The following is a 144,179-nucleotide window of genomic DNA, read 5'->3' on the forward strand; positions in this document are numbered from 1 at the left end:
GAGAACAATTCCTGCAGAGACAGACATAAGGAATTTAATGTGTCTAAATAAAACAAAGGGACAATTCAATTGATACTCACAGGTACTTGCACATGGAAGAGCTAGCCAAGAGTAAGCCTCATCAAAATAGGACCCAATGGGCAGAAACTGAAGTCAAACAAATTCAGCTTTGAAGTAAAAGCTTGTTTCTCAGCACTGAGAGTAATTAAACCATTGGAATAGCTTCCACGGGGACATGGCAGACTTTCCCACTGGGAAGTATATCACTGCTGGGTGATATACTTTAACTTGCTTCGTCTATCCCTACACATCCAAGTGTGCCAAATAGACATATTGCAGTGGTCCTGTCCCACATGGCCTGCCTCAAGGCTAAGGGCGTTTGGCTTACATGTGTCCTGCTGTGAAACAAGAACCTGAAGCCAAGGAGCTCCTTCCCTAGCCAGGGCTTGGCTCTTGCTTCCCTGGCAGGGCCTACGAGAACCTGGGGACCTCCAGACCATGCCAGGCTCAGAGCTCCTGAGCTTTTATATTCAGAAACAGACCCTGTTTATTTTTTTTTATAACTATGGAATTTGCTGAAGAAAAAGGTATATTCAACCACTCATGAGTGAAGCACACGACACTTAGTCATACAGATTGCAGATCCCTTCAGACACTGCCACCACTCTCTCCTTTTCTTAGGAACTTCTCTCTCGTTAGGTGCACTCTCTGGAAACGCCTGCAGTACCAGAGATACTTGGCCTAACTATCTTTTGCTCATAAAAGAGTCATCTCCCAAAGGCCATATTCTAGTCAAAAGACCTCTAACATGGCAGCCCACCACAGAGAGGTGATCTCCCCTCCCAGTAGCATGCAGCCTGTGAGCAGACCTCACCTCCAGGTCCACCTAACAGGGTCCCCCAAGTTCAGCAATCACAACAAAAGCCCAGTACTCTGAACTGGCATGAGGAGAGGGCAGATTGATACAACCATCTATGCCATCTATTTCCAAGCCAGTTAGATCATCCCCAAACAGTATACTGTGCCTGCATCGTGGAACTGGCTCATTTTCCTAAACACTGTGGCAGAGTCTATGACTGCAACCATGCTTCCCAAATGAACTGGTTGGGCACAAGACCAGAAGTCTGTGCTGTGAACAGCAAGACCATAGTTGCCTTCAATGCAAGGGTCACGCAACACAGTTCACCTTAAGTTCTTCCCTCCCAAGCCTTCCAGACACCTGCAAAAGGCCAGTTAAAAGGCCAGACAATATTGCTTGTTCATTTGCTTTTCCATTCATTACACATACTTCCAACCAAGAGACTTTGCTCCAACTTGATAAGCAACTGAGTCACATTTACACTTGCTCCCAAATCACTGACTCCCCAGTAACCACTTTAAGATGGCAAGAACACGTAGTGGCAGTAATTTTCCAGCATGAAGAGATGAGGTCATATCTGCCTATTCTACTTTAGATTTTCCAGTGCAAGTGTGAGCCCTTTCTTTTTATGCATTGCAGGCGCCTTTCAAGCATACAGTAAGTTGTTTTCTAACGAGCTGGAACATCTTGCTTGATGAGATCTCTGTTCAAATTGTTATTTTCCTCCAGCTGGGTCAGGGCTTTCTGGCTTTGACACAATGAGAAAAGCACACATTTTCCATGATTTATGTATTGCAAAGGCTCACGTGTCCATGCTGGCAGATGCAGAGCTCAGGCATCCACCCCTCTCCAGTAGGTTGCTTCCCCTTCCTACCAAACCCTGTCCACAAGGGGACATTTCCCTTTCTCCCCCCAACTTCAGGAGAGCAGAACCAGTTTCAGTCCTTGCATGTGACTACATGTGTAATTTTCCTATCTGACCCACAAGACAACGTGATGGAAACAGCCTGTGTCTTACACCAAGGAGGTGCAACACATGCACCAGGTACACTGTACAAATGAGTATCTCAAGAGCAACCACCAGTGTGTGACACAGCAATGCAGCCAGTGCTGCTGCCAGATGAGTTCACCTGTCACAACTCAGGGATCATTATTAAGCACTTGGCCAACTTGCAGTTATTTGCTTTTATAATGTCTCCTGCTTGACAACAAACCTACACATGCTGCTGGTTCAAAGGAAACATTGCACAAATAGCCATGCAGGGCTTTTTAATCTTCAAAGGAAATTCCCAGTGAGGCCACTGTTTCCACTCCACTATTCTCCCTCCACTGACACCAGGTGTCCACCCTCCCCAGCATTCATGGAGCAGCAGATGTGTGGCAGACCACATTACACAATTTGTTAGATCAAGATTAGAAAAAACAATAATAAACCTGCCTGAACTCATGAATAAACAGACCAGTTTAATTATGGGTATGCTTTGACAGGAAGAATTTCCCATTCAAGCCTTTCACAGCGCTTTCCCAAAAATAGATCAGGACCCCCAAGAATATCAACAAACATATCCTCACATCACCCCTGCTGGGTGAAGCAAAATCCATTTTACAGAGAAGAACCTGAAATGGGAGTTTTTAACATTTTGCCTACAGAAATCTATGGCACATGGTATCTACCAGCCCCAATGATGTGACAACAATGGAGTCCCGTGTTGGAAAGTGAGGCTTTCAATCACGGGTAGGCAGCACATTTCACCCATGTACAATGTTCTACCTAAAATGTCACAGTGCTTTATTAAGTTTTGTGCTGTCGTGTTTGATTTATCAGCAGAAACAGAATAGAGGTTATTCCTGCCTTCTTTCCATCCTCCTGGCCTACCCTCAGATTATTAAGTAGCTTGACTGCAGAATGCAAAAGTCATCCTGTCTTTCCTAGCCATTTTCCTTAGAGCCACCATGAACGTTTGTTCCCATTTATCAGACATTTCACGTGTCTACCACACATTCATGGTTCTTGCTTTATGCTGTTCACACCAAAGACAGCAAAAAGCCATCAGCTGATGATAAAGATATGTCTATCTTCCTCTGGTTTGGTTCTTCAACTGGCCAAGCCTACAGAACCCACCATGGTGTAAATGGCCTTTGGTTTACAGCAGGTAGGTTGGGCGTGGGCCAGCTCCTCCAGGCCAGGAAGGCAGATTTCCCAGGATTAGCAAGGCAATTCAGGCACACCACAAAGGCCTACCAGGACTTCTGGACTTTTTGTGGTATTGCAAATTCCTGTAGACACGCAGCACCAAGATTAACAGATATATCCTTTGGTTTACTACAAAGCCTCAATCAAGGTCAGCCATCTCTAAAAGACTGTCCCACCAAACTGCAGGAAAACTTGTCTGCCCCTTCAGACACAGAAACCTGTGAGAAGGCAGTGGAGCCATCATCACTCAAGTGATTTAGCTTTTATTGACGCTGCAGTTCCCACTGTCCATCCCAGGTAGCACAGGCACAGAAGAGCAAAATGTCAGCCAAAAACTGAATATCTAGGAAAAGCGACAGAATCACCATTACACATAAGACCCAAGATAATCCTGCAGGGAAGGTGCAGCCTGAATAGGAGCAAGCCCTCCAGAGGCAGTAAACCTCTGGAAGTGTGCAAACAGCAAAGCAATGCACAGTTCATCAAGAATTTGGTCATCTCTCACCCTGACTTTACTGATGTGCTCAAACAACATGGGAATGGAGAAATGGGAATTTGAGCCTACTAGAAAGTCAAAGGACAAGTGTAAGCTAGAGCAGTGCTTTGGCTGGCATTTAGGGACTGGATTGCGCTCCCACGCTTACATCAGGGAGCAAAGAGCTGGACAAATGCACCACCTGGACCTTGTGCTTCTGGCCAGACATTATTTGGTGGCCACTGCCACCTCGTGGCACTGTCACCCCAGGGAGGGGCCCAGAGATAAAGTAAGGACTCCTTCACCCCCATTACTCAGCCATGAACACCACAGCTTAAAACAAAGGAGCTCTCCGGACTGCACAGCAGCATAGAAGCAAGAAGAGACCAGACCGTGTGGTTTTCCCCAGCTGGAACACCCTTGCAAAACATCCTCTGCCTAATTCCAGGCCAGTTAATTCAGCCCGGGGCTTTGACGCCCGTCCCTGTCAACACGTTTTTGCTAGCACAACAGAACAAAGCAGGTTTTGCTGCATTCAGAGCACACTTGGAACTAAAATCTTTTACATATGGTACAGTTGCCCTTTAAAAAAGGGAAATCTAAATTTAAGAGAAGAATAAGGCCTGGAGAGACTTGGAAGTTTTCTGTTCCGATGGGTGTTTGAGAAAAAGCAACACTCCTACCACCAGAGAAGTTGTTCGGGGTTTACTGGATAGTAGTACCTCCCTGCAGGTAAGGTGTTGTCTACATTATCCCAGCCACCCCTTGCTGTCTCAGAAGCTGGTCCAACAGAAATTTCCATCCTTTACTGCTACTCACTAACAGATCAAACAGTAACAGGCCAGGCTTAGTGATTCAGACCCTCCAGGTTCGATCTGCATCCAGGGCCCCAGCTGAAGCCTGGTGTTTAAGATGTCCAAACTGTTGTTGTGCGCTGACTGTTTTCGCACAACGTCAAGGACAGGGTGTGCCCATGCTGCCATACAAGGACACTACTGGGACCCTACATCACTTTCATTGAGGCAAGCCCTGGTTCTCCCTACAGGTTGACACCACTTGTCTATCCTCAAGGCAGTATAACCTCTTGTCTGTTGAGGGTGACCTACCACCACTGCTGAATCTTCCAGGGCAACTTGATCACCAACCACCATTACAATATGAACTTCTCCTGAGGACTGCCTTTAATGGCAGGTCTTAAATTTCAAGGCTTAGCACCGTTTATGCTTGCTTGTTTTTCTTTTTCCTCCCCTTTAAGATCTCTGTGCATATAAGCAGAGTGAAGCCTAAATCAATGCACACAATCGAACTACAGATGAAATTATAAGAAATGTCTCTTTGAAAGACAGGTTCCTCCTTCTAGGGGAGACAGAACAGCTGGGGTTACATTCTCAACTGTCCTGAGCTTCCCTTTGCCATTGCTGGAAGATCACTTGACACTTACTTGGCAGGAACTGATGCAGAGCCACTGTTTTCGTTGTCTGCACACAGTCCTTTGGGCAAGGGTCACCACGGGTTAATCCAGGCAGCACAACAGCAGAAAACATTTCCTCTTGGGGCAAGTAAAGTCTTCTCCAAAATTCCCCTCTGCAGCTCCAAAACATAGGAAAGTTGTTGTAAAAACGTGGGTGAAACATGCAAGTTACATGCCTGAAGATATAACCCTTGCTTTCAGATGCCTGGCAGAAGGCAGACCTTTTGGTTTTTTCCCTCACCAGCTTATGTTACAAGCAGGTCTGAGAGCACACACAGAGAGCAGGCACCCCTGCATGAGTATCCCTGTAATTACAACTTCAAACTGCCTTACCCTGACTCCCCTGTGGAAGTGTTAGCAGGAACCCTCCCTCTCACTGCTGTGTGACCTCTGCCTATTGTCTGTAGTGATATTTACAGTTGTCGTGGTCTCCCTCGCTCTGTAGGCTGGCTCCCGAAGTCTTTTCGTATTTGGAATGTGTCAAGTAAATGGAAACACTGACAGGGAGAGTAATTTAAGCATTCAGGAACCAAACTACCATTAAAACACTAGCACACACAGGAACACATACTAATATCCTAAGGAACAATAGCCAATCTGAAAAACAATAGGTAATTTTCTTCTGTCTCCAGCTCTTTTTATGGCTCATACTACCTGTCATAAGTAGCTGTTAAAGAGCCCATGCTGCAGCATGGAAGAGGGGAGGGGGGAACCCAAAATACACTACAAAACACTCTCCCTCAAATTCTGCCCATCAAAGGGAATTTAATCTCCAGCTGTCTACCATTTAAGAAATATCAAGTAAAATGATGAGAATAGACTGAAAAATGCCTTTTTTTGCTATTATACTTGCTACTGAGGGAAAACATTTTTGATGGGGTGACCTTTGCATTGAGCTTTGTTCATACTGAAATGCGTTTTGCAGACCATGAAAAAAGCAGCTCCCTTTGACAACTGAACTCAATACGTAAGAACTATTTAAGAGAAGCTGCTTTACAAACAGTGGGTGGCAGATGACAATTAGTTTTATTCTTCTGTTATGGTACTGATGGGGGGAAAAAAATTATTGCTGTTAGTCACAGTATGCTTGATATGACAACAAAGAGGGACTGGGGTCTCTCTGTCTTCTTTCCCATGTTTTATTTTCCCTGTGTATCTGCAAGGATCATCTTTATTCCTTTGTACATGCACACACACACTTATTCTTCAGTCTGTTCCCAGTTTTGTTTCCCTTTGCTTTAATTGAGCCCTAAATATGTTCAATATTTAAATATGTTAAATGCAAATCTGGGTAGCTTCCTGAGCTGTGGAAGTGTTTTGTGTTGGTCCTTGAAGATCAGCATAAAAAGTCGAGTCCAAGAAAGATGGGGATTAAAGAGGAGAAGGGGAAGAAAAGCGGCACAAGGAAGAGAGGGGGCACAGAACAAATCCTCCACCAGCACAAGTCGCTCCCTCTGGTGCTTGAATTACACAAGATTAGTTTCTCTCAGAATATCATCTGTGCCTCACCTCGATACAGGAACCTTGCCAGAGCCCGGATCAGAGCCGTTCACTGCCCTCCAGGGATGCTGGCGCTGCTGTTCCCACTCGGAGCCAGTGGTTTGGGGCCAGACCTGGCTGGGCAGAAGGGACACACACGGGACTGCGAAGCCACTGCTCTGGAGAGGGTGGCTGAAAAAAGCAAGAGGAGGCTCAGCGCCCGCAGAGCAACAGGAGCTGGGGACAGCTGAAAACCCCAGCAGCCACCCTCCGTGTTGGCTTCCCCAGGCCCCTCAGAGGGGGGGCCCACACTAGGCAGGGCTGCGGGCCTCACCAGCTGGGGCACGGCCGGCAGCCATGTGGGGTGGTCCCGGTCTGTGAGGAAGCAGGGCCGTGGCTGCTGGCAGCCCTGCCTGACCAGGCCCTGGCAAAAGGGGGGACCCCCAGCAGCAGCCCCCCGCAGTGCTGCCCTCCCCGGAGCAGCCCCGTCTCTGGGAGCGGCCCAACCTGCCAGGAGCTGGCACAGCCGGCACCATCTGACTTTTAAAGGGCTTGGTGGGCCAGGAGGCGAGCCACGCCGGCAGCCCGACCTCTTTCAGGAGACACAAGACCCCGAAACTCGAGTCTGACAGCGACCTCCAAGCTGAAAGAGGGAGAAACAGGACAGCGGGGCACTTTCGGAAATGGGGCGACAATGGCACAGGGCACAAACGTGATGCTTGCTGGCACTTGTGCCACGTGTACCACAGCAGGCCGTTCCCTTCCTGCGTCGTTTCGCAGAAAGCCACGACTGACTGCTTTTGAAAGGGGGCTGAGGGACGGGCAGAGCCTCCATCCACGTCCAAGCGCTGCTCAGGGAAGCACACGCGCGTCTGGCCCATCTCTGAGACCATGGACTGGGACAGGGCACCGGGAGAGGAGCTTGTCAAGGGGAGAGATCCCAAAATGCCCGGGAGGGTGGTCCAGCACCCCCCAGCCTGTTTCCTCCACACCAGGCCAAGATGGCTGGGGAGGGCAGCTGCCCTCGCCTTTGGCAACAGCAAACCCAGGCGTTGCTTTGCCACTAAAAGGCCTGGCTTTGGAAGGACATGGGGATCCCCAAAACCGCACGTCCCTCTGCAGAGAGATGACCCCAGCCTGCCCCAGCTGACAGCCCTCATCAGCTGCGCAAGCAGCACTTTGGGTCTAGAAACACCAGCGAAATCCAGATGGGTTTTCCCCTCTCCTCCCCTTCATTCCTAAGGAACCCCACCAGCAAGGACCCTACTCCAAGCTGGGGTCCTCACCAGCACCCGGTGAACCAGGAAAAGCTATGGCAATCACCGGTTGTGTTCCTTGTTCATGTAAGTACATGGTGAGTTTATTCTGTGATGGGCTAATTTGAGAACGCTTCAGACAATGGGCTGGGTATGTGGCCTCTTTTTCTGTTTCACCACACCATCTGCAGAAAAGTGACTGTTTTCCTCAGCTTAGCAGACACCGCATAAGACTGTCGGGGCAGGGGCCACTAGGGCTGCAGACCTGCATTCAGCGTAAGCCCAAGGGTGCTGTGTGAGACACCAGACAGTGACCCATGAAGAGAGAGAAAGACATTTACATAGCACATTCGCATCCAGGCAAGCAAGTAAACAAAAGGGCAAGAAAAACTAATACAAAAAAATCCTATAATGAAGTTATTTGTCCATGAAGGAACATGCGGGAGGCAGCATCAGATATGATGGTTCCCAGATATATTTTTTTTCCCTGAAGGTCAGGCAGCCCTTTGACTAATAAAATTTGAGAATCACAGCTGTAAAGTCTATTCCTGCCTCTGTTCTTTGCCTGCAGAGAGAATATACGTGCATGAGTCTGTATTTCAGATAGCTGGGGCCAAGGATAACTCGAAAGATATTCAAAAAGGATAAAAACATCCTTTGTTGTACGGCAGCTCCCAAACCATGATTTTGGTAGAAAATAGGCAGAGTCATATGAAAAGCTACACACAGCATACAAAAGGCAACAAACAAAAGTATGTGAATTCAGGCAATGTTTGAATATTTTAATATCAGCTGAAGCTTTTCAAATGTGATCAGCATATAGTTAGGAGACACTTCTCCTTTGCAACTAAAAATATCATGCCAAGCTCTGGAAGAGAGCAGCCACCAGCAGAGCAGGAGGGTTGCATAAGCCTCTGGGCACCATTGTGTATGGGGACCAAAAGGGCCCCAGGTGCTTTCTTGGCGTTGTGGGAAACAACAGATAGTTCACTGAGCAGTTTGATTTATATGACACTTAGAGCAACAAATCCATCAAGGTCAGCCTGAAATAGTCACAAGACATAGGTATTCACACCATACATTGGTATCCTTTGATAAAAGGCTGTGCATCTCCTGTAGCACTTAAAAAGCAGTACTTATTTTTAAATGAAGGTCTCCAAATGACTGTTTAAAACCTGAAGTAGGAAACATTTAGAGCCCAGCTTTGTGGCTTTGATTTGCATGAGGCTATGCTCCCACGTAGCAGGGACAATAATGAACTCCATGGGCTGCTCCCAGCTCAGTTGAGCTGGCAGTGTTGCCTCTCTGAGCTGTCACAGCCTGGTGGAATTTGGATCTGTGCCAGTGGAAATCTTCCCTGTAGTTGTTTGAGCTTTGGATGAGGACTAACTTACACAGACCTTTAAATGTGAGCTTCAGCAAGATTGGCTGAGGAAGGCCAGTTCAGCACATACTGTCCATTAAAGGTCAGCAGTTTGGGGATAAGCTTCACCAGGCAGGAGCAAGCACTGTCCAGGATCAGCCATTATCCTTCAGATAGACCATAAATTACTTTATCCTTCAGATTGGGTGCTGAAAGCAAGGACCTGAATGTTTCCTAGACTGCAAAGGACACCTGAAATCTGGATCTTTCTCAAGTCTAGGCAGGGGCTCTTTCCCCCCCTTACTTCACAGCTGAACGCTGGCATGGCACCAGCCCCACTGCAGCCCCACGCTCAACCTGGTTCCCCACACCCCCATGTGCTTCCCATATAATCTCAGTTGTTGTTCTAGGCAGACAGCTCTGTTTTCACTTAAGGCAATTCTATTCCTTTCATTGTGTTTTTAATTTTCATTTCAACAAGATTTACTCCCACGACCGTGCTTTCTGGCTTCTTCCAGCTTTTGTCCTTTATTTTTACTGCTGGAGTCAGAGATGTTTATCTCTAAGAAAGAGATTTCAGCTGCATTATGTTGATGGTAAGTGCTGTTTTGCCTGCCCTGTCTGATTTTCCATGCAAGATGCTTTTCGTATAGCTTTAAGTGTTTTATTATTTGCAAATCGGTTGCCACGTCTCCAAGTTTCCCTCTCCCTGCTGTGGAAAGCGCCAGCATTGCTGTAAGGAGGGGACTGCAGCCTCTGTGAGGCCCAAAGAAGCAATCAGTTGAACCTTGGAGAGGACCACAGAAACCTCCCACAAATGCAGGCTGCTCTGGGGCACCGTGACCTCCCCTGGTGGTACCGCAGTGTCTTCGAGCACCTCTGTCTGCATGTCCAGGGCAGCAGGGAACTTCCTGTGCCAGTGCACGGCTCGCTGAGAGACAACACCACGGTCACCGGCTTCCCAGCAGCCAGCACATTCGGGTGCTGGTACACAAGCTGTGATACCTCCATCCTTGACAGCACATTCTCCAGCATGACATGGAGATCCTCAAACCACCACTTCTGCTGCCAGCATTGGGAGATGCCCAGGCAGCAGGGAAGCACTGCTGAAGTCCAGGACTAAAGACAGATCCTGATGCCACCTGAAGTCGGTTGGAGCTAGACCTGCCCAAGACTGTCCTTCTAGAGCATCATCGTCTCCATGACAGGGGGCTTCTGAAGATGCCACATGAATCTCCAACCATGACTAAGGTCTCCACAGAAGCACCTTCCTCTTCCCTTCAGGCAGAGGAGATATGCCCTCCTCAGCCTCTCCAGCAGCACTCTGCATTAGCCTTCCCCACATTTCCTTCCCAGTGCCATTGCTGCCTGCTCGTGCTTTGGACCACCAGTTCTCAGCTGCTTCTTCAACCACCTTTCACAGGTCCACAGCAGCCTCACTGGTCCCATGCACGTATTACACAGGGCCTGGCAATGCCATAAGCTCTCTCACATCACTTACTGCGCTAGCACCCAAAGCTAGAGGAGCAGACAACCCTGTAAGAGAAGGCAAGAGCATTAGAACAGTGTCCCCACATTGTCACAAGTAACCAGCAGCCACAAAAGGTCCAACAAGGTCCTTGTCCTCTCAACTGGCCCTGACTTCAGCCAAGTCAGTGCTGTAACCTCAGCATCTGAGTTTTTTCCTTCCTGCCTACTTGTCAGGTTCCTCTATTGACATAAACTACCTGCTCATCTCAGCTCTGCAATACCTCCCAGCATGCTGAAAACCAGCAGGTCTGTGACCGTACAAGACCCTCACACCATACAACATCCCATTGGCTTGTGAAATAATACCTAGTCAGGGCAATACGATAGAGCAAGCACTACTGAAAGCCACTGCTGGCTCAGCAATTTTATTTTCAATCGAAGCAGCATTTTTTATTTTTTGTAATAGTTTTTCCCCCTTTGGCATTTTCATTAGAAGACCAACAGGGAAAAAAAAAAGCCCTCAACAATCCCTGAGTGAAAGTTATAAGCAGACTGACACCTGGTAATGAGATATTTCAAGCTATGGCCTGGCACTTTTATGGTATTTCTAAACCAAGTACTCAATCAAGCGAACTTAGAAAGAATGGAAAGTTTGTTACTCCCAAGCATATGTCTTAAGGTTTTTTATCTTACATTTCAGCAATGGAAGAATACAGTGCAAATAAGGCAGGCAAATACCTGGCAAGTAAATACTTTTGCCACAGTATAATTATTCCCCTCAACAAAAAGGCTTCCAAGACGGCTCCTGAGACAGTACTCGGCATTCACAACCAACCTGAGAAGCTCTTGGCTCCTCATTTGCAATGCCTCATGATTTTTCTTAAGGAAACAGAGCTCAGACAGTCCCTTTGCCTGTCCACCCCATTGTCTTCTCTTCCTTTCCCCAAGCAGCTCTGCAATCCACCAGCCAGTTTCAAAGTTTAAACAGGACAGTAAGGTCCAAGATTGTCCATTTCCACATGTTCTTACATTAAAATACATGTGGAGGAGATGAGAAAGCTTACTGCTGTTGCAAAGCAACAACTCAAAGGTGATGCCCACTGAACCCCTCGAGCGCTAAGAGATTTGTCCAGAAGCTGTTGCAAGGGGGCCCTTTGCCTCGTGCCGGCTGGCAGCCAGTGTCTGCCTGACACAGGGACCCTCAGCAAAGCTTTCCCTCCTTCCCTCGCTCCAGAAACTTGGGGAAGAAATGGGAACCATAGTGGGAAGCCCTCATTGAACTGGTCAATGCTTTTAAAATTACTGCAGGCTTCTGCTCTGTAAGGGCGAGAAACCCCAAACTCCATGAAATGAGAAGGGGCAGGGCAGCAGCAGGGCTGCCAGACCCTGACACAGCCAGCATGAGCAAGCAGGCTCTGGGCAAGCGAGCAACAAGCACCTCCCTGCAGTCTCCACCACCACTCCCAGCTAAGAGCGCCAGGTATGGGGGCACCTGAAAGCACCCCCCAGAGAAAAGCAAGACAGGATGAGTAGGTTCCCAGCAGCAGAAAGGCAGGTAAACTGCACATTCAAGCAGCCAACCTTATCTCCATCGCCAATCTCCACTTGGAGCACCCAACTCCTCAGAGGAAAATAAACCTTTCACCCGGCCTCCCACACATCAGGGATTAAATTCCTGTGAGATAATCGGAATGTTTCCACTCCCCTCCCTCTCCAGCCGCAGCTCAAAAGGCTGTTGGCTGCGACCAGGCTGCCAGGAGTCCCAGAGGGGCTGGCGAGGGGTGTCTCGCCCTTGTAGGAGCTCTGTAGCCCCCAAAAGCAGGGCAGAGCCACCATGGGCAGGCAACTGTTGAGCATGGAGACAAGGGAGAAGAGCCGACCTCTTGTGCTCTTGTCTCACTTGTCTCCTGTTTGACACAAGGAAGAGAAGGTTTTCTCAAAGCACAGCCATGCTTAGGCCACTTGCTCATCTCCCACAACAAATGATGGCAACCAAATATTGGTGCTAATTGTGGAGACAGGAAAATCATCTGCATTCTGCCCATAATGATCCATTGTTATTTTTACGCACGCACGCACAGACACGAGTAAAGAACCCTTCTCATTTCAAGCTGTGCTATTATGCTAACTACAGAGAAATAAATATGCCACACTGTAGCTAATAAGTGTCATTCACATCAGTATTTATTCCAAACATGTTTCCCCCATCACGTCTGTTCTGCCTGGAACTGCTCATCACTAAAGAGAAGACCTTTATTTCTAGTAATTTAAGCAGACAGAAGAGAGTTAGCAATTAAAGCACACTTTTGTACAGTTTAATTCTTTTTATTTCAGCTATCAGGGAGTGTTATCTGCTATCGCTGTATCTTTCTATTTCTGGAACTGCCAAACTGCCACCTACAAGCACTGGGTTCATATTTTGCTGATTTGCAAGATGGGTTCTCTCACTTGGGCATGGGAACAGGGCTGATTCCTGACGTGCAATGGGCTTGTGGTTCTCAGCCCTGTGCCTTGCATCGTATGACTGGGTCTCTGTCAGGAAAATGGGCTCAGAGTAATTTTTACTCAAGCCCTAACACATTCCTGTACTGCTGACTCCAGCTCTGCCATGCCGCATGCATTTCGCTCTTGCCTGGTGCCTGCCATTACGTGATGCCTGCTGCTCCTGGAGCTGCCCCAGCGCTCCCACAGCCATGCCGGGAGCTGCCGGCAGCTAAGCACAGATCCAGGCACCTTCAGTTCTTCCCTTGAGGGATTATTTCTCTGCTCATCAAAGGCTGGCAAGGACTGAATGTCATTCAAGAAAAGTATTTCAGAGCTAAAAATAGTCTCCTGATTTTTTGCTTCCCTCCCAGAGCAAATGTCTGCCTGGCAGGTAGCAGATGAATTTAGTGGTCCTACCACGCACATCTCATCTTTCGCCTGATGATGCTTCACAAACAGTAAGCAAGGCATCACACCAAACTCAGAAACTCCTGCTACCTGGGCTGAACTATAATTATTTTTCACATTAAACTGAAAATAGAATTGAGCAGAAATCCTCCACGGGTCATGGAAAACAAACAAGGCTTTGACTTCTGCCCAAGAGGGACAGATTCACCTGCCCATCCACACCAGAGCAATCACAAGTCTCCACACAAACACAAGCGATGTCTGCAGTTGGCTCCGGGACCCACATTCTGCACAAATGAGGCAAAAATGGTTCCAAATCTGAGGAGCACAGGTGCTTAACTAAGGGGCTAATGTTGCTGCCCTAAGGAATGAATCCCAAGGACTGAACCAGGGCCAGCGCTAATTACCGGCCCACGCAGACTTGTGGATTATATGTCGAGGATCCTGTTATGCAAGAATACAGCTAGGCATGTTATTGCAAGTGAGGACACAAGCATCCATGTGAATTGCAGAGGTGTAGGGGGAAAAGAAAAAAAAAATTCATTCTTATGGTTAAAGGCCTGATTTTTAAAGATACTAAAGACCTAAAGTTCTCATTGATGCTCCTGGACTTTGCTTTTTAAAACAAACTTACACTGCACAAAACAACGGACCAAACACCAATTAGGCTCCATCCATAGAGCTAATGAGACTGGGAAAGTACCCCAGAGGTGGGTTTCAGCAGCAGCTTTTCTTTTAACCTTGCTCGTCACCTGCTTTTGTCCTCCTGCTCTCAGATATCTTCATTCCTTCCCGATTACAGCCTAGTCCAGCTGAAAGCCCAATTTACTTGCATCAGTGGAATACAAGAGTGGTTACGCCACGTTTCTCCCCCACAATAGAAGGGGCAAATCCCACTCTAATCTAGCTGGGGAAGTGAAGACGGAGGGGTGTTGCACATACACGTTTCTATCCAAGATCATATACCAAGTGTTTTGCTACTCCTGCCTTTTTCATATTGTCTTATATTAGGGCAGGAGAGACATCTAGAGATCACAGGCAGGGGATTGCAAGCTTCTGGAAAAAGTTTTCTGTAGAATGGGTAGCATGATGTGTTTACAGAGCAGGAACAATAAACAAAATGAATGAAATATGAAACAAATAAACTGCTGGTTATAAATGAGAAAGACCCAAGAGGGAATAGCAATGGATTATAGAGCAGCAGGAATGCTCTCCACTTCCATGGCCTGCCCTCACACAACAGTACTCCCAAATTGTGAAGAAAAGCACCTTCTTGGCAGACAGAAAGGTTGGGGTGGGTCACATACTCTCCTAAGGCACCCGGTCCAAAAGCAGACAATACTACATGAGTTCATACGCAATGACAAAGTGCAGCACTAGCAGATAAACCTTCGATAAAATGTAACTAAGCTGGACTTGGAACTTGAATCCTGCCCTTTTAATCCCAAAGCAAATGCCCACATCCAACCCACCAGCACAATTGCACCAACAGCATCGCTGTTCTCAACTCAGTCACAAGACTGACGAGATGGGGTGTCCTGAGGATCAGAATTACAGCCCAAAACAGGGAGAACAAGCTACCCATTTCATTAAAATATGCACCTGACCCATTTGCTTTTATAGACCATTTGGCATCCACTTTAACAATGTTTTATGTCACTATGAAAAGTGCAAGTGGTGGTTGCTGGGTGTTTCCAGCTGGCTGACCTCAAGCATCCTGCTGCATTATGCTGTTGCATGGCACTAAAATTTGATCAACTACAACTGCGCAATGACTATTGCCCTGATGCCAACCCAGGAACAAAATACACGTCCCCAGAGGTTTTGCTTAGACAGTTGAGTGTCACAACTGGCATGTGAAGGAGGGCGACCAGGGTGGTAGGACACATAATGCAGTTGTAGCAGTCAGCTACATTTAGTCTATTGAAGAAAGCAGATGTGAATTTGATTACCTTGTTAGACTGAGGCTTGTCACCAGCACATCAGAAGTTTTGCAAAAGGGCTTTTAACTTGCTTGATGCTTGCTGGGAGTAATCATAGCTTTGCTCTGCTTGTAAAGGCAGCTTCACCACTAGCATACCCTCCTGTTCTTGTTTGCTCCCTCACACCCAGAAAGAACTAAATGGGGAGAAATTCAACAGGAATGAGGTCTGGGGCCTTTGTTACACCAAGGTCAGGGAAGACAACCAAGTGTCTCTTCTGGACTTACCTCCCAACTCAGATTTTAGAAGGTGGAACAATTGTCTTACGACAGAAGTATTATATTCCCCACTTTTACTTTGCATATATTTTTTGGCCTGTAGTTTTCCCTCCCCCACCTTCAGCCAGTGAAACTCCAGCTAGAACACGCATCAGGTGATTAAGGACATCCATTTCTCTGCTTAAGGAAAACTAGCACACCAGGGAGAGTCAGCACACTGAAGCATCAGCACCCAGCTGAAACCTTCATTACACAGACCAAGCATGACTGAAATACTGTCATATCACAAGTATCACATTTTACCAGGTTGTAATTTAGTTGTTAATCAAATGTCTGCCTATCCTTTCATTCTGTGTACTGCATGAGAAAAGATCCAGCCAGTACAGCCTGTCCTGGTGGAGTTGTAACCCTTTTGGAGATGGTGAAATTCCCAGTTGCTGCCACCTCTGCTTGGCTGTGCCCATGCTTCCCCTGCAATGCAATGCACTTGCCCTGTGCATCACAGTGCCCCAATAGTACAGATTTTAATTTATGCTCCCTATATAAATATGTATGTTCAAGCTAGCAGCCATACACTGAGTAGGAATCACTCGGTGGCTGCTAAACCCAGTGCAGTCAAATCAAAAATGCCAGAACAGCTTTCAAAACCATGGGTAACCACTAGATAATGCCAGATACCAGGACTACGTGATTACATTAAGAGTGGTCCCAGCAAAGGTCAAAACTCTTTATTACCTTCACCAGAACCACAATACGTCTTTGTACATCTTCTCCTCTGTTTCTAGTGGTTTTATGAGATTATTCTTACATATCTCACCTAATAAACCAGACTAGATCAACTTAAAACTAAGTTTTATGCCTTCAGACATCCTCGTTCGCTTCATCTGAGAAGAGCAGGAGAAGGTCAATGGAATTCATTTTTTCCCTAGCAGAATACGGACCTTTGTGTATCAAACAATAAAGTTTACCCCGTTATTCTTGTCACTTGCTATGTCAGCACTTATCTCTTTGTAAAAATATTTGTAAACAAAACCAAATTAATCCAGGTCATGAGCTGGTAGTCAAAATACAATTTACCAGAGCAAGGAGATGGTGAACAGCAGGAGAATTAAGAGAAAAATAGATAATTCTCTTAAAATGGAACTGCAGAAGTAAAATGGCAGCGCTTGAGCAGAGAAAGCATCAGAGGCATGAGCAAGAACAGAGGCCAGCAGCTTCTGAAACCCCTTGGCTCTACTAGAATAGTCCTCCGGACTAAACTGGGGTTAAATCCACCCAGATATTTACCAAGACCCTGATATTTGCATTAACTGGCAGTAAGACACTGAACAATAGATAGTCTTGTCTTAAATCTAAATTAGCTAAATAGCATTAGACAAAGCACAAAACATCTTGTCATTTGAGAGCATGTAATTTCAATTAAAACCCCTAAAATAATAGCTTTGGCAGTCCCAGATCCTTTAAAAATAAATGATGTCTCCTATCCTCTACCATCAGCCTCATCCGCACATCCTGATGGGCTCATCACCATGCTCCCCATTCCTGCACCCTGCAGTCAGGGCCCCTACGCCAGCCACAAGCGACTTCTCATTCTTTCACTGCTGTGAAATAACTACTCAGTGCCAAACCTGCTGGGGCGAGTTCCAAAGCCTTGCTCACCATTTCAGCCCATTTTCTTTCCCTGCTTTCTGCTGCACTGCCACACACATCCTTGTCTGTCACTGCTGGCTTTCATCTAGACTCCAGTAGGCGTGAAAGAGTCACTAAGATAACTGTTGAGACATTGGAGATCAAGGTTTAATTACTGCTTGCATTTCTGGTGCAAGCAGCCAGCACATGAGTTTGAGAAACAAAACTCCATTCAGGAGAACGGAGCTGACTTGCCTGTCGCAGAAAACAAACAAAAGGATGAAGAGGAGAAAGTGCATTTCCAGTGAAGCTGCTGTCGCTTTTTACCCTGTTGCCATATTTTGAAAATCCATAGTTACCCTCACCCCACCATATTATCTTAAATCAGGCTCTGTTGCATCAAAGACAGAAAAAATTATCTTTGTGGACCAGAGTACAGAAGTCAGGATATTTAGCTCTGCAGAAGGAGGAGGGAGACCAGCAGCAACGCCAAAGCTCTCTTGGGACTCATCTCCCACAGACCACGCTCAGTCTCCAGCGATTCAGAGTCGGATGCTGCCATCTGTTGACAACTTCCCGCTGCAACAATAGGTACTTAACGCATGGCAGGCGGTCTGAACGTGTTTTAGCCTCTTCTTAAACAATGGCATAAGGAGCAATGGCAATCGGCATCCAGAAATACTGATCATCTGTCTGAGAGCAGAGCTGAGACCAGGCTGCACCCCGCTGATGGGTCACCAACCCTCTCCCACCTACCTCTGACTTAGTAAGGGTTTTCACAACTTAAATTCTAATCCCATTTTACCACCTGTGACTAGGACTACTGATGCTTACCTTCTTGTGATCAGCTGAGCACGTAAAGAACTATAGGCAGTGCAGCATCACCATACACTATCCATACCATAATACGACTAATTCCTCTCCACACAACAGCGAGGCAAGCGGCTGCACTCACACAGACCTAGCTGTACAGATCTGGTTTGGAAAGTAGCAGCAGACCTCCAGCCGGAGGGCCGAGACTTCTCTCTACCTCTAGAAGGGTATGGAGGCAACACAATCACTTCCAGACTTGTTCAACATCAGACTGCAGGGTATCCAGGATAGCACCAGGGCTAAAGCTTGGTAATTCAGGGGTTTGCAGCGCAGATGCTTTCCTCAGGTGTCACCCACCCTCCCAGGTTTCCCCACAGGAAGGTCAACTGCCTCTGTCCCACAGAGGATTCCTCCCTCACCAACATCCCCCTCTGCTCCACAGGTACCAAACACCTTCTCTAAATTAACACTTTGCCTTGATTGCCAGTTGCGACCTGTACTGTACTTTCAGCTTTGTGCCATTTTCCCATCTCTCCCTATTAATCCTTTTATTACCCAAAATGATAGTTAACTTTTACCTACAAACTGCTTTCCCAAGGCATATGCCCTCAGCTCCAAAAACACCACCGAGGCTTAAAAAAATACCACTTTCAGGTTTTAAACATGTCTGAGAATAAGAATTTCTGCAACCCACTTAAAGCAGTTGTGTTGCAGGGCATGTCATAATCCCACGTCAGCTCCCGAGTCCCACTTGACATGTTCCTTGGATCTCAGCCAGCAGCTATTGCCCAGGAGTAAAGCTCTCACCAGTGAGGTGCAAGCTCAGAGATCATCTTATGAACTTGGATCAGCTGCAGCAGCTTCTAAGTGTGGTAAGTCAGTACATAGTTACATTTTTTAAGATACACTGTGGAAAAGGTGCATCTGCTGCTGCATGCTTCCCCCCAAGTCATTCTTTTTACACTGGAGCTCTTAAATCCCAGTCAATAATTCTACAAAAGTCATTGGGCTGGCTTGTGAAATAAATTAACACTATATATTCCCAACTGGTCTGTCAGCTGAGAATATCAGAAATTCTTTTCCTTTGGAAGTCTCTGTGGTAGTAAAGGACATACACAGGTAAAACTGTGCATGTCCTGCATAAAATTGGTTTAAAACATGAACGTCAAACTAGCAGGGAACTTGAAGCCATAGTGAATTCATCTACAGGAAGCCTTAAAGCATCACTGCCCTTCCATCAGCTATCAGAAACATGTGTTCTATTCTGGACTGATAAAAATCAAGATTTTTCAAAAAGAACCAGTGGAATCTTGATACCATCTTCAGGGTTACTCTGAGCAAGAAATACAAAAGCTCATGTGTGTATCCATGCTTACTACAGCAGAATTATCTTCATTAAGGATAGGAAAAAAAACCCAACCCTGTAACAAACAGCTTGATTTGACAATAAAAAGGGGTCAAGACAGACTTCTTTTAGTTTTGTTACTACTCTTTGTAATCCAGCGTACAGTTCTTTATCTTCAGCTAAGCAAATTTGTTTCAAATCAAAGAACCATACTCATCACATTTGAATATTTTGATGCCATCTACAATCCATACTTTGTGACCTTAAACAGCATGTGACTGAGACAAAACAGGTAAACTAGCCTTTTTATTATTCCCCTGTTCTTCTCAGTCAAGCTGCAAGTCTCCATTATGGGATGCTAGTGTGTACCACCAGAACACTAACTGCATGCATTCCTTCACAGCCCTGTTGCTAGCTTCTTGTTCCTCAGAAGAGCCACCGCATTAGACAAGGCTGTGCAGCTTGTCTACATAGAGGTAAGACCTGTTTGCTTAGCAGTACCACCTTCTCCTCTTCTCCATAAAAAGTAACAGACTGAACTGAAACAGGTTACATAGTTATAAGCTAGAGAGATTAAAGTCTTCATGCCTGAAGATACTCACTTCCATCCTAAGGCTCTCTGAAAAGCTGTGTGATGAATTATCACTTTCAAGGCACGCTACTTTTAACTCAAGCAACTGTACATATCAAGCATCAGGACCTATGGCCAAGAAGGAAAATTGTTTCCAAATGTTTGTATCAGGTGGACCACAAATTCAACAGCTGTTTTAAAGTGTGCTGAAACAGGCTTGCTACATTTGAATAGGCCCCTTCCTAATAAAGACTCCAAAGTGAAATAAGGCAAGGGATTTCCAACTGCTGTTAAAGGACAACACAATCAGCCCAGAAGCTTGCTTCCCATTCTCTACCATCTGCAAGTAGCTCTTCAGCTGTAGTCACTTGCTCTGTGTACTGCTTTGAAAGAAATTTGTTGCTTTTTCTGAATGGTCAAGTACATTATGCTGTCATGCATCAGATGCCTGAAACAAAGACCAAAAACTCATTCAATACTAAACATTCACTACCTGTAGGTTCAGATACCCTTACTTCCTCACTCCAAAAAGTAAGCTAAAGAAATCTCAGTCACATCTTCATGGTAAGATGCAAAACAGCTGCAACTGCCTTACCCCAAACTGATATTTCAAAGGACTTTCAAACTAGAAATTTGAAGAAAAAATTATTCACCTCAGTACCTCAGCTACTCCTTACACTGTAAGATGTGGAACAAGTTTGTGATCTGAAATCAGACTTCAACCATCTTAATCGTTCCACAGTCCTACATCTCATAACTTTCTAAACCACAAACAGGAAACACCTTCTGGCAAGGCATCTTCTATTGTTAAGCCAAAAGGTGAAACTATAGAGCCACATTTATGTAACTATGGAGACGCATGTATCTAACAGCCAAGAGGCAATCCCACCACATGATAGCCGAGTATGTAGTTTAACATTAGAGTTCCTCTGCCGAGGCTATTCTGTATAGCGACCTGGAACTGTCATTCAAGTGGTAATTATTGAAAGTGTGTTATATTAACAGAAATAAAAGTTGTGAACAGGGATGGCACAGAACCTGAATGTCCTTTGCAGTAAAGGTGGAACTTGAGCACTATTGAAGAGCTGTCTGTTGCAAGCACTATCTCAAGTAGTGTTAGAAGTCATTAAAATACCGACTGGAAACACCAGAGTCCATTTGAACAATTTATTAGTATCCTCTTTTTTTACAAGTTTTAGAAAAAGAATCCCAGGATTTTGCCTCCTGTGTGTTTTCGCCTAGCCTCCTCATGGTCCATGATGCCAGCTGAGGTTGTCAGTACAATGTACCTATTAAGAAAGAACAAATGTTCAGTTTATCATTTTGTTCTATGCTTGTGCAGAGTTGACAGCACTAACTTCATTTTTGTATTACAATAGTAAGATTAGTTTCTGTAAGAATAGGCCTAGTGGAACTAAGGTTATCAGACAATGAAAAAGAAACTCCTCTCACAAGCACAACTCTGCAGCATACAAAGGACATTTATAGGCTTCTGTTCCCAAATATTTGCATAAGTCTCAGCAAGAAGTTTTCTTGCGCATTCCCACTGTAAAGTCAGTTCAGCTGTTGTAGCAGCAGCAACTCTATAGTTTCCAGACAAAGTCTGCTTCTACTTTAAGCAGACATTTTTCTTCAGAGCAGGTAGAGTTGCCATGGTGCCAGACAGCTAGCTCCTCAACTCCAAGCGCTTTGTGTCTCTGTGTTTTGAACACTGTGCACTGATGCAGATGAATATCTGGATCTGGACTGACAACTGAAGCAGCCTTAGTCATTGCTAATGCCAACATTTGGATTATCAGCATACTTCATCCACACAGCTTCGTGTCTGAGAACCTCTTGTCCTACCACTCTATAAATACTCTTAAAAATATGACAACACACACTAGTAAGCTATATAGGTACAGCTAAAGCAAGCAGCTTATCACTGGAGCTTTAAGAACAGAAATGACAAGGAACTGTTAATCCTGCCTTTGACAGGACAGACTGGCTGAGCCCCTGAAGACTGTTCTAGCTCTGCCATCCTGATGCACTGAGATTTATTACCCTTGACTCAGTGAATTTTGGAAAGGAAAAACATATTGCATAATATTAAGATTTTCTACATTGTGGAGGTTTGTTTAACAGAGGCTCTGAGTCTCTCATCACTTAGTATCTAATCAATTCATACACAATCAGGAAGTTCCTACTTCCATTGACCTGGTAACTTACATGACTCCTCCCCCATCCATAAACAGCTACTAATAAAATCAAAACGAGTAAGAGAAAAATCCTATTTTCCCGATAAACTGTAGAAATGGTGAAAGCAGGATTTACCAAAGCCAAGCAAAAATAGGTCCTTGCTTAGCAGTGCCCCTTTAAAACTGGTTAAAAAGAGCATTTATATGGAAGATGGATTTTTAGACTGCTATCTACCTCCAGACTGATCAAAGAGGAAAGGTGTCAAAAGAGTCTAACTTGGGCAGTATGAAAGTATAATAAAACCCATATTTTTACACACAACATTTAAATAAATCTTCTCCATACTTACCCAAACTGACGTGAAGGCAGCAGGTTGTTCTGCCACTTTTCCAAATCCTTCAGCTGAACATCAAATCTGGGACTGATTACACCACACTATAAAACAGAATTCCATTACAAACGGAAGAATTTTATAAACTGGATTTGTACTTTTGTCATTCCAGCTCACTGAATGGAGGAATTTAACAATTGCAATTGAAATATTTTTGGCAACAGAAGATTAGAATACCAAGAAGCACACCCCATTACCCACAGTATGGAACAGCGCTTCCTCTCAGGTAAGTTGAGACTCGCACAGCTATTCAGCTTTTATTTCCTTAGCCTCACCTCCTCCTCCGTGTCCAAATAGTGTGACTTACACTGCTGCTGAAGCTAAACTAACAAATTAATGGCTAGACCTGCAAGAGCATAAAAGCATACTGTAAAACACTAAAGATTATTAAGCATCCTCTATCATCAAAAACCATGTGATTACTCAGGGATATTCTACTTCTAATCATCAAAAATAGTTAGCAAAACATACCTGTAGATTTTAAACATGGAGAAATTAACATGCATAAAAGTTATCAAAGTCTTCAAGTTAATCGTATTATTTACTGACCATGACCACTACTACCACCTCCAGCTACCTTCCTGGCTTCAATTATCTTAATATCCAAGAGCAGACCAGAAGTACACTTCCTGCACTGATGGACACTTTTCTGAAATAAACAACTGTTCCCTTATTGCAATTATGGAGAGAAATGTTATATCCAGCTGTACCTTGCAAGATCTGTTACAAAATTATCCCAAAGAGTTCAAGGAACACTATACTCAGACCTGACATTTTTATTACAGACATGTAACAGTAGTAATTTGGAGGTGGCATCAGAATTCACTGCCTATTACACTCAAACAATTTTCAGCTGCAGTATTTTTTCATCGTGGAGACAGCACCCAACATATTTTGACTAAGCGATTTTTTTTATTTCTTTAGTAAAGAAGCTTAATTGAATAGCTTAATTGGAAACAATGATGCACAGTAAGTCATCACAGAACTAGCCAGCTCAGTATTCTGAGACAAAAGCATTAAAAAAATTTCCAAAACGCACATGAATACTTCATATGCCCCAGGAACTTAAAAAACACTAATCAACATTAACATTCAACTTCCCTTAACTGCAAGCAAAGCCAATCTAGCAGCAGCAGAAAGGCTTATTTTCTCAACATTTACAGGTATTAAACATCAATTGGAAAGCAACTCCGTTCCTATCTCTTAAGACAAGTCTTCTAGATAGCTTAAACATCAAAGAAACTGAGAAATCACTAGGTAGCCAGAAAGCCTTTAAAGGGAGAAACACGCAGCACTTGCAAGCAGACTTCCCTGAAAACATCTTACACATTCAGTTTACCCAAAATGTAATTAGTCAACCATATCACTATGAATCTAGAAAAATTAACAAGCATCTGATAACCACTGATAATATCCATATTACTTTCATTTATACGGATTCAATAAATACTACCTTCTTTGTAAGTAATTCTTTCAGAACCGGAGCAGACATAAACATTTAAAAAAGTCTCATTTAAACACCTTCCTAAAGAACTGAATTCAGGAAGACAAATCCTACCTTGTTGAGTCTGCCTGTGAGATTGACAACAATCTTCCCAGCTCTGTGATCATCAATTATCTCAAATTCACCAATGTAACCTACAAAAGATCAGCAAACAGACAAATCAAATACATCATACTTAGCTATGTTACTACAACTCAATTAACCATGTTGTACAAACCTAGTTCAAGCACCTTGACTTGCTTTTAGTCAAAAAACATCTTAACAGCATCCACAGAAACAACGGATGAGAAACAAGTCAGCGCTGTGCACTCTAGACTTACCGTGCTTCATCATCACAGTTAAAAACCGGACGATTACTTTGGAGCACGGCCTAATGAGAACTTGGCGTTTCCCACGTTTCTCTGCGTTGTTGATGCTTTTGAGAGCATCGGCTAGAACGTTCATGCGCACCATGGTGCCTGCAGGGAACAGAAGAGGCAGTTACGTACACTATATGTACACCAGCTTTTCAGCAGAAAAATACTGTGCAGTGCCCTTGAGGCTAATTTTAGACCTAGTAAGACTGACAGAAAGTTACATTAAACCTTAAAAAGCACTCTTAAGCTAGAAAGCAGATCAAATCACACACTCAGGTATGTTCAAGAGAATTCCTAACTATCATAACAAACCAGGAAACACGACACTTATTTAAACTTAGTGTTATCAACACGCACAAAGATTTAAAAACAACCATCTGGACACCATTTCAGCAGTATGACACCTTTCCCTGGTCAATTGTTTCAGACTTTAAAACCTAGTGATGCAGAATTAGCCCTCCTCAAAAACTAGGTCATACATGGTATTAAACAGAACAGAAGCTGCTCGGCTTGCTTATCTGCAAAAAACCTGCAGAACACAAGTGCAATGCAGCACTCCGGAAAGGAAACGGGGAATCAACTCTTGCGTTCTCGTGATAAAGACAGGAGCCCCCCGAGTACCACGAGGGATGACAAGACTCGATGCTGTTGCCCCAGTTGTTAACAGAGCCGGTGCACCGCCAGGACAGTGCTCCTGACTGGCCCACAAGGCCATTCCCCAGGTGGCCAAGTCCTGCGGCACACGAAGGCTTCTACTACTCAGCCAGGGACGCCCAAACGAGCAGGCTTGGCTAACTGCTGCCCACGGGGCGAGGGCAGGCAGACCCCCCCCCGTCCCGAGGGCCGCCTCCTCTCCCAGGGACCAGCCCACCGCCCGCTCCCCAAGCCCTCCCCTACCTCCTCCCAGGCCTCGCCGCACGATCCTCGCTCCCCGAAGCCCGCAGACTCCGCGGCGCGGCTCCCCCGAGCCCTGCCCAGCCCGGCCTCCCACAGCACCGGCCCGGGCCTGGCTGCCGTGCCGACCCCCGCCCTCGGCGCCCGCCCCGCATCTCCGCGGAGAGCGGAGCCACGGGCAGGGGGGTGCTTCCCCCCACCCTGCATTCCGGAGGCTCCGGAGAGCGCTAGGGGAGACGCCGGCGGACCAAAACGGGCCGGACCGGCCGGGCGCAGCCTCATGGCCCCGGCGAGGCGGGCAGAGGCGGCCGCCGGGCCCGGATGGGGCCCGGAGGCGGCGGATGGTAGCCGGGACCCGGCGGCACCCCCCGACTCACCGGTGCAGCAAGATGGCGGAAAAGGAAGAGGCCGGGCGCCCGCGCGGGATTATGGGAGGGCCATGGGCGCGAGGTGGTGCGCGGCGCCCCGCGCGAGATCGCGAGACTTGACGTCCCAGTCCGGACCCGCCGCGCGCCAGGCCTGGCGGTCCCCATTGGCCGAGGCCGGCACGTCGCACTTCCGGAGCGACGCCTCTGCCCGGGTTCCTATGGCAACCAGAACGCTTCGCGACAAGGCGGGGCTACGGCAGGGCCGGAGGGCCAAACCGCCTGCGGCCACGGCGCCGGCCGCGCTCCCAGGAGCCCGGGGAGGGGGCAAGGCCGCCCCGGCCAGCGGAACACCCACCACAGCCTCGCGAAGGAACCGGGCAGCGCAGAGCGGGCTCTCCAGGAGGGGGGAGACCCAGCAAACCGCCCACCCACAGACAGAACGCCAGGGAGGAACGCCCAGCGTTTTGGCAGGGGCAGCCGCCCCGCCCGCTGAGGAGTCAGGCCCGGAAGGCGAAGGTCTGAGGTGAAGGAGGCTGCGCCAAGCGATGGGTTCTGCTTCCACCGAGTTTTACCTTAGAAGGGGAACGCGGCTCTCGGGACCGCAAGAGCAAAGGTAGAGCAGCCCACGCCGGCGCTGAGGCTCCCGCAGACGCTGAGCGCGTCACCCCGTCTCTTCCGACACCCGGGGTCCTCCCCGCTCGGGCCAGTTCAGCAGCGCGCTTTCTAAACAACCGCTCCAAGCTGCAGCATCTCCCCGCGGCTCAGATCCATCACAAGTTTCACTGATCGGTCTGATTTGTCCACAGGCCATCACTTTTATCAGCGTCAGTCGACTACGGATGACGTTACAGCCTTTCCCTTCCGCAGCGGGAGCTGTCAGTGCACCATCACGGCTGATAAATTTTTACTATTTACAGTGAGCTATTGCCAACAAAAGGTGTTTTTCTGGTAGGACACTGCGCACCGACTACCACGTGGCACTAAAACACAATTCGCAGCCCCGGTTCTTGATTGAAAGGCACGATTGCACAACGTTCTCTACATTCACAAAGAGCAAGTCTTCAAGAAGTTTCTCTTTAGTCTGTATTTACCTATTCAACAGTCACAATAGACACTGAAGAGAGTTCATTTTAAAACAGTAAACTTTTAAAATGCATTAACACAGGTTTTAGCTTTTTAAAGAAAAAAAGTTCAGTTTTAAAAAAAGGAGGGAGAGGTCATAGAAAAGCACAAACAATTCAAACAGGCTTATTTACAGAGACAAACCTAGCATATTCAGGGTGATTTTGTATATAGACAACAACATTCATAACACCAAACGTGCTACATGGCTCCATGACAACAGCAGTTTTTAGAACAATCAGCTGTTAAGGTAACACACACCTTAACTCATTTTCTACAGTCTCAGTGCAATGAGTTGAAGTTTACGCTACAGCTAAATAACTGAACTACAAATTTATATATTCCAGACCCCTATCCAACAGATAATCTGGTATATGCAGCCATAAAAAGCAAACAGATTCAGTGGGCCAATGGTATCACCTTCTGCCCCGATTTTGGGTACGCACCCTCAGGTATGATCATTCTTATTCAGCTAATTGTCCTCCTTCCACAGGGATCAGTAGTAACAAGCCTCTAAGAAGTGTAAGCTTTCAGAACTGCCTTTCATACTTGCTGTAGCCACAAATTAACGATCAGTGAAACTAACAGTTACAGAAATGCTATCACACATTGCAATTCTGCTGTTTCTTCAGTTGGGGTACTTATTCACAGGGTCTCTTAGTTTGGTGAAGACACTTAATAAGCTCTGTACACCAAAGGTCAGGTACTTTCATATAAGATCAGCTGCAGGCTGCAGAACCCTAGTCAGCACAGCAAGAGACACAAACCCACAGCAGTTGCTAGTGACATTTTCACTTCATCAGGGAGCCAATAAAAAAAAAAAAGCCAGTAAGCAATACAACTTCTATTGTCTTAATTATACATAAATTCTCGAAACTGTTCCCAAGGAAACCTTTTACAAGACTGAACAGCAGTTAAGTCTTCATTCATTTTTCTTTTCCTTGTGCTTGAGAAGTTTGTTTATCTCCCTTTTCGCCATTCCAACATACTTTGTAATGATCCCATGCTGGTTTAGTCCAGGAAACAGCAACAAGAAACTTACTAGAGAGAGAGGGGAAAAAAAAAAACAACAAAGGGAATTACTTAATACTCCTTTAACAAGCTTCTGTCACCTTCCAATTCCTTGCTTCCCTTAAGGTCCAGTAACTGCTTGAAAACAGAAAAATATAACCCTGCAGCAAAAAAAAAATAAATCACCACACATACAAACAAAATTTACTACTACCAGCCTCATACCATTTCACACAGCTAACAGAAAAGTTACTTCTGGTTTGCACACTGCACACTTACCAATAAGATAGGTCAGAAAGAGATTGTGAACTTGCTGTCCAATCCAGGCAACCACAGCAAGAGAAAAGAGCATCGTCATGAAGTACTAAAAAATGAAAAGGGAACAGTTACCACAGATCTGTTGGGAATTCTCCCCCTTCCCTTCAGTATCCAGCAACACTTCAAGATTTAAAACTAACTTGAAGTTTGCTGGCTCTTCCACATGTGATGCCTATGCATAGGCTTGTTAAAATTGAGATTACAGTGTCTACAATTGTATGTTCTCATTTATTTTCAGACCATCAGTTTTACAGGATGCCAGTTCTTTTCTGTCCAGGTATCCCTTAGAGTCAGACTACGCCATCCCCCTGACACAACTTCAGCCTCACATAGTACCTGAAGCTGTTTTCAGGACAGTAAATCAGTAGTTCATGCACCTAAGCTAACACATTACTAAAATCTAGTTTTCTGGACAGTTCACATACACTGGAAACAAGCTGTGTTTCCAAAAATTGACCTATCCTAAGAAACTCAGTTTAGCTTTATCTTAATATCAAGGGTATGCTCTTAACTGCACAGTATTGCAAGTTTAACGTCATGTATCTTGCCATGCCAGGTTTGAATAAGATGTGTGACTGGCATTAAGTCACAGCCACAACTGCCGGTTCTTGGTTTGAAATACCATTTTATTCAGACATGTGCCTTGATAAAATACTTAAGACTAAACAAAGCAAATAAAATCTTAAGACAATAGAGATGAACTCCTAGAATTCAATACCATTTTAGGCTTCTCTTCCTTCAGTGTGAAGAGACGTTTCCACCAGCCAACAATTCGGCGACGAGATTTTACCAAATTGCTGCAAATCTCGTGAAATCTTTGCTGCTGTTCCGTAGTCCTTTTATTAAAGAAAAAAAGCCAAAAATAAGAATTCAAGATTTAATCTGAAATTTAAAAGATCTCCCATAGTATGCTTCCAGCAGTAAAAATTTATCCAGTACTTATTCTGGCATTTTCTTCACTTAGTTCTGTACCTTATCTTTATCAAGCATTGTAATGCAATTGCCCATGTAATTTTTCTGTATACTCTCTTAAACTGTCTTGCAAAGAGCAACAATATTCAAACCAGAAGACCATTGATTTTAATCTGATACCAGTGTGATACACACAAGTAATGCACACCTGAAACCAGTGTGTATTACTTTGGTTTTTATGTTGGTTCATTATTAGACAAGAACATTTATCCACTAGTCATCTTAAAGCAGATACACTAAAATTTACTTTTAACTCAAAATTTAGTTCAAATAAGGTTCTTCTCCAGCTTACTGTTTTTACATAAGCCTTGCCTTTCTTCAAATCTGTTTCAATCACTTAGTCACATTCATACTCTCTGCATTACTCTTTTCCTTCATTGTATTTACTACTGCCACTCTTTCCAAACATATAATCCAATACCCTTCTTCGTAATTTTAGTTCTCAGTATCTATTATCCATTAATTACTAAAAACTAGTTTAGCACAACTAACTAGCATCCTTAATGGAGAGCAAAGACTGTGCCTACTCCTTCAAGAGAGTCCTGTTTTTCTAGAAAAGAAGGAACAATAAAGGTATGTTGTAGTAGTTATCTTTTAGAAAAAGAAGGATGAAGGACATCTTGCTAGTATCCTCACTTCATATACTATAGAGATTGCCAACTTCTTACTACAATGACCCTGTAAAGTAATCATTTAATATCTGCAAGTCCAATATGCATTTTGATGAAGTTCATAATTTATTTACACTTCAAGAAGCTGTTTTAAATCAAGCTTTTCTCACCATTTATTAGAGCCAAAGATTCTAGGTGCAAGAGCAGGAACAAGATAATCAGCCAAACAGAGGAACATAACAAAACAGGAGACGCCTGAAAGAACTGATGGGTCCAAGTAGTAGATCATCCTGCAGAAAGAAGGTAACAAATGATTTCTGGACACTCAAAGACACTCAGACTCAGTATTTATACTAGACATATTTAGTCTCCTCTTCAGATTGGCTCAGGATGTCAAACAGTAGGCCTACCCTCTTGCTCAACCTCCAGAAAATTTCCAAATTTGCTCCTATTACTAATAAAAAGAGGTTTAAGTACTTCAACACTATTACAAAGAAATACAAATAAAAAAATGCAATTTTCTTAATGCACTAGATAAGAAAATGCTACAATACAACAAGCATAGTCTGAAGTTCAGTAGAAGTAAAAATTCATCATTATTGCTCTTTGAAGTTGGCATCTAGTGAACTTAAAACACTGACAGGGGGAGAAGGATGAGTGAGTGAACATATGAAATAACCAGGTAGAGAAAGCTCTAATCTTGTTCGTTCTTAAGTCAGTCACAAAATTCAGATCCACTACGGGCTGTCACTTCTCTGTCTCACCTGTAAGAGCTAAACAAACCTGTTCTGGACAAGGAGACTTAAATCTCCACAGTGTTGTGCTTTTACATAATAAGTGTGCCATCACTCAAATACAGCAGTATGGGTACTGGACAAGAACTAGCTCATCTAATAAGTGTCTTTTAACACTCAGCCATGCCCCGTACTACCTATTTGCACTTAACAGAACTTCCTAAACATTGAAGTAATAAAAGTAAAGAAATAACAAAGTAAAGGCCATTGCAGGACCAGTCTTTCTATACATCTGGCACACTGCTACTGCGCTGAATGTTCAAGTTCATTTTTGATGACATACCAACTGAGAATCTGAAGTAGTTCTATTTCCTCAAAGTATTATTCAACACAAGATCTTTCCTGCTATAATCACAGAATTTATAACAGAATACCCTGAAGTTCATGCAATTACCTCTTTTAAAAGTTACTTTTCAGTTTCATTTGATTTCCATACCCCTCACCTCCCCTGAAGACCATAAAATTTATAATATCCAGAAAACAAATTATCCCTGCCTCACCTGGTTCAACATTTATTTTTGTAAATTTCCTCTTCTCCTTACTCCAAAACCACATGCAGCTGGCAAACTCCACAGCTGGCATGGACACTCATCTGTACAAGGCAGGTTGGGGTCATCCTGACTACTACCGTGTTACGTAAAAGCATGTACAAGTGCCTCCAGCAAGCCAGTTCTGTATCTCCAATCCAAAGATAGGCAACATCTTCCCATTCTGTTGACTGAAAGTTACCTGCAGTCTTTCCTTTTCCTCCTTTCTCAAAGGACAGGACAGAGAATGTAAAAAAACCAAGTTGTGCAAAATTGATTGAACTCATCCTAAACACCACACCGAATAGGAAAGTCTGCCCTACGGAAACAAGTTTTCCGTAATGATATTGCTGCTGGTTTGGGGAAAAAAAGCCAAAGAAAGTAACAGATTTGACTAAGAAGCTGGATACAAAGGATGAGGGCAGAATATGAACACACCAATGAAGAACATACAGCTGAGCATGATAAAAAACTACAGCAATCATTGCTGGCAAACAGCTTTTGCAGAAAGCACTGTCCCCCCTCTGAGCAGGATGTGAATTGTGCTACTTCCTATTTTCAATACTCAAGATTTTTCTTTTCAACAAAGTTCACACGCATTCAGACACAGAACCTGGAATAAGAGCCTTCCTATTAGATTTTTTTAAAGGTGTCTTACTAATTTACTGAATAGGTTTGCTACCAGCCATGAAAGTGCAATGGTGTTCTAGGCTCCGTCCACAAGCAACTTACAGAAAAGAAAAGGAAACAACACTCATCAGTGCCAGAGGAAACCAGGCTCTTTCCCAGCGAAGAACTTTATCAGTCATCAAAATCACTTCTCCCCATCCTTGCAACTGCTCTTCCAAGCTAGCAGTTTCTGCAGCCTAGGCAAAAAGAGAAGAAAACTCTTTTATTACTAACCAGAGTATCAAATTAATTCCCACACTTCAAGTAGCTAAAAAAAAAAGGTCATTATTAAAGACCCCAGTCACAAATCTTTCCAAGTAATTAAATTACTAGTAATGTTGTAAGCTTTGTACACAGTTATGACATTGTAGCAGTAATACTTTAAAATAGTCAAGATCTTAACAAAGCAGCAGCACATGTTATTAGACCAAATGATACCTCCTCCCACATTTTGTCAAGGTGTTTTCCCCCAGTCTCTCATTTATGGTACTCGCTCTCCTCAGGTTAGTAGAAAGTCAAGTTTTAAAGTCTAGCTAAAACATCTCGAGTTTTCAGTGTCAACATCTGGAAGATTGCAACATGAGAACTATTTAAAATACATGTATTTTCAAAGACAACTCTACCACATGAAACTGAAGCTTTCTAGCTGCTGTCCAACACCAATTTTTTATCATATGGAAGATCGATAAAAACTCAGAATCCACAGTAGAGGAAAGTTACCCAACGGATGACATTTGGACTACAAAGAACATTTTTCCACAGGTTTTCCAGGACAGTGATCAGGCAGCCTTTAAACTCCTCCTCTTATATTATTCCTATGTTCCTCCCTACACATCTTCTGCAAGGAGGCCCCATCTGCTCTGGCATCAGCTTGCTATGCAGTTCACCTTAGGTGTTCCACATTTAACGTACCTTGTCCCACTGAGGAGAAACTATTAAGCTATCAGAGAGAATAGAAAACTCAAGTAACCATGAACAGAACTGATCACTGCCCAAGTAGTAAGAGATGAAAAGTCATCAAGACCTGCACATGTGCTGTGCAGAGACAGCAGGGCAGGTTTCATTGTCAACTGCATGCTACACTTAATTCAAATGAGAAGCCTGACACCACTAGAATAATAAGGATAGCTGAGTGCAGCTAACATGGTAAAGCATAGTGTTCTTGTGTGATACCATTGGAAACTATTTGAAAACTACAGTTCAGGACCAAAAAAAAGGGGGTGGGGGGTAGAAAACCATCTGACAAGCTGCTGAACACCTTCCAGTTGTTGTACCTGTTTCATGTTATAAACACAAACTGCCACGGGCTGGGGCAGAGATACGTTTCTCCAGAAGACATTTTACGACAAACTCTTTCGCTTTATTACCTCTGGCTGTCTGCATTTAACATCACAATCAAGAGAAAATTTAATGGGAAACAGACTGGAATATAACAGTGTTATTAATAGCAACCTGCCTCTGTCAGCCTAGCAGACAGCTATTGTAAGTTGTTTTCCCACTGGGCCAGGTAGAAAAAACTTAAGTCAGCTTTTGTCCACACCAGCTTCATTCCAGAGCCCATCAATTAATAGTGTTTTTTCATTAATCAAACAACATGAAGTTTCCATAAATATGAACTTCTGCTCCACAAGGGGCATCCCTCCCGAACATTGCATGTATTTTTGGCAATATAGCCCCGCACACTTGTTCTGCGGAAATTTGAGCCTCCCTTCCACCTCTGCACTACTGACAGTTTCTCTCTGCATCTCCCAGGCTGTACAGCTTCCTGCTGCAAGAAACAGCACTGATCAATAACGCACTCAACGCTTCCTTTCTTCAACCTCTTCACATGCTTTTGCAGCGATGTTCCCGTTTCCCACGGCAGCCGTTTACCGCCACGGAGATAAATACACCTATCCTTGTATTTATTTAAGTTTTTAAATATTCAAGCCCCCCACCCTCGGCACGCTGAAGTGAAGCTAATCATCCAGCTCCTGCCACTCTCCTGCATCGCTGAAGCATTCGATAACACGGCCGAAGGATGTTGAAACACAAAGACGTGAACATCAAACGCAAGCCCTGCACATCAGGTAAAGCCAGATGTTATTATGAGCTCTGGCCTGCGGGCAGCAGAACAACAGCCGTGCCCGCTCCCAGGGAGGGCGCAAAGCGCAGCCTCGTCAAACCCAGTCCCCGCCAGGCCCCGAGGCATAACCCGGTCCCTGCACGGGAACCTTTCAGAGGCAAAAGCGAGCGCAGGGAGGTAACTCCTCCGCCTTTCACGAGCTGGAGGGCCGAGGCGGCCCTCGCCAGCAGGCCCGGCTCCCCCGCCTCCCCCAGGGCCGAGCTACCGCCGGCCCTTCCCCAGCCATTGGGAGGCAGAGCACCTCCCCGCCGCCAGCGCCGGCCCTGGCCCTGGCCCTGGCCCTGGCCTCGACCCTGACCCTAGCCCTAGCCCCGGCCCCGGCCCTCACCAGCTGGTAGACGCTGTTATTGTCACCCTCCGCCATCTTGCGCGGCCCTCGCACCGCCGCCCCCCGCCGGCCGCGCCCTCCCGCCCCGCCCCGCGCCGCCGCCTTTTATAGCCTCCGCGGCCCTTCTCGGCACTCTGATTGGCCTTCTCGAAACTCAGCGCGGGCCAATCCCAGAGCTCCCCTCGCGCCCCATCGACCGCCGGTTGGCCGGTGGGCTGAGAGTAGCGGCAGCCGCCCAATCAGCGCGGGGCCTCCGCGCCTCCTCCCCCTCCCTCCGTCGCAATGCGACTGGGAGCGGGGCGGGGGCGCCGGCCGCCGCCGCGAGGACGGGCCGTGAGGGAGCCACCTCCCCGCCAGGACTCCCACGGGTGACGCCTTTGCTTTACAAAGGCTGCCCCCTAGAACCTGAACGCGCGAGTGGTGGGAGGCAGGTAAGTAAAAGAGCATGTGCTGTCTAAACCCGCCACCTCTTCTTCACGTCCACCCCGGCTGTCCGTGTCCTACGAACGAGACAGGACCTTCTGACCGAGAATGGTTCCAGGCGGACAGGTAGCCCGTTAACTGCCGAAATAACGTGGCAGCGGAGGCGCTCGCCAACACACTTTACGCGACTTAAAAGTTGTGCTGTTTTTCCAGCACAGGAATGCATTTATCGCACGTGACCAACGTGAAGCAGCCGGGGCGTCAGCGGTGGACGCCGGAGTCCGCAGGTACAAGGCTGCCGGATTAGCGCACAGGAAACCGATGGAGCGAGTCGGCTTCACAGGAACGTTCTCCGGCTCCGAGCACCACCGCTGCCTGACCTACCTACGATAACTGCCATCCGTCCAACAACTTGCTTTATTTTTTTCAGAAGCTGTAGCAGCATGGGAATAGACACAGGAGAAAAGCACTAGGATGCAAGTATTTCTTCTGACTCAACTTTCTAAATGTTTTAGTCACACGTGTTAATGAGCTTAGTCACCATCCCTAGGATGTAACGCAGTTCCAAAACGAGGGCAAAGAAAGCGTCTTACCATTTCTGGCACCAAAACTGCAATACTCCCAACCCAGCTCACTACCTTGATGGAGAGGAAAAAGAGAAGGACGAAGGATGACACTGTAAAAGCAAAACCATGTCTGTACTCAATTGTTTGATCATTTACAGGGTGCTTTTCACACTCATTCAAGATTGTATGTAAAGAACAGATACTTTACCGAACAACTTTCAAATTCATTTACACGTTGCTAAAAGCTGAGTGTTTTTGTGTACTGTTTTGCACTTAAAAATGGAGTCCACCCTCAAAACCTGTCATTTTGCCACAGCAAAGCTCAAACAAAAACTATTTCATAGGGAAGTGATGCCAGCAATAATTCTGATTAGTCTTTTGAGAAAGTAGGGACCCACACAGAAGCACAATACATTGCTGTTCCTTAGGAGTATTTGCAGTGTCCTGCAGAAGCCACCTCTTTGGCTATTCAGTACGATCAACCAGCCATAAATGGTTTCATCCATTTGTATGCTTTGCACCACAGAAACACAAGCACTTACCAATGAAGAAAGCAGGTATTTCCATCATTTCCAACCACTGTCAGATTCATTATCTTCCAGCCAGTCTTCCAAATGCCAGCTCCCAAGTCAGTCTACCGTTAACAGCTTTTCTCCCACCCTAAAGGGCCCACAGAGCTGTAGTTCCCTCATGTTACATGTTTCTCCATTGCTCAGAGGGGCAGAGGGAAAAGCGAGCATTGTAGGATGCCCTCACCAGCCAAAACCACCAGAGGAGATGGGCCATCGCACTGCAGAGAACAAGACAGCCTGGGGCCCTGCCACTCTAATCAACACCTTCCTCCCTGAGCAGCCAGGCCTTCTGAAGCACAATGTAAAATGAAAAAAAGATGTGTGTGTATGCATATACATGTATATGTTTACAAATTTGGTTGTTAAAATCAGAGTCCTAATGTAGAAGGCAGAGAATGGTAATAGCAGTACCTCGGTGTGGAAAACCTGTTCATCACCTCCCAACCATTACCTGAGCTATAGAAAGCCAATTGTTTTCTGTATGCTTCAATGTATGACGCAGATCATGCTGCAATGTGATGCGTTCTGCCTACACTGAGATTCTCTCTCAAAAGATGCACAGAAAATTAAATGCCCAAGCTAACTTCAAAGCACCTTTAAAAGGAACAGTTTAATTGCTCTGTGCATTTAGAACAGAGACACAAATTTTACATGTTAAGCCTCCACCCATTCATCATGCCTAACATAATAAATACATCTCAAACTTCTTTCTTATACTATTAATAAAAAATTAGTCTGATGGATGGCAAAATTGCTCTCATCAGCTATGCATTTAAGTACATACAACAGTAGTTTTATGTAATATCTGTATTTTCAATGAAATTTTTTAAAACATTAACACTATACTCATGAATAACTATTTTCCACTAAAGAATAAAAAAATGTCCACGATAATTGGGTACTGGGTTAAGAAAGCAAAAGATGGATGGCAGGTATAATCATAAACTTTTTTCCTAGTCCAATTCCTTAATGCATAAAGGGATGTATCTGCTAATTTTAGGAAAAGCTAACAAAAAAGGGGGGAGAAAAAAGGGAAAGAAACCTTTGAAGTATTTGAGTGTGCTAAACCAGGATGGCCATACTAGGTACAGAACACATTGATGAATAATTGAAGCAAATTAAGGTTAAGGACTACAGCATTTAAAAGAACGGAGCTTTAACCTCACCAATCCCCTCCAGTATTTCTGAAGAAATATTTGTATATGGTGCTTTTCATTCAGATATCACAAAGCAGTTAACAGGATAAATATTATTTGATCAGTTTATCAGAAAGTGGACAGCACTATGTGGTGTCACAGGGCTGGGGTTCATGGCTGCTGCAATTCCCACAATGGAGTTGGTGCAGTGAAACACCCTCTTTTTCCATGCAACGTAACCTCACACTAGCATTAAGTGTCACCAGTGCTTTTATAGGCGTCTCATTCATTTTTCCTTGGAATACTAGCTCCCTCCCTCTGACTTATGTGTGACGTACATGGGGGACTTTACAGATACTTGAAAAATTGGACAAAATATATTACTACTTAAATTGACTAATCATGGAGGCAAAACTAATTGTTGCAAAGGAAAAATGGACCATGAGTTCCCTGCAAAGTACCAAACTAATTTGTTAACTGTACATATCTGTTACAATTTCAATTTCAGTTATATTAACTTGACACTGCCATTATTCCACTAAAATAATCTAAGACACCACTGACGACTCCAGTTTGTTTAACACATCCCAGTAACCCATGTGGTAGAGCAGTGCTCACATCCTGGCTTGACAGAAGGGGAGCAGGTATAGAGGCAAACTAGTAACTGCATTTTCAAAGGGTTAAGAGCACCTCAACTAATAGGCTATATAACTGGGACGGTGCAAGAACTTAAAACAGATGAGCATATTTTGAATTTGACTTCAAGAAATTGGTTTGTAGCATGGTCCCTTGGTTAGCATTTACTGCAAGTGAGCATCATGCAAAAAATTGCCATCAGCTGATCAGTTTGACTTCTATAGCTTCAACTGATTTGTATGTATTTAGAAAGATCTGATTCTAGATTTGCATTACTCTAGGTCTGTCCTACTGCAGGAAAAATAAATGTCTCAGTTTTACTGAAAAAAATATGAAGTAACCTTATGTCTTTATAACAAACACATTATCTTCTTTTAAAAGATAATGTAACTAACGCAGTCTTATTTAATATGCAAGATGCACACATAGAATCTGCATTTTAGGTTTAAATAAGACTGTACCAATTTGCCATATTGTCAAAATTTACCAAGGAAAATGCATCAGCACACAAAAGCTGACAGTCCCACTGACTCCTAAGCACGTGAGCTATCTCCTCAACATTAGTTACACAAATTGAAGTCTTTGTAGAATCCTGCTCTAATTTGGGATTTGTTTTGTATTAGATACTTTATTTATTCTCCCCCATAATTTTCACAACCACAAGCAGTTTTGCATACAAGCAAGTTATGAATACATATTCTTTTTTTTAAAACTTTATTAAATTACGCCATAAGAACCCATCTCCACACAAGTGTTTCATTTCCAGACAGCAGAGGTATAATACATGAGCTACAGGTGAGTGCATTACCCCTCCCTTCCCCCCAGCTTCCAAGAAATAAAACAGCATGTATAATACACTCTTGTTACTATGGTACTCCAAAAAGATTGTTCCTAAGGTTATTTTTAACTGGAGAAAAATAAAAAGGACCAACAGTGTCAAGTGTCTTGTTCTGCATATGAATGTTCTTCACTGCAACATTCAAACACCTTCTTTCTTGCAATGCATGGCATGGCAGAGGGTTCAGGAAGCAACGGCAGTGGAATGCATTTGCATGGCTATCATTAGACATAAAGCCTGTGACTTCCTTAGAGTTAATCAGGCAATCAGAATGCAAAAAAGGCCATGTGTCAGTTGAAAATTCTTACACTTCGAAGTGCATGTCCACAGAAAATTGGCAACAGAAGAGAAAGTGAATTCTAAGACCTACTGAGGAAGCAGAGCAGTTAGCATAGTGCAAATACTGATAATAATACAAGTTTGTCTAATCCTTATGCCTGGTGTTAATTTATGTTATCTGAAAATTACTAGCCAAGCTTTCTACTCAGATGAACTGCTGCAAATCCATTCAATTAAATTAATTTTATGCCAGTAGTGGGCTTGGCTCAAATCCTTTAATACTTAGATTTTGATTAAAAAAATGCTGTATTTCAAGTGCGTTTTTACTCTGAAAAGTGACAAAAATGGCATAAAGAATCTTCCCACGTCTATCTTTTTCAGCAACTGTGCGTAATGAATTCACCGAGTTTACAAACCAAACTTTTTATACATAGCTACACAAATTTATCTGGGTTGAGAACACCATTGTGCATTTCTGCTTTAGCTATCAGCACCTGTAAGATTCTGTAGTTGTAACTGAATTGTGTTTGGTTTATTTGCTGTAAGAAAAGGAAGTTGCCTTTTCCTAAAGGTGTCTCACTTTTAAAAGGAAGTCTTTCAGACAACCGGCAGACAAGCAAGACATCAATCTAAGTAAGAAGATGCCATTTTTAGAGAGACTTTTCTGAACATAATCACACTTTGAGTGCAGAATTGATAAAAAAAAAAAAAACAAAAAACCTTGGTGGAAGATTCACTATGGATGCATTATTGAACAACCATCTATAGAAGTAATACGGCAAAGGAAAATTACTTTTCAGAAATCTTTATAGATCTAGTTGAACAAAAATTGGAGAGTCCTTCATTTCTTGGATTATATGTATACCCCCGTGAACTGAAGCATTATAATTTACAAGTGTAAACTAAAAGTATTAGGAAAGTGAAGTAAAAAGCATATCACTCTACCTCCACCAGAACATCACTTTATTGTTTATCTGTCATCAACAATGTAAAACTCTACTAGATACTCTATCCTGGTTTTTAAAAAGGTAAAGATTACATCGGATTAGCTACGTTGTATGAAAGAAACTACAGCAATCACAGTAGAATGAGATTGGAGGGACAATTTGAATTACAAAAAAGTGTACACTGCAAGCAGAGGGAAGTGCACATTAAATCAAATGCCTGTAGAATTCATTACTTTTAAATGCACAGTGACAATTTTGAGAAACTGTACATAATAGAATCACATAAATGACTTTAAAATAACCAAACTTACATTTTGCATTTGACCATCCAACTCATAAGTAATCATTGATGTTCTGTATTTTCAGTGCTTCTGGAAAATTTGTTTAACAAACAAAATTTAAGTTGTTAATTTGACTAAACTGTGAAGCAGAAGGATTGAAATAATAAGTATATTGGAAGTACGCCTAACCTACAAGAATAAGCCAAGAGGGGTGTATGCAAGGAGGGGCTGGGAGGGAGGAGAGAAAGGAAAGAGGAAAGGGAGAAGAGAACAAAGGCTTTTTCTTCTATCTCAGAAGTTCTTCCAATGCAGCGTATATCTGATGTACAGCTCTTTGCTTTCAGTCCATTTCTGAAGTTTACATTTGGTAGCCTTTTTCCGTACTAACTGGTCAACTCAACCAGCACTGTTGCCACGCAACAAGAGTAACAAGAATCTGAATGCATCAAATCTTCCCTTGCTGTGATTTCTTCATGGCCCCATTTTTTTCCATTTTTCTTTGAACAGGGTTTGGTGTTTCCTGAATTGTTCACAGGGTCAGGTGGAATTGAGTTCCAAATCACTCTGCGGTTTGTAGCATCCCGATTTCTTTCTGCAGCTAACCCCCAGACACGTTTGCAGTTCTTCCATAGCAGAAAGACAAACCATGTTGTTCAAGCGGTGAGCTTTCACCCTTGACCGTGGGGGTTGCAGACCATTGTGTTTAGCGTATCCCTGAGTGCAGCTATCCTGCAGGATTCACTTCCCAGTGCACCGAGATTTCCTAGGTTTCCTCAGATTAAGCCCCAGTATGCATCACCACCGACTGTGGTGCGGCTATGGATGCCTGAGGCCGAGTTGATTCTGGTGGATGTCTGACCTCACTGAACCAGACTGATCTGCTTTCTCCCTACTCATACCCAGGCAGTCCAACCTTCATACAGCTGAGCCAAGTTATCTAGATTAGTTGCTTCCTTAATCACAAAGTCAACCTATTAAAAAGGTCAAACAGGTAATTAAAAATAAGCTAGATTTTTAAAAGCTTTTAAGTGATCTTAAAATTTACTGTTGAATGTCACCTGCAAATACAATGTTTCAGTGAAAATCTATAGTAACTGTAAACTTAATCTTACATAATTTTGTGTAGTCCACATAAGAAATAGGAATTTGTACTGCAGGGGCAAAAAAAGATCACACAACATCTCATTCATAGCCCCTATCTTGAAAATAGTCACAACATTCTCAAATTTACATGGACATCTGGGTGCCTGACTCAGTTTCCCAGAGACAGGAGTGTGGCTGTGTTGAGCTAGTGAACACAGACAAGATCTGTCCTTTAGACAGCTGTACAGATCTCTCATTCTCCCTAGATATCAACAGCTGTGTAAAAAATGTTAGCTTACTGACATACAAAAGGAATTTTATCCAATTCATGAGTTTATATACATATATATGATATAGAATACAAAAGCATTTGATAAAAATAAAAATGAATGCAGCAATACAAGGCAGCAGCATACCTTGATTTGTGTTGGAATATAAACCGCACATCTCAAAAGGGACCCCCCATTCACAATAGGATTCTAGTCTTTTAGGCATGCTTCAGCATACATACACATGTGCTTACTACACCAAATATTTGCAGCAAGGATCAGTATTGGAATTTTACTGTTTTCAACTTACCTGTTCAGCAACAGACATTCTCCTGTTGGGATCCACATCTCGGCCCTCTAACTTGGCTTTGACTCTCTTCCACACGCTAACTGCATACGAATTCCTTTCCTGCACGGCTAAAGGTAAAAAATAAAATTAATTCAGTTTTACATTCCTGCACAGAAGACCACTGAGGTGTTTCAGGGGTTTTTGTTGTACTGTCAGTGGTCTGGTTTTTGGTTGTTTTTAAGCCCTATATTTACCTTTTCCTGTTTTAGGGTCCCTGGCTGTCTTTTTGGGACTACAGGCAACACTTTTGCCAGTTCCTGGGACTGTGCTTGGAGGAGTATCTGCTGACGTGGCAAGATTTTTCTGAATTAGCTTTCTTGCATTCTGCGACATCACCTCTGGCTGAGTTTTCTGCCCTGTATTGCTACGTACAGCTGTAAAGCAAGTTTACATGTGCTTAAAGTATTCAAAATAATATAGATGCAAGAAAAGGCACAAATGTTTATCAAATGCAGCTATCAGTACTTCAGTACAAATGCATTTTAAACTTGTTATTTTAAACTTTGCACCAGTTCTTCTCTCTTCAGTCTTTCCATTTTCTAATTTCTTTCACTTCATAAACAAGCGGTTTTGTTCCATTGCAAAACATTTATTTACATTAAGCAAATTTCTATGGGCTCTCTTAAATTCTAATTCTATCATTTTGTATGACAGGAACCTGTGCTGAGTCCAAATACTGACAGTAGAATAATCCTTTAAATAGGAAGAAATCCATGCTTGTGAGAAACTTTATTCAAGTTTTTAACTGTAAAGTAATGAAAATTTTGCAAATGTGAATGCCTTTGTAGGGTTTCAGGATTAATTCCAAATTCACCATAAATTTTAATACTAATTTAAACAGCAATTACAGTTCAGTTGATATACATGACGATGCTTTCCATATATTCTGGGCTTTGTGGAGTGAATCCAGATCTTGAAGGCTACTGAAAGGCTATGATCAAGCAGTCATTCAGTATCGTATGCTGAATGACTTGAATTTTACATAGTCTGCATTTAAAAATTTAATAAAAGTTATGATCCCCTCTCTAATATCAATTCCTGATGTTTTAATGTTTGTACTTTTTCGGGTATTACCTGCAGCAAAGGTTGGCTGATATGTAGCAGCTGACGTTGGGCTTGAGCATTCATTTGATGTATCCGTGACTAAGGGTGATGCAAAACCCACTAGATTATTGTAGACACTAGGAAACATAATGGAGTTGATAAATATTCATGCAACTACTTGACTTATTGAAAACTCAAAAAGAAAGTGAAGTCAAACTTTGCAAAAAGATTTCTGCAGTCTAAGACAACCACCAAGTAGGTGCCCCATGCTGTGCTCCTGCTATATACAAGTATGTAAGCAAAATGCCTTCACCTCAGAGAAGGTGACTTTCTTACCTTTGGCTCTGTGTTTTTAGTTCTTTCAAGGTGGGAGTTATTTCCTGCAGCATTTCAACGTGTTCCTGACTGCGGACTTGACCCATAACTTGAACTAATGTAAACAAAACTGTCTGAATATTATCTTGCCATGATTTATATTCACCCAAGAACTGCCTAACACTATTCTCATAGGGAACATCTTCACCATCTGCCAAAGCTGCTTCTTCATCCTATAACAAAGATATGCAAAAACATTAACAATTTGCTGTATTTTGGCTAAGAGAATAAAGTTGAGCATTTCTTAGCCTTTTCAGCCCCTCAGTTTGTCATTTGACTAATAACAGCCATAATTTTCAGTAGTTACATTTCAAGAACACAAATCTGGAAAAGATCTAATGTTTTACTAATTAAAAACCAAGAGGATCTGTAAACACAAAGAAAATGTTTCAAGTGCCAAATGAGAGAAAAGGTTTAATTCAACAAAGCCTGATTAGCCTAACTCTAGAAATAAAGCTTTATGAATTCTTAGAGATTAAATTAATTTTGTCTTGAAATCCATATACCTGAACACATTTCACTGCTTCTAGATACTTTAAAAAGCACAGTTACAAGTGTTATGTTTCTTAAACTATACTGACATGGGTTCGAGGAATAAATTTAATGACATTTTAGACATACCTTTGCCATAGCCTTCAGAAGATGCTTGACATCTCCAAGTTGTCTGTTATGACCTGTGAGCACAGTTTTAATACTATCCACCAGATTCTGCATTGTTTCACAAACTGTTTCTATTTGCTGTTCTCTTTCTGTTTGCACTGTTCTCTGTGTAGATATTTCCTGGGTCAACTGCTTGTGAGCGGAGTGAAGCCATTCAGAGCTGCCAATAGGGTGTTCAAGACCAGTTCCCTAAAAATAACGAACATTTTTGTATCTGTATCCAGAGATAAGACTCAATTACTGTGTAGATGCTATTGCCAAGTGTTTAGCAGCTGATGGACTAAACTCTGTAATTCACAACCCATTAGAAGGAATACATAACATTAATTTAGAATGAAAGACAAAACTGAGAACTCATGATTACAGTAATTCTGTAAAATTACATATTTTGCTTTGACCTTTACTTACCACTCTCTGAAGTAGGCGAAGCTCCAGCTCAGAGACTGAACTGTTGAACTGTGATGCAAATGAGCACATTTGTTGACAGCGTTTGAGAAGTTCAAATAATGCAGCATCAAGATTTAAGGCTTCTGCTGTCCTAGTACGTAAACTTTCAAAATGAATGATATTACTGCAGAGAAAAGTGACCTGAAAATCAAAGCAAGAGAGAAAAATTATTCTAATTAAGCTGTCTTTTATACAAACTGCATTTGTTCCATGTTCTTAGAAGAGAGAATTTTAAATACAGCAGTAAAGCCACTCTGTTACTGTAGCAGTATCATTTCAGGGTCATCCAACCCTGCAGCAATTCTCCAAGGGAGTACTCATATTGCTTTTAAAGTGGGATTCCCAGAAGTATTTCATTATCTATGTTTGCTCTTTAGATGCTGAGAAGGAAAAAAAAAAAAATCTTCTACATAAATCTCAAGTAGTAAATAAAGAGTGAACACACTTATCAAGTCACTAGTACTATACTTATGTATAGTACCTGACTTGCTCTTTGACTTTCTTTCAGTACAAGGTTTCTTCTTTCAGCAATAGTGGCATCAAAATCTTGCAATACTGGTGCCAGTGCAGGATTAGCACCTCCTGCCCATTTTAAACGCTGCTCAATACTTGCTTCAAGTGCTGCTAGTTTCTCCTGCATTGGGGAAGAAAAAAACCCAAAAATATAGATAATCCATACTGATATATATCACCTTAAGCCTAACTGCCTAACTTTAAAAAAATTACACATAACGCATGCAGACACATTCTTATACACATATATATAAAAGAATGTGGTATTCATGACTGACAAATATTAGCTTATGCTGTTTAAAGGCTTATTTTCAGCACACATCACAACTGGATTTGATTGTTATGGAAATAAAGTCACCTGTCTAAGATTTTAACCCACCAGAAAAAAGAAATACAAAAGCAAGTTAGAAGTAATCACATTTCTAGACTAAAAATTGTACAAAATCATAGCAGTCCTGAATTATTTTACAAATAATCTTCAAAAAATTACAAACAGTACCTTCATAACTAAAAAGGAAATTAAAAATTCAAGAAGCTAAGCAGTATTTATTTTAAGCAATTAAATATTCTATATTACTGATACACAAAAGTCTAAAAAGCTGAGCCAAGGCACAGCGCACAGAAACCTTAACATGCAGAATAACTGATTTGCCCAGATCTACAAAGGAAGCTTCTGACACCGAGCTAGTAAAATGATAGTAAGGATGATTTAAGTCAGACAAACTTAAAGAATAGGAGAGTGATCAGCCTTCAGAAGGAAAGGTAATTTCACATGTTCATTTGCTCATGAAACAGATTTACCAGTATTCCAGAGAGAATATCTCATATGAGACAGCAAAAATCAAACAATGTAACAGTATACTTCAGAAAGACTGAAAGAGATCAATGAAAATACCACTAAATTTGTGCTTCGATAGCAAGACAGATAACAATCTGAAGGTGGCAGATAATTTTGCAGTTTGTGTTAGTCACGTTCCAATATGCCGCTGAACAAACCTCCCAAAAATAGTAGTACCTGGACTGTTGCAATTGAAGCTTCAATCTGACTGAGCGTGTGAAGTTTCTTTTTCACATTGGCTAAAATCGCAGAACGAGGTGGAGGGGTAACAGAAATAGTTTGTGGGCGACTGATGAGGAGATCTTCATGCTGCCACTTTAAGAAAATAATGGGAATACTTGATTATCAATATTGCTCAGCACAAAATAGTTTGCTTCACAAACAGCAATTCTAGTACTCTGGTATACTTTATAAGTAAGCGCATCTTAAAAGGGTAGGTGTCAGATGTTACCGGCATACTTAGAAGTTGTAAATCATTAGAGAGTGTTAAATTATATAAGTAGTTGTAAACTATGTTTTGCTGGCTTGGATATTTATATCATTAATCAGTCTTTAACTTACTAGCAGTGATTTACACATATTTCCTTGATCTAAAGGAAAACCCATCAATAATCAGAAACAATTCACTTGTGATGCATTAAAACCAAGACAATTTTGCTTATGAGTCTATTAAATGTTTTATTAACTGACATAAAGAAAGCCTTTACCCTTAACCTACAAATCACTACAAAATGAAGATCAATAATACTACAATACAACTGGATACCAGCATACAGCTCAAGGTACACAATGGCATTTATCTAAAGCCTCAGAAGAACATTTTCAGGATTGATACTGCTGCTATTTTTATTTTTTCATGAGGCAAACAGTGGAGCAAGGAGACAGTCAATGCATTCAAACTTTGAAGGAAAGGTGTAAGATGACATTCAGCAATGCATACTCTTCATTTTAAGCAATCTCCTCCCTTAAAGTCATAGTCTATTTGAAAAAAGGGGGAGAACAGGACAACATTCCTAGTAAGAAAGCCAGTGAATGACTTCTTTTCCAACAAATGACTTAATGGTTATTGAAAAGAAATTGCATGTATTGACTTGAAAAAGAATTTACACATTGCCACAATTGCATCTTATAAAGCAGCCTGTCTTCAAAAGAAGCTAGCTGTAACACATTTTTCCTTATGCATTTACAGAATAATTTAAAACCAAAATACTTCATCAGGTCTGTTAAAATACTCTAAAGCTCATTCAACAAAATACAAAAGTTCATGTTGTGCTCAAACACAGTAAATAAAGCTCACTTTCCACAGACACAATTTGGAGAGAAATAACATGCATTGTGGTCTTACCTGGAACATGGCAATATGCAACTGTACTCTCTGAAGACTGGTCTTGCAAGATGAAATACTGGTTTCAAGTCTGCGCACTAGATCATGCTTCTTCCATGCTGTATCATAGGAACTAGCTAATACTGTTGCCCTGTTCATGACCAACTGTGAGAACTTGCCAATTTGGATATTGTGCTCCACAGCTTTCTTGCACAGGTCATCCACAGAAACTTTGCTTTCTGCTCCAAAGTCTTTAGCCTCTACCTGAGCAATGATATCGACACCCAAAGCACTGATGAAACTGCACAAAGTAAGTCCCAAAGCTTGATTTGGAAGGCCAATTAGAAGCTGCCTCACGAAGTCAGCTGTAAAGGCCTTGATTGGTTTGGCCATTTGGTCTTCACTAAAACAAGAGTTTCTGTAAAGGGCTTTCATATTAACAATTTGAACAGGTCCATTTACTGCATTCTGGTCTTCAAGGGAACTGATCCCTTTTAAAGGAAAGAAACAGTATTTTTGTTATAAACAAAACATTTGATGCACCTAGAAAAATATCATCTGACTTATAAACACAGCAAGATTACAGGAATTAAAAATTAATTTCTGCATACTTGCCATATATGAAAGGTAAGTTAGAGTAAAAGTGACCGTTTTACATTCTTCTCAAAAGGACATGGGATGAGAAGTGGACAAAGCGATACTGAGTATTTGATAAAATATATTTACCTGACAACGTTTTAGAAAAGGTACCACAGAGCCTGAAAAATTCTTTAATTGTTTGCAGTCTCTTCAGAAAGAAGATTTCCTCTAGAACTTGCCGGTTATTGTCATCATCAAAGAAGTTAACTTGGGTGCTGCGGGCTTCCCTAATTACATCAATCTTACGCCAAGCAACAGGTATTTCCATCTTGTTTAGCTGAGCAATGTAAAGGAAATAAATTAGTTTTGTTTTTATAAAACTTCCATATTCCTGACTCGGAGCACTCTGAAAAGAACAAATCCATACCTTTTCAATCAATAAACCAAATGCAGTTTCCACTTGAGCAAACATTCCATCAAAGGCTACCAAAAGCATCTGACCAGCTGACATTTTGGGAGTTTCATCAACTGAACCATTTCTTGGCTGAATCAGTTCACCATACTGAGCATGAAGTACTCTTAAAAAAAAAAAAAAAAGAATTACATGGTTTTGCTTAGTCTACAAGAAATAAATAGGATTTTCTTAAACTGATTGATCCCACAGCTAGAGCAGATTGGAATTAAGTTGCATCTGAACAAGATGAAATTTTTGCAGGCTATTCCGATCCCCTCCACCCCACTCACCACGTGAATCCTAATGCTGGTCTCATAAGAACAGCTAAGAATACCACGTAAGATAGGATTGTACTAAAGGACCAGCTACAAAGCTAACTTAAAATACAGGTAGAGGATACGGACTGTACTTGCTATGAGCATGGTAAAAAAGTTATGAACAGTAAGTGATGTAAATATCACCACCTCTCCTTCCTTGAAAACCAAGTACTGGTTTTGTAACATACACATATATAACTGACTGAATGGAGTATGGGCTAAAAAGGTGGAGGATGAGGTCTTGGGTTATGACTGAGATGGTTTAACAGCTTGCCACACCTGAAAGGGTGGTCTTATTCTCTCCCTCCTTTATATCACTTTTGACCCTCAACTAACAGGCTGAGTAGGCTTGCCAATGGGTAAACCAAGAAGAAAAAACTAACCTAAGAGAGAAAAAGTAAATTGTTTTCAACTGATATATAAGCCTTCATTGTATCACTGATGGAACCACCGTAACTGGCTCAAAGGGAGCAGCAAGATCACTTCTACTCGGCAACAAGCTTTCAAATTGGCTCAGCTGTCTACCAAGCACTTCCCCAGAAAATGAATGTCCCACATTACAAGATGCACAAGTCTTCTTGTTTGGTTGGGATTTTGTTTGTTTGTGTTTTGTTTTTTTAAATGAAGTAACTGATACATTATGCAAAAGCTGCTCATCAAGCCACCTGATGAGAGGAGTGCCATGGTTAGAAACTCTCCCTTTCACAGGTTCCTCCCACAAACTAATGGACCAGTTCCTATTTTTAGCATCACTTAACTTCAAACATACAATCACAACTACATACTTTGGAAAAAGCTGACTAGCAAAAGTCAACTTTAAGCAGTTGTAAATGTAAATTGCCATAGCTCTGTATTTCTGTGTATACATGCAGATAAACACACATACAGAGAGGAAACGTGCACACTTTAGACACTGCACTCTGTTTAAGGGCATTCTTGGACAAGGAAAGCCTGTATGTCAAATAAATAATAAAATTTAGACAAACTAATGTTCTGCAGTCTTCATTCTCTCATACCTGAACTAAAAAAAAAGTGATTTACCTTGCAACATCAATGTAATGAGTATGTGTTTCTTCCTCTAGTCCCATAGCGGCATTTCGTAAGTAGGCTTGAAGAGATTCAACCAATGTTTGCAAAGGGACTCCATCAGTTGTTTGTTCAATAAGATTATCTAATTCATGAAGCATACTTTCTAAAGTATACTCTCCTTTCATTAAGCACCTAAGTGCTTCAGGGAAAATGATCTGTCGGAAGTTTGAGTTCAATTCCTGTTGGGAAGTAAGTATGAAAACCTAAGAAATTTTCCCCTCTCAAAAAGTATCATATGCAACATCTTTCTCATTTTAGTATTACACCACCCTGTGGTAGACATTATCTAAAAGGTAAAATGATGGTGGTCAGCCAAGGGTCAAAATCTGCTTTTTTTTTTTTTTTTTTTAATTTAAAGAAATCAGGAATACATTAAACCCTGTACAAACCCAAAGGTTTGACATTTGCACAATGTAGCAACAACTGCCTCAATAGCATCAGCAACAATACCTTACAGCAATCCTCAGCAGAGGATTAGTGGTGCAGAGATCACACTTTGCAAATCAATTTCAATACATCAAATTATGTAGCTTTTCTTTTCCATTCCCTAACTATAAATGAGTGAGTTAAATTATTTACTGAATTTATGATTTGCTAAACTGATTGGACTAGTCAAGGGAAAAAAAAAAAAAATCAAAAACTTGCCAGATAGTTATTATTTTGCTAGTCCTACACATGCCATAGAAATCAATCCAGGTAAGAAAAACAGTACCTTCAGTGGCATAAAGCAATTTTCACCAAGCAGAATGCATCACAGGGCTAAAGGCAGCTGCTACAGAAAGAACCAACCAATGCACTCTGTCTCCAAAATGAGACAAGACGCACCAAAAAGATTAGTTATCTTGACTGCTCAGTGAGCTGCACATCTTACCTAAGAGCTCACAGGGAAGACAACAATGTGTGGGTGAAAGATCTCAGCTGCAATGCAATGAAATTGCATGCATGTTTCTGAAAAATTTCTGAAATATTAATACTTTGAAGAGTAAAGAAACAAGGTGACGAAAATCTCCACACTTACACAGGTTGGTAGGAAAATATTTTTCAAATACAATACAGTGGAAGCAAAAGCTTCAACATAGCTATTTATGCCAGCCGTAGTTTATAAACCACCTTAAGTCTTCAGCAGATATTTTACTCAAGCTGCCACTGATGTTTTTCATTCATTTTATTAAAGTGGAAACATTTCTAAAACACAAAGTTATAAATGCATTTTTCTCCTTCCCAATCTTGGAGATAGGGGCCTGTGAAACAGGCTTTCAGAATTTGTTTCAAACGACTTGTTTCAGGTGAAAATAAGTAAGGCTTAGCAGGAGCAGAAAACAGGAAGAGCACAGACTAAACAGTTTGGAAGTTGATCTGGACTGCCAGCAACAGAATAAAAGAATGAAAGCAAGACATGAAGCTGGTGCATCTATAAATCTGATACCAATTTCTTTCTCGTGGTTACTTACTTGACAGCAATTTTTACAATTTGTCATGTATTTCTTTCAACCACTAAAAATGTAAATGGCAGTAGCAAATGCCTGTTCACCTCAGCCAAATACAGCAATCAAGACTAAGGTCCAACCAAAAAAAAAATCTCAGCAGCATCATAAACAAACATTCAGCTGTTTAAGGAAGAAGCTGTTAAGAACGGCTTAGCTGAAGCCTTAGAAGGTTGGGGATGAGGAAAGAAAAAGCAACATAAAAGTATCACCTGAAGTGAGATATATACTCCATTCGCCAAGTGAACAGCTTCTGATGCTTCAATTGGGTTAGGAATATCTAAATCCTGGGGTACAAGATGACACTGCTTCAGCAACTGCACAAGGCATGTAACATTCCCACTCATGCTGCAAAGCTCCTCCAAGAACCAGGCTCCATCTCTGGAAGTCAAATCAACCAGTTGCTCTCCAGCACTAGATGCTGCACCTTCCATCATCAGATTTCGCCTAGATGAATTATGAAAGTTAGACAACCTGCCTGCTATTGCATTCTCCACATAATTATGCCACTTGAATATTCCTTTTATGTGGTCTCATGGGTGAACGCACACAAAAAAATTTCACAAGAGACAACTCACCTTGTCAGCGTACAAAGAGCAGAGATGATAACGCTTGCTAAGCTCAGTGAGCCTTCCTCTCCATTTTCATGAAGGAAAACTTTTATGCAACGTTCAATTTCTTTCAGCTGCTCTTCACAAACAGGTACAGTAACTGCCTCCTGTTTTAAACGTTCCACTTGCCTGATAAGTCTGTTATTTATATCTGCTGCATAGCGCTGTAGAGTCATTTCTGTAGCAGTTATGAACTGACACATACTTGGAGGTGGTTGAGGAGCATATTGCATTTCATACCTGTAAAGCAAAAGTAAAATGACAAAATTCTCTGTTCTCAAGTGCTAGCAAATTGCATTCTGCTCTATGGGTAGGTGTTAAACAGTTCCCACATCACCTATTCCATATCAACTCTAAATACCACAGCAGTTGATGGCTACCCTAATGACACTTTCATAAAGTCCTAGAACAGACCACACTTCATACCTATTTGCAAGGAAAGAAAACAAACAGTAGTCCTTGAGGCAAAGAATGACTAGAAGATAAGAAATAGGAAGGAAACAGGTTTCAGTGTAAATGCTTGAATACAATCTAGATCTTGTAAGCCAAGCAGTAATAATGCTGAAATGGCCTGACTTTAGAAGAAAAAAAAAATAATTGCTTGAAAATCTGCTTTATTAAAGAAGTCTTTAGTTGACTTAAGGGATTTTTAAATAGCAGAAGTTTCTAAAACCCCTAAATACCACTACCCTAAAGCCACAAACATGGTTCCTCATTTGTTCATTACTGGGCAACATTAGTTGGTTTTCTTTTTACAGTACACAGATTAAACTCTGGAACAGTATTTTTAAAGTAGTATTTAATTTTTTTCTCCAAACTCTTGGAATTACAACTTAATCTTGTCTTGCTTTACAATTAGATCAGTCCTTACAAAAGTATTCATTTTAATTAGAAATTAGAATCCTGAAGTAGCTTGAAAATTAAATTCTTCAAACCATCTATTATTCTGTCAACTTACTTCCTAAAGATATCCTGACAACGCTCTATTGTCATGTTACAGATGAGTTCTTCCATCCAGGTTTTCCACTGCTCTATTCGGTGCTTCTGAAACACAGCTTTTGGATACTGAAGAGCTACTGTTGCATAGTTGTGCAATTGTTCAAGACAACCACGTAACACGGATCTTCTCTGCTGGAGAAGAGCACCAACTTCTCCTTCCAGTTGTTCACACTGACTGATTAGATGTGCCTGGCCTGCATTTTGCAGAAATGCTGTTGCTGGTACATAACTTGGAGGACCTTTTAAGAAAGATGGTTAAAAATTAAGATGCATCTCTGAAGCATACATATTTTATACCATACAAATACTGAGCATTAACATCTTTTCAAAAATACTCTTTTAGTTGTGATAAAGGAGGCATGGAGAATTCATACTGAGAATGTTGAGCACAAGGTAAGAGAATAATCTCATGCCCAGCTAGGGTAAGACAGACAAGTTTCTTCACACAGCTTGCCACAGAAACCTTGAGGTGCTCTAAACCACCCTTTAAAGAACCCCCTTTCTTTTCATTTATTATAGACAGGTCCTTGCCTTTAAGTTAAAGGATACTCATAATACGTCCTGATATTAAATTCTAGTTATTTTCAAATCATTAAAAACCCCCACAAATACTGTACTATACCTAGGTCCATTTGTGTGCTAATTTCCTGAAGAAGACTTGCAAGTTGCGTTGCCTCTAAATTACTGAAAGCAGTCTGGTAATGTGTTATCCACTGCTCAAACTCATTCAGCTTCACCTGGATTGCTTCTTGGACAGCTCTTTGTTGAGACTGCAATTGTGTGTGCTCAGAATACCTGAATTATTGAAGCCACATAATCAAGTAAGTACTACAAGAAAAAAAATACTTAACTATATTGAATACAAAATCATACTGAACAATACAATTACCTTGTTGCCCAGAAAATAAACATATTCTTACCAATTACTTAAAACTTCAACAATGTTGTGTTAATAATTGTTTTCCTACAAAATAATGAATGCATGTGCATACTCATGTAATTCTGAAATCCTTGATCAATTTCAAATAAACTTGAAAAATAAATTAAAGAATTAGAAACTTAGATGAAAAGATTTTTGTGCTATTTATCAACAGCTGCATTATGTGGATTAATTTGATGGGACACCACATTCAGCACATTCTGTCTCTTGTCTTGAGGGTCAAGTGGGGAATACATACTAGCACAAAATATATTGATGGTGTACAAGGCGTAGGACATAAATAAGATTATTCAGTAGGAAAATGGTTTCAACAGTTCTTCTGTACAAGAAGTGACTTTCTTACTGTAAGAATAGCTTTTAATCTTGCTCATATATACATTTCTAACATTTAATTCGTAAGTACATTACTAAACCACCATCTGTATTGAGCTGCGAGATTCCTGACAGAATTCCTGGCTCCTCTGTACCTGTGTTGAAGCGTGTGGGAGGGATGATCCACTCCTTCTGCACCTTCCAGGAATTCTATCTCCTCCAGTAGTTTTCCTTGCAACTTTTCTACATCTGTCAACTGCTCTTGCAGATTCAGATACTCTTCTAAACTACTGTCCAATTTTGGCAGCACAGCAAGCATTTCGTCTCTGTTTTTAAACCAGTTCACCTATAACCAAGACACAGACATTACGGAACTGGACTTAATTCAAGCAGGTAAGAGAAAGTAATATATGGCAGCAGTTAACCCTTCCATGATGTTGTTCATCTAGAACTACCCTAGGGCTACCCTAAGTGTTAAAGCTTAACAGACATTCTTCATTTAGACTCCTCTCTAAACCTCTATTATTATTCCTCTAGCCCAGATTCAAGCAAAACATTAAAACATGTTTTAGAATTAAGCACGCAGAAAATGAAAACTAAATATTTGCAAGTTCTGTATAAGCACTTTCCTCAATACAAACTCATTTAGCTCAATAAAATTTTTGAACTATTTCTAATAAAAGACCACTTCTTCCACCACCCTCAAAATGCAAATAAATGAAGTGAAAGCATAGGGCCTACTATAGTTATAAAACAGAAAATTATTGTAGTAAACTCACCTTTATCTCAGCCACTCTTGAAGAAAAGAGACTACGTGTAATATCTCTTTCCATTTCTCTTTTGCTCTGTTTGTTTTCAGCCTGCTGGCCACCACCACCATAGACAGCTCCAGCAAATCCTGCTTCGCCTCCTGCTGTCCAGTCCACCAGAGGATCATAAACAAAAGCTTCAAGCAACGTAAGCAAAGTCTCTCTTCCACGACGCATAATATGAAGCACCTGCATCATATTTTAAACACACTCATTCTGCATCATCCTTCTAGAACAGTGAAATTTTAAATACAAAATACTGTACTTGAGTAGGTACAGAAGTCCTTAACTTAGCCCTAACCATTACAAATATAGGAAGAACACCACAATATGTACAAATGCAGCTAGCCTATAGTAACATGACTAAAACTAAAGACTGCGTTCTAGCCTTCCACACAAACTCTATACTCTAGCAACAGACACTTGAAGAAAACTCTCCTTTGTTCAGAGAATTTTTCTTTTTAAAAACATATCTGTCATGTTTATAAAGGACAAGTCCTGAAGAAAGAGGGTAAGCAAAACTTCAGAAAAAAGCTTGAGGAGAAACATAACATTTTACGTCTAGAGCTACAAGTCCCCCCTTCCCCCGAACTGTAGTTGTAGCACTACTTGCATATGTATTTATCCAACATTCTCCTATTTCTTAAATACCTATTATAGGATGTACCTAAACTGAGTCCAATTAAAATCACAGCAGAAAAGGGGAAGGCTTTATAAATCAACAGCAGAATGTTTGATAAAAAAAGTTCTAACAGTATTTGGCAAGTGATAGCCCTCAAGTTTTATGCAAGTTTCTTAACTTACCTGTTCACAAGAAAGCCTGAAAACTCCTTCTACTCCTGTCACTCCAAGTGCTGTTTCAATATTGTGTGTCATCCGGAATGGAACCTTCTCTGGTACCCTAAGGCTCTTCCCTTTAAGATAAAAATTTAAGTTGTTTCTTTTAATTACCAAGAAAGGAAACCTTTTATTTGAATAACATATAGCATTTTTTAAATTACCTTTTTCAAAGCAAACATTATAATCTATGTGGACAACTTCTCCTGTAGTCATATCTATAAGAACATTATCCAGATGTCTGTCTCCAAGACCAATGATGTAGCCAACCATGGACATAACTGCAGTGGATCTTGCATACGACTTTAAAGAGAGTTTCAGGAAAAAATTATTTGTGGGAATCCTCTGCCAACACATTGGACTGACTACCATCTTAAAACATTATTTTAAGTGTAAGACAAATCAAACCAACTTATTCCAAGCTGTTTTCTATTTGTTGTCTGATGATATCTTACAAGAGTTTTCATGTCTTAGGCTGATGATTCTAATATAATAACATAGAGCTATCAGGTGTATGCCCATTGTTTTATTCCAGATAATACAATTGCCAACATTTCCTGTTACATAAAACTTCAGCAGTGCTAGCTCACCTAACTCACAAGTATCATTGCTTGAACACATCCCAGGCATTTGTTGCCCCTCACCCCATTAGAAACACAGCCTTTCAAAGGGAAAATGTATTTGTTGTAACTCACCTGTGTAACTCTCCACCATTCATCTGGTGTAGTACATGATGACCAGAGCTCCTTAGCTAGGAGATTTGGGGGAGTTGCTTCCATCAGTTCTTCTAGAACAGCCCTCATAACATTCAAGGGCCAGTCACGACGTGACACATCAAGACTAAGGCCGACTGCTTTTAAAGCGGGTCCAATTTTACTGTAGTAAAGTTCACTGGGTCTAGGCACTATTCCAGGATTCTGAGGAGTCTGGTAAGAATCTTGAGCCTAGAAGAGGTAAAAATGGTAGTTTACATATCACAACTCATTACCACAAAAAAGTATCCCAAATTCAGTTTTGGTTGAGAATGAAATTATGAAATCAATTCCTTTACTGAGGATGACTTCTACAGCTCAGAGAATTCTTTAAAAATTCAATAGTTAAAGAAGCCTAAATAAAGAGAAAACACATTGCTTTTGGCCTAACTCTACTCTTATCAAGATAAATTTCAAAAATATAACTGTAGAAACTATATTTAAAATGAAATGAGAATGAGCAATTGAGATATAGAACTAAAATAGTTTTAACCAAGGTTAACTCTATTTGTTCAGTTCTCCTTGAATTATCATGCCAGAACAGTATATTTAAGTTAAATACTGTAATAGATATAAATACATATATGCAATTTCATTGACATCTGGTGAAATCCCACAAGATATGAATACACAGAACAATTCTGTATTATTATGAACAAAACAATCTTTTTAAGACTATGTTATTTAGAACTGTAAAGCAACTGAGAATAAAAGATTCCCTTCCAAATTGTTCTAACTGGCACAAAACACAGTTGTTACCTTTTGTGCTTGTAAAGCAGCTTCTCGCTGTTGCCACCGCTTGTAAAGACCAAACAAAGGGGTAGCTCCATCCACCCACTGGATCAAGCCTGATCTTGTTCCCAGAGGTGTCACAGAGTAGTGCCTTGCATGGAACCTTGGTGTCTCTTGACGGTTAATAGTAGCAAACATTGTGTTCACAATTGATAAGAATTGCATAATTCTTTCATCTAGATGCAAGTCTTCCAAACCTGCAATAAAGTTATTTTGTCTCAAATTCAGTTTCTAGATTAAAAAAACATTCTTCTCGTAAAGCCCCAAATTTAGTGGTTTTTGAAATCCTACTTAATTTCAGACTATGAATAGCCTTATAAATTATGCAGATTAAGGATGAGTTGTTCAGCCTAAACCTAGATGTTTACATAGCATTTACCTACTAGAATCACCAGTTTATGACAGCTCTCTCTGTGAGCAGTACACACAACAGCTACTAACATAACAAATAGGTCTTTCCCTTACAGGGAAGGCATGAAGTCTTTCAAGTTCTCTTCTGGGTGCTACCTTAAGCTTCTGGAAAAGTGCATCCAGCTAATCCTATCATTATGCAAGCAGAACACTGTTTCTGATGCAACCCTTATAAAGAAGGGATCTGAAACACCCCTGACTTATAGCTTTACAAGGCAAAATTCCTTGAAAATGTATGGTGAAGTGGGAGGCAGGGAAGAGAGGGAACAGATGCTCCAAACAACTCTTTCCCCATATCATGCAGGCAGATAAAACAAAAGTTGCAACCATACATCTTCCCAACTTTAATATAGTCTAATTTATAACGAGACAGTAACTTGTATGAGAAAATTTCAGTTTCTTACCTTTGAACAGGTAGGGATAGTTCTTCCCATCTGAACCCAGAAAAAGCAGCTTTTTAGGTTTGGTTTTGGTAGGCAGGATTGTGATGGTGCTGCCCACACTGTGAATTGTGACTGTGTCTCTGGTAGATACTTCTCCAGGAAGTGCTATTTCAGTGTTCATCATGGCAGCCAACCAAGGACTGATTTCTTCAAGTCGTAAAAGGTAACTAGCCCGTTTCTGTGCTCTTTGCTGCAGACTTAGCATAACCTATTCCAAAGAAATTGTTTGGTTTAGGTTGAGGTTCACCTTAACAGCTAGCATTAAAAAAAAACAACCCACCACCTAAACAGACTGAATGGTGGTCATATTCCAGGAAGCATGGAGATTTTTCTTAAACTACCTTTCATCCTTGCCATCCTACTAATCTATTTATAGCTTAGGATGAAGATGACAAAAACTAAAAAACATCCTTTATGCAGCAACTAAACCCTGCCTGGTGGTAAACACCAAAGTCACAACAAATCAAAATCCTCAAGAGGTTTGCCTCTGCATTTATAAATATTTGAGCTATGGTCAAAGGCAGCAGCATTCAGCAACCTTCTGTTTATGAATCAGCATGCTTGCTCGCTCTGCAAAGCAGAAGGGGAATTACAAAAGGAAAAGTCTATTTGTGTGTAAAACCTAGGTTCTATCTAGCAAAACTTTTAAAAACCACCAGGTTAGCTCTGGATATCCACATGAATACATATGTTGTTTCTACTCAGACCCATTAAAAAAACTAAGACAAGATCACATAATTTAAACACAAAGTATCTTTGGGAAGGGTTGATCATTTGAAGGTTGCTGCACAGCCCAAAGACTATGCTTAGATAACCAGACTGCCAACTTGTTAAAATTTAAATCCACTAAGTTCAAATGGCATTGGGTTTCAGAAAGATAGTATTTAAAAAAACCAAAGCCCTCTGCCCCCAAAACTGTCAGCATCCCAGACAGCAGAATATGCAAGATCTGAAAAAAATAATTTCATTGGGTAGAAATGCAATAATACAGACAGTCAATAGGACTTGTGACAGAGGCAAATATTACTGTGCTTTAGTGTCTAGCACGCCTGTGGTGATTGCAGAGAAGATGAAGTTTCAGGCTGCAATTTCCATGTGGCAAGAGAATAGCAAGAAAATACTAAGGAGCGGGTCAAGCACATGGTGCAGCAAGAGTGTCAAGAGTCTCTATATTGCACTCTCAGTCTGTGCATATAATACCTCTTTAAATGGGAGCCAGCTGCTTCCCGGTTTAGCAGGATTCAAAGGATTCTTAAGTTTCTCTAGTGCGTTTTCAATTGCATCTCCGTAGTTATCCTGGAACCACTTCTCGTGAGGAGTTTCTGCAGCAGCTGCAGTGATGCTCCGTACATGTTCCAAAGCAAATACAATGGGCTTCATTAGAGCTGTATGCTTTTCACGCATGATTGCTATTTTCTCCTCTCTATTAAAAAACAAAAAACCACAAAATTTCCTCTAACTCCATAAAACCAAGTTACTTAAGCAGAACATTAAAGTAAGACTGCAAATGAGACATCTAAGAATTCATGAAAATTATTACATCTCTAAATTGAAGTCTTCAAGCATAACTGTATTAAAAGGAAAAGTATTTCATTCCACATTGAAAGCATGTTCCTCTGAACCACACTTTTTTTTTTTTTTTTTTTTAAAACTGAAACATTTGAATTGGGTTCTTCACCACTGGAAACCCGGAGAAGTTCAGAGCTCAAACAACTCTAAGCAACTGATTTCCTTTAATAAAAGAGCTCTTTACTACTACTTCCTGAGGATGTACCACAGTTATTAAGAAGGTGTCATGGTTTAACCCCAGCCAGCAACTAAGCACCACGCAGCCGCTCACTCACTCCCCCCCATCCAGTGGGATGGGGGAGAAAATCAGGGAAAAAAAGTAAAACTCCTGGGTTGAGATAAGAACGGTTTAACAGAACAGAAAAGAAGAAACTAATAATGATAATGATAACACTAATAAAATGACAACAGCAATAATGAAAGGATTGGAATGTACAAATGATGCGCAGGGCAATAGCTCACCACCTGCTGACCGCCAACCCGCCAGTCCCTGAGCGGAGATTCCCCGCCCCCCCTTCCTGGTTCCTATACTAGATGGGATGTCCCATGGTATGGAATACACCATTGGCCAGTTTGGGTCAGGTGCCCTGGCTGTGTCCTGTGCCAACTTCTTGTGCCCCTCCAGCTTTCTCACTGGCTGGGCATGAAAAGCTGAAAAATCCTTGACTTCAGTCTAAACACTACTTAGCAACAACTGAAAACATCAGTGTTATCAACATTCTTCACATACTGAACTGAAAACATAGCACTGTACCAGCTACTAGGAAGACAGTTAACTCTATCCCAGCTGAAACCAGGACAGAAGGGGAAGAGAGAGATTCAGATCATGCTGTTCTCCCATTCCATGTCAGCCCTGACTATAGTATTCAAGAGGCATTCTTAAGCTTAGCCAGGTGCCCAGTGAATGGCTTTCCTCTTCCACAAATCCATTCACAAGAGAACCCAGATGAGGGGGGGAAGACTTGCTAAACACTGAAAACAGAATGTCTTAATCTGCTTTTAGTTTACTCCAAATATCTGTATTTACAGTAAACTCCAAATAGATTAAACCCTTTGACATGCTTGTCTTCATTTCAGCAGACTTGTAAGACAGACCTTGGAAATGACCTATAGGATTCTCATAATCCACAACTTAATATGCATTGGGTTTGAACATATTATTACTAAGGAAATCCCAACATGGATCCACAGGTAGACTGTTGTTGTTTCTCATTTGATTAGAGTACTACCTGTAACATAAAAATGTTCTTCAAATAAGGTCAGTGGCTTACAGAGAAGCAGCTAGGATAGTATGAATTCAGGAGCAACAACACAGTTGACCCGTTTGACTGTATGCTTCCCCAAGAACAAACATTTGTTACAATTACCACTTGAATTATTCAAAAAAGACATACTTCCGTAAAGTGTTGTTGTTTTGGACCCTCTTGACTTCATCTTCCAGTTGTTGAATCCTTCTGAGGACGTACATGTGCTGCTGCAGTAAAACTCCCAACCAAAGTTCATCCCAAAGAACTGTAACTCTGCGCAGCTCAGCCACTAGCATCTGAACCTGTATAAAATAAATTAAGATTCACTTATTTTTAAGAGTACTAGTATTAAGACTTATTTTTGTAACTGAAGAACTTGGAAAAAAGATGACAGCCTAAGAGCAAAGATGCACCAAACTTTCAGTAGGTCTACTCACAAGACTTAAAAATTACGTATTTTGTGGTTCAAATAAGAGCACAAGTAGCATACGTTTGGATTATTTACCTGCAATACCATTGTTGGATTTGCAGCAGAGAGTTTCTCCACAATTTTGCTGTAACAGTCTTGCATCATTGCTTGATCTTCATTTAATCCAACTTTTGTGTCATCTTTACTACTTTCTTGAGAAGCTGGGGGGCTCCCTCCATCACATTCACCACCTAACAGTTCTTCTCCTTGAATATTACCTAGCAAAGTAGGGATGGCAGAAGGCAGCTTGTTTCCTAAATTAAAAACAGATGTTAAAATATTAGCTACACTGTTCTGGCCTCAATACTTTGTTTAGCATCAGGTCCCCATATTACATTAAGTGCTGGCAAAGTCTATGATGATAAAATTGAAAAAACTAACTCATTTGCCAAACTGGTAAATCAAATTAAAGGTATCAGCAAGGTCCCATAATAAAAATATTCATAAGATAGAAAGTATCAGAGTTACTGAAAAAAAAAAAAACCACCAATATCACTTTAGCTAATATATTTTTATATACTGGATAAAGTGTATTTGTACATTTATTTTTTCCTCCATACCTGAAGTCTGGGATTCACTGCTAAGTGAAATGGTACCCACTATCGCAGGATATAGTATGAGATGAGGAGAATCTTGAGCCACTCGACACAATAAGTTGCAAATACTCTGACGAACATACACTTCTGGGTGATTCAGGCGGGAGAAAAGCTGAGGTATAATACCTTCATAAACAGGAAAACAAAATGTGTCGATTCATTTCATTTCACTTCAAATGATGCAGAATTTTATTTTATTTTATTTTTAAAAGCATACTGGTTTTGCATTGGGAGAATGCAAACGTCTAATTTCCCAATAAAAACTTCTTTTAAATAACTGTCTTTCACAGTACGAGCAATTGCTTATTTTCTTCTACTATTCAAATACAGATAACATCAGATGCAATATATAAACCCTTTAGTCAAGCACTTGGAATTGAGTTTTGCATATTGTATCTGTTATATCACTTTTCAAAAATAAGAAGAGTCACATTAATAGTTCTTGAAGTCAGCATAGCTGGATGTTTCAAAAGAAAAGTATAATTTAGCAATTGTTGGCCTCTTCTGCTGCCTTCCACACTTTAACTCAATAACCTTTTGTGGGAAAGTCCCTGAGCAACCAGAACCAGTAGTGTAGTGACAAACAACTACTTCTGAGACATCTGGCTTTAGCCACACATCTTTGACTAACTGCATTTCAAACTGTAGCTAGGAAAAAAACCCACCCCACTTTTTTTAAGGTGGTAATATCATTTAGTACTTCACAAACTACATCTCTTTTCTCCTTTCAGTGTCTTAAGGTGGGGGAGGGAGGGGATCAGAATCTGTGCTACTTATCTATTTTAAGATCAGAATGCACAGCAGACTTGAATACCTTTAATGAAATTATTTAGTAAAAGACAGGCTCTCTTTCCATCATGCTTAAACTTTTTATGAAAGTGCAATGAATACTTTTTGGCTTGTATTTAGAGAAAATATGTCAAAATCAATTTTAACAACTAGATAACATACACTCACCTCTCCAAGGAGCAGTAGGTGTAGTTTCTAGCCCATGCTCTAGATACTGTCTAAGTTCTCCAGCATGTTTCACAAGCAATCGTAACAGTCTCAGGGTTGCCATCACAATGACATCATCAGTGCTTTGCTCAGAAGTATTTCTTAAGTGCAGCCTGGGATCATCTTCATCAAGTGGAACCTTGAAAGAAAGAAATACTCCTCTAAGCTAAGTATTAGTTTATATCATTTAGAAAAGTTTGTAACTGGATTTCCTCATCAGCACAAACACTAACCTGACCAGCATTGAGTTTGAGGAAAGTAAAGTATGCACTGCAGGAGAGTTTATAGAGACTGAAAATTCTGTCTACAACTTTCCTCCACACTTTAATTAACCCTTCTGTTGCATTTTCATCAAGATCTGAAAGCCAGGGACAACTTGTTAATAACTGACGCCATATAACATCCACCATATCATCTTCTTCATTGTCTTCATTTTCAGTGATTTGTAGAGTCATGTCTTCATCCTAAATGCAAATAAAGAGAAAACAGATTTTATTAGGTCCTCCAAACATTTCTACAAGCAATATTAGTTCCTAATCCAGTTTTTGTCTAGGCAACTCATGCAACTGCATTACTTGATCACATTACCATAGTCCATAAAACTGGCAGGTTACCACTTAGCTAACAGATGGTTTCTTAGAGAACTCTGTTATTGTCTGAATTTTAACTTTAAAACATTTACAAGAGTTAATATGAATCACAAGTAGAGGAAAAATAAGGTTCACATTGAAGTTGAACATTTTTTAAGCAAGAAAATTTACACTTACTTGAATCCCAGCTGGACGACACACTGCCTGCCCAAGAATCCCATAGATTTTCTCTTTATCTTCCTCTGCAGCGTTGTCTGGAAGCAAGTTCTGAACCTCAGATTTTTCCCGGGGCAGCAGACGAACACCTTCTCCCTGACTGTAACATTTAATGAGTTATTGATCCCCAATATATTAGTATTCATAGAGCTACTGAACCCATTATGACTGTATATGTAAAACTTTTTGAAGGAAGAAACCTTCATCCTTATCTCAGAATTAAACTTGCTTCTTTCTACAGAGGGCAAGTAATCAAGAGAATATTCAGTTTCCCATTCACATGCAACTTCGGACCAGAAAGAACAGTAATCATAAATATAAAACTAGAGTTTACCTTAAGAAAACTAATTGTGCCATATAAATTTAGAGATTAGGATGAATTTACCTGGCGTTATCAACTACTTTCCGGCCCCATCTATAAGCCCAACTAGCCAGGGCTGCCCAAGACTTGGCTACTTCAGGTGCCTGTACTGAAGACAAGTGATACAGCTGTCCCAAGATGAAGTCAGGTTCTCCAACTCCAATATTTACTGTGATGGGAGAAATAGAACAATATATGTTATGATGCAAGACCTACTTCTGATTTCGTTAACATAGAACATAACACCAAAACATTTTAAGTATGTAATTGGCGGGGGGGGAGGGTGTCAAGTTAGTACCCAAGAGTACAAAATTTTCCAAAATGCAATTATTTTTCGGTTCTGACACTGGCTGCAAAACAAAGACCAGTTTTTCATTTGCTAACAACCACTGCCTATACTCTATTCTACAATTGCTTTCTCATTCACAGAAAGATGAAACTGAGGCAAGAAAGTCATTATCTCCAAAAGAGCAAGATGTTTCAGAGAGCAGACTTTTACGAAGTACCTAGGGCAGTGTTTGTGTTTTATTTGTGTATATATTTTTCTTCACCATCAAGTCAGAAAGCACCTACTACTTAACATCCAAATAATTCTGACTATGGAACAAAGTTATTTATGAAATCCATGCTTAAGCAAAGAAAGAACTTTATCTTGACATTAGAAGAAATGCTGAAAATTGGGAATCAGAGTACATTTGTGGCAACAACAGAAGTGTTGAAATTAAGTATACATTAAAGATAATGAGAAAACCTAAGGTAACCACTTTTTGCACTTATCAGGGCCTTCAAAATATAAATCCTGTCAATGCTTAATCTGAAAGATCTCATTCAAACTTTAGCATATACAGAAGCTGAAAGCAGACAAAAGCATGACAAAATTCGATATCCTCCTCATATAAAATAAACGCATTCCAGGGCACCATCACTTGAAAGAGAAAAATGTGAAAGTATGATGAAATATCAATATTAAGGTGTTTGGGTTTTTTAACTGCATATAGTTACCTATTGCACAAAACACAGACTGTTTATACGTGTATTAGGAAAACAAATACATGATTGATGGATCACCTAGTCTTTATCAATATAATGGTGCTATCCCTCAGTGGAATCATCAGTAACTAATTTAACAAAAAAAAAAAAATAAGGAGAACAAATCTACCTGTAGATTCGCTTTCAATCCTAGGGTATTCTTCTTCTAGTGTATTAACAGCTGGGAGATCAATCAAATTATATATGTTTTTAGACAAGGTAGACAGACCAGTGTGATTCTGCTGCTGTCGAGCTCTATATACTTGTTTCAACTGTCCCGAAATCTCTTTCCATTCTGCTTGAATCCATTTAGCCAGCGTGAGAATAGATTTAGCAACTGCATATTCAGCTTTGGCAGATTTGCAAAAGGATATGGCACAAGAACTCAGCATTTCCATGGCATGTGTTGACTGACCTGCATATCATCAAAAGTGGATCTTCAGTAGACTGTTAACTTTATTCAAAACACTTCTTCTGAAATTCAGCATATTCAGATACAGTTTGTAACAATATATTTTCATAAAGAAAATATTCCTTTGAAGTTAAAAATTACAAGAAAAGACTTGTGAAAACATTTTCAGACCGAGACAACAGTTAATAGGCTGAAATCAGTTCCTAATGACACTGTCCTATTATGATTTCTTCAAGGCCAGGGGAATTAGCCTGGTTACAAGGACAAGAAGCTCAAGTATCTACAACATAATTAGCAAATACTCACCTGCTGTATATAACAATTTTGTTTTCTCAATATCAAGTTCAGGACCCCATTTTTCATCTATCTGACCTGGTGCAGACAATTTTTTAAAATGCTGGACTAAGTCTTGTGCAGTGGTGGTTTTTCCTAGCTGAACTTCACTGCACTGGGCAAGCAGTCGTGTAGCTAGGGCAATATTTCCTCGCTTCCGTGCAAATTTCGCTGCTGTTAAGCCCAGCTCCATTAGATGGCTTTTAATTGGGACTGTTGGTTCTGAAGAAGAAAGTAAGACATTGTAAACAAAATTATTAAACAAACAATAATTGCACCTGGGTTATACAGATAATTTCTGCCCAATGTATTCTGTACATGGCCATCAGTAAAAAAAATTGCTCAGCTCTTCCGTATTTCCTAAAACCTCCTTCAAAAAGTTAGATGACTACATTTCTGCCTAGAATATTTATATGCCCCATCTGAAACAAAAAAATAAATCATATATCCATAAGATTATCTGCCAGGCAAAAGAGTGATTTTTTTCACTATAAGCATTCTTCTTAACTAAGAAATTTACTTGTCCCCTGATATAACTTCTTTTTCTCCTATTACCTCTTATCATATTGCACATTTAAATGGCTTTCATGACTGTTTTTAAAGACCCATTATTGATAGTGTTGAAGTGCTCAAAAGTGAAAGCATTTAAAGTATGAAAAGATGAGCAAGTAAAGTGCGATTAGAAGAATGAGTATAGAACTGCTAAGCATTTCAGAATAATTTTTTTTTAACACTGTCTATATTACAGTGGTAATTGAGACCCCTTGGTGTAAAGCAAGACAGCTAAATAACCAAAACTTGGCTTTTAAAAAGTAATTCATCTAAATAATAGAAAAAGACACAGCTGCTGCTTTCAGCAGAAGATTTAAGTTCCAATTCTGCATTTACCTTTCGTAACGCTAAAACTGCAGCTTATTTACCTTTAAGTTTTTCCATCAGTTGATTCTGGTACACTGTGTACCTCAGTGCATGCATCCATGGCCTTACATCATGCTGTTTACATGACCTCAAAGCATCATTGAAGAGAGGTATAAGACAGTCCTGAAGGCATAAGAGTTGTATAATTGTCATGACAGACATCTCTACTGAAATGTATTTTCATTTATTAAAACCAAAGACCATTTTAGTGCAGAGTAAACATTCTTATTTGTATTGGTAGCCACTCATTAACATTAACTAATAAAACGCAAATGTTTTATGCAACTCTAGAAAGGCATGCTTGATTTTGAGAACAAGACTAAGAATAGCTCAAAATCAAGCAGAATTGTGTTCTGAACAATGTGATTAGAAACTAGAACTAGATCATCCATGCTGGTTGAAGTTTGACATTGAGTTTGTAATTGCTGAAGTGATTTTTTTTGACAAATATCTTAAAGTTACTTTTAAAGTAAACTACATGTGTGTGTTGTAGGAACAAGTGTTACAATGTATTTAGGGAAGAGCTATCAACACTTCTCTAAAAAGCAACTACCAATAAAACTTTAAAAAGAAGTATAATTGAAAGAGATGGTATATTTATAACTACAGAAAGAAGTCCAACTGAGATGTAACCTTAAAAAAACTTGGGTCAAGGCACGTTAGAAAATTAAATGAGGTCTTTTTACAGTATGATTAACAATGGTCAAAACAATTAACATAAGTTCTATATTCAATATTTCATGACATGGCATGGAGAAAGACATTACTCCAATTTAGGTTTTAAACACCCAGACACACCTCTGATGTCAGCCTGTTGGATACAGTGTTTTCCAAAGCAGAAGAACAATACAACTGAAGAGTGCTCAACACTGGTAAAGACTGAGACACAGTGAGTGTGGAAAGTCTTAAAGGTCCAATAGCGATTCGTGATGTTTGCTTTAAGTACTTAATAACATTTCTGAAACAAAATAATCAGAACAGTAATTTTTATTAGCTAGACTTTAAGAGTAAACAGTGGTATCAAAATTACTGAAGAAAAGGCAAATTCAACATCTTCAAAGAGATGATGAGAAAAATCTTCCAGTATCACACACAGGTTACAGTATGATACTTTATTATTAACCTGACAAGCATTTATCAAAGAACTACAAAATCTCCAAGTTAAACATCTTATTTTTCTTCAGTAAGCTTATAACTCACAACAGCTAAAACTGGTAGCAAACTACCATAGATGAAGAAGTACAGAGTATGCTTTTCACAAAGTTAGGTTTAACAAACTAGAACAGCTTTTCACAGTATATTACATTCATTCATTGCACATTTCAACTTACTCAGATATTGACTGCCACTTTTGGTCCTGTTCTATGTGGTTTACAGCTGTTGCCAGACATACTGAACTTCTCAAAAGCTGTACTTCAACTGCTTTTTGAAGTTCTCTTGGATCAGGACTTAGCATATTAGGAAGGAGCTTCTTCATGTCTACATAGAGATCAAACAATTGAAACCAACTAGAACCGCCAAGTTTTAACAACTGTCACCATCTGAGAATGCATTTTTGAGCGTAAGGAAATTTGGAAAACACACCTTTACAAATATATATATTATATATATGTATGTATTCATATTAGAAATTTATGTTACCTATAAACAAACACATTAACTCCAGAAAACACACTTGTATCAACATTTAGAATGACCACTGCAAATCATTTTGAAGCTTGTTTCATAAGGGTTATGGTCAGTCCACTGAACACAGCAAACTCCATTCAGAAGTTACTGCATTCATTCAGAAGTTTCAGTCTGTCATTTATAGAGACTAACATATGAAAAAATATTTTCTTTTGTATTTGAAGTAATGTTAACTTATGCACTTATACCTATTTTTTCTTTGGATCCCCCTGCAAGTAGGTTGATATTTTCTCCTGGTAATAATTCTAGTTGTTCAGTGCATTCAGTAAGTTGTCCAGACTCAAAGCTGCTCAAAGACCTGCAATTCAATGTTTATAGTTTTATTTTCACATTTATTACTTCATTTTGGTTGCTAAATATTTTATACAGAAAAAAAAAAAAAAAGACTCAAGCCTAACTCAAAATCCTACAGAGTGCTTAAGATTAATTCTAAGCAAAAATTCCAATTTTCACATAGATCAGTAAAAGGCAATAGTACTGCACCAAATAGATAAATTCAATACTGAACTGAAACGAAAAAACATCTCTCCAGCTATGAAGCTTTTTATGTAATACTCTTCTACCATAGTCAGGAAGAAAAAGGTTGACTTTGGAAGAGTTTAAAAACTAACAGAGAACACCCCAAAACTTTCTTCCCACCTCTATGCACAGAAAAGTAAGTTTTGGAGCAGAATTTCATGAGGCCATGGTTTCAACTCTTCAGTTTACATGACACCAAAATTCCAGATATACTGGAATGTTGTGCAGGTCATAGAGAATACAAATTTATATTGCTTAACAGCCTGAAGCAGCAAATTTAACTTTTTTTTTTTTTTTCATTGCTCTACATTAGGAAATAATTTGAGCATTATATACTTTTACAAAACTACACAAAAAAAGGCACTGAAAGGTTAAGAGGCTTGATGGCTCAGAATACTGAAGACAAAGGTTCAATATTCTTGTTACTATCCACTGAAGAGGGAATTACCTAAGTCTATGCATTAGAAAAGAAAAAAAAAATTCAGCATGTGAAAACTCCCCTTTCTGCTGAATTATTTTGATCCTCATTACTACAGAGTCTCTTCTCAGCCTGCTCAGGAGCAGCAGAGTCAAAGTGCTGTGCAACCTCAGGGTTTTTCTGATTGTATAGTATCTTCCAGTAATTATCTGGACGAAAACCAACTCAAACCAGTCAAAACAACCAGACCTCTGCAATAGTACAGCAAGCACTTATGTTGTTTATCAGAAGTATGGTGGGTTTAGTTTACAAAACCATGAACATTCAGTAATGACACACATTCACATACATGACAAGCACTCACTCTCCTAATGTATTGGCTGCAGAGCACTGAGTTACTGCAGCAAGAAAAAGGATCGCCCCTTTCTGACAGTAGTCGTCACCTTTTTGGACCTGCGAGATTTTATTTCAAAGCTTCCTTCTATGCTTTTATTTTCAAGTCAAGAAATTTCAGCCAAAACAATTTTACGATGTTTACCACAATAGTACAGGAATGGAAAGTAATCAAGTTGTCAAGTGAAACAGAAAGGACCCTTAAACTTTGAAGGACTATTTCAGTATCACAAATATTTTTTCATGAATCAGACGAATATCAAGGGTTAGGAAATAAATGCACAAACTACAATTCTAAATTCCGTTTTAAAAAAAAAAAAACAAACCAAAAAAAATTTAAGCAGCCATGACCACCTCCTTAATATACTTTTTACATTAGATTAATGAATTAAAGTATTTTTTAAGAACTGTACCACTGACAAGCATGTTATTTTTTACTACTCAGTTGTGCAAAAGGATGCATCTTTTGCCAATATAAGTAGAACAAATTTGGTATCTTTTACATGCAATGAAAAGATGTTTTTCTTGAATACTAAGAAACCTCAGCAGTCGGAAAGCTACAGTAACTATTTAGAATGATGTTAGCTCTTTACTTAATGTGTATGGTTAGTAAATACCATGGCCAAGTTTTCCCTCTCCCAAGAACACAACTCCCTCCTTATCACACCTCTATTTCAATCATATCCAGTTTCTAAAATCCATAAAAACCTTAATATTTCAGTTCGAAGATACTGAACTCTAAGGTACTGTTGAATAAATTAATTATACCCTTACTTTATGTAGTTAAAATCTGCTTTCAGATTGATTGAGGTATTACTATTGCTTTTCTTCAAGTCATGGACCATATTTTGCCACTCCTGAACAGCAGACCAGTCAGCAATGGAAATGTAACATTCACACGCTTTGTTACCCAAGTAGTTTATAACTTCAGGTGAAGAGTCACTTGGCTTAGTCAGAACAGTTTTTCTAGTTTCTCCTGTGACACAAAAAAATAGCATATATACTTAAATATATATTTATGCTTATATACTTTTAAATAGCAATTCTGGTACTCAAATGTAATTCCTATGTCTTTTGTCAAGAAAAACACTTAACTTAAAAAAACCCACAGTTACACAACATTTACAGTATTCTTCTTCCACTTGCACTTAAAAAAAAGAAAAAAAAAGAACCTTTTCAAAGGAAGTTTTGGAAAAATTTAGTCCATATCTGTAAAGAAGCACCAAAACAGGAAAACAGAACTAAATTAGGAACAAAGACGGTCCCTTCTCAAAGATGAAACAGAACACCGCAACAAAGTCTCAATAGTTAAAAAACTGAATAACTAGTGCATTTATGATACCATTCTCATAAATACTAGGTCTTACGTTATGATGATCTAAAATAATTTAGAATTAAATTAGAAAGTTACAAAATATTTTAGCTATTCGTTTCATTCAGCTAGACCTCAGTACTGCAAACCCTCCTATCTACACAATACTGGTTTCAATGGCATTAAGCTGTCCAGTTTAACTGCAGACAGAAACAGGTTTTCAGATTTAAGAATTAGACACTATCATTACCATGGCTATATCATTGAATGTTCTAATTTTATGTACACACAGTTACAAAATTGTATTTCTCTTAAAAAGAAAACAACAAATACTGACCATTCAAGGAATGCTTTGGGCTGGCATTATTCACACTGTTTGAATTGGCCAACTTCAGAACAGTTTTGTCAAAGCCTGTTATGCAGCAATCCACTCCTGTCATGGAGCACAGGTGCTCCTGGTATTCTGCAGTTGCTTTTTCAAACCTTAAATGGTTTAATATTTTAGTCAGCATTTTAGAGAACCAGTTTTCTTTTTTGGTAAATAGACTGTATTTTAAACATTTCTTTACCACAATACTCAAAAAGTTCACATCACCTTCAGCAAAAGAAAGGGATTAACACAGAATACAAGTTTACAGCTGAATTTCCAGGTTATAGCACAGTATGAAAGCTTTTCCATTCAGGTTTTAATGCCAACTTCAAGCCAAGTACATTGAAGGAGATAAATGAGTCTTATATTTGAATGTCACACGTTTTCCTGAATGAGTAAAACTGAATACTGATTAACTACATATCATTTAATAGAGGCTTGTAAAACTGGGTCTAAGGCAACAATTCATACCTTGAACTTGACCTTTCTGAGAATTTTTTCATGTATTACAAAGCTGCACATTATTTTAAGGAATTTTACAAAAATGAGAAAAACATAGTTATAAATACAAAACCTCATTTTTTTGTTTTGTTTGGGGATTTTTACATGGCAGGTAAATAATCAAAGGTATCCCTTTTCATATGCATTCCTTTAAGGAGATAAAAACACCAAAATGAAGGCATACCCTATGTGGAACATTGACCCACTTATTTGTATCTGCAGCCAAAGATTCTACTTCAATAGACACAGAAGCCACTTTTTCAAAGCTGAACTAAAACTGCAAAGCATCTCCCTTGGAGTCCCTCTCTTGGCAAACTGTGGCAGGTAATCAGATCACACCATTGATCAGAAACTTCATTAGAAAATATTTAAATTAATAATATTTTGCAATGGAAAATCAAATACAATATGAAAATAGTATTGCTGTGTACAAAAAAAAATAAATTAAAAAAAGCTTAGGAACACCATTTATATTCAAATCCTAGGAATTTAGTTAAAGCTAAAAGTTAAAATATCTATAACACCTGGATGCATTAGGTATCTCCAAAAGACAAAATTACTTTAATTGACATGGAAATTAGATCAGTAGCCTTGATTCACACCACAATTTAAAAAATTCAGAAGTAGAACTATACAGAAGAAGGAAAAATTGTCCAAGTTTGTAACATCCAGTTATCTGACAAAACTTACCGCCCTTCTGCTTGTTGAGCTACAGAATTGATCCAGGCAAGACTCTTCCCAACTACAGCAGAAGACCAGACAGCAATACCCTGAATAGCTTCAGGACAGTGAAGCTCACATAATGCTTCTACCAGCATCATAATTGTCACTTCCAATTCATTTCCCTAAAACCAAACCAAATGCTTTATTTAACAAATCTCTTATAAAATAAGAGCTATATACATGTTTAAATACGTGGAAATGGTAAAGTAGTATTTCATTATATGCATCTACAAATGAAGTGCTATGCATATCCATCCATTACACTGCTTTTGGAAAAGCAGGGGAGCCAAGGGAAGAGTATATGCTGTCAATCCACAACTTGAATGTCAATAGTTAGCAATCACTATGTGATGGTCTATACCTATGCAAGTATGAAAATTAATAAAGAAGCACGAAGTAATAAATATCTATCAAACCTCCTTTGTTAAAATATTTAAGCAAATCAAGCCATGTACTGAAGAAACTATTCAACCTTTTTGAGATGGCTTAACCATTTTATCCACTCATCCCACCCCTGCACTTATCTGCTACTTAGAGAGGAAGGATACCCTCACGATACATCCCTCTCCTGCTCATACCCACAGGCAAGCAAAGACCCTACACTACCACAAGCTCCAGAAGGCCTCATGCTAATACAACAGAAGTTTCATAAGATTTAAGCAGTACCTTCTGCTTAAAAAGAAACTGCTCAATTCAAACCATGAAAAAACAGTAGCATTCATCTGTGTATAGTATTTGACCACATGTATACAGCACATCCTAACCTCCAACGTACAGTATCACTTAACCACAGAAGTCTGTCAATACAGAAGTACGAGTTTAAAATGTGGCTTTAAATAACACAATCTTTTACAGACCAGTTGGTTTAATAACTACTGATTGCCTTAGCTTAGTTCCTTTTAGAATATTGTGGGAATATTTTTGCAATAGTCCACAGAGTTTGAAAAGAGAGTACCTGAGAGATACTATTATTAGTTTTCATTTCTGTGAGTAAATCAAAACCATGCCTGACTGTCACAGCAGGCTGGCCAGCCAGCAGTCCAACTCTCATGATGGAAAGTCTAATCCGCGTTAGCCAATCTTGGCATGTCTGACGATTAGTATAAAAGAATGTCCTGATAACCTTTAAAGACAGAAAGGGTAAGTTTTACAACACCGTTCTTCTGTATGAATCATAACAGTTACATTAAGTACTTAACCTTTATAACAATCAAAGTCAGGACGGGTTTTTTTTTCTCCAGTTGAGTTTTCAATTGAGAGATGAAGAAACAGGTAAAATTTTGCATCTTTAATTTTATTAATGCAGATGGTCTGGAATCATGCATAGAACACAACTGGCCAGGCATACTGGCAAGCTAAAAATCTTGAAATGAACTGACTATAAATTATATATTACTGTCATTTCAAAGTCTGGTAATTAAACAGCTTATTTCAACAGTGAAGAATGTTTCGCAGTTAGAACTACACAAAAGTTTATAAATAATTTTTTTATATATATATGTTTATAAATTTTTGTACTCCTCAAAAAGCAACTGAAAGCCTCAAATAATTGTGTTACTTTATAACAGGACTGCTGACAGTCTACAAATAAGTGACTGCTACAAATTAGAGGTACTACAGACTTGCTTGATTTGTACCACTATATGCGTTGGTAGTCCAGAAATAAATCCTGTTTTCACACATTCTCTAGGAACAAGCCAAAGTCAAAGCCAGATGAATTAAGAGTCTCAAACTTTGTTTGAGAAATTCTTCTGAAGTTCCATGGTTAAGATCTGAACAACCCCAAAAACACTGTTCATTCAATAGACTGTTTCAAGTAACATCAGCACTCTAAGACAGACAAACCTTGGGTGGAGAGGTAAGGGCATTGGCACATCCTTCATAAGCATTGTACATCAATTTTTCCAAGTTCTCCAGATACTGTAGAAGGAGAACAAGCCTAAGCTGGTTGCTACTGTGACCTTCATCATTGTCTGCAGTAGTCCACTGGCTAACATCTTGGTCAGGGTTTAATGTATGGGCTGCAAGACTCCTAATAATACCTACACATTTTACCAAAACATGGGAAAAAAAAAAGTTACCAGACAGTATTTTATTTAAACATGTCAAGGTATAGCAATGCTAAAGTAAAATCTCTCAAAAGTTAATAGCAATTATGCAACCACTCTTCTGCCATTGCATTTCTTGATATGTCAAAAACATGCTAAAAATCCATCATCACTGAAAAATAAAGCCATTGTGCTTCTTGCCTTGGACATGAAGTTCTTAGCTGCACAATCTTACCAAATAAATCCCATGAAAATAAACTATATTTTTTGCATTACCTTCAATTGTTTGAAATGTATCTTGGGCTCTACCCAGAGGAGTTCGTAACTTCGAAAGAACAGTAAACTGAGCTGCTTCCCAAACAGCCCATTGCCAAAGAACAGCATCAGTCTTCAACAGATTACGAGGGATGGTTGGTTGATCTCTCTTATCTAGTCTTTGACAGCTATAGAATAATCTTTCTAACCAATTATCCTTCCTGAAAGAAAATATCAGTATGTTAACACAAGGTCATGTGGCAACAAGTTTATACTGCACACACTTCAGCTCCCTATTGCTCTCAAACAAGTCTCTCATGATTATTTCCAAGCAGCAATGTACATAGGCAAATATGCAAAAAGGTGTGTATTTGAAGACTTTATATAAATAATTAGAAGTGATTGAAGGTAAAGCAATGTAGTTTCTAAAGATAATTACAAATTTTAAACTAAATACAGCTTGGAAGTTTTTACTAAAAGTTCAACATCCATGGATTTCAGTTTTAAAAACAAGTTCTTACCCAGTTCGGTGAGAGTTTCCATACAAAATAAAACTAATGACATCAGAGAAATCCTGCGGGTGGAATGTATTACTTGGAGCTTTGCTCATATGACTTCTTATAGCCAAAGAAATTTCTTGTATTTCTGTGTGGGTACGGTTACTGCAGGAAGAGGAGGTGAAAAAACAACCCATGCTATAATGTACTTGAATAAATGAAAAAAAGTTGTGCAAAAGAGTTACATACACACACACACACACATATATATATGCATGCAATGACTGGAAATAAGTATACTCTTTAATATTAAGACAAAGTGCTTTAAAAGTTCAGGTCTGAGACAAATTGCAGGACATAATACTGCTGAAGCTCTGGATAACATGGACCTTACCACTATGCATATTTGCTGCAAGAAGTGCTGCATAGTTTATCAAATTTGTTAATTACTCTGTGTACTACCTACTGTTCTTAAACCTGTAACAAAGTAGAAGAGATAGCAAGACACTTCATCCTTCTTTATCTTAAGACACTATGATGACATTCAACTGGCATTATTTTTCAGATAAGTGTCACTGAAGAAAGAAATTAAACCATTGTCTATATTGAAGTTAATCTGAACAACTTACCTCAACACGACATCTAAAGGAATTGACTTCAGAAGTTTTCCAAAAGTTTGTCTGACACGAGCACCACTATGTACTAGTTGAACACGACACACATCAACACACCTGCATCACCAAAAAGGAAAAAAGGGTGGTAACATTTCCATTAACAGCATAATTCAAATAATATACAGAATTATGTGCAAGTACCTTTGTAAAAGGTCATCTGGGAGGGAGGAAGACAGGGCATGTAGGCTACTACATGCTTGAAGACAAATGTTCACATCTTCCAGAAGGGCTGAATTAAGGAGTTGAAAGAAAAAAAAAGTTATTCTTGCTAGTATTAGATAACTTATGCATTACTCTGGTTGTGGTAGAACATCTAAAAACATTTTTACAGCATAGCTTGTAGAAGGAGATAATGGCTTTAAGCAATACTTTTCTTTTGATTTCATTGACTGGTTTTACTAGAACAAGTAAATGTTTAGTAACAAAAAGTCACTTGTGCTATATGTTACTTATGGGCCTTTTCTGATGGCTGAGAGAATAATCCTTCTATGGTCTCCACACATTAGCATTATGCACAACATATTTCAACAAGAAAAAAACTAAGGTACCTGGCCCTGGGAAGTTACTGCTCTTGCTAGTATTATGCTAGTAAAAGCATTTGTTCCCATATTTCTATTTCCAGGTTTTGAAATCCAAAACAATACATCCCATTATGGAGTGGTTTCACTGCTTTTGATAAAATAAAATGCAATCTTACAAGTAAGATTTGGCACATCACTTAGATTTTTGGTAGATCAATTTCACAATCACAAATTATTATTTTAAGAAGATTAATTGTTTGCATAAGTAATAGGTAGGGATCCATTTGAGAAAAATTATAGAAGGCAAGTGTAAGTTTTTGCACAACACAAACCAGAAGCATCCTTTTAAGTAAATGAAACAAGTACAACTACATCTATCAGTGGTATATGACATGGTCACTTACATAACTTAATTATGCCATGTAAAAGACAGTTAAGAAAAAAATATACGATCTCTTCTTACTGTTTGCTAAAAGTCCTTTACAAAACTTATGAAAAGACGGGAGAGAAAATAACGGTGCATATGTTTCTGATTTTTTCATCAGAACAGCAACTTCCAAAGCCCATGTCATAAGTAGTTTCCTTCAAAAAAAACCAAAGTATTAGTCAATCTATACAGTTACAGAAAGACATCTTTCAATTTAACTTTAACTATTTCATGTTACAGATGAGGATTATACCATAATTCATATCTTTTAAACAAAAGGGTTTGTAACATTAAAAACATCCCTAGCTTTCATAGCATTTTGGTAATACAGGATTGTAACTATTGTAAAAGGGTACTTTCAGTGAGTAAAAACTCAGTAAAGTTTGATAGCTCTGCTTTTACTGTATAGATCTTACGATGGTTTCAATTTTTCTAGTTTTCATGCATAAAAATAAGCAGCTACTTTTTCTACAGGTATTTCATTATTAATGTTTCAAAAAAACCAATACTTGACTGGTTAAATTTACCCCAAATTTTACAGATTAAAATTATCCTGGATTCTGAATTAAGGCATTCTACTGGAAACAAAAAAGTCTCCCATTTAATAAGAAAATGCTAGTTACCTAGTATCTTGAGTAAGGTTATCCTTCTTAAGCAGTAGCCCCAAAAGGTTTAGTATGATTGAGAAATGTTTCTTTGTTGCTGTGGTTACAGTACTTATAACTGCTCCATCAAACAGAGAAGGAGAGGAAGAACTGAGGCTACTGGATATGAAATGGTCATGCCTGAAAAGGCAAGGAAAAACATAAAATATAAAACCAACCCAAGATTAGGGATACTTCCTTGAAGTATGCAGGAGGGGAGAAACTAACACCACCCACCCACCCCAAAATAAACAAAAAACCCAACCAAAAAACCCAGTAGCAAAAGTTAATGTACACCCACAGAGTAACCACATTATGTCAAAACCGAAGTATTTTGACCCCTGGCCTAAAAGAACAAAGCTACAATTTTACATCAGTCCATGCAGCCCAGTAACCTGGTTTCAACTGTGGCTGGTATCAAATGCTTAGTGAAAAATCACCAAAACAAAGAAAGGTACAGGGTAACAGTTAAACTAGTATATTCCCTTACTTTGACAACATTTTGTAGTAATAAGGTCAAAAATGCGTTTAAATCTATTCTTTACATTTCATTACCTCACCTAGATCTCACAGTAAGCAAAATAGTAAATAACCTTTCCTTATTTACTTTCAGCAGAGTTCTCCCTCAGTTATTTCTATTCAAACACAAGACTTCTAATCTGCCTTTGAATAAAATGCCAAATTTTAAGACAGGATATGCTTTCTTGGCAGACATACAGACTCCCTGCAATTAATGAAAGTAAAAACTGATTAGGGAAGTTTAGGCAAAAGTTTAACTGTAATAGCCTATTTAAATTCATCCCTCCAACAATATATTCTATTCAGATCAGTCCATCCTAGTCTTCTTAAAATACTGATTAATATTAATCTTCATACCTGGAACAGTGTGAATATAATGTATAGAGTACTGCATACTGGACAGCAGGAAAATGAACTGCTATGTCACCATGAACAATCATCAGATTTTTACTCAGTAGTGCAAACACAGTCGGTGAAAGGGCCCACATCTATAAAACAATTGCAGCACAAGCAAAGAAACATAATAAATAGGATCTATTTAAGTGTAGATTCCATACCATTAATTATTGTTTTGCTTCTTCCCAAGGGAAATAATTTAACTCTATTAATTTTCCAACCTTAATTACAGCTATTTTCTTTCCCCTTTTTAAACCACCTGTTAAAAGTGGCTTATGTTTTTATTTGGAAAGATCTAGAGCAAGTGTTTTCACATGACTGATATACTACCAGAGGACCCACTAAAACTGCTTTTATTTGTCTTGATTTTTAGAAAGAATTACTATGATGATCTTAGAATCAATCCATGAATAACCCTGATAAGATGCTCTTTCCTAGAAACTGCTTTTCATTATGCACCAACAAGAGATATAATCCACCCAGTTTTTCTATAACATAAGTTAGGAAACAAATGTTATAATTTTAATTATACATATGTGCACTACTGGTGAAATACATTACGGTATATTTTAAATAAAACATGTTTTTACATTTATTGCACAAATTTTATCTGCAGAATTTTTACTCACCCCAATTAGTGAGTTCTTAGCATTTCCAATAGTACTTAGAGCACTGAGGTCAAATATAACAACAAACTTTGCATTATCCACATTGAATATACGCTTCTTGAAAGAGTCATGCTGGATTTCAGAACAGGCCTCAGGAAGATGTAAGCTATAGAGAAGACTATTTAGAGCACAGGTCATTTCTCCTAGAATCAACCTGTAAGCAGTCTCCAAAACAGGAATGTTCTTCAGGCTCAATACAGCTTGGTATACAGCATGGGCTGCTGCAACAACCTTGAGAATATAAAATAATTACAGTAATAATTGATTAGCAAGAAATCATAAAATATATTAGTCACCAATGTAGAATTTAACATTATGCTTCTTTATCTACAAATAGCCTAGTCTGATACACATACCTATCTTCAGTTTTCTGTAATTAAGTACTACTTACTTACAGAATCTATTGATTACTTTCTGGATCATCCACATAACGCGCTGAGTATGAAAGCCACATCAACTACGGACTTCTCTATCTGGTATGATGACCAACTTACCAATTCCTTATCAAATCTAAAAGCCAAAACCAAGAACTGGGTACATCTGCCTTTTCAGAAGTTTCATAGATATATAGTTAGAAAAAAACCAAAAAACACAACAACCTATCAGATTAACAAAGTTTTATAGCTTAATAAATATATTCTAGGAGATACATGAAGGCTGTTGTGATACACCTGTAAAAGTCACTTACTCTTACCTCTTTCTCCTTATGATAACGAAGAACAAGTAGCTTAGACTCTGGTATAAATAATTTCTCTACAAATGATGATGGTAATTTTGTATTTATTTGTTCAACAATCTGGGGATAAAAAGCAAAGTGATAAATATCTTTAACTACCTGAATTAATTTTTATTAAAATAGATTATTAAAGATTAATTAAAATGCTGGTTGTCTAGCTTTCATACACTATATCTAGAAAAAAAAGCTTCCCAGCAATGCAAATATTTTGTATTTGCTTTCCCAAATTCACATTCAGAGAATTAGTTATTTTCAGGCTTTAGCAGCACAGCTGAGAGAGAAAGTTGCATGATTAATTTAGATCAATGTGGGTTTACAAGTTTGTGGCCTACACATTAAGAGCTATGTTTTGAAGAAGTCTGATTTCCCAGGTCATGGCATAAGTAGATAAATAAAATATATTAAGCACTAAGATTCTGAAATTCATCAGGTGGTGTTATCAACTGCAGAGGCCAGAGAATGGCACTCGTCCAGTCAAGCCAGACAGAGAGAAAGCAGGAAAAAAAAAAACAACAACAAACCAACACACAAAGATGAACACTGGCTAAAATTAAATGCCACTTTATCGACAAGCCAAATACATAAACAAGTTAGCAGCATAGCTCTACAGAAAAGAATACAAGCATTTAGAAGAGGAATTTCTTGCTCGTGATCAGGAAAAGTTTTAAATATTTATCCAATATACACACACACAAAAAAAGCAAGGTTGCTTAGAAAATAGTATTCTTCCAGTGCAAAAACCGCAATAATAAAAATATGTACAAACCAGTGTCAACAGATTCAGGACTGAAATGATATAATCAGTGCCACAAGTCTGACAACCTTCCATTTGATCCAATCCATATGTGATGACCATGTCGCAGTGTATGGTCATACTTGGATCTAGGCTGCCAAGTAAAACACCAACACACTCATTGGCAGCTGTAAGTACGGCTTCAGAAAAGAATACTTGGTTTGCTGCAGTCACACATCTCATTACTCTGTACAGAACCTGGAAAAACAGAAAACACACCTAAATTAAACTTCATTAAAAAGAGACAAGGACTGCATACTATTTAATTATATTCATATCCACTTCATATCCTGTCCCATCACCTACTCTGCAGCTTAGTAAATTCTGTCAATAGAATATTCTGAATAATGCACATCATGGCATTACACTTCAGAAACATAAGAAAACACAAACCTTCAATTGCCTAGTTTCCTACTCAGTTAAAGGCCTGCAAAGACCTAGAAAACCTAAATTCATTATTCAGAATTCTGTTCAGTTCCAGCTGATGTCAACAGAGCTCCTCTCGTAAAAGACAGACTAGTTTTCTTGAGTTTTTGTCACAAGAATCCCCTGCAGATTAAGACACAAGTTATATAACTGTCTTGGCTTTAATTGGGAAATCCATACACTTATTTATCTGAGAAGTTTTGTCCCTCACAGAACTATGCAAGGGCAAAAATTCCAGTTGTGCAGCTCACACAGCAACAAGATTTTGACTGCAGGTATTTTTATCTTTTTCTTTTTTTTTAATTACTCACACCCGCTACAGTTCCCGTTAAAGAAGTATAGCAGCTACTTAGCATATTATACAATATTTATTCTGAGTTTACATCATTCTATACTATAGAACAAGAGGACTTTGCTATCAAATTTGATAGATACAATTTCAGCATGGATAAAACCCCCTACATTTTATTAAATCTAACACATAATTTGAATTGGTTTTATAACATCATAGCAATCTGAATAAATGGTAACATTATGGCTACAAAGACAGATAACACAAGCATGAACCCACCTGCATGAAGCTAAAATGCCTAAAAAACCCCTAGTTTCTGCTATGTAAGATTCCTATGTGCCACTACCACAATCTATACCTTAATATTTTATTAAATTCTTGTAGCATATTTTTTCAAGAAAATACATTTGCTCAAAGCTGAGTGTATACATATTCATGTAAAATTCATGAAAACTAAATAAAGTCAGTGAATAGCATCATTATATGGTGATAAAACATGTCAGCAACAAAGAAAAACAAAAAGAAAAAACGGAATTCTTACATCAGTTACATAGGCTTCTGTAATTGGTGGTCCTCTAATTGGGCTGAAGCGCTCCCCAATACTCCTCACCACAGTACTGAAAACCCGAAGAAGTGCAGCCAGTTTAGGAAGTGATACTGAAGGAGGAGGAATATCTTCATCTACTGATTCCCCAGAAGCCACATGGCTGAGGTCCTACAGCACAGAAGTTTTATATATCAGTACACAGCATTAACAGTTATAATACATGCATAAAAGATCAAAATATGAGATTGAAAATACTTCATCTATCTATTTTCCAGACATAGTATAGATACTATCCAATTACAGATATATTTATCCAGTATCTCTAATTTCACATACATACCAAGATGGGTTACAGGCACACAATGACAATGAGCAAGTCACAGAGCAGTAATAGGATGCTGCTCATTAAGTTAACCACTGAATCAGAGTACTCAGACTATATCTTGTAAATTAAAACAGAGGCTTATGATGTTCCTGGTCCCTGGAACATGATCATCCATATTGCTGCACTGTTACAACACTTGTCTGCACACTTTTACCAGTCTCCCAAACAACTCCTGTCCACTAATTGGAGTCAGGATGTTCGAGTGGCCATTCCCATCACACTGTTTACATGCAAGTACCTTGATCTGGAGACCATGAGTTTACTAGCAGGCTGCTTCATGCCAGCTGGCATCAGTGCCTGGGAACATTCCCAGAAGTGCTGATCTCATTAGTATAGATATAGCCTTGGTCTACCCGCATTTAAAACTCTTCTGTGACTAAGAATACGCATGTTGTCCCGTTCAGCAGACAAGCTGATAAGCAGTGACTTACCACACTGACTAATCACTTTTAACCGTGTACCTACAGTCACACAGCACAGGTTTCTGTGGGCTTCACACTGTCAAAGAAGTCTGTGAATCCTAACTCAAAGCTGTCAGCAACCTTGGTATACATATAAGTACACTAATAAAATCAAATTAATTATTCTGCTCTGAGTGAAACAGTTTATGCTGGAAGTACAATTTCACCTGGTTCTCCACATTAACATACATAATATAGCATAATCTAGTTACAAGAATATATACCTATGAGCACATATACCTTAAGAAAAAGACAACACTCTCCCCCCAAAACCGAAACTCTTCCTTTAATGACAGCATCAAACTCTAAGCCCTGTTAACTAAGCAAAGGTTACAAAGTCAAAACAAAGTATGTTAAATCAATATACTTACATTTTCTATCAGTTCCTTCTGCATTATTTCCTGCACTATATAATCCATTATTTTATTTTTTAAAAAGACAGATTTGCCATTAGTCTACGGAAGCATTAAGAATCCCTCTCCCCCCAGTAGTCACTACTTCTGAGAAACTCTGAAGTTGGACAATTAGAGAAAATACCAAGGAAAGGCCATGAAATGCCTTCACTGCAGCTTTTTAAAAATGAAGGCATTCCTGTTTGGTTAGTTGATTTTATTTTTATAACACCACAATATTCTCAATCAACAATGGCTGAAAGCCTGGCTATGATACATTTAAGAAGTTCATGAGGATTTTCTGTAGAATTGTTATTGTACATGCCTAAAGTATATTCCATAATTTGATCCTCTTTTCCCCAGGAAAACCATATAATTTTATTTTCTACAAATGTAATACATCCATAAGAATCACAGCTGTGGATTTATTAAGAAATACGCAACAGTTAACTCTAGTATATACCATGAAGTCTTGTTTACCTCAGCATAAGCTTCCATATCTTCTAAAAACTGACCCAAGAGCGTGGTAGAAAAAGTAAGATCAGCCACCCAAAAGGGCTCCAAGCTCTGCAGCCATCCTGTATAAAAATACCAGGGCAATTAAAACAGGGGAACAAGGTAACACAGAGAAATTAAATTTTACTTGCATATTGCTGAGATAAAAGTTGGTAAGTAAGAGAAGGTCATCTGCATGAAAATTTTAACATAAATTGTTTTTAAAATAAACATAAATTGTATTTCCCTCTTTTGTCCCTTTGACAAATTCATTTTAAGGTTCAGTCCTGCCCCACAGCCATTAAACACTAAGGACAGAATCCAGGACTATGACACAGGAAACATAACAGACTTGCTGTGAATAACACCAAGACAACTGCTATAGCTATACGAAGAAGTTTCCCAATTTATTGAATGCCAGTACAGTAACTTTACCGCAAAGATTTTCTAGAAGTACATAGGAAAAAATATATTCTTTCACATAGATTTTATTAAGATCTATAAACATATTAACATTTTTTTGAAAAGTTACACAAAACAATTGATGTTTAAATGTAGCCTGAATAAAGCATCCCATTTTTCCAGCTACAGCATTAAATGGCAAATGTGAATTTACTAAAAAAATTAGGAACAGTCTTTGCTATGTAGCCAGAAAAGTATTTTGGTTTTAAGTCAACTTCCATGTCAGTAGGACCAGAGTTGTATAAGTAAACCCACATCATCTGCAAGCCAGAGTGGACTATATCAAAGACTCTTTGGCCAAACTTACCAGACACCTGTTGCGTCAATGAAGGTTTCTGAGTGTGATCTATATGCCACCCAACCAGTATGTCCACTGTGTCCTGGAAAGCCATTTTGAAAAAAGGTGAATTACCCAATTTGCTGCACCAACATTTCTATGCAAGAATGAAAATACAGGGGACAAAGTAAGCTTACCCTAAAATTTGTGCTGAAAATGTGTGGGTAGCATCGGGACACCAAAAGGATGCACTTGACACATTTGCACAGCAACTCTGGTGTATCCACATTTTCTAGAATGGACTGCAGGCTGGTCATTACAAGCTAAAAAGTAAAGCAAAGCCACTAGACATTTCAATTCATTAAATCAACATGTGGAAAAGTTACCATATGAAGACATATTGAGATTTATTCAGTGTTGAACACTTTTTAGCAAACTGTTTTGATTCAAACAAGAGAACCAACTCAATACTCTTTCTGCAGGAAGGAAAAATGTAAAAAGCATCACGTATACCGCATGAAAATAATCACTTCAAGCGAGCATTTGCCTGAAATATGGCAGACCCAGGCTCAAGGCTTGGGGACGCTGTTTTCTCTAATTATTTAGCCATGGAACAACTAGTTGTTCTAAGCTTCTGTTTCTCCTGCTGAAGCTTTTTGGCTCTGTAAAGTTAACATTAAATTGGAGCACAGACCTGCCATAGTTGTTCTACACCCAAAATAACAGTCCCCAAAACTTTAACCAGGGGACCAGATTTGTCTGCACACATCCTACTCCCTCTCAGATCTAATTACAATTCAAGTTAGAAATTGTAAATAGAAGGTAGCACAAAGCAATCAGGTTGGGGTTTGTGTACCATTCCACTTGAGCTCTCGACAAGATTCTTCCTCTTAGATTTGCAATATATACTAAAAAGTTGCATCAAAATATGTATCATCCTACAAAGACTTTACATTCCTTTCTAATGTAATCAGAATCAAAGAACCTCATTCAATCAGAAAGTTCCCTCCCAGTTGTAATTATATGTATTTGGTTGTGTGGCAAGGTTTTCGTAGCTGGGGGGTTACGGGGTGGCTTCTGTAAGAAGCTGCTGGAAGCTTCCCCTGTGTCCGACAGAGCCAATACCAGCTGGCTCTAAGACGGACGCGCTGCCAGCCAAGGCCAAGCCAATCAGCGATAGTGGTAACGCCTCTGTGATAACATTTTTAAGAAGGAAAAAAAGTTGTGGGAGACACAGAAACGGCAGCTGGAGACAGGAGTGAGAATATGTGAGAGAACCAGCCCTGAAGACCCCCAGGTCAGTGCAGAAGGAGGGGAGGAGATGCTCCAGGCACCGGAGCAGAGATTCCCCTGCAGCCCGTGGGGAAGACCCTGGTGAGGCAGGCTGTCCCCCTGCAGTCCACGGAGGTCCACGGGGGAGCAGATCTCCACCTGCAGCCCAGGGAGGACCCCACACCGGAGCAGGGGGATGCCTGAAGGAGGCTGTGACCCTGTGGGAAGCCTGTGCTGGAGCAGGCTCCTGGCAGGACCTGCGGATCTGTGGAGAGAGGAGCCCACGCTGGAGCAGGTTTGCTGGCAGGACTTGTGACCTCGTGGGGGACCCACGCTGGCACAGTCTGTGCCTGAAGGACTGCAGCCTGTAGGAAGGACCCACATTGGAGAAGTTCGTGGAGGACTGTCTCCCATGGGAGGGACCCCACGCTGGAGCAGGGGAAGAGTGTGATGACTCCTGCCCGTGAGGAGGAAGGAGTAGCAGAGACAATGGGTGACGAACTGACTGCAACCGCCATTCCCCAACCCCCTGCGCCGCTGGAGGGGGGAGGTAGAGAAAATCAGGAGTAAAGTTAAGCCCTGGAAGAAGGGAGGGGTTGGGGGGAAGGTGTTTTTAAGAATTGGTTTTATTTCTCATTAACCTACTCTGCTTTGATTGGTAATAAATTAAATTAATTTTCCTCAAGTCAAGTCTGTTTTGCCTGTGACGACATATGGTTGAGTGATCTCTCCCTGTCCTTATCTCAACCCACGAGCCCTTTGTTATATTTTCTCCCCCCTGTCCAGCTGAGGGGGGAAGTGATAGAGTGGCATTGGTGGCCACATGGCATCCAGTCAGGGTCAACCCTCTACATTATATTTACTTATTCAGTCAACACAGCAGTACTTAATGGTTCATTTCAGTTTTAAACGTTGATTCAAGCACTGCAATGAAAAAAATCATTAATAATCCTGTTTTAACTTGTAGTCTTACCTGCATTAAAGATGAAAAAGCTTTCTTTTCTCCTACAGTCTCTAGCGCTTTGTAGGTTGCACACAAATAAAGAAGTTTAACTTCATCTTTTGTGGATGAGCTGAATTTGCTAAAAATCCATTTAAAGATCTTCTCAGCCTCATAGCTCAGAGAAGCACAAAGAAGGCCAAGACAGCAAGCTCCTTCCTGTCTCAGTTCTTGAAGCAATTTGCTACTGTATTTTGGGGGAGAAAAAAGAAACATGCAATCTCCAGACATGAGAGCAGAACAGAAGAAACCATGAACAAATTAAAACATTTTCTAAAGCAGAAAAATATATGCACGAATCAAGCTGCTTCTCTCCTACTTAATGGCAGCAGTGAGGAAGCCAAAATAAAAATTAATAATCTTAAAGATTCTATGAAATATTATTTCTATGGAATAAATAAACTTGAATAAAAGTATGCAATAAACAGGCCACTCTACTTGCAACACACTATCCGAGAAAGAAAATTCTTAACATACAGCTGACTTTGGGTAATAAGACTAAACACCAGAAAGCCCCCCCACACCCGAGTTCTCTCTACATATGCTCTTAGCTGGATGTAAATTAATTAGATCAGGTTGTAAATAACTCAAGTTCAATTTGCAAGCTAAACAACCACAGCAGCACACGACTACACCCAGGTGATTAAACATAGCTGAGACAGACTCCATATTACCTACAACATAAAAGCCACACTTGTGCATTCAAATTCTCTCTATGTCAAGTGCACTCACTCTAGATAGTTTTAACAGTATTGTTGATGTGCCTAAGAGTCTTCACTCTCCTCCAGTCCCATCCTGTTACTGCAGTGTCACACCCATGCAAAATTAGTGAATGCATTTCTTTCAACCTTTCCCCCCTCCATTCCATTTCTATACTGAAATCCAAACCTAACACTGTCATTATTTTTCCTCTTTAAAGACTTCAAACTGCTTAGTTTTCCAGCTTACCTTTCATTAAGTACATCGTGAATGGCAGTCAGGATATTATCCAGTTGTTTAACTAGTACCTGTAAGATACATAAAAGGCACAAGCATAATGGTACAGTAACTTCTGCAAACTAGGTCCTGTTTACAACCACATTAAAAACACCACTGCCAATTCTGTTTGCTAATAGAATGCTATTATGCTTTCCATGGCCACTGCAGACTACGATGAACTATATTAAGCAATACTGCAATATTATCCTACATGTTACATTTCATATTTATTTACAGTAGTCACAAAAATATACTGGCAGCCTGCTATCAAGGTTTGTTCTAAGTTTAGTTTCTGCTGATAACATTACATCACAAATGTAAGACTCACCATACAGCTCATCAGTAGCATCTACCGAAGACCTAGTCTTCTATACTAATAGTGAATTGCATCAGCAGAATATTTAATACAATCTGAAGTATTAAAATTTCTTCTTAGGCAATCCTGACTTGCAGAGAAATGGATTATTATTTTGGGGGATGAAACATTATTGATGAACCACTGCTTCCCAGTAAACAGAACCAGAAATACTTGTTTTCCTAATATGCACTAAAAAATTAGTGAGTTGAGTTGCAAAATAATGCATTAGCTCCAACTGTATAAGCTACAAGAAGTTTTCTTGATGAGTTAATAAAAAGGTTTTTCCTCTTTTCTTCAGAAAGTTATTAATTTTTAATACAGTGAATGTTATCTAGTTTTTGTTGTTAAGTTTTGAGCAACATCACTTTTTTGGGGATGGGGATAAGGGAAAGAGGACCACATGCTTGGCCCCTCAGAACTCACAAAGACATTTTAAAAATGTGCTGGTATCTGCAAAAGAAGCTACAAAAGAGACGGGAGAAGGCATCTATACAATTTAGAAGCTGCAGCATGATGCCATTATATGTCAATGCCACTGCCTAGTGACTTTTACTACTTTACCTTTGTTGAACACACATGTCAACCCTAAGAACAAAGAGAACTCTGTTAAACTACACTTAATAGTGTCAAGAACTGCAGGAGCTACTGCTAGGTTAAACACTGTCCATTACAAAGTTTTAGGCTTGACATCATGGATATCACTTGACATCTGATCTTGTTCTCATTAGTGAGCTGGGAGAAGTTTAAAGAAAAGTTTCTCGGTGACAAACTTTTAACATTCTGACCACTAACAAGTACAAAGTTTGCCACCAAGTTAGATATTAGAATGGCAATTCCAATATGTTCTGAGATACCAACAAACCTAAATAAAATGCAGTTACAAAAATAACTGGGGAAAAAACGCATTGAGAATAATGGAAGTAATAAAAAACCCTACAGAATAATTCTGGAAAGCATGTACTCCCCAAACCCTTTTATTAACAAGGGTTTTGTTTGAGGAAAGCTGAAGTAGTAGCTAGGCTTGCACATGGTCTGCTTATACCTAGGTGCACAGAATAGAAAAGTCTTAATGTTTAAGTGTCATGCCTTTTGGAAAAGAGCACAATTACCACTGGTTAGTTAATATATAATGAGAGAAGGAACCAACTTCTTATAAATATGGATAGACACATAACCCACAACTGAAATATCACAGCACTGCCTGTAAATGAGTGTCAGGGTATTAAACCACCACTTCCTGCTTTTTCAATACTTGGAGAACTCCTAAGCTCTCCAAAACAGCGGGAGAGATGTGTCAGACAAAATACTCTTAATACTTCACTTGAAAATAAGTAATAGTAAAAAGGTATACCCACAGTGGGATAGGCCCCCCCTACCCCAATCCTTAAGAAACACTTGAGGATATTAGACAGTTCAACAACCCATTAAAAAACCCAAAGATGTAATGAAAACAAAGACATACTTTGTTCTCTTGCCATAAATGGGAATCCACATACAAAGGTGTTTAGCTAGAAAGCTGAGTAACTAAGAAATGCTGATATTTATACAGTCTTGTGAACAGCTCATTTTTAATTTAAAATACAGAAACAGTTCTTGAACAAGACAACTTCATGTTTTACTTCCTTTTTCCTCTATTTCCTTGCTGAAGGATCCAGAGCATATTGCTAAGACCAGTGAAACAAAAACCCACATGCATGCCATATTTATTCCTACAGCTCACACATTCAGTAGTTTGCTTTAAGGCAATACATCGTAAGTAATCAAGCAATAAAAAATTTCCTGAATGCCAGAAAAAGGACAGGGAATCCAGGAATACACTTTCCCTTCACATAGAAGGAAATTGTTCATATGCAAGATATTCCTTGCAGATATATCCCAATACTCAGATTTTTAAAAAGACAGTTTTATAAAACGAGAAATACTCTGGTGCTATAGAAAAAGTAAAAATTACTAACCAGTTTGTTTTCTGGTTGCTGAATGAATTCTTTCAATTGCTTTACAGTAGCCAGTCTTCGGTCTCTGTCGTCTTCCCGAGTAATCCTCCGAAGAAGATTTGACAGTCGAGACTCGTCAGAATAAGACAACGATCGCTCTAAAAAAAGAAAAGGCAATTATTTCTTTTCTCTACAGCATTTGATCAATAATATCCGTATTGGCCAAAATGTGTATTTGTGGACTCAATAAGTCATAATAGTAATTTGAGAAAAAAGTGAAAAAAATAATCCTGATTTGTTTGAAAGTTAACATGAGGAAAATTAAATGTAAAATGTAATTTAACTACCAAAATATTTCATTTCTTCCAGTGGACAGCCCAGTACCTGGGTAGAACTCATTCAGAACTAAGCAGAACTGTTCTACTTCTACACAAAAACCTGGATTTAGTTCCCTTCTACATAAATTGAACTAAAAAAAGGGGTGTGGTAAGGTTAAATCAGACTTCTGACTGAATACATAAACAAAAATAATTCAACAAATACTTCAAGTAAACCTTGTGGGGAAAAAATAAAGCTGCTGCTTATAGCAAAGAACCAGATTTAAGCTCAAGCAACTACCCAAGAAACAAGATTTTCTCTATCATTTTGGCACAAGAAGAAAAATTATGAGTAATCCTCTGATAGCTAGCAGGGTTCTGCTTTGAAAAGGAAGAGAGATATACTTTTCCTCTATTGGGGAACAAAAGTATACACTGTGCAGAGGTACAGTGGCTATTGATTAAAGTGGATCATAATACAGGAGAATTAGCATCTTCCCAAGAAAACATTTAATTTAAGTTGACCAATAGCACTATTGATACCAGTGAAGGTCACAACTCTGTTTACCTGATTTAGGTACAAATTACAATGAATTCATATGAAGAATTCATTTCCTTCACTTGCAAAAAGTAAACAAAGTTTCTTTTGAAAAGTTCAACATTAGATGTCTCATGATGATGAAAATTAGAGGATTTGTGGAATCCTCACGGAACGATGAGGTTTTCTTAGTCACCATGACTCTTATAAGAACACCCAAGACAACTACAGACAGCTTTTTTTCTCTGGTATGTTACATATCAGTCACTTGATGGGAGCAGCCATAAAGGCAACCTGGTTATATTGGGAAGGCTGTAATGGAAAAATACTGACAGAAGATGCGGACCAGCCTGTGAACTGCTAGCCTGAGAACCCAGCCTGGGAACCTAGAGCATTCTTGAAGGGGCAGCTGGGTACCTAAGAACCCGAGACATCCCAAGATACCTTTGATAAGCGCAAAACCGAGAAACAGCAACAACAAACTTATTGTCTGGAAAGGTGAAAAATAGACTGTAATGGTGGAAAACATCCTGGGAAAGCTATTGGCTGCTCCAGCAGGAAAAACTGACTGAGAAAGCAAACATTGGTCAGAAAATAGAAGACAGCATCATCTATTGGCTGTTCCAGATGAAAAACAGTTGTTAGTAAAAGCTACTGGTGGCTCCAGGTGGTTGCATCCTACACTCCCTTACATCTCTAACAATATAAAAATAACTTGCTTTCTACCCAAAATGGAGCTTCTCTATGAAAGCTCCCCCTGCAAAGAGACTTGGCTACGTGAGACCTCCTGGACAGAGCGGACCCTCACTGGGGACACCTGACTGACTGCAGGCTGACTGACACAGATCATCTTCGAAGTGGGACTTTTGTCTGTCATCAGTTGGCCCCACTCCTGGGAGAAGTTTGGCAAGTGCTGCACCAGTAACATTTTGAATAGTGTATGCAGGTGTGCATATAAGTAATTAATCAGAAGTATATACTTGCTTTACTAGTGGTAATTTGTAGTAACTTGTAATAAAGAAATGCAAGAAACAAAAACCTTCGTGTCCTTGTGTATCACAGAATCCTATGAACCCAGCCACAGGCCAGTAACTCTTATAGATCATGACATCACCTACAGGAGAGCATGTCTTCCGTATTATAGTCATGAAGAATATTCTCAACCTTATTTTCATGTCTTTATTTTTTTGAATTTTAAGAGAGTATGAATAAAATAGGCTTTGATAATCTGTTTCTTGCCAGACATCAGTTTAAGTAATTAATTTTGAAGATTCCTGAAATTCTGAAGGATTAGACAGGCTTAGCAAACACTGAAATAGCAATAAGAGTCTGAAGGATCAAATCTACATTTTGTTCCTAGCTAGCACAATACACAAGACATGTTGAGATGTTATCTGACAGGCATGAAGAGGACTTGTTTTAACATGTTACTGATTTTACAAAAGATTAAAGCATACATGTCCATTTTGGAAGAATTAAGATTCTTTTCCCTTGCTTTATGTGGAAACCACAGTCTTTAGTAGTGGACAAAAAGTCACGTCTGGTGAGAAACATACAAGGAATCATGATCAGCAAAGACACCTTCTGAAGCATTATCTGAGGTCTTCCTGAGTGATGGTGTCAGGCTAATAACTACAATCCCTGCTAGATGATCGCTTCCATCTGAAGATCTCCTTGTATTTCTGCCCAGAGTTGAGCTAGCAGCTGTAGTCTAAGGCTTGCCTGCCAATAGTCAAGACATAGCCAAACTTCAGAAAGATGGACTTAGCGCAATTACCCACCCAAAAAATTTGATCAGCCCTAGAGAAGAAAGAAAAGACTACTAGGAAGAATGCAGCCTGCCTGGGGGTGTACCACATCTACCATTTTCTTTAAAACCTGGGCAGTAGTAGAAGGTCACCAGAACAGGGAAAAAAAATTTTTTTTGCAAGTTCAAATGGAATAGTTTGGAAACAAAACATACACAAACAAGAATGAAAGTTCTTTTAAAGCTTGGTTACAATGGAAATTAACACAGACTACAGTACACAAAGTAAAAAGTGCAACTGCTATTCACGAATAATTCCACATGAAAACTCTTCTGCTAGGAAAGTACTGCATTCTACATTACTGAATGTATCTTGAAAGCTTAAGCTGAATCAAATCTACACACATTTATTTCACTATTAGACTGTCTACATACAAAGCCTCTCAAAACAGCAATTTGAATCTGTCCTTGAATAATTCAATGCATTGGCTACCCCATAATACAGTCCTTTCCAAGACAACAGATGTGCCTCATGAGAAAGAGAAAAGTCTGTTCTACAATATTCCTACAGCTGCACTCTACCAACAATAACCCGGATGAGGAACACACAGTACACATCACTTCTCTTCTGTTGCTCCCAATTTGCACTGTTCTCTGCCACTCAGGAAGCACATGGGAAGCTACACCAGCATAGCTGGGTTGGGGTCACTAGATACTGCTCTTGAAGGGCAAACCAGGATGCAGTGGTTTGGAAAACACTGAAAATTATAAAAAGTTATTTAGTAAAAATAAAGGTATTCTCGATCTTTGCAAGGTCCCTAAAAAAGTCCCCCCTCCTTTCCCAAAAACTGTTGGTTGACTCTTCAGTGTTAGATGAAAAGTCAACAGTAAGTGTAAGTCCTGAATTAATTAAATCCACAACTTGCAACTTCTTAGTGTTGTCTTCTCTGTGTCTATCTTTTTGCTTGTAATCTCTTCATGGAAAACTGTAGTTTATTTTGAAATACCGTTGTGCTGTTTACGTACAAAAAAAATATCCTAAAACCATAACTGTATAAATAAAACCACCACCAAGGTTACTGGTATGAGACATACATTTAAACTGCTGCTAGAACAAGACGTACTGTTCCAAACTCCGTACTAAAAGCAGCTTTGGTTTTATTCAGTTAATATCTGATGAACATTGGCATTACTCCCCAAGAAAGTAAATGTTAGCTGTCTGTTGAGCCATAATCATAACATAAAAATAATTTTAAAAAAAAGAATAAACTAATCAAGAGCATGACTGAAACTATACTAATCAAAGCACTAGTTAGCGATCTCTTGTATGACTTCCACTCTGTGAAAAATCAGCAAGGTCTCAGCCACATGCTAACTCACAACGGTTTTAAGAATTGCTTAATGCACACACTAATAGACAAGAAAATATATAAGAATTTAAAAAATAAGATCCTGTTGCAACACAATCCCACTGTATTTTGAAGAAGATAAGAAAAATCAAAATGACTTGCTGAAGCCTACAATCACAAAGACAGCCCAGTTAAAAAGGAGAAACTCTTGAAATCTGACATCTAGAGGACAGAATACATACAGAAGCATACAAGTCATAGGCAGCAACTTCAGTCATCTGAAATTACAGTCCCTAACATTTTAAAGATTAAAGAGGTGCTCACATACCTAAGAGAGCAGTCTGAATTTTCTGCCAGTACTAACGGTAAATTCACACACAAGCCCACTACCAGGATTATTTACAGAGTTCTCTGTTAGACAATTCTCTATTTCCTCTACATAGACATAATTTAAAACACTAAAAGGACTGAATAATTTTTATATCAAGACACCAGAATGGGACTATAAAGTTTGAGTTTAACCCATTCCAAAGATCAGGCTTTTGCAACAGTCATGTCACCACTTCTAGCACAAAGCACACCGAACTTCCTTCTTCCACCTTTTGTCACCTCTGAAATATAAATCCCTGAGGAGAAACACCGTGTCCTCCTATGTTTATAATGTGCCTGGCACAAAGCAGCCACAGTTTTTGTCACTGGCTCAACTACCACTTGTACTAAATGATGCAATAAATGACAGCACTTAGTCATAACAAAGTTTCTATTTTCATTCAAAAGTCCTTGGAATAACATTCTTTTTTAAAAAAACTACGATTTAAACCCAGATAGTGGGAAAAGTTAAGACTTCTTTCTCAAAAACACGTCCAGCATTCTTGCAGCCTCTTGCCACTCCAGCTGTCCTCTCGCTGCATCTCCCAAGACCTTACCCATATTCTTATGATGCCTCCAGACCCTCCCCAGCCTCTAATCCTCAGCTGAGCAAGAGGGAACATGAATTGTGGCTGATTCAGGAGTTCACATCTACTGACTAATCAGCTGGTATTATGTGATGACTAGTTGACCTGCAGGCCAGTGAGAACAGATAACAGTTGAGCTCACTGTTGCAGGTTTTCCCTCACTAGGGACTCATTAGTTAACAACCTTTTACTCAGGCATCAATTTTCAACAAATCTAAGAGCAAATTCTCCTTCCTGGAGCCCTTGATCTCTTTGCCAAATTTGGCTAACCTGAATAAGGGTTCAAAAGCTATTTAAAGAAAATTGAAAGATTGATAGCATAAGCCATATAGTCAAGAGATCTGCCTAACCTATGGAGGAACTCTGAATGGAGGGAACAGTATAAATACAACATGACAGTTTCCATCAACATCTCTAATCATGTATCAAAAAAAATCAAATCTATATAGATTGCCTAATCATAGCAAACTTTTCATATTCTGAACACAAGACAGGTTGCCAAAAGAGATCTTCTTTTCCTGAAAATCTGTGGTATCCTTACCCTGTGATTTCCTCATGTCTTTTGTGGCTAAAGCACGATTCCCATGCGGAACACTGGTAAAATCAGGATTGGTCACATTGTTAACTCTCAGCTCTTGCCCCAACGACTTCCGACCATAAGTATTTTCCCCAGATCCTCCATTGACACTGTAGCCACCTGTGGAAAAAACAATGTGAGATTAAAACAGACTATCAGACCATAAATTTAGTAACATAGTATGTTATGAGTTATTCAATTTATATGCAAATTAGTAGCCCTACCCTCTACCACCTTCTTTAGCTTCCTTTTTCACTTTCCCATGCAAAAATGTTTTGCTATGCCCTGTAAGTTTCCAGGTCACACATTCAGAATCTCATCACTCTTCTTTTGAAGCCTATGAAAAAAATCTCTTACAGTGAAGTTTAACATCGATTTTGTTGGATTTGGGGTTTTCTTATTACTTTTGACCCTGTATTTTACAAGGCCCTTCACGTCAAACTGCTAGTACACGACTAGATAAATTCACTTGCTCCTTGATTATGCACATCAAATTTCCACTGTTTTTGTTATAAATCTACCACAAAGGCTCAGTAAAATGGCAAAAAAAAAAAAGGGAGAAATATTTTTAAAAGCCACAGATTATTTATATGTACAGATTGAACAGCTCTCCCTAAATATACAACAGTCAGTATTTTGACACACTAATACTGACATTATCTTAAATTAAACTCTATCTTAAATTAAACTCTATCCTACATTCTCCCACTTGTGATACACACGGTACCTCTTTGTTAACAATACAAAATTGAAATAAAAGTGTCATTTTGAGTAATTCAATTGGTTTTACTCCTAGAGCCACAAGAATTTACATACTCAAAAGTTGAAACCAAAGATTTTTCCAGTTTGTGACACTGCTTTGATGGGCAGGTTCTTCATCTGCAGTAGTGTGGAGAAGTGAAACTGTGCCCTGAGCCTGCCCAATACTTCACTCGGTGTACCAGAGCTCACTTGAGGCAGCTGTGCAGGCAGCTTTCTAAAGTGCCTCCTGCCTGAGACAGGGAAGAATCAACTAATAAAATTAAACCCATAACAATGAAAGATATGTAAGATTTCTTTCAGAAAAGGTATTTCCACAATTCCACCTGCACTAGTGTATAAAAGAAAGCCTGGGGAGAAGGAGAGGTGGCTCTCCATAAAAAGAGGCAGCTTACCGAGACTACAGGATGATAAAAAGATAAGTTCAAACATCAGGTGAATCTGGACCTTACTAGATGTAAAGAATGTCATCTGGAAGGCAAAGCTTTTGATAAAAAGCAGCTGTGAACTACCAGAAGTTTGTGTATTTCTATACACACGGGACTACCCAACCATTACAGAAAATCCTGTGCAAAGTCTCAGTTCTTAATAGTTAATTACAATTACAGTAAAGATAATTTGTGTATACTTGGATTTACAACATTAAATACAATTTTTAAACACAAACTAGCATGTATGCCACCTTAACGTTATCTTGTCATAACAAACCAACACTGTCCTATGAAAGAAATTACTTCTAACAGCAATAATTTTATTTATGACTAAACAGAAGTGTATCACTAAAATTCAAAGCAACAAAGAAATTAGTTTAACCAAAGATATCAGAGATCATGTACTCCGACCACAAACATCAGCTATCAAAACCAGACATACTACCATATACTGTTGGAGTTCTTGGAAGTTATTTCATACTTTTCTGCTAGCACACAAAATATCCCAGCTTTTTTGGTTGTCTGCAAAGGCATGTAGTATTTACTACAGCGTATTTGACATTACTTTAAATGAATAAACACAAACCTGTATTCTTCCACTTGACAGATAGACAGTACATCTTTGGTAACAATATGAAACAAATTGTCATTTAGAGTAATTAAAAAACAGCAGGGCAATCAGGGTTTTTTGGCAATAAGGCTGTAAATACTACATTATAACTCTCTTCAGTTATCTCCTGGTCTGAAAAGTTTTTTAAAATCCTAATATATACAAATTCTATTCATTTCTCTTTAAGTGTTAAATCTGAGACCAAGGAAAAATATGATCAGCTATGTCACTGTTATTAATTTTAGCATAAATATGTAGCTACCATGACATACAAATACTAGTGCAGTATCTTTTTAGCAGTAAGGACCCTGAGCGCATCCTAGTTATAAACCAAAAGAGAGGAAAGTGTTGCAGTAGGGGAGAACATCTCATCTATAAGTAAAAACCCAAGAGTCTTCTATTTAATTTTAAAAACTTAATCTTCCAACTCCCCTGTCTTGTTTTATAAAATAAAGAAGAGAAAACAAAGGAGGGCATCTAATTGCAGTCTTCCACTAGTTAATGTGAAGGGTTATTTTTTTAAAAAAAAAAAAAAAAAAAAAAGACAGCCAGACTAATCTTACAGATGCAGAGCAAAAGGACAGGAGTCAACATTCATAAGTTGAGCAAGGGAAATTCAAAGTGGATACGAGAAAACAATTATTACTAGGAGAGTGGTAAAGCACTAAACAGGCTGCTAAGGGAGGCTGCAGAACCTCCCATCCTTGGAGGTTCTCAACCTAAACAACTTCCAGAAATTATCATGTTGGAAGTCATTTTTATTATCAACACCAGAAACTGGGGGGAGGGATGTGGGGCAGGGGCAGGCATGTGGAATATTTTCTCAAGGATTCTAGGTACTTATGACATGTGGTTAGCCAGGATAGAAAAGCTAGAAATTCTTAAAATTAAAATTCCATGCTGGCAGACTCCAACAGATTAATTGAAAATCATTTAATTAGTAAACAAAGAAACTATTCTGCACCTGTAAGCTTGTAAATTTCTCCAAAAATAAAAATTAACTAGAGACATTTGGAATTTGGTTTTGTAGTACAGAATACCCTAATCATCTCTTTTCAAGTCACACCTGAACAAAATAGCATCGTTAAAGTTCTGAGCTAGCAGAGACATGCCCTGTAAGATAAAGTACTTGAGGGACAGTTGCATTTTTCTTTTCAAATGGCACTTTCCCAGCAACTTCACAAACTACCTTACTGAATTTGTCTGAAATTTACTATTTCACTATGCTGCCAATACATTCCTTAAATACTAGCACACTTCAAAGTATAAGAATAACCTACCATGCTAGTCTGTGAAACACAGTAAAACTCTCCATGTTAGCAGACACACTGCCAAATATATTCACTTTCTAAGCAGTTTCGCTGTTAAAGTTAACCAATCTTAAGGTTCTCAAGGTATGCAGATAAACATATACCTGTTTCATACTCCTGCCTCCTAGTAACAGTATCTACTACTTATAAAAAAAAAATTTGCATCAGTACAACCAGCTGTAACTTCCCCTAACATGTAGCAAGTCTTTACAGAGAGTTACAGGGCAGAGAAGTAGGGGGTATGTGAATGCTTTTTAGGTTCCTGAAGAAAAAATCCCACACTAATACTCCTGTGAGATTTTATTTTTTTTGAGTCTGGCCTGCCTGAAGAAAATTTACACAGTCTAAAAAGTGACTCTGCAAGTAAAAACCCTATGTGATACCTGTACTTGCCAATCAAAAAAAAGAAATCAGAATACAGATTTCTTTTCCATAAAGATGAAAAAGATACGATTCTGAATTTTTAGCCATCTTCTACAGAAAGTAGAAAATTCTCAAAAAAAAAAAAACACCATGAAATTGTATGAACCATATATCACACGATTTAGATTAAGTCAGACTGAGGCACATAGAAGTACAAATCCCCATTAATGACAACATATAGATTTGATTCCCAAAGATTCCAGTTAGCTGCAGTAAAGCTGCAATAGGTAATATATCAGATTAGTAGCCCATTTAATCAGGCAGTCCATTTTCAATACCAGAAGCACCAGACAGTATTCAAGAAGTTACAACTTGCAGATCAGACACATCCAGAATACTATTCTTTAGAAAAACATTCTTATTCTGTTAATGCATTAAGTCTTCTCTTACATTCTTCTCCTAATGCAACTGCATATTTTTCTCACTATTCATATCAACCACAACATTTCTTTGACCCCTGATAAATCTCTCAACACAGTGATATTGTGGCAATGAGTTGTATCAGTTCACTGCCTTCTTTTGGAAAAGGAAAAAAAAATTCTCTACCATTTCAAGTTTACTGCCTTTCTCTGAATGTCCCCTCACAATTTTACATATGAAACAGCAATCTGTATACCTTTTTCTTCATTCTGTATGTCAGTGTGGACTCTGATATCATCGTGTCTTTGTCGAGACACCACAGCTGAATTTGAGGGTTGTAATCCATAGGAGGCAGAACTGCCCCGATCTCTGGATGAAGAGTATTTTAAATTGTCCTGGTCAGCTGATGCACTGTCAGTTCTATAAAGAGAAAAATATTTTTTTTTTATGCAGGGATATAACAGGAGTGGGATTCACACTTACAAATGCAACATATTTAAATGACAATCCCAAATGTATTTTCCTGTGTCAAAAAAGTTGTACATCTAACCTGCTTCTTAAAAAGTGACCTTAAATTCACGTTGGGATTAGAAACATGCAAACCAAATGCATTCTAGTGTGCCAGTGCCTCTTCTCAGGATGTTCTCAAGTCTCTTTTCAGTTGGATGCCTATTCTATTCTCCTTATGGAGAAATTACTTCCCAGAAGTGAAAATAAAATACAACTAGGTATATACCACAGCTAGGCAATACAGTGTCTACCATTTGTGAAAGTCATTACTAATCCACACATGAACATTTATGTAATATGCTATGGGTCTTATTGAGCAATGTAAACCCACTTATTAGATGGAGGTGTTACTAGCATGTAGCTGATACTCAACATAGGAATCGCATATTAAGTTTTTGCAAAACAAAAATTGCAAAACAAGAAAACAGCCTTTACTGTGGAAAAACCTAGAATGTAAATTAAGAGCTGTTATCCTTTAGAATAAATGTTTGCAGATAAAAAGCGAGGTAAAAAATCTGCATTAAGTCACTCTCATATCAGAAAACTGATTTACAGCCCAGAATAAACTTTTAAGGAAAAAGGTGAAAATTCTGAAATCAGCTCTTCTCACTGGACATACTAAATGATTTCATTTTTAAGAATACAGTACCTTTAACATACTGAACTTACGCACACAAGACTTCAGCATCTAAATTCAACCAATCACTTTAAATGCATTCTTACAAGCAATCCTGGAAGCTTTACATTAAAAACAGTAAAACAATACCCATCCAAAACAAAAATCAGCAGAATTTTGTTCAACTCAAGTATATGTGGAATCACACTATTCAAATTATTTACAGAGGGCTTTTCCTAGGCAAACTCTAAAGATCTACTATTTTTATTTTAATGTTTGGATAGTTCATTTGATTATTTAACAAAAAGCAGGACAGATCATTCCTTTCCATTCCTGTAAATTAGCTACAATTTGCATAAGAATAAACACCACATGTTCTTGGGAAAAAGTCTTTCATTTTTACTTTTCAAGAGAACACTGCAATTAGAACCAGGAGACAAATTCAGGAAAAAGGAGTTATATACATCTCAAGGCCAAAAGGGAAAAACACAGCTAAAATTTTTGAAAAGCAGCTGTTACTTAAGCTGTCCTGAAGGCTTGCTATTTTCAAATATAGCTCACCCTCAGTACAACTGGAAGAGTAATACCATGAGAGTTGATATTTGCAAAAACAACTGCAACTAAAGAACCCACACACACATGATTTATTCTCCTGAGGATGTTAACAGACAATATACTATCAATTTGGAAGAGGGTCCAAAAGCAGAAAATTGTGCTTTTGCCCTATTCTCACAGTGAAAGGTTGACACTAGGTTTGCTTGGCAGGTATTATTCCCTTTTGCTCTCTAAGCAAATTCACCTTTAGATATATACTATAAGAACCTTTTCCTCATTCAGTATTCACTGTGGCATCACATCTACTGCTTTGTTGACCACTTGCTTGGACAATAAGAGGCAAAGCTTTACTAAAAGTCTTTGCTCATGACAGTCAACTAGGATTGTAGAAATACTTACACAGTTGGACCTTCATCATTCACCTAAGTTATGTTGAACAAGTTCTGCACTGTACCTTCAACTAGTATGAACTTTAAATATGCCTACACCATGTGCAAATTTTCCAGTCAGCTACAGAGCCCCCAGATTTTCTCCCTGCCCTAAAACCTCAGGAGACTTCCAGCTGACTTTGAGGAACAGCCGTTTATTACAGAGGATTCAAATTATTTTAGCCTTTCAATGAAACAGACTGACAAATTTTCAATTGGTAAATTTAAGTACTGTTGGGTTCTTAGCAGTGTACCTCCCCAAAGAGCATTCCTTTTTTTAAAGTGATGTGCTGTAGACTGTATCATCTCCAATTGTCAAGCATTAAGTCTGAAATTCTTAAGTCTGAAAGCAAGCTGATTAAATGTACAATTTTTAAGACTGTTCTGCATATCCCAATCAGCTGAAGGACTACACGTGTTCTCAGCTAACCTCACTTCCCGCAGCACAGCCTTTGAATGTTTTGTAAAATTTTCCATTGTGGTAAAATACATAAGCCTATTGTTTCCCTGGGAAAAACCACACACTCGCTTTGTTCCGTCTTTGGGAACAAGCTTTCTGCAAGCTAACTTGTTCACACTTTATCACCCAACTAAAAGGTGAGCACAGTTTTATTAAAAATATGTAATTGTTCTCATATGTATCAATTTAAGAAACAATAGTTCCCACTGAAAACACTGTTCCCACTACAATAAATGTGCAGCTTAGATATCCAGCAGCTTCTGCCTGTTCTTCACGAGGCAGAGAAAAAAAAACACATCATAGGAAGATACTGTTTCTAGACAACTAGGTTCTTGACCCAACTGACTGCTATGGTCCATATTGCTTTGAAGGAGGATTTTGAACTGAAAGAAGCTTGCAATAAGATTCACACTAGAAGCAGAGCCCACCATCTCATGTGCCTGTGCATTTCTAGCTGTTCTGTGATGCACACCATTTCTCATGTGGGAAGCAAATTTAAGAATTGTACTGTAAGCTCCTGCATCAGCACTCTAGGAGTCCGTAGCATGGGCTCATGAAGACCTGGGTATGCAACCCCAATACCTGTCACCCACACCTGTGCTCGCTTATCGAGGAACCCAGATGCCTGGGTGACATAGGACACTGCTGTGCAAACTCACAGCGAAGCACTGTCTGCGTAAGCAGGAAGAGACATTTAATTTCCAAATCTGTTTCTGAAAAATACCATTTTTCCTGTCAGTAATGTACTCATGACTTTGAAAGACAACCACTTAGAACTCAAAACGCAGCCACTCTATGGACAGGTACTTGCCAAAGTCTCACAAATAATTACTTTTTGCACCTCCCTCCAGCCCTTTATGGTACACTGCAGCCATTCCACCAGGCAATGGGAAGAACTGTACTCCGGGCTACCTCGACTCATGCCCACATATCAGGAGGGCACTTTCCCTGTTCACATGGCAGCATTTCCACTTTAATTACACTGTGCCAAACAGATGTAGGTTACATGACAGACGTAATGCTTAGCGTCATCTTTCCAAAGAAGTCTATGCAACAACAGATTTATCAGTTACATACACTGACATTGCCAGACCTGAACAAACATTGTATACTAATAAATTACAATGTACAATGTTAGCAACAGATAAGCAGAAGTACAAATACAAATGTGACATTAGACAAAGTTGGAATGGGAAATTGCAAGGATGAACATGACTATGATTACCTTACAATGTAGCTTCAAAAGCATATTTGCCACTTCATGAGACACTAGTCTGTTTTATTTCCACCTGAAAAGCTCATTGATGGAGACTAAGCAAAGTACTTCAAGAGCTCCAATGACAGTTGTCATCTGTGCCTGGTTCTGGATGGAAGACTACCTGTTTACCACTGTCCTGGTTTTGGCTGGGATAGAGTTAATTTTCTTTCTAGTAGCTGGTGTAGTGTTATGTTTTGGATTTAGTATGAGAAGAATGTTGATAACATACTGATATTTTCAGTTGTTGCTAAGTAGTGTTTGGACTAAGTCAAGGATTTTTCAGCTTCTCATGCCCAGCCAGCAAGAAGGCTGGAGGGGCACAAGAAGTTGGGAGGGGACACAGCCAGGGCACCTGACCCCAACTGGCCAAAGGGGTATTCCAGACCATGTGACATCAGGCCCAGTATATAAACTGGGGGGAGTTGGCCTAGGAGGGGATCGCTGCTCGGGAACTAACTGGGCATCGGTCAGCAAGTGGTGAGCAATTGCATTGTGCATCACTTGTTTAGTATGTTCCAATCCTTTTATTATTGTCATTATTATAATTATTATTTTCTTCCTGTTCTATTTAATTATTCTTATCTCAACCCATGAGTTTTGGGGGGTTTTCCCCCAATTCTCACCCCCATCCCACTGGGGTGGGGGAAGTGAGCAAGCAGCTGCAGGGTGCTTAGTTGCTGGCTGGGGTTAAACCACAACAACCACCAGCACCAGTTCCCTGCATACACTGTTATAGCAACATCATTTATACAGAAGAGATTGCATTCAGTTTTCTGCAGGGTGATTATTAACCTGCCTTTATCTGTCAGAAAAAGAAAATAGTTCACCCACCTAAATAAGCAGAAATGGCCACTAGTTCCCCCTAAAAAAAGCAGACGTTTAATTTTTTCTCCAAGGACATACAAAAGGAAAGCTAGACTTTTCAAAAAATAAGTGTATATCTCATTCCATCAAAAGTATCAGCATGATTTGACTAGCTAATTTGTATGACTAAGAAAGCATGGCTGAGAACAACTGGATTTTAAAAAAAAAACAAAACCAAAAAACAAAAAACACAAAAAACAACTTTTTAACTAGAAAAAAGAAAAATAGGTCAATCAAAAATATATCATGTTTCTTTAGTTATATGGAAGCCTTAAGAATTTTTGTCCAAGAAACTTGTTACAACAATCTGGTGTATACTATTCATTATCTGTAGCTCCTTCAGAACAACCCTGCCATATGGATATTATTTTGAGACAAAAATCACTTAATTATTCTATTTGATTTTATTTTCAAGTACAGGATCTACAGGGAGGATTTATGCTGAGACAACTCTACTGAATGAGTTGTATTATTGTTCAAGTCAGTCAATTTTACTAGCTGCTTTGTTCTATTTGCCAAGTTTATTTGCTATAATGCAGATAAATTCATTACTTAAAGTCTTTATCAATAAAACATTTAAAACTTAGGAGTCACTGTATCCATTCAAATCAACAGCTTCCCACCAAGTTTCTGACCTTTCCGACCCTTCTTCCACTGGCATGCAGAGCTATGACAGCCGCCTTTTGCCATGCTCTTTTATCATCACTTGGTTCATCTTGCCAAGCCCAAGGCTGGCTGAGCCCACCCCAAAGCCTACTTTTGTTTCTACTCCTGCATTGAGAGAGCACAACAAGAGTGTAAGTGGCCATGTTTTCTACTAGTGAAATAACAACTAAATAACTATTTTCCTACTGCAATTCTGCCATCTCCGCTGCTGGACAGCTACCTGCACGGTAGCTTTTCAAATCACTTCTTGATTCTGCATCACTCCCTTCTTACACAGTAGCTCACCAATTTCCTTCTGTACTGTGATGGACATTAGGAGAGAATGTCAGGGAAATGTATTACATATACACATCCTATTCTTATTTTTCCACAGGCATGTTTTGATAGCCCTTTTTGGATACAGGATATTATGCTAGCTAAATCATTGGTGTGATCTAGTATGGCTATTGCTGTATGGAAGACTATCTCTCTCCAAGTTCCTTTTGTTTCCCACTGACACACTTTCAACTTCTTTCATCTTTCTCACCTCTCATTCTCCTCTATCTTCACATTAAAAACAAATGCTTTCACATTACAAACTTAGGCTCCCCCTTTTTACCAAAAAACAAAAAAGCTCTTTGATCTCACACCTTCCCAACATATTCAACACTCAGATGTGAAAGGAGATCAAGAATTACTTATTGCCAGTTCAGAACTGAATGCATTCCTGTTCAGCATCTCCCACACACAGTCCACTGAATCTTTTCCCAAGGTTTCCATTGACCTCTTCACAATGGCACCTCACAACTGATACTGCATTTTGTTCTCTAAGCTGCCTTCGGCATCACTATCTTTCTCTCTCTCTCCCCCCGTATGTACATATCTATCTATCTCACCCTTTGTGCTCTCCTCTCTCTCAACTATTCCTGAAGAGACAGAAAAGCCTTACCAACTTTCATCCTACATGACTCCACCCATTCTCAGGTAATTTCAGCAATATCCTCAAACATCTCTATGTTATCAACTTTCAGATCTCTCAGTTACACACCTCTCCAAACTAAGATTTGAGCCTATTTCTAACAAACCTTGTTGTACATGCAAACGCAGAAGAAATAGTCTCTGCCTCAACTTTCCTTAAACACAGCACCCACTACTATCACCCTGCTTGTTATTCAATGTATTAGTCCAGCATTATGGACAGACAATATCCACAACAACTAGTGCTTGCCTTTCATAAAAGGCTGCTCTAACCATCACTTTCTTAGCCCATTTGCTCTGATAAGTTTCTTTGCTCCCTGCCAATACCTCCCATTCTGTCTTTAATTAAACACAGGACACTTGTCCTCAGTTATAAAGTGCTAGCCAATACTGCTCTCCTGCTTAGGTTATAAGCTACCTGGAAGGAGAGGCGTATTTTACTGTCTTGTCTCATCGTGTCTAGACCCATGGGGACCGAGGCAGTAACTTCATTTGACAGGCACCCTGATAACAGAAATTAGTAACTCGTAACACTGACTTACGTTGCATGAGAAGGATGCACTTCATTTTCAAGAACGAATGTCAGTACTGAACCTAGTAAGACGCTTCTGGAACTTTTCTCAGATGTGAAAGACTTTCTTTTTCACATTTCCAGATATTCCCCTGCTAACCTACATTTATGATAGGAGAGACAGAGAGGTCCTGTTAATTAAAATCTTATCTTCCTTTTCTCACTTTCACCTAAGAATAAGAAAGCCATGGTGCACCCTGCACCTGCTAACCTACTACCCTGCACTCACACTCCTGCTTAGTACCACCATAAGCACATGAAACTTGCTTTGCCATGCAGAGCATTTCCTATCAAAGGGAAGCATTGCTTGTTTCAGTATATAATTAGTCTTTAGTACTCTACCGAATTAACTCTGCTCACACACAAGACCTGCACACTGACATGATTTTATATTTTCCCCCAGAAGAACAGGCTGCCCAGGGTAGTGGTGGAGTCACCATCCCTGGAGGTGTTCAAAAAACACGTAGACAAGGCACTTCAGGAGATGGTTTAGTGGGCATGATGGTGTTGGATTGATGGTTGGACTCAGTGATCTTAAAGGTCTTTTTCAACCTAAATGATTCTATGATTCTATAAGTCATATCAGGGAAAATGCAGTGAGATCTGTAAAACAAAAAGGAAAGAAAACAGAAGTAAAGGTCTAGAAAGCTATAAAGATTAGAAGAAGGAGGAACAAGATCTTATCAAGCCTTCTCAAAAAAAACCTTACTGTTCTGTCACATATATCCAACATTAACCTAAAAACTTTTTGTGTTGCTATTAGAGTCTTGCACACCTCAGTGCACTAATATGCCCACATATATCAGAACAACTTCTTTCTCTGTAATACACAGCTCTATCAATGCACACACTGTAGGAAAACCAGTCCACATGCATCTGACAGATACGACTGCATTCATGCAGGCACAAAAAAAAAATCAAATTCTAATTAAAAACTACTCTCCTTTAAAAAAGGATGTGGGTTCCAACTTTCAGTTTCACACTGTTTTCACCCCAAGTTCCAGTGCTGATTAGCATTACTAAAAATTGAGAGGAATCTAGACCTAGTAATGAGAATCGATCTAGTCATTTTTACACATACAAAAATGTGTGTTTGAAAACACAGTCCATCTGAGTTAATACACCCGTGCATTAGCAGTTCCTCTCCTCCCCCCCCCCCCGCCTTAAGAACTCAAAACAACTACAATTACTGCAGTTTTCATTACTTTGGCCATGTGCGTTTCTTCTTCCACACCCCGCAAGAAAGCATTTATCAGCAACATCACCTAAGCTAAACATCAACTAAGTCAACATATAAGAAAGGGGAAGGAAAGAATACGTGCATGTATTTTGTGTTGTAGGGTTTGTCCAAGAGCATATTTGAAACCATCAATGAAAAAGAAACATTCATTGCCAGTTTTATATAACAGATCTCCTTTCAACCATGCATGTGAATCACTTTTAAAAATTAGTTAATGCCAAAACAACAAAGACTGATTTAATCTCTGTGTTGTTCTTTAAGCCCTTAGTGTAGACTCACAGGTTCCATATCACCAAAGCTATATTTTTGAGATTTAAAAAACTTGAGCATAACTTAGAGAGAAAAATGTGCTTTGTGTTTGGGACTGTTTGAACATTTCTGATTCTTGGGCTCTCTCACCAGATTAAAAAAACATATATATTTAAAGGAAAGGATAAAGTTAAACTCTTACAACTGACAGGATCAGTGACGAAGTGTTACCTATTTCTTAGCAGGAGCTCTAATCACAGTGTGATGGAAACAGAACTAGGCTCTATCCATGCTGTGAAGCTCCCCTAGTCTGCCACACTTTCTCTAGTGCTTTCAGATTTTTGTTTCTGCTGTGGCTTTTGGGATAATTATTTTTAGCAGCCCAATTTACAGCAGCTGTATTTGAGACCTAAGGAGACACCAAACTACAGCATGGGGAACGGACGACAGTCAGACACTGAGGTAACAGTCTAACTTCTTAAACCAGCCTCATCACCAGGCAAAGCATTTCTGCAGCTAGACTCTTACTTTCACCCCTAAGTGAACCTATTGCAGACAATACTATATTGGAAAAAGTCAGCTTCCTAGCCCCTGTAAGACACATTTTTTATGCTAAAAGACAGAACTTGTGACAAATTAATATATCCAACCAGAAAGCATTTAAAGAAGCCATCCACTGCAAAGATACAAGATGTACATCCAAGTTCTGCCCAGTGGCAAGGTAAAGGATTAGGGTCCAGAATTCCAGACTACAGTCCAGAAATCTGAAGCAAGGTAGTAGTTAAGGAACAAGAGAGAGACCAGACTTCTTAATTCCCCCTAAAACATCTACATGCTATAAGGAGGAGTCACCAACAAGGTTTGCAGGTTTCTAAGTGAGGAAAAAACAGTAAATTATTTGACTAAGTAGTTCAATAACAGAAGAAATTAGAACTTAAATAACCATGCCCCACACACCATTAAGAATTGAATAGCCTCTAGCATTAGCCCTAGAGGCTGCACTGCTAGCTGTTCAAGCAAAAGGAAAGCTTCCTTCACAGTAAATACTGAAGTTACACCTGTGTTTCATAAGATCTACCTTCACATCCACCCAATTTTCCTAGTCCATACCGCATGCGACTGGGACTGTCACCTGTAAACACTTTCCCAAGCATGTGCCGCTGTGTTTGCTGGAAAGTTTAAAAGTCAGATCCCATATTGTGTTAAGCTTTCAAAAACACTAGAAAAAAGCCCCAAATCTTCCACATTAAAGAAAAATTAAGAAGCACCAAATTTATTTACAATTTCTATGTGACAATTTTGACCCTCAAAGTAGCAAAGCTGAGCAGCAGGGCAAATACATTGTCATCAGATATATAAGAAGTAACCAAGACCTGAAATACACTCCCTATACTTGACTAGAGAAGCCAAACAGACTTGGAATTTCACTTACTAAGAAGTCCTAGGTATAAACAGACCTTAAAACCTAACACACTGTAAAAGCTCTCACCCCAGCCTACTTACAGCTCAACTCCTTTCCCCCGATTAAAAGAAAAAAATTAAATAAAATAAGGATCCTGTACTACTTTATTAACCCTCAAAAGACTACGAGTACTTCTGCAGCCTCTCTTCTTTCTGGTGAAAACTAGGCTGAAAAAATGCAGGTGTCAAGCCCCCCCCCCCCCCGCCCCGTTCCCCACCCCACTGCAGGCCCCCCCCCAGCGCTTCAGCTTTCCAGCGAAGCGCCTCGCACCGCGACCCGCAGGAGAGGGAAGCTGCTGCCTGCGGACACGCACCCGCTGTATCAGCCAGAGGCGTTAGGGCCAGCCCGAGCCGCGAGAGACCCAGGGGAAGAGGGGACACCGGGAGAAGCGGGGGGGAGGCAGGAGCTGGGAGCCCAGACCGGGGTCCCGCCCAGCCCAGCCCTGCGCGCTGACAGACCTGTCCCGGTCCCGGTGCCGGTCGTCTCCAGCCGCCGGCAGACACGGATCCGGAAACCGGCCCCCGCGCCCCCGCCCGGCTCCCGCCGGGGCACGGCCGCGGCCGGCCCCTTCCCCGCCGCCTAGGCCTGCCGCCACCCGCCCCGCGCTAGGCCCAACAGCCAGGAAGTGGCTCCGCCGCCGCCGCTCCGAGCCGCCGCGGCCCGCGCCGCCCCGCTGCCCCAGGCCCGGCGGCAGGGCCGGGCCGAGCCGCCAGCCGCGGCGCCCCGCTGCCCCGGCCCCCGCGCCCCGCAGGCGGCCAGGCCGCGCCCCCTGCCCCAGCCCTGCCCACCTGGGTTGCCAGTCATTCCAGCCCCGCGGGTGGTAGTGCTGCCTGCTGCCGGTGCCGCTCAGCCGAGACCCCGGGGCTCTGCGGCTCATTACCTTGCCCGAGACGGCATGGCCGGCCGGGCAGCGGCGCGGGACAGGGGCGGCGGCGGCAGCGGCGGACGAGGAGGAGGAGGAAAGGAGGAGGAAGGGAACGGGAGAGGCGCGGGCGGCGGCTCGTCACTCGCGCTCCGCAGGCGGCTGCTGTCTCACACCGGAGGGAGGGGACGCGGCCGCCGCGGCTGCTCCGGCTGCTGCCCGGCCGCGCGGCATGCCGGGATCGCGGACATGGGCCGCCCGCCCCCTCCGCGGGGCACGCTGGGAGGGCGGGGGACGGGGGCGCTCCGCCTCCGGCGGCCGCCGGACGGGCTTCCCCACCGAGGAGGGAGGAGGGGGGGTCCCCGCCGCTGCCCGCCCCGCGAGGCCTCGGGCGGCGGTCTCCCGTGGGCGTGGGGGAGCGGGCGGCCATCGTCGGCACCCCGCCGCGGGGCGTGAGGGGAGCGGGGGATCCCAGACCCCTCTCTCTCCGCGTCCTGAGGGGAGCCTGAGGCCCCTGGGCTGTCAGGGTCGGTGCCGGGCGACAGGCTCCCAGCTGTGAGGGGAACCTGCGGCCCCTGGGTGCGAGGGCAGCCAGGGGATCCCAGCCCGACCAGCGTGAAGGGATCTGGGGGACCCCGGGTCCTGAGGGGATCCTGGCACCACAGCACTCTGAGGGGACCAAGGTCCCCGGATCGTGAGGGCAGGCGGGGGCTCCCAGTCCCCCAGCTGTCCGGGCAGCCAGAGGATCCCAGCCCCTGGGTCCTGAGGGAGCGCGGGCGCTGAGGGGACCGAGGTCCCCGGAGTGTGAGGGGAGCCTGGGGCCCTTGAGTCCTGAGAGGAGCCGGGGCTCGCAGGCCCCGAGCAGAGGTGGAGGACCCCTGCCCTGCTCCCCGCTTCCCTCTGCGGGGGTCTGTGCAGCCCCGAGCCTTGCTGGAGCGTCTGCAGGCAGCTGCATCCCTCCGATCAGATCGGATCCTCGTCCCCACGTTTCTCCCCATTAGAACGTCACCCATCTGTGACTGCCAAGGGGAAGCCTGATGCTTGGCAGCGGTCAGCAAAAAGTTGACTAATCCCACAGTAAACGCTAACTAAACCCTTAACGTTTCTCCTTCTTCCTCCCAGCTGCTAAAATGCATTTCAAAAGCAGACTAGCGAAATAGTGTCTCTCTAAGCCCGGATGACTTTTCTATGTAAAGCAGTCGCCACGTTTGATGCCCATTGTGGGGAAAGCCTATCTGTAAAAAGAAGGCAGGCAAATCTGAGGGGATTAAAAAAGTCTCCTCAATTTGGTAGATAGTCTGAGCACATTTCCCAAAAAAGTTGTGAAGACTGTCTCAGGCATATTTTTATTTCTCCTGCAAGACCTGGAAACTTACATTAGCTGATTTGATAAACCCAATTCCTGATTGCGGAATATTTCCTTAGTTACAAAAAATTACAATAGTTTAGTCAGATACTCAGCAAAGAGACCCGGGTAGATCAAACTCATTTTTTAATTACAGTATCCTAAATTTGAGACCACTGAAAGACCTGAGGAGACTTTTAAAATTCCCCTGTGACTAATATGCCACGGTTCTGTTGGTGACTTAGCTAAGACAGATGGCATACTGCCGCCTCCCTTGGATTCTGCTGGGCAGCCATCATCCCGCTGATACGGTCTTGTTGGCTTACAGTCCATAAGGAACGCATGCAAGACATGTACAGATTTCAAAATCAGTTTCAGGGGGAAAAAAAACCAAACACCAAAATTATTATCACAAGGTTTCATTGCAACATAATGCCATTTTGATACGATATGGCCCAGTGCCCATCAGACTGCGTTTCAACTGACACGCGCTTGTGTATCTTAAGTGAATCGGTTTTGCAAAAACAATCAATTCCATGAGCCGTGATAGATGTTTTTTCCCCTTCTTTATAATTGAGATGGGCATCCAGGATTACACAATATGCAGCAAAAAAATAGCTTTTTATAAGTATAGCAACAATACCTACTGCAAATTTGCTCACCCTTTCTGACAAAGTCTAGCAGACCCTCTGCCCCTGGTGATGCAGCAGGTGATGATTTTTCTTTTTATTTCATGACTGACTAGTATCCCAATGGTAACAACATGAATAACTTGAGGGGCAAGGTAACACTAGGAATATATTTTTAACTACCTTTCAAATTAACGTAGCAAGGGGAAGCAAGAAAGAAGGCTGACATACTATGGCCAACAACTGCTTGCATATAGCAAGAGTTTAAGAACCACCGATTTAGTGTTTGGTACAGTAAATTTTATATCAGAAATCCTGTATTCTAGTGGTGAATTTGCTGCAGTCTGTGTGGTCTAATGCAGATCCCTCTTCTGAGTGCAGTTGTCTCCATTTGTAAAATGTATCAGTGATGTTTAGCTTTCTAAACTGCTGTTGTGCACAGCCTTAAAACTGTAAAATGTTATATAGTTGCCAAATGAAAAGACATACTGGATCCATTTCTACAAGGATGATTACATTGTGAAATTTGAATGGTATTATAGATAATAGTTAACATGCACTTCAAGATTTGTGAGATAGAGCAGTAATCGTTTGTATAGCACTTTCTCAGTTGCAGATTTCAGTCAGCCCCTTTGCAAAGATGGATACAGTCATTCAGACACCACTGTATGATGGAAGAATCCCAGGGAAGCTGAGGCCAGGATTTTCAAAACTGCTTTCTAATTTTCTGTCCTCAAGTTTGGGGCTTCAGTTTTGGATACTTAGTGGCCAGCACTGACATCAGTTGGAGATATAGATTCTTGAGTCTTGTTAAAAAATAAATAAATAAGGTGTCTAAACCTGGACCCTCTCAAAATAGAAATATATGGACTTAGAAGAACTGTCTTAAGTCTCAGAATGAGTTGGTGACACTCGCAGAGATACGTCTCCTCCAGTCTCACTCCTGGGCGTACGCTCAATCCACTCCATCAGACTGTCCACATCCATCCTAATGCAGAACTCTGGAGTAACAGACACTGTGAACCACACTTTTCCTGCTTTATAATTCATGGTAATGATTTCTGTATTTAATATATAAAAGAAAGCTGTATTGATCTGAGTGTTATTTTTAGTTGGAATAAAATGCAGATTGTATATATTTAATGTGCTGAAATAGGGTAGTAAGCACCATATTGCATCTTTTACCCCTTACTAGTTTATTTCCTTACTAAGCAGTATGTTGAGAAAAACCAGCATGTGCTGAGGATTACAAGTCACTTTTGGCCCTTGGCTCCCTCTGATCCATAACAAAGCTACAGATTGAGAGAAAAACAATCACCAACCACGAGAGGGAAAGAGATGCTATTTCCTCTTCTGGAAATAGGACAGAAGCCAAGGAGCAAAACAGTATTTAACTAGAGCGGAGAAGTACCAGACGCCAAGATCCTCTAGCCTGTATATTGCAGATGGATGCCTCTTAAAAATGATAAAGGATTCCTAGAATAGTTATTCACTATACCTGCCAATTCTACTGCTTTGATGGCAGAATCCTGTTTTTATTAGTAACTTAGCAGATTTTCAATTGAATGGCCCCATACACTATTTTCTGGACATAGCACACGCAAAGCACTTCTGATGTATGGCCAATCTGTGCAGGCATAGAGACCCCAGAGTGTCCAGAACATATTGTACCTGTGGTGCAGGCACAGCCCATCAGCGCATGCACAGTAGGTCCCGCAGGACTCCTACTGTTTTCTTCATTAAAAATGTCGGCAGGTGTAATGATCCATGGAGATTGTACTGCCAAGCAAAGATGCCGTCTATCATGAGCAAACGGTGCAGTCCGTATTGGGGCCTACCTTGTGTCGTCCCAAACTGGAATTTTTCCTTATCCTATGGGGTGTATAAATACAGAAATCCAACGTACAAATAGTCCTAATAGCAAGGCACACTGAACCATTCTAGAGTTTTGTGTTGAAAATCTTTCAAAGGCAAAAAAAGTCAATCTTATATTTTAGAATTCCATAATAAATGCACTGTTATTTGAATACTAACAAAAATAATTTTTACCTTCTTCTTGTTATATAAAAGACTAAGGAAAATATTATTTTACTTTTTCTGAGTATTTATAAAACCACTTTGAATTTAAGTGGGATAGCACATGGAACCATCTGTTCCATTTCCTCAAGGTCTTTTAGAGGATAACTTCTACTGAACAGTATTCCTCTACATCAGTGCAACAAATACAATACATTAACTTTCTTAGAACTTGCATTTTGCTCTATTGAATTTCTTTAAGGCTATTACATCTTTAAGGGATTTTACATCTCCTAGGTAAGGTAGCATTAGGTACAGTATATGAGTAAATATTTGAGTTCCTGTCACAGGCGTTCATTATAGATTTATTACATCATGGACTACAGAAGTCCTTGTTTGTATGCATAAACTGTTTCTTCATTTTTTATTTATTGACAGTATGCATTTCTGTTTATTAACTATATGCTTCCTTAAATGTCCTAGACATCATTTACATATTACCAGCAACAGTCATACATATTATATAAACTGAGCACTTCCATTTAAGCAACAGGTTCTTAAACAAGTAGTCCTTGGAGTTACTTTGACCTGACAAATACATAGCCTAAAACGGTTGCAGGTCTTTAAATATTTAGGTCCTGAAGTGTCCAAGGAAATATGGTAGAAAAGTAAATTTTTTGTCAATACAATCAGCCACACTACAGCTGTTACATTTCAGCCAGGGTAAAAATGGTGAGATAGCCCAAAGCAGTAGTTTCCATGCTGGTCTTCAGGAGAGCAGAAGCTGCAGCAATCCCTTTATGAGTTTTGGAAGCCACACAGAATGCCTTAGAGGAAAGTCATAGTCTGCATGCAGTGTGTTATGTAGTTAAATTAACAACATCATAGCAACTCAGTTAAAAAAACTTCTCAACATCTCTGAAAATCAAACTCTTTGTGGAACAGTTGCACGTCTGATTGGTAGACAGCACTGGGCAAGAATCAAGTATGCTTTTACTCATACTGAATAAAATGTGTGCCACAAGCAGCAGTTCCCTCTCTTCTGTTCAATGAGACAGTGCTGTACCCAAGGTCCTGCCCAGGATGTTCTGTTAGCTGCAAGCCAAACAGTGTGGCTGCAGATTAGTTCATGTTGCTGCAAGAGTTAGCTGTTTCGACCGGCAGCTGGTGGGAGATTTGTGCTGCTTGCATTATTTCTGGAGAGCCTGAGCAGAAGCTTAATGAGAAACACTGCATCCTGCAAGAGTGAAAAGCTGAATCAGGACTTACGAGCAATTGCATATTATGAAATGCTGCACAATGCTGGAACAGAGCTGGCGTTCACTGTACTGCACTGCAGAAAAAGACAAAGTTGGAGCAAGAAGCAGTTATCTTTTACCATGGATGCCAATATTACAAGACTATTATACCGTGAAGTCCTTTTGAAAAATTTATAGTGTACTTGATGGTTCACCTTTCTGGTGAATCTGAGAATTTCCATCTGTCAAAATACCTGCTCTCTCACATAAATTTTCATGCTCTACAGACCCAAGTTTATGTCATGTTTGTTGAAGGGGTAATTTGAAAGGGGCTGCCAGGAAAGTATCAAGCCCTTAAGACATAATAAACTCAGGGAGATTTGTTTGGATGGTGTAATGAATCCAACTTGATAATTTAGCTCAATTTGGTGCTTATTGCTGATGGTGGAGTGCTATGAAAATTAAAAGAAAAATTGGTCTAAGACGTGCAGTACAATTAGAAGTGAAAAATACAGTCAACTCCCCCAAGGTATTTATCCTTTAATCTTCTCTAATTTTGACTGCTTTTTCTAGGCTTATTGTCCTACCTGTTTTTTAATGTGTTCCAGGTCTCGACATTACCAAGTTCTTATCTCTCCGTCTCTCCTTGAAGGAAAAGACTGATGATATCACTAGGTTTTCTCGCAGTCCTTCTGAGAGGTGTTTTTGCAGAAACTCACAAGTTGAGGTAATTGACCACAGAGCTGGCAATGGGACCAAAAGTTATCACTAGAGGAGCCACGGCCCACCTGCTGCCCAGGGAACCACGTAACCTCTGCTTCCATAGGAAACCAGCTAAAACGACAAAGTCTTCCATGCCTCCGGATGTTTGCATGATAACATGCTACCAGGGTGGAAAAAACACTCATCAGCAGAAAACAAATGGAGTTGGACTCCGTCACTTGTGGCGTGTGGATAAAGCTGGGGTAAACTCAGGGTCAGCAGCAGCAGAAGTTGCTCTGCTCCAGCTTGACTGTGGCTCTTCTGCTTGGCGCAGCAGAGGACAGGCTTCTCTGTGGCCGCAGTCACCTGGCACTATCTAGAGCAAACCCGGGAGGGTTCAAAGTCTCCACAGGGGGAATTGAGGCCCCAGGCACTACTTGGTTGAAATCTCATCTGCATAGTTGTTATTGCCTGTTATTTTTGTGAGAAAGGCTGTGCCCATGTCTAAATAATGACACAATTCAAGCTGAATCAAATGAGAATAAATTGCCTTCTACTGCCAGATACATTCAGTGCAAAGACTTGGTATTAATTTGCGCCTGTGAAAAGCTTGGTGTGGGAGAGCTGTCTAGCATTATGTAAAAGAGAATCTGATTTCCCAAATAACATACATGCGTTGTAACCACCAAATCATCTTCCTGTAGTGCCCTATCTAAATCACTACAATTTCCAGCTTCTCTAACAACAGCCTTACAAACCACAGCTTCCTTCAATACGCAGCTTTGACTCATCTCCAGGCCAGGATGAAAAAATAGTATGAGTTCTTGTGCATAAAAAGCATACGTTATTCCTAGTCAACCTGACTTCTGACTTTTTCCCAATTTGCAAGTTTTGCTTTTGCAGCCTTCATAAAATTTTCTTGATTCAGGTATTGCATGTTTCCAGAGAAAACTCAAAGGATTTAATCAGAAATAAACAGAAGAAAGACAGCAGATCTCATCATGCAGTATTGACATGTTCTTTTAACTTTTTTTTTGGTGATTTACACATAATTGATATTCCTTAGACCCCAATACTTGTGATTTCTCCTGTAAAAAATATGTTATTCTATAAAACTCTGTATATTGTAAAGCTTTCTAGGCAGAAATTGCATCTTTCCTTATGTTTAGCACAGTAAGACCTTGATCTAGTTGTGATCTTGGAGCTCAACATAATGCTAAGTCTAATAATTCTGCTACAGAAGAGTCCAAGAGCCCGAAGTCTGTGGGAGCTTCATCATTTGAAGCAGAGTGAGCCCTTAAACAGAGCACATCTGTCTCCCTCTCTCTTTCATTGTTTTTCTAGATCATAGTTTACACTATGGTTTCTTGTAGCCAGCCATCCTCCTTGGACCACAGCTCGCGCAGCCAATGCACACAGCAGCATTACAGCCCTTTAACCCAAAGGCCTTCTGACAAACATGATCAGCCTTTCACTGAGATAGAAAGTAATGGATAAGTGAAAAATTTATTGTTGTCTTTCATGTAAGTTCCTTTAAATTCTTTTTGAGATATTATTTAGATTGGTTTCAGCCTATGGTTTGTAATTACTTAATTGTCTCGGTTCCTTGAACTTGTTCCTCAGTCTTGCAGATACAGCGATCATTCAGAACAAATAAAATTAATCTTGAAATAATCAGTAATGCACAACAATAGTGCTTCATCATGGTGCTTTTTCTTGTTATTTCTGTTCACTGAATATAAAAACAGGAAATGTTTTGCTCTCTCAGCTCATTCATTCAGATGTTTTTGTAAAACACTGACACTAGAAGCTGCCCTGCATTTACTCTATGTCTGATGTGCCCATTAGTTAAACACCTACTCTCCAGATAAATGGAATTCAGCTCCAAGCGTGCAGACCCAGTCCACCAACCCCATAATGACGTGTTCACAAATCCATAAATCCTGGCTGTATGCTTTCACCAACACACAACTAAAGAACAAGCTAAGCATTTAAACACTGAGATGAAAACCCATGATGAGACAAAAATTGACACTGAGAAATGTAGCAGTACAAACCAGAGCTGCACAGGTAATTGCCGTTTGGGCATAGTTACCCCTCTGAAATGCATTTGCATGTATGGGGTATAATACAAGAACATTTCTATAGACGCTAGCTGGATCAACATAACTGATTTCCTTTAAATCTGGATTCCAAGTTGAAAAGAAGAACATCTAAGTTTGAATGAAATATATCCTTTAAATTTTGAACTTCATAAGATCAAAAAAGACACTGAAGCAAATTACAAAGCAACCGATCACTTCTAAGACATACTGAAATCGATTTTTAATGCATTTCCCTCCTCTTTTTGTTCTCCACTCTCTGCAAGTGTGTCGGCTGCAGTGTGCTGGCTCCCCAACACTGAGGGTACCTTCAGGGTATGCTTCCTACACCGGCACAGCTCTGCACTGTGCTGAACCAGCTACAGTCCAGCATACATAAACATGGCCCAATACTTATCAGGGAGACGTGCATCAGTATCTTAAAGCAGCTTAATATATAACTGATTTTTTAAATCAGTGAATAGAATGATTTGCATAAGTGACAGGGTATGTGTGATTCCTTTCAGTTCCCCAAACCCTACTTCATTACAAATCATGTGCCTTAGAAAAATATGTAAATTTGATGTATATTTTTGTAAAATGCCTGAATTGATTAATTACTTAATTTTATTTGTATGTTTAGATTCTTTTGGCTGGATTCAGCTGTTCCTATTACCTGCTGAGTATTTGCGGCTCTGTGTTGCACTGAGGTGGTGATTTGGAGACTATCTGGCTACTTACAGATTTCTGGATATGGGTGTGCTCTGATTTACCCAGGGAGAGTAATGGAGTTACTGTCCCCATCTCAGAGCCCTCCTATGGCCTTCTAGCTCCAGTAGCTGAATGACAGTATATCTGTTCCTGAGTTACTGCAGGGCATAGACCGACATTAATGCAAACTGGAATTGAGGATTATGCTAATATGTCAGACTGTGCACTGGAGTGGGGAAATAGGGCAGGGAGCTGGGAACTGCAGCCTCAGCTGCCATCTCAGCATGAACTGCAGAGCTCATGAGAGGGGCTATAATTCCCACCTTGAATGTGGAACTTTATTATTTTATAGGCTGCCCTATTTATTTCTAGGGTTTGCCTGCTCATTTGCATCCTGTTTGAAAGGGGTCTTCCCGTGGTACTGAGTCCCTGTTGGACTGGGTTGCAAGGATTATTCTCCCTCCTATCGCAGAAGGAAGACACTGTGGTGTGCTCAAACCCACTGCTTGCTGGCCCTTCAGCCCAGCAGTGACCGCTTTCCTGTGTACCAGCTGTTGTAAACCCCAAATGATAACTTCTCTTATGTCTTGGTTTTCTTAGTAAAGCCTACACTTCTGTACTGGCCAAAGTGGTTTGAGTGCACAGTGCCAGCACACGGTTGGGTTCCTCCAGCCTGCTGTTGCCACTTCTATTGCTGGGCTGCTGCTGCTTCTAGCGCAACTGCCCTACTGCTCTCTGGGAGTCAAAGTGCCACTGCGTGGCTGACACAAATTCAGGTACTGCTCTGAGGGGGATGCAGCCTTCACCCGCAGTGTCAGGATGCTGACAGTCTTGGGAGCTGGTCAAACCGAGCCGCAGAACCTCCCTCTCACTGCGTACCTCCATGCCGCTAGCCCTGCTGCATGGTTGTCTCTCTCCTGCCCTGCAATGGTAGCCAACAGAACGGTTCTGTTTCCCTCTCTTTTGCACCATTATAGTTAGGCATTTCCCTTGGTTTCATCTGTTTTGCTTCATGTAGTATCCATAAAAGACCACCACACCTGTGTTCTCTGCCCCGATCCTCAAGTCTGTGAGCTTCTTCTGCTTTTATCCCAGCAAGTTCAGTCCTTCTTGCTATTTGAAGATTTGTCTCTTAATAGTCTTTCCTGTTCCTCAAAATAAATTATTAGGAAATCCTTAAGGTCTCCAGAGCTACAGTTCACCTACAGCATGCAAACACTTACTCCTTGATCTGAAATGGTCTGTTTGCTGGAGATAGCAATGGCATGAGAACTCAGCAGAACGCAAGCTGAAGACCTGGAGAATAGGAGGGTTTTGGACTTGGAGAGTCATGCCAAGTAGCCAGGGCAAGCCTTCGGCTACCTCCCACATGCCAGGTTTTCCTCTGCTTCAAAACTGTCCCCACTGAAGACACCTTTTTTACAGCCCTTCCCTTAGAGCTGTGCTGTGTCAGTTCAGAAAGTCTCAGCACAGACAGTCCCTGGTGTAGCCAGGCTGGACAGTGCAGGTGAGAGGCCAAAAATTAAACAGCACTCCTCATTCTGAGCAGTGAGTTATGAAATACACATTCCTCGTGGGGCACTGGGAGTTGCTAAATGAGTTTCTGATAGTCTCCATAGCAATGGAAAAGCATACTAAGAAGAGAAACCACAGAGAAGATATATGCCAGAGATATGTCTCCTTGACAACAACCGAGGCATGGGACTGAGTGAGCTGCCTGGAGAAGATAAAGCTGGATCCTCATGTCCTCCTCTTCTGAAGTGACTCAGGACATCAGAATGGGCTACTCTAAATAAAAGCAATGAGCACCAAGACAAGAATAAATGGAATCACTAACACCAGGAATGAAACTACCACTGATTTACACGAATTGGAAATATATGTCTGGGTATATCAGTTCCTTTGCCTACCTATATGAATTATGTATGAGTTTTATATATTCACATGCTGAGAAGTCAAGTATTCAAAAATTATCAGGCTTATTATAGGCCATGCAGCTGTCTCCAGTCCTCCTGTTTCTTTGTCTTATGAGATATTCCTTAATAACATGATCAAGGGAGATTTTTCATATAGGAATATAGGACCCCTGCCTTGTTCAGCATACTAGGCAGATGATGTTTACTGAATTGGTGAGTCAATATTTTGTCTTTTCCTTGTTGTTCGATAGCTTGCCTCAGGCCTTCTTTATTTCATGCTGTATAAACATATTCACAAAGACAGAATAAATTCCCTCATGACAATTTCCGCAGCAGTTATTATAGCAGCAAGGTTAAATGCTACCAAACTGGAATAATGCTAAAAATACTAGCAAAATATTCAACTGCAACTACAAAGGCAAAAAAAAAGCAGGAAGAAGCAAGCCAAAACCATTCTACAGCTGTGCTGCTCATCAGCTTGCCTGCAGCACTCCAGTAGCCAGCTAATCCAGCTGTTACTTTTGCTCTCATTTCCCTTTCTGTTTACCCAGATTTCAGTAAGTTTTTCCAGCCTGGGAGTACCCAAAGGCCCCCCTCACATTCCCCTTGCTGAGCCCTTAGCCCCTCCAGGGAGAGATCAAGTTAGCGGTGTGTTCTGTAAAGGAACTATGGTACTGGGGGCAGCGGGGGAGGGGGGGGGTGTGTGTCTAAAAAGTATAATTAATAAGTAATACCCAACCAAACAGGGCATCATTCGGCTTAGTGCTGGGTTCTCCCAGTGAACTTTGGCACTGAGAGCAGATACTGCTGTACAGACTTGGGATTATAATTTAAAAACAAAGTGTAGGGCCCTGGTTTATTTTTCAGTCAGGTGCTGAGTATTAAGCAAAGTCCATACCATGGCTTATCATGTCAATGGTGAAGATAAAGCACGGTATTTTCAGGCACATAGAGTATCGCTAAGCAGGAAGTTCCGTCACTTGTGTGACAGAATAAAAATCACAGCTGAGTTGGTTGAGATTTTATTGAAATTAAATCCTATTGTTTCCCCCATCTTGCTTGTAATTAAAGGAAGTAATTGTTCTTTGATTTGTTAGGCAATTTAAAATTAATTCCATTGTTATACCCTACATCAGTTATTAGCCGAAGGATGCAAATCTCCCAAGACACTTGAATGGCTCCTGCCGTGTTCCTCCTCCCTCCCTCGCAGCTGACTCTTCCCTGCCTTGGAGTTTTCAATATTTCCTGGAAACCAGGAGGAATCTATGAATCTTCCTGCAGCACTGTCAGCAAAGAGGGTTTATACCATTTGCTACCAGCAGTCAGCTCAAAAAAATTAAAGAAAGAAAAAGAAGAAAAAATGGAATCCATGGTCAGAACCTGGGGCCCAACGGGCTCTAGTCTGGAAGTGATGGGTTCCCAAGACAGCAGGCTTGCTGAGGAGCCCTACCTTCCTTCAGACAGTTCCTGCTGAATCCTGGCAGGTCATTCTGGACCACAGTTTGCCCCCGTAAGAGGGAAAGGACCACCAAGGCACGAGGATGAATTCACTGAGAGGTGGGGCTCTCAGTGAATTACAGATGTAATCGCTGGTACAGCGTACAGTACAATCACATTGACTTTGGGCTCATCCAACATGTCCTCTGCTAGTAGTCAATGTTATAATTCCCTTTTATCTTTCTGAGCATATTTTTCATTTTCTGCACAAAAAAAGTGGATTTGTTTTGTAGTTAGCCCAAAGCTGCACATACTGCCCCTGTTCCCCAAGGAAGTTTTTCTTCCAGAGACCATGATATCATCAGTGACTTGGACCTGACTATTCTGGACACTGTGTACAGAGACTTGTGTGCCAAATGAAAAAGAACAATGGCAAAATATTTCACAGACTGCCAACGAGACAGACTGTGTCGTGCGAGGTGCCTGCCTGTGAAGCCAATTAAATACACAGCACTTGAAGAGAGCTTCAAAATGCATTCAGCATGAGAGCACAAACCCAGCAAATGGGCAAGTCCCGGAAAAGACAACACATCGAAAAAATAAGGGAGATTTCCTTAATGCCTTTTATCCACGTGTGCAAAGCTGACAGTTTTCATAAGCCCTGGGCTAGATCTTGTTCACGCTGTGTGAGTAATACCATTTGTCTTGTGGCAAGAAATTACTCCGTGTCTGCTTCAGTTTAACCTTGCAGCTCTCCAGCCTGGGGTTTCTTTTGCTGTTGCTGCAAGGCAGCCACCTCTGGAGCAGGGAGCAATAGCCTGAAATACAGCTCAACAATTCCCCATGGCAAATGCACAGAGGACATCTTTACCATTCTAGGCTATGGGGGCTGCTCAGGCCCTTCACAGGTCAAATATTCTGCTTGAAGTTAGGGGAATCTATACATAAAGATCAATATGGCCCAGCCTGATACAGTGACAGGGGTTGTGCGTCAACTTGACTTCAGCTGAGCTACAGGTAAGCAGGACCAAGAGGGTGCACATTGGGAACACTAACATGAGCCCACAGAAACCGCCTTTTCTCCTCCCTTTCTTTTTCAGAGTTGTTTTTAATTTAATTGAAACGGAAGGTGTTAAAGGGGAACACTAAACAAATCAACAATGAGCTCAGCATAAAAAAGTTTTCATGATTATTCCAACCTCCAGCTTTGTGTTGGATCGATATTCATTCTGTACCAGATGTGGCAAGTATAACAGTAGCATTAAATGCTACTCAGAATATTATTAAACTATCAAATAAGAGAGGAAATTGGAATACAATTGCTATGAATGCTGTTAGGCCACAGACAGATCTCAGCCACGCATGGAAAGATTTTAACTTGCGATTAAGGACTGTGGTAAGAGAGAGAGAGAGCCCAAAGCTTTTCACTTAGCAGGGTGAAGGAATTGCGCAGGATTTTTGGCCAAAAGAACATCCCACCCCTGGAAGTCAGGCTCTCCCCTATAGGGTCCCCTAACAGGGAATTTGTCCCCATACCTCTAACACAAGTACCTCGCTCTTCTGTATGGCATCTCTACCAATTCCTTTAGTATATGTCAGGTTTATTTTTTACTCTAAGCTGAAACAAAAACATAGTGCTGCAGCAAAACAGCTACAACAGCTCCCTAATACAGTCTTGGCTGCATTAATTTGAAACAGCAGCTGGATCAAAATTTTGCAAATTGATCAGGTCTTTATAAAAAGCCAAGCTGTAAGCCGTGGAACAGATATCTCTTGTCCAAAATGTGCAGTTTCGAGTTTGAGGATGTGCCCTGTCACAGAAAGAGCATAAACTTGAATAGCTTCTGGTGAGACATTGAGAAATGTGAAATGAAAAACTGAGTTGGAAAGCAAATGAGCAGATGCGCGTCAATACACTGCTTGTCAAATACAGAAGCGGTTTTCAAACTGATGATAGCTGAAAGCAAAAAAAATACATATTTTTTTACAGATGCAATCGGCAGAATCCCTACCTGGCACAAATTCATTGCAGCAGTGGAATGACCCCAGGGCTGAACCAGGGACTCGGGGGTTTCATATGATGACTTTTGACAGATGATGAGAATTTCTCCTTCTCCCCCAAGAAAGCTAGGCCAGCAGCAACACACACACCAAAGACTACTCCTCATACTGGAGGCTCTCAGCACTGGCCAGCCTGGGGACTGTACACTGATTCAGCATCCCTGCCATGCATTTGTCACCTTTCCTTACCTGATTCTAGCTCTCACCGTAGGACATGGTCCTCTGTTCCCAGCTCATGACCCACAGCTGAGACTCAGTGTTTGATGGATACAGGTGGGACTGGTGTTATAATGATGCTAGATGCCCCTGTCTCTGTTGGGGGTGGGCTTGTAGGGAAAAAACTCTGGCTGTGCTGAGAAAATTCAGGATTAATTCAGCAGAAAGGGATGTAACAAACATGTTTAGGAAAGATTGAAAGAAAACACCTATGATATTACTTTATCTGTCTCTTCTAGAAACCTTCCCTGACTCACTATGTTTCTGTGGGTTTAAAAGCAAAGCCCTCCTTTTTCACCTCCTAAAACAACTCCTCGATACCTTTTGTGGGATAGCAGGGATGAGAACTGAAAGCTCCCTCTGATGGGAGGAGGATAAGGTAACTGTCAGAGCTCACCTGGCTGCCTTCTGCTGGGCAGACTGTAAAATCACATCCCCTTACGCAGCCTTGTTTTGTAAAGCACAATACCAATATCCTGCAATATGTGCGTGTGATGGGGGAAAAGCGGGAAAGGACTGTGAAGACTGCAGCACCAAGTGTCTCCTAGGTGACACAGTCGGGGCACCCATGTCCCTGTGTCCACCCTGGCCAGGGCCACTGCAGTGCCGGTCTGTGCTGCCACACGAAATGGTGCAGCCGGTCTCAGAGAGGAAAAGGAAAATAAAACCAGCGATAAAACATTCAACCAACTTCTTTCAGTTCTGAAATGGAGTTGAGGCAAGGTTAGTCCGTACCTCTGCTGTCACGGTCTCATGTCCCTGCTGTCACCCCAGCACACAGGGTGTTTGCCCCAGCTCCTCCATCCAGACTGACTCCAGCTCATGAGTGTAAGACCTGAACCTGCCATTTTCCCCAATCCGTGGGGAAAGCTAGCAGGCTGGAAGGGCACTGAAAACCCCACTCTGCCCACGCAGGGACAATGCATCCCGCTACCATCAGGCACACCAAGCCGAGAAGGTGTAAAATACAAATACTGCTGCTGGCAGGGCTTGGACAGGAGTGGAAAAGTCCTGCACCCTCCCCTCTTCCCCCTGCCCCACAGCCTGTGCAGAGAGAGGGGAAGCACAGGGGACTTTCAAGGGATGAGTTTCTATATATAACATGACCTGGATGGCAGATCCTAACTTCTGTCTTCTGAGTAGGACTCATCACTTCCACTGCTCCTTGCCTTTCTCCTTTTCTTGTCACCACATCTTCCCTCATCAGCTTCTCCTTACTCTCTCAACCTCCATCTCCTCTTTCACACAGCCTCAACCACACAAGCCAAGACCCTCCCACCTTGTTTTTATTTAGACCTTTTCCATTTTGTCTTTTTCTCATCTCCCCTTCTTTCTTCTCACTCCTCTTCTTTTCGTCTCTCACCAAGATATTGTGCCCTGGTTTTGTTCCTACATCCAGTCCATGACCCTATAGGTTACAGGCATTAGGCAAACACATTTCTAGAAACACCTCCAGCCATTGAAAGCAACAAGCAGTCAATAGCCTGGGAAAAGCTTGCCACGGGCCAGCAAGGCCATCTGCTAGCTGCCACCCCCAGGTGCTATTACAGACCAAGGTGGTGATCCCCAACATGGATTTCGGTTTCTTTTGATGTCAGGAAGACCAGATTAGGCTGTCCCCCCATCCCGCTACGTGGGGCAGATCCTGGTACCTCTGCGGGGTGCTGGGCTCCCCGCGATCTCTCCTCCACCCGCAGCAGTGCGGTTGGCTGCGGCGCCCGCAGAAGCCAGCGTGAAGGGGCTCCGTTCTGCCATGCCCATGCAATTCTTACTATCATCAGCAGATGGCCAAATATTACCACACATTCATAACATTTACATCAAAAAGGCCACATAATCGGGTAGAAAACGGCTTTCCTTGCCAGAAGCATTTATTTATAAAATGGCATATGTATATTTGGCATTTACCTTTCTATATGCAATATTACAAAATGTGTGCAAATGTTAACACTCATTTCCTTTCCCACTCTTGACATGCTTGCCAAAGTAAAGAGCATTAAGCAAACAAGTAGCAGGATAAAGCTCTGCCCTAAACCACCTCAATATTATTTCTTATTTTGAATTTATTTTACAATAAATTAAAGAACCCAAACGCCTGGACCTGGCTGCAGTGAAGCCAGCATTCACAGCAGCTGGCAGCATGTGGCAGAGCGAAGGCGCTGTCGCACAGAGTGAGAGGCAACTGGAATTTGAATGCAGAAAGTGTTTCATTAAAAACGTAAAAAGGCCCAGCGTGGGATTGTTTTTACAAATCCACAGGTTTATAGTTTTAGCTGTTTTGAAGAAAAGCATGCAAATCTGCTCTCACACTGCCTCACAAGGGGGGGGGGGGGGGGTTTAACTTCACGCTTTAACATTGCATAATGTCTGAAAATAATCAATACGGGCGCAAGCACTAACATGACTAATAGGAGCAAAAAGCCAAGGAATAACCTTTCCAGCATCACCTCGGGGCATGCCTGTGCAGACAGTTGGGCGCACACTGGGTTGATTCAGCCAGGCCACGTGCCAGACAGTGAAAATGAGCTGGCTGTAATTGCAGAGGAACAGGAGCACAGGCACAGCAGTATTTGGTTCTCCATTGCCTTTTTGGGACCATGGCAGAAACATGCACCTGCGTTTTGCTGCTTTGGCCAGGACTCCCAGGCTGTTGCTGCTGTTGTCTGCCAGATCCACCTTTCCCAGGGCTGGTCAGGAAAAACAACTTACTAACTGGCTTTACATCCTTTACTGTACATCAGTTAAAGAGGACAAAGAGCAAGGAAACAGCTCCATCACTCAAGCGAGCTTTAAGAGACTGATTTTCCTGAAATGCTGAGTTTCCAGCAGCTTGGGAATTGCCATTTAAACTTTAAGTGATTAAAGATTATTCTAGGGCACCAACCATAACCAGAGTGAAATGCCTTCTTTATTTTGCAGTACTGTGTTTTACTTTTCCCCAAACTGTTTGATGCCTATTCCAGCTTGCCATCTAGCTGTGTAGTAACACAGGCCACCAGGAAGGCTTTTGGTGTCACCACCACCTGCAAAAAATGCATGACTGCCCCATTCCCACACCCTGCTTAATTCTTGGCTGACATTTATCAAGAGTGGTGGCCCGTAATTCTCGCTTACATGAAGGATGTAGGATGGCTTTCTAAAAATGCATGATCTGTGGACCAAGCTGGCACAGAAGGCTGAATTCATACTTGTTTTCTGCCTTTTATTCTAAATCAGTAAGACTACAGGTATGCACACAGGGGTCTCATGCTGGGAGCCAGTGCTCCCACCTCTTATCCCTGCTCACAGCCTAGAAGGAGTGTGGAGATGCTCCAGATGAGATCCTGGGTGTAAAACACACAGCAGCATAACCTACCCTGGATTAAACAGCGGATGATATTCAGAGATCACTTCCCTCGAGTAGGAATCCGATCTCTGGTTTGGATGCTGCAGGACTCCTCCTGGCATCTTCTGACACGCAGCAGAAACCCTCTCCTGCCAGCAACGTTCAGGCCCTGGTGCCTGACGGAGACCTTCTGTCTCACAAACAGCATCGCTCCCAAAATAGCATCTGTCCTTGCAATGACACGTCCCTCCCTGATAACCAGGCAGTGGGTTTTTGAGGAGATAGATCCCAGACCTCTGTTCCCTCCCTCAACTGCCCAGATCAAGCACCTTCCCACCCCGACAGCCATCCCCGCACACCCTAACTGCCTTTCCCTTCCCAATACCTCCTTTGCCCATGCTCAGAGAGCTGTGGCTCTGCATCACAGCTCTCCAGCTTGGATGCACTCCCAGACATATCTAGTCATACATGATGAGGAGATGCGAGTGCAGGAACAGAAGCTACAGCATGTCCCCGAGGGTCTTGGGCAGACAGGAATAGAATGTGCCCCAGAAGGCACACACAGCCTCAGCCTGATTTTTCAGGTTTATCAGATTATGCCCGATATTCCACTTTGTGCAATCTCCAGTTTTGCTCCATGTCCACGTGCAGGCTTTTGATCACTCTTGAGGACTATTATTTACCCTATCCTGGACTTTGAAAAGGATTAAAGGTGCTAATGAGGGGCTGCTGTCCCCAGCTAGGGCCCTGCTGAGAAAGTTCTCGTTCTACAACAGCTCAAAAAAGAGAGTGCTGAGGGCCAGACCATGGTCAAGGACCGCATTAAGATGGTGGACATCCCTTTCTGCCCATCCACAAAAGCCCCTGTCTTTGCCACCTAATCTCCAAGACCTGCCTGTCCCTTTATGGAGGTTCCTTGGGGCAGGCACTCAGTTGAGCCATGCTGGCTGTCCCTCTGCACAGTGGCCATCCCGAAGAGACATTGTCCAACACCACCGCTGAGCAAGACCATCCCTGAACAGAGGCTGAAGGACAACTTTTCTGTCTCAATAACCTCATGTAGTAACTCCTAGGAGGAGCTGCAATAATCTGACTGTTGGAAGGCTGCAGTGGTCTCCGTGTGGAGACGTCACTTTGTCAGCAGCTGGGACGTGCTTAAAATTGCACATCAGCTTGGGCTCCTGCCATTTTGGACATCAGTCCCTAAAAGTCCTGTTTGTGTATTGCGTTTATACCTACAGTAACTCATTTCAGGATTTGCCAGCTTTAAAAGGAGCCTGTTAGGGCATGGAGACTTAAAAGATTTTTTCTCTTCAGCTTAACGTATTTATAGAGTTATCTGTAGCTCAGCAATCTGATTTAATCAATTTGAGCAGATATAATTTAAGTACCAAACTTTTCAATTTGAGAAAATAACTCCCTTTGTCTTCTGAGAGCCCTATTACGACTGAGGGTATAACTGACTTTACGACAAACACAATTCCCCTCTCAGACACCAGCAATCCTGGTAGGCAGTTTTAGAAACATGCAATTCTTCATATGTTAGAGAGAACAGATCATCTGAAAGTAAAACAGCTCACCAAAGAATAAACAAAGCATCCTGCCAATCTTTGTGCACCGTGTTTTCTTGGCTGTGTGGTGGGGACTTCCACAGAGGCATATTTTGAGCCCAAGCCCCCTTTTTGATGCATGTTCCCAAACAGAGCAAACCCAGACGGGTGAGCCCAGGACAGGGGATGCAGGCAGCCCCCGAGGCCAGTGGGGGTTGTCACCACTGCATGCAGGAGAGATCAGCCCTTGGGGAAGAAAACCCCTGTCCCCAGCCCCGCGTACCCCAGAGCTGCTAGGTTTTTGGGCAGCAACGGGGTGGAAACCGCAAGGTAATCTCCGCACGTGTGCATTAATAACCACCTGCTCCCATTCTAATCATGCCAGCCACGAGGCGGCTGCTAAGCAACTAAACCCCGGCAAGGAGGCACTTTTGAGATAATGCTAAAAATAGTCCCCAGCAGGCGAGACAGAGCGAGCGGCCGTAGCGGGTGACGTCAAGTTTCTTACTGCTGCCCTCCCTGCCATCGCTTGCAGACGCTTTCGATGACAGGGTGAGTTCCTCTGGGCCTCTCCAGGGACCAGCATCCCAGCAGGGACCGGCACCCCAGCAGGGACCGGCACTGCTGGCGGTCCCCAGCACGCTGCTTCTGTGCATCCAGCCCCAGCCTGTGCCCGAAGCTGAGTGCAGCCCCCCCAGCAGCATCCCTGGCCAGCAGCCTTTTGGGGAGGCTTCAGGGCATCAGGATGGCCTTCCCCTGCCCTGCCTGTGCTGGATCCTCGCCTGACATAGGAAGGAATGGAGAGAAGCCCCTGAGCAAATCTAGTGTTAAAAGGAGCAATTTGATTAAGCTAACAAAGTCACACACATGATTGGAAATGACAAATAACATCTATGACTTCAGTATAAACGAGAGGCAGAGCATGCACATCTCTCTCTCTTTCCAGTCTGTGGTTCCCAGCAGTTGAAATCACTTTTGTAGCTAGTCTGTACCAAACTCAGTTTGCATCTGTCTTCTCACAGGGATGGAAGAGAATAAGCCAAAACACAGGATAAGGTGCCCTTATGCAGCAGCGTTTGAATTTCTGGGTCCAGAAGAGAGAGAAATGGCAGGAGGGAGCTTTGCAGAGCCCCGTGCCGGCCACCCTGGGTTCGAGCAGGGCTGGGGTGTGACGGAGGGTGCCCGTTCCCTGAGAGAGCTGTGGGCAGGGAGAGTGCATTAGTCACAGGCATTGAGCAACAGCCTCCTCCACCTCCTTGCAACACCAACCACAGGAACAGGAAAGTCCAGGCAGGTGCCACCCCACATTTAAGGATGACTGTTGCTTTAAATAATGCAGGCGAGAGATGTGTTCTACTCCCCAAAATACCACTTTCTTTTAAAGCAGTGGCCCAAGATCACAGGGAACTGATAAACAAAGCTGCTTGAGTAGAAATTCAGCAGCAAGAGCCCCCCTGTTCAAACCAGCAGAGGAGCACCCCATCAATCAGCAGGGCCCGATGCCACCCATGTGGGGATGCCTGTGGGGAGAAGCTTAGCTTAGTGTCTCTGGTAACCCAGGCAATCACCTTTACCATACTTTCTCCTACCTCATCTCTTCTTCTGGTAGAGCAGCACAAAGCCCTTGGTACCAGCCTCGCAAACCTCTGCACCAGACCTCACAGCACTTCCCTTGGAGATACCTGTGATGGTGCTTCCCCTTCTGCCCTTAAGCTGCTGTTATCGACCCCAGGGGTGCAGCTCTCACAGCAAGTGATGTGTTTCCACCTGCAGCCCACACACATGATGTGAATCGGCTCCTTTGGTTACCCAAAATAAGCCCCAGGAGAAGGGAGCAAGGTCTGAAGAACAGCAGGCAGCTCCCAGCCTCTCCTAGCTGGCACTGACCCACTTGCCCTTTCCAGGACTTTCCTTCCTGCACACAAAAACATAGTCAAATGGAGAAAGAGCAGAGCTAGAAACCAAAGTTTCAAGTTTGCTCCAGAGGAAATTGCCTTTCTGCAGCTGGGGACAGGGCCATAAATTTCCCAGCAAGCGTAAGTGGGGATGTGGGTGCACGTATGTCTTCCAAATACCGATGTCATTTTCAGTGGGAGTAAAAGCTAATGGATCTTTAACATGCAGCACTTAATTTCAATGCCTTTTGTACATCAACACTACTAGTGAAACAAATACCAGATTTTACTAAAATGAGTATGTGTCAACATATTGATGACTCACACACTCTGCTGTTGCAAGGGAGACTCTGAATTACTGAGCAGTATTCTGCTTCAGCGCTTTTTATCCAGCAATGATAGAAATATCCTGGCTGGAAATCCTGGTGTGTCCTGGGTGTTTCTTGCTCTTGTCCTGAAGCTGAGGTCTTAGTGCATTTGGAAAGAGAATTCCAAGTGAGAAATATTGTACATGTCAGCTGCACACGTGCAGTATTGAAAACATCAAGGCAGCAGCCACCACTAAACCTTTCTACAAATCCAGATGGAGAGGGTTCAACCAAAATAGGATGCCAGTAAACATTTTACACCAGGCTTTTCATTACCCTTCCTGGGCCATCCCTGCCACTGAAGCGTGCCGGCAATGGGACAGCATGATGAGCACTGGGAAAGCAGAGCTGCCTGGGGCCCACAGATGTCCAGCCTCTGGTTGCAGACTGCCACAGCTCCACGTATACTTGCTGCTCCTCTTTACAGTTTTGACTGAATTACCATTAAAAAGCTGAGGGTTTGATACCTCACAGCTGTGAAGTATAAAGACAGACCTTTAGAGATATCTTGCACCATAAATGTACTTGCCTGTGCTGGTCTATATCTAGGTGATAAATGAAGCCTAAGACACTTGAAAGAGCTTCTTAATCTTTGAAAAGCAAACCAAAGCCAATAATCCTTTGTAGTTTTATTATACCATCCATCCAATGTCTTTTGCTCTGCTTCCAAAAGCGTTTGTGGCAGATGGGCAGTCGCCGGTTTCCAGCCTGGCGGGGTTTGCTGCTGGGGTTCATTGCACAGTGCTGCAGGCAGGGTCACTGGCCCTGCTGAGAAGGTGTGGGGTGAGGAGGAGGGAAGAAGCTTCAGCTGCCCTGGAGAAAAAGGGATGTGGAGGGACAGCCTCAGATTCAGCGAGGGGTGCCTGGACCCTCGAGGCATCTCCCTTCCTAACTGCAGTCACCTGCTGCTCCAAAGACTCTCCCAGGCACTGCAGCCAGCAACAGAGTTTGGTTTCTCCTGTAGGAGCGTGAATGCTCTTTTCCAAGAGGTATTACAGCATCCCAAGCCATCCCTGAAACTGTCCGAGCACCAGTAACTCTCAGCAAAACCCTCAGCAGTTCTGGATTTTCTGGTTTCTGTTCCAAAACACCTTTCCCGGCCACAGCCCTGACTCATCCCAGGCAGCCAAAGGGCTTCTGGTCTACCCTCCTATCACTTTTACAAGGAATACAGGAAAAGATTCAAGCTCTCCACTATGGGATGCTTTAAAAAAATGACTCAAGGGATCAGCGAGTTGGCCAAATCCAGCCTTTTTCCTGCATCCAGGAAAAAGATGACCAGAACGTTTTTACCCTTTGACCATTGGGGTATGTTTAGGTCCTTGGTGGGTGAAAGGGAAGGGAATACTCCTGGCACCGGTGCTCTGTGCATTTGCTAGTGAGACACATTAGGAGGCAACTGAATATGAATTTGTAGTTGAAAAGGGCCAGTCTGAGGATCTCAGCTGTTCAGGAGCTGCAGCTCAAATCAGCTGGGACCTCCGCATCCCCACCGAGTTAACCCCACCACACCAGCCTCAGACCTCCCCAGGCTTGCAAGCCTTCTTCCTCAAGGCCAATTCTGGCAAAACCTCAGATCTAAACCAGAAAATGCAGGTTGACCTTAAATATCTACTAGATACAGCTCCACAGGCCATCTCTCATCTCCTGGGAAATCTCCTTACAGAGCTTTGATGACTCTCACAAGTACCAGGCATCCACCCCTGTGAGCCATCCACAGCTCTCTGCAGACCAAAATCCAGCTGATGAAGATGGCCTACAACCATCACAACTCCACAAGTGAGGTGGGAGGATGCTACAAAATCAAGATCCTGTTGCTGTGCTTTATTTTCCCCCTAAGCTCCACCACGAAGTCTCTTCAATAATGTTTTTATGGCTCCATCAATCTTATTTAAACTTCAGTACAAATAAATTGCAGCACATTCACAGTCCCATCACAGTGCTCTGACTCACCCAGTCCCAGCAGACATCGTATATTAAATTAATTTTGGAATGTATTCCAAAGAAATTGTTTCAGCTTCTTCAGCTAAGAACTCCCCATGCTGTATGTTAGGGCAAAGCAGCGCAAGATATCTAATAGGAGAACTTTAATTAGCTGGTGATTAGCCTCATTAGGACTCAGCTCATGAATAATGTAAGTCACCTCCTTGTCTCCCTCTCCCTTGGTGCAGGGGAGATAACTCTTCCACTGATAGGGGTAAATGCAGCAGTGATCTCTGATTTCCTTCTCCTGCTCAGGACTGGATCCCTGGTCAGATGCAGGGACAAATTCTGCAGTTCATTACACCTGGAGTAACTAACAAATTATATAAACTTCAGATTTACTCTGGCATCACTCAGAGCAAGGTTAAGCCCACAGACTAAAATGTTTACTAACTAGGTGGAAAAAAATGCCTTTTCCAGCTATTAATTTCTGCCCCATCCAGTGCACACAGCTTTGGATACTCATATGAGAAGTGTACAAGACTGAGGAAATTAGGGCCTGGGGTAACCACAGCACCTGCTTAAGACAAAAGTTTCTGTACTGCTCAGACCTGTGTCTCATTGAAAACATTCAGGCTACTATTTTCCTGCTAGCTCTGGCCCTTGTGAACCACTGCCCCCTTATAGCAGGCTGAAAGCTCCTCTTTGCTCTAGGCTTGTCTTTTGGCCCCATCCTTGAGATGTAATTCAGGGTCCTGTGGGATGCAAAAAAACTCCCAAACAAACAAAAAGACCGCAAAACCCAATGTTTTGTCCTGCTTTGCTTTTCTGCAGCAGCGAGAGAGGCTGTGTGCAGTGTCACCCCAGAGACCACGGGTGGTTGTAAGCCCACCTTCTGGCAGTGCCAGGAGGATTAATGATCTGTAGCCTGTGCAGAACTACAACAGTGCACAGAGATGTCAAAGTGCCAAATATGCTTCCAAATAGAAAAAAAAAGAAAAAAAAAAGGTGTGCTTAAACTGAATTACTATTTGACTTACTGGCTGACAAGATAATTAGTTGTCCCACACAGCTAATTAGCAAATTCCTGAGGCTGTAGTAACCACCAGACCAAAAGCATACCAAACTCCTTACTAATTCAGCCTTGCTGCATGTCTCCTCTGCCTGCTGTTATTATGCATCCTTATCTCCTTTGAGCAATGCTTGTGCAGGAATAGGAAACACCTTCCTATTTAACTGCCTGTGCTCTGGAGTGGTTTCCAATCAGTGGACATCAGCATCAGCTTTGGATGCGGAAATCAGGTTAATCTGATCTGCCTGGCTGGTTGATTAATATCTGTGAGGTTGGTGTTCAAGGGAGAATGCCTTCAGAGACTGGCTGGGCTGATGGCATTAACAGCGATGATTATGCAGGCTCACGCTTTCCCCATCCCATTGCTTTGTGTGTAGGGAGCTGCCTGGGCAGCAAAGAGCAGCTTGTCTTTTCCTCAAAGCCTGAGCTGGGCAGCTGGGGCTTTTGCAGGGCAAAGCCCAGGCTGTGCCGAAGCAGCAGCTTTCAGCTCTGCTTCTTTAACTTCAACTGCGTTTCCATTCCTAAGCAAGAGGTAGAGAGGAGCTGTGGCAACAAGGACTTCCGAGGCAAAAGGGCATCTCTATTGACCTTGAAAAGCTACTGAAATACTTCCCTCAGTAGCAAAGTGTCGTGGTTTCAGCCCAGCCGGTAACCTCCACCCCCCTCCAGTGGGATGGGGAGGAGAAGAAAAGAAACTGGAACCTCGAGGGTTGAGATAAAGGCAGTTTACTGGGACAAACACAAAGAAATTACAACAACAACAAGAGTACTAATGAAAAAAGTATACAAAAAGAGTGATGCACAGTGCAACTGCTCACCACCTGGGACCCAACGTTCTGCCACTTCCTCCACCGAAAACAGAGGCCACCCCCCCGGCCCGCTCCCCATTTATATACTGAGCATGATGGCACATGGTATGGAATAGCTCCTTGGCTAGTCCAGGTCAGCTGCCCCGGCTATGCCCCCACCTCCCAGGTTCCTGTAAAAATTAACTCTGTCCCAGCTGAATCCAGGACATTATCCACCCCTTATTCTATACCATCTACATCATGCCCAGATCTTACATTTTTCCAATCAACCACTACTACTTTCCTTGTCTTATATATAATTATATGGACTCCCCCCCCGACCTCGCACATGCACACACATGGTGTTCCTTTAGCCTATGGCCTATCCCTCTAATGTGTCCATCCATTTGGGGGCTCTATCTGTTGTAACAGTTCTTCAGGATAAGAGAGATGGTGTGAGATGTTGGGTTGTTGTACGCTGCCTCTGGAACTTGTGGCTAGTACATTTGGTGCAACTCATGCCCTTGGTCTGCAGGTCGAGGATGTTGATCTTGAGGAAATTGCTGGGTGCCAGTTCAAGTTCTATCGCTGTTGTACTTGGCTCAGTTTCAAAAGTCCATCCTGTAGTCATTTGGATAATTCTCACAATAATACCCTTGATATGGCATATAGACACTATAGATACAATGACATGCATTGGCAGGTTATTTAGCAGTTAAATATCATACAGCCTAATTCACTGGCTATTCTCTCCCAAAATCAAATCTCCCTGAGGTACGCATCGAACCTCCCCATCCTTCTGCATCACCCACCAGGTGTACCCAGGTCCTTGAGCAAAAACAACCCCTTGAATGGGTTTGCCTCTGCTTGAGGGAGGACTAACCCAGACTGTCTTTCCTAACACACTCCTCATGCGCACTACAGGGACTTTATCCCCTTCTACAGTATGTGGAACTCTTGGTTGGGCGGGGCCAGCCTAATTGGCAGATCCTCTAGTATTAACTAACCAGGTGGCTTTTGTTAAATGTGTATCCCAATGCTTGAAAGTTCCACCCCTCATCGCTCTCAATGTAGTTTTCAGCAGTCCATTGTATTGTTCAATTTTTCCGGAGGCTGGTGCGTGATAAGGGATGTGATACACCCACTCAATGCCATGTTCTTTGGCCCAGGTGTCTACGAGGTTGTTTCGGAAGTGAGTCCCGTTGTCCGACTCGATTCTTTCTGGGGTGCCGTGTTGCCATAAAATTTTCTCTTCAAGGCCCAGGATAGCATTCTGGGCAGTGGCATGGGACACAGCGTATGTTTCCAGCCATCCAGTGGTTGCTTCCACCATTGTAAGCACATGGCACTTGGCTTGGCGTGTTCGTGGGAGTGTGATATAGTCAATCTGCCAGGCCTCCCACTGTTTACATTTCAGCCATCGCCCTCCATGCGACAGGGTTTTTTGCCACTTGGCTTGCTTAATTGCAGCACATGTTTCACATGCATGGATGACCTGTGCAATAGTGTCCATGGTCAAGTCCACCCCTCGATCTCGAGCCCATCTATATGTTGCATCTCTTCCCTGATGGCCTGAGGTATCATGGGCCCACTGAGCCATAAAGAGCTCACCCCTACGTTGCCAGTCCAGGTCCACCTGAGACACTTCAATCTTGGCAGCCTCATCCACCTGTTCATTGTTTTGATGTTCTTCAGTGGCTCGACTCTTGGGTACATAAGCATCTACATGACGTACTTTTACCACTAGCTTCTCTATCCGAACAGGGATATCTTGCCACAGTGCGGCAGCGCAGATGGGTTTACCTCTGCACTGCCAGTTGCCCTTCTTCCATTGCTGTAGCCACCTCCATAGGGCATTTGCCACCATCCATGAGTCAGTATAGAGATAGAGCACTGGCCACTTTTCTTTTTCAGCAATGTCTAACATTAGCTGGATGGCTTTCACCTCTGCAAACTGACTTGATTCACCTTCTCCTTCAACAGTTTCTGCGACTAGTCGTGTAGGACTCCATACAGCAGCCTTCCACCTCTGATGTTTTCCCACAATGCGACAGGACCCATCAGTGAACAGGGCATATTGCCTCTCATTTTCTAGCAGTTTATTATACAGCAGGGCCTCTTCAGCCCGTGTCACCTGCTCCTCTGGCAACATTCCAAAATCTTTGCTTTCTGGCTAGTCCATGATCACTTCTAACATTCCTGGGCGACTGGGGTTTCCTGTGCGAGCCCGTTGTATGATAAGTGCGATCCACTTACTCCACGTGGCGTCAGTTGCGTGATGTGTAGAGGAGACCCTCCCTTTGAACATCCAGCCCAGCACTGGCAGTCGGGGTGCTAAGAGGAGCTGTGTCTCAGTACCAACCACTTCTGAGGCGGCTCGAACTCCTTCATACGCTGCCAGTATCTCTTTTTCAGTTGGAGTATAGCGAGCCTCGGATCCTCGATATCCCCAACTCCAAAACCCCAGGGGTTGGCCTTGGGTCTCCCCAGGTGCTTTCTGCCAGAGGCTCCAGGTAGGGCCATTCTCCCCAGCCGCAGTGTAGAGCACATTTTTAACATCTTGTCCTGTCCGGACTGGTCCAAGAGCTACGGCATGAACAATCTCCTGCTTAATTTGTTCAAAGGCTTGTTGTTGCTCAGGCCCCCATTTAAAATCGTTCTTCTTCCAAGTAACTTGGTAGAAAGGACTTACAATTTTACTGTAATTTGGAATATGCGTTCTCCAAAAACCCACAACACCTAAGAAAGCCTGTGTTTCCTTTTTATTAATCGGTGAGGACATAGCTGCTATTTTGTTGATCACGTCCACAGGGATCTGACGATGCCCATCTTGCCATTTTACTCCTAAGAACTGGATCTCCTGAGCAGGTCCCTTGACCTTACTTTCTTTTATGGCAAAACCAGCCTTCAAAAGGATTTGGATTATTTTCTTCCCTTTCTCAAAAACTTCTTCTGCCGTTTGTCCATAGCCTTCTTTCCATGACATTACTGCCAATGAGTTGGCATAGGTTGGTGGTGCACTTCGTAGAAACTTCCGCCACATGGGTTGTGTGCATTGGACTTCATCTGGATCTGTGGGTGACTGCGCATTTTCTGGATCATTATAAATCACCTCCAGCACAGCTAATTCCCTCAGGTACTGGATACCTCTCTCCACGGTGGTCCACTTGCCTTGGTGACATGTAACTTCATCCCTGAAGGGGTATCTTTCCTTTACACCTAACAGAAGTCGCCTCCAGAGGCTGAGGACTTGTGCTTTTCTCCCAATCGCCTTGTCGATGCCCCCTTCCCTAGACAGAGATCCCAACTGCTTGGCTTCCTTACCCTCTAATTCCACACTGCTAGCCCCACTATCCCAGCATCGGAGCAGCCAGGTAACAATGTGCTCACCTGGGTGGCAGCTAAAATCTTTTCGCATGTCACGCAATTCACTCAGGGATAGAGATCGGGTAATTATTTCAGGTTCTGCCTCTACCTCCTGTTCTCGCGATGACCCTGGTTCATCTTCATCTCTCGCTAAGCGAACTGATTTCTTTGTGTGTTTCTTTTTCTGTACAGGGGCGACTGATACTGGCACAGGCTGGTTCTCTGGTTTAGCTGCAGTATCTGTCACCGGGGTAGGGGTAGCCACGGTACCTGTTGTTGTGGTAGGGGCAGCCATGGTGCTTGTTGTTGGGGTAGGGGCAGCCACGGTGTCTGTTGTCAGGGTTTGGGTAGCCACAGTGCATGTTGTCCTGTTTTCCATCTTTTCCCCTTTTTCCCCCCGAGGGTGCTGCATAATATCAAGCAGTGTTTGGTAGATACTGGCCAGGGCCCAGCACAGTGCAGCGAGTTGTACGTCTTTGGAATAGCCACAGCATTTGTCTTTCAAATATTCTACCAGTTCATGAGGGTTCTGTAGTTGTTTGGGAGTGAACTTCCAAGCCACTGGAGGTGAGAAGTTCTCTAGATACCTGCCCATATCCTCCCACATGCAGTGCCACCCATGAATATCCAGCTTTGGGGCAGATCTCTGGGTGGTCCTCTGAAAGAGCCTTTTTGTAACCCTAAACAAGACCTGAAACATATTCAGGAGTCATAGCACTAACAGCACGCTGGCTTGTGCATCCCAAGGATATTCAAAATTCTCGAAAGCTGTTGTAATTAGTCGGAAGGAGAAAAGGGAGGCGAACAGACGGGGGGAAGTATCCCCCCCTAACTTCCCCATGGATTGGGTGTAATTACCAATAAAATCCGACAGAAGGTGCCCAAAGTATGGAAATGATATCACTACCTCATACAGATACCAGCTTAACCTCATGACCAGTGATGTAATCATTTCACAAGTCGACATTGCCCAGTACAGCAAAATGATAATCCCAATCACTCTCCCAGAGATGAGATACGCAACTACAGGCAATACATAGAGCATATAAGAGCTTACAAAACGCCACCATGTGAACAAATGAAACAACATTGTGACTAACATCTATTTATCCAAGAAATGCATTTGACAAATTTGTTTCAACACGCTCTGGCCAGATCTGTCTTTATCTCAACCCTTCTGCCCCACGTTGGGCGCCAAAAAGGACTGTCATGGGTTCAGCCCAGCCGGTACCAAAGGACCACGCAGCCGCTCGCTCACTCCTCTGCCCCCTCCGGTGGGATGGGGAGGAGAAGAAAAGAAACTGGAACCTCGAGGGTTGAGATAAAGGCGGTTTACTGAGACAAACACAAAGAAAAATTACAACAACAACAACGGCACTAATGAAAAAAGTATACAAAAAGAGTGATGCACAGTGCAACTGCTCACCACCCAGGACCCGACGCTCTGCCACTTCCCCCACCAAAAACAGAGGCCACCCCCCGGCCCGCTCCCCATTTATATACTGAGCATGATGTCACACGGTATGGAATAGCTCCTTGGCTAGTTCAGGTCAGCTGCCCCGGCTATGCCCCCACCTCCCAGGTTCCTGTAAAAATTAACTCTGTCCCAGCTGAACCCAGGACACAAAGTGAACTCGATCTTCCCAGGTCCTGCTAGCACGTTTCATCATTCGCTATTTTTGCTGGTGCTGTTGGTTTGTACCTGCACCCACAAGGACTCTCAGTCGGCTCCAGCCACGGACTTTTGCTAAGCTATGCTGGTCAAGCCTGGAAAATGACTACAAGTATGGAGGCTTTCCTGCTTTCCTTTTAAATCACATCAGGCTGCTCAGCAAAATCTGCTCAGTGACATCCATGTCCTGCAGCTTTCCCAGAGAAATCCAGATATTCCCAGTCCTTGGCTGTGTGCGCATGCAGGCCTGGAAGAGAAGGCCTGCGCGGCCTGTGCAGCCCTGGCACTGCCCCGGGATGCCCGCTCTGCCCTGCCAAGCACCCCCCTGGCCCTCCTGGAGACACCAGCAAGCAGGTTCTGGGGTGGGCAGTGCCTCCTGCCTGCAGGGCCGTGGTGAGCCCCAGGCACTGATCACAGAATCACAGAACCGTTCAGGTTGGAAAAGACCTTTAAGATCATCCAGTCCAACTGTTAACCTAGCACTGCCAAATCCACCACTAAACCATGTCCCTAATTGCCACATCTACACATCTTTTAAATATTTCCAGGGATGACGACTCAACCACTTCCCTGGGCAGCCTGTTCCAATGCTTGACAACCCTTTCAGTGAAGAAATTTTTCCTAAAAACCCAATCTAAACCTCCCCTGGTACAACTTGAGGCCATTTCCTCTTGTCCTATCACTTGTTACTTGGGAGAAGACACTGACCCCCAGCTCACTACAACCTCCTTTCAGGTAGCTGTAGAGAGCGATAAGGTCTCCCCTCAGCCTCCTCTTCTCCAGACTAGACAACCCCAGTTCCCTCAGCCGCTCCTCACAAGACTTGTGCTCCAGACCCTTCACCAACTCGGTTGCCCTTCTCTGGACACGCTCCAGCACCTCAATGTCTTTCCTGTAGTGAGGGGCCCAAAACTGAACACAGGACTCGAGGTGCGGCCTCACCAGTGCCCGGTACAGGGGGACGATCACTCCCCTGCTCCTGCTGGCCACACAAGTTCTGATACAGGCCAGGATGCTATTGGGCTTCCACATGGGGAAGGAGTTGGACCCTACCAACCTTGCACCAGCTCTGTGCAAGTGGGTGCAAGCAAGGAGCCCCAGTCATGGGTCTGGGGACATGCCCTGGAGGTATCTTGAATTCACACTGGGCCAGGACACCAAGGTGCCAAACTCCCCCTTCCCCACCCAATGTCCCAGTCTCCACAAGACAGGCACTCAGCTGCATGGACCAAAAGGGTGCTGCGACACAGCCCAGCTGGCCCTGGCTCCCCTTCGCTTTAATCCTTTCTCAGCTGGGGGAGGGCAGGGGAAACACTGGCTTTGCATCCGCAGGGATGCTCTGGCAACAGCTATGGTGGCACGGGGGCGGCCGAAGTGTGGAGGAGAGGCTAAAACCAGAGCTTTGCTTTGCTACCTCTTGCAGAGTTCCTGTATCACTATCACAACGGTACCATGACACTCAGCCCCTCGGGGGACTGCATCTGTGGTCTTTGCCAGGCAGGAGCACTGGGCCACCCGTCTCACGGCTCCTCTTCCCCAGCGCCTGCTCAGACAGGCTCTGCCCCATCTTTCAGAGTCTCCCATCCCAGTGTGGGAGCAGAGCACCACTTCTTTTGGTACTGAAAATAAAACATGGGGTCTTTGGCTCCCATAACCACATTTCCATTCGATTTGATGCCGAGGATGGATGGGATCAGAGTCCCACCCCTGTCAGCAGCAGAAGAAAGCAGTGGGTTTCGGCAGCCTGCACTATGGACCGCTGCAAACACCATGGCAGCTGATACCGTCTGCCGAGATGACTCACCACTGTTGATTTGGGCAGAGGCAAGAAAAACAGCCTGAAATGCGCCAGTTCGACATTCATATTCTCAGTGATGGGCTATTAGCTCAGAGCTGGTCTCTGTGTCCCCCCCTCACCTTGTTTCAGTGCAGCATCACTGAAATTTATTTTTCTGTATTGGAAAAGTGATATATTGACAGCCAGAGATGTCACATTCAAATGGATCACATCTGCATCAACAAAATACCTGGTAGTTTGACCCTCTAATCTCCCCAGGCAATTTTTCTTTCTTTTTTCACGGCTGCTCAAATATTGGCTTTATCTCCACGGGAAGGATAGGAGTGACCTATAGAGCAAATGCTCATGATAACTTTTCAGGGCTATTTTCACAGGGCTGTTCTACCAAAAACATTCACCCCAAAAGAGATGTTTAAATGAGGGTGAGCCCCCGGGGAGGTATTTCAGCCCAGCGCCACGCAGCTGCAGTCAAACCATCAGGCAGGACTGCTGCCACAATGGACCGAACTGAGCACCAACGGCCAGTGCTTCCCAGCCAGGAAAGGGAACACACAGCACAAAGCAACCTCAGCAGGGTTCAGAACACCCCACTTCAGCATGGGTGGCACCTCGGCTCCAGCCTAGCTTGGGAAGTGAGCCATCAGGTCGCGTTTCCTACATCCAGTCTCAGCAGCCACGAGTATTCACTTATATTTTTCCAATAATTTAAATTTTCTTTTCCTTTTCAAAGGCAAAGGACCACAGATGAGCTATCTGGATCCACACAAATGAAAAAGAATGGCTGCCATGCCGACAAACAACCTCTACAGCTGATGGTGCTGTGGACCTGTCAAAGCCTAACCTGTTTTCTTTGAGAGACATCACACTGGTGGATTTTGTGGGGATGGATGCATGGATGGATGCATGGATGGAGTGAGTCATGCTTAGCTCTGGATAGTGCTCACCAGAGAGGGACCAGATATCCTACTTTCTGAAGTTCATTTCTGAAACCTGTTGTGCTTAGTGGTAGTAGTTACCATTCAGTCCTGGGCAACACACTCACAGAGTAAACACTCTCTGTAAAATAGGGTGCTCACTTGTTTGCTGATTGGAAACTCCATTTTTAAACCCAGGGAAGTGCTAATTACATGGCTCCAGATATTGCAGTGCACCAGTGAAGCAAATAGATAAGCCTGAGACTTTCCATCATTCAATAATTAATTCTCAAATTTACAGAAAATCTTTATCTATGTTGGGTTGAAACACTAAAAATAGATACTTGATCAAGCATTTGGTTTGGAAGAATGGGATGCTGGTGTTCCACAACACAGTACACTTGCTCGGATGCTCAGCCTGGGCTGTCAGGAGCCACAAAAATGTCCCCTCGACCAGCACTGAGCATAGCTCTGGGGTCTCCCTTCACACCCAGGGTCACTTCACATGGTAAAGGGAATAATACATCGTAATGGGAATAATGGTAAAAACACACAGAACAGAGAAAAGTACTGCATAAGCAACATTCTCCAAGCCAGTGCAAATTGCCATAGGCCCCCTCTATAACTCCTCTATACCTCTCCTGATTTGCATAGCCAAAAGATGGCAGCACTCTCTCACATATGTGCCACTGCAAAATTTGTAGCTCCCTACAAATGCATACAAACATGTATAACTTTCATCCGGTGGTGATGCACATTGGAGGGACATTTCCCTGTCTCGCCTGCTGTAGCACGCAGCCAGACTAAAGTCTGCGCGGCTCCAGGGGCAGCCACACAGGCTGTGAGCGCGCGGGGCAGGGACGATGCTGCTGCCTGCGTATGGCACCTGGTGCAGCCTTGCCCCTGCCAAGCATTGCCACCCATGGAAGAAAAGGCACTAATCATTTCACGCACACTTGGTCATCCCCATCAGCACTGAGAGGGTGCTGGGCTGTCCACCGAGGCGTTTGCTAGGTGTCAGTGAAAGGACTTGTTCTTCATCTTCTGCGTGATGTTTGGGGGAGAAAAAGAAAAGTTAATAGCATCCTTTGCCAAATTTTACATCTGGAGTGACTCTTCCTTCCCCTGCCGCCCCGCACGGTGCAGGTCCCAGCTGCCCCCGGTCCACACCCTCTTCTAGTTCAAGTGGCCCAGCAGAGCTCAAGCAGAGAAACTTAGAGCAAACGTTCAGTCTTGATTTTTGCCTTTCCCAAAGTGATAAATCCACCATGGGATTCCATCCACTTGCTTTTTTTTTTTTTTCCCCTACCCTACACCTATTTCTTGTCTGACTTTGCTGAGCTCTTTTGTGTGCACCCCCAGGAGCCTG

At 41.5% G+C, this 144,179-nt stretch overlaps 3 protein-coding genes across 5 annotated transcripts; all 3 read right to left on the reverse strand.

The window, feature by feature from the left end:
- Positions 1-21,170: 21,170 nt before the first annotated feature.
- On the reverse strand, positions 21,171-25,832 carry RPS15A (ribosomal protein S15a). 2 transcript variants are annotated; one of them, XM_049791732.1, is made up of 5 exons: positions 25,718-25,832; positions 24,411-24,548; positions 24,145-24,224; positions 22,545-22,630; positions 21,171-21,306 (listed from the first exon to the last, which is right to left on the reverse strand). In XM_049791732.1, exons 2-5 carry the CDS (start codon positions 24,541-24,543, stop codon positions 21,213-21,215), a joined length of 393 nt encoding a protein of 130 aa, XP_049647689.1. In that variant the 5' UTR covers positions 24,544-24,548; positions 25,718-25,832; the 3' UTR covers positions 21,171-21,212. The 2 variants fall into 2 exon arrangements, with proteins under 2 accessions (XP_049647689.1, XP_049647690.1); XM_049791733.1 differs by lacking the exon at positions 25,718-25,832 and adding an exon at positions 25,344-25,454.
- Positions 25,833-26,768: 936 nt separating this feature from the next.
- On the reverse strand, positions 26,769-34,261 carry ARL6IP1 (ADP ribosylation factor like GTPase 6 interacting protein 1). Its single transcript, XM_049791730.1, has 6 exons — positions 34,186-34,261; positions 31,796-31,929; positions 29,913-30,032; positions 28,878-28,995; positions 28,121-28,205; positions 26,769-27,871 (listed from the first exon to the last, which is right to left on the reverse strand). Exons 1-6 carry the CDS (start codon positions 34,219-34,221, stop codon positions 27,753-27,755), a joined length of 612 nt encoding a protein of 203 aa, XP_049647687.1. The 5' UTR covers positions 34,222-34,261; the 3' UTR covers positions 26,769-27,752.
- A 3,858-nt stretch (positions 34,262-38,119) lies between these two features.
- On the reverse strand, positions 38,120-110,021 carry SMG1 (SMG1 nonsense mediated mRNA decay associated PI3K related kinase). 2 transcript variants are annotated; one of them, XM_049791689.1, is made up of 63 exons: positions 109,714-110,021; positions 99,346-99,509; positions 95,161-95,316; positions 89,734-89,870; positions 87,391-87,449; positions 86,416-86,629; positions 84,368-84,493; positions 84,201-84,273; positions 83,417-83,514; positions 81,693-81,866; positions 80,407-80,631; positions 79,599-79,700; positions 78,866-79,135; positions 78,198-78,328; positions 77,301-77,462; positions 76,714-76,832; positions 75,871-75,958; positions 75,685-75,786; positions 75,080-75,220; positions 74,580-74,779; positions 74,101-74,297; positions 73,211-73,378; positions 72,223-72,377; positions 70,999-71,144; positions 70,124-70,325; positions 68,208-68,317; positions 67,662-67,809; positions 67,129-67,288; positions 66,333-66,453; positions 65,386-65,634; positions 64,798-65,082; positions 63,663-63,807; positions 63,239-63,377; positions 62,705-62,935; positions 62,433-62,610; positions 61,440-61,601; positions 60,916-61,133; positions 60,558-60,712; positions 58,795-59,017; positions 57,556-57,802; positions 56,708-56,937; positions 55,892-56,140; positions 55,361-55,499; positions 55,164-55,273; positions 54,330-54,548; positions 53,706-53,896; positions 52,921-53,093; positions 52,258-52,537; positions 51,267-51,539; positions 50,901-51,135; positions 49,157-49,383; positions 47,772-47,922; positions 47,492-47,681; positions 46,787-47,256; positions 45,619-45,756; positions 44,572-44,724; positions 44,052-44,231; positions 43,605-43,832; positions 42,945-43,156; positions 42,639-42,745; positions 41,759-41,938; positions 41,526-41,632; positions 38,120-40,834 (listed from the first exon to the last, which is right to left on the reverse strand). In XM_049791689.1, the coding sequence occupies exons 1-63, from the start codon at positions 109,800-109,802 to the stop codon at positions 40,757-40,759; spliced, it is 10,989 nt and encodes a 3,662-aa protein (XP_049647646.1). In that variant the 5' UTR covers positions 109,803-110,021; the 3' UTR covers positions 38,120-40,756. The 2 variants fall into 2 exon arrangements, with proteins under 2 accessions (XP_049647646.1, XP_049647647.1); XM_049791690.1 differs by lacking the exon at positions 109,714-110,021 and adding an exon at positions 105,946-105,963 and having other exon boundaries at positions 38,121-40,834.
- Between the last annotated feature and the right edge of the window lie 34,158 nt (positions 110,022-144,179).

The sequence above is a fragment of the Accipiter gentilis genome, chromosome 33 (assembly GCF_929443795.1).
Source record: "Accipiter gentilis chromosome 33, bAccGen1.1, whole genome shotgun sequence".
Classification (NCBI taxonomy): Eukaryota; Metazoa; Chordata; class Aves; order Accipitriformes; family Accipitridae; genus Astur; species Astur gentilis.

Excerpts from the sequence above, each read along its gene's own strand:
- SMG1 (XM_049791689.1), bottom strand. The coding sequence starts at position 109,802 with ATGAGCCGCAGAGCCCCGGGGTCTCGGCTGAGCGGCACCGGCAGCAGG. Across the intron at positions 68,318-70,123 it reads GCAGATTTTAACTACATAAA|GTCTTTGAGCAGCTTTGAGT; the intron begins GTAAGGGTATAA and ends ATTGAATTGCAG. Across the intron at positions 54,549-55,163 it reads TCAGGCTTTCTTGTGAACAG|GTGCTTCATATTATGCGTCG; the intron begins GTAAGTTAAGAA and ends AATATGATGCAG.
- RPS15A (XM_049791732.1), bottom strand. The coding sequence starts at position 24,543 with ATGGTGCGCATGAACGTTCTAGCCGATGCTCTCAAAAGCATCAACAAC. Across the intron at positions 24,225-24,410 it reads AACTGTGATGATGAAGCACG|GTTACATTGGTGAATTTGAG; the intron begins GTAAGTCTAGAG and ends GATCTTTTGTAG. Across the intron at positions 22,631-24,144 it reads TCACAGGCAGACTCAACAAG|TGTGGTGTAATCAGTCCCAG; the intron begins GTAGGATTTGTC and ends TCTGTTTTATAG.
- ARL6IP1 (XM_049791730.1), bottom strand. The coding sequence starts at position 34,221 with ATGGCGGAGGGTGACAATAACAGCGTCTACCAGCTG. Across the intron at positions 31,930-34,185 it reads ATAACAGCGTCTACCAGCTG|GCTGCAGAAACTGCTAGCTT; the intron begins GTGAGGGCCGGG and ends CTTTTTGCCTAG. Across the intron at positions 30,033-31,795 it reads GTTGTTTCCTTTTCTTTTCT|GATGATCTACTACTTGGACC; the intron begins GTAAGTTGCTTG and ends TTCTTTCTGCAG.